This window comes from Sceloporus undulatus, chromosome 2 (genome assembly GCF_019175285.1).
Source record: "Sceloporus undulatus isolate JIND9_A2432 ecotype Alabama chromosome 2, SceUnd_v1.1, whole genome shotgun sequence".
Classification (NCBI taxonomy): domain Eukaryota; kingdom Metazoa; phylum Chordata; class Lepidosauria; order Squamata; family Phrynosomatidae; genus Sceloporus; species Sceloporus undulatus.
In genome coordinates, this window is record NC_056523.1 from 170,437,480 (window position 1) to 170,581,658 (window position 144,179).

Genomic DNA, 144,179 nt, shown 5'->3' on the forward strand with positions numbered 1-144,179 from the left:
CTAGCACAGCGCGCGCACAAGCCACAGCCATCCGCAGCGCACAGCTGCCTTGGGCGGTGCAGCCGCCGCCGCAGCCCACCCAGGAGGCGGAGCACAGAGGAGGAGGAGGTGGGTGGCTGGCCGGCCGGCCAGCCACATTAATGACCACCAGCTGGGGCAATGGCCACATCAGCGGGCCAGGCCCTGGAACCGGCTCCCGAGGCAGGATTTGGCGGGAACCGGGACGTGACCATACCGGTACCGCCAAAACCGTGCATATCCCGCCTACTGGCAGGATATGACAACCCTAGCCATGGCAGATAATGGCATAACAGTGTTATAATTATGTAGTTTGGAAGGACAAATGTAATAGAAATAAAGGTCAAACTGGAAAAATATTTTAAGCTAAGAGAAACGTATAGCCTTATTGCATGAGAAAATAAAGCCAAAATGAACTGGCAGAGTAGCAGCTTTCTACCTGTCTCCTCATATACCATCGTAACATTTCCATTCTCTTGCCAAGTGAGATGGTCATAAAAGTGTTTGTTGTTGTTAGCTGCCCTCGAGTCAACCTCAGTTCATGGCGACTCTGTGTATTAGGCACTTCCAAGACTCCCTATTCTCCATTGTTCTGCTTAGGTCTTGATTTATCCAGTGAGTCTATCCATTGTTTGCAGTCTTCTTTCTCTCTACTGCTTTCAACCTTTCCAATGATTATTGTCTTTTCTAATGATTCATGTCTTTGGCTTCTCATGATGTCTCCAGAGTACAACAGCCTCTAATAATCTTGGCTTCCACTGAGAGTTCAGACTTGATCTGTTCAAGGACCCATTTGCTTACCTTTTTGACTCTCCACAGTATTCTCAGCATTATCCAACACCACATCTCAAATGAGTTGATTTTCTTTTTATCCACTTTTTTCATTGTCCAGCTCTAACATCCATACCTAGTGATGAGGAATACCATGGCTTAGATGAGTCTAACTTTAGTGTTCAGTTGCATATCATTACTCTTTAGGATCTGGTCTAATTCCTTCATTGCTGCCCTTCCCATTCCCAAGGGCTGTACAGACTGGCACTTTGTGCTGGCCTGTACGCTTGGTGAGGGATGAGTGCCTGTGCATTCAGAACCCTTACTGTGCTGCCTAGCCATCATTATGGCATGTGCCCGTCCACACAGCACGTGCCATGATGATGCATGCTGGGTGCAGTGCCCAAACGGTGCTGCGCGGAAGGACTATCATGGCAGCACACCGTGGCGCTTATGACACCTCTTCTGGGATGCAAAAATAAGCTCCTTTTTCAGGCTTCTTTTTGTTCCCTCTGGAGGCCACAGCGTGCGGTTGCCACGGCCTCCATCCGGAGCAGAAAGGGGCAGCGTTGAGCCGCCTGTATGTACAGCCCCCTTGTCTTCTTATTGTTTGACTGCATTCTCCATTCTAATTAATGTTTGACCCAAGGTATGGGAACTCTTTATTTCAATTTCTTCATTGTCTAGGTTGAATTGATGTAGATCCTCTACGGTCATTATTTTTGTTTTCTTTACATTCAGGAATAAGTTGGTTTTGCACTTTCTTCCTTGACCTTCCTTAGTAATTGTTCCAAGTCCATAATGTTTTCCGCTAGTAGTATGATGTCATCCCCATATGCTTATTGATGTTATCGTCTAAGTCTAAACCTGCTTTTCGTATGGTATTTTCTGTATACAAGTTGAACAAGTAGGGTGCTTTTTGTCAAATGGATTTTCCCAACATAATAAAAGACATGCTTTTATGGCCATCTCTCTCAGGAAGAAAACACAAGTGCTACAACATTATGTGGAGAGGCAAGGAAAAAGCCACAACTCTGCTGATCCATTTTGGCTTTCTTTCCTCATGTGAAAAGGTGGATAGTGTTTATGTTCTGGGCTCTAAAAGCTTTCCCTGAGGGAACAAAAGCAGGACCTATTAAAGAGAGGCACAACCTCTCTTTAATAGTCAGGGAAGATCCAAGTTATGGCCATTAACCAGGTTTGTCAATTTTTCAACTTGCCATTGTAGCTGAGGCTCCAAATGCAGGCCTTAGCAGCTGCTTCTATTTAACAGCAAGCTAAGAAAAGCTGTGTCTGCAGACAAGTGCTGTCAGACAGTACAAGAAAAAAACCAAGCTGGGTTTTTGGTCCTTTGCCCATCTTATGGTATGACAGAATGCCAGGATTCCTGGAACGTTTTCTGGAAAATAACTTTTTTTACTCTAGATTTATTCATCCAGAATAACATTAACCAACAGGTCAGTTGGTTTTGAGCAGAAAAACACCACCAGTACCACACCTATACCCTTCAACTGTCCCGGATTGGCAGGGATGATCCCAATTAGTCTTCTGCTGTCTCACTTTTTCAGCTGCTTTTAAAATATTCCAGTTTCACTCTCTTCAACCCAGTTCTTTCCTTTATCTCCTGCTTACTTCAATTGTTGCAAACTGAGTTCAGATTGCAAGAGTTGGTTGTACTCAAGTAACTCAGGAAATAAAGGAGAACAGAGGGCAAAATATTGCCCTTCCCAGTAGGCTCAGGCAACAGCAAACTACTTAAACCTCTCCCACCTTATTTTTTTTTCATTCACATTAATAACTTTTGTCCTCTTGTCCACACTCTGATGCTCTTGCTCACACCTGTCCCATTTTTCACCTGTGAAATGTTGTAGGGTCCAACTTGGTACATGCTTGTTCTTTTAATGGGTGATACCAAGCTCTTTGAGGGAGTTTTCAGGAAATCTGATATAGGAACAATAAACTTTAGATGCCTGTTGGCATTTGTGCTGCTGCCTATTTTCAGCCCTGAACTCTTCCTTTTCATTTTGCTGAGGAACGGGTCCCTGGATGCCCACCTTGCAGTCAAAGAATTCAGCCAAAGAATGAGGAAACTCACTCATGAAAGGGGGCAGGGGATGCATTCTTCATTGCCAGCTTTGAATTAAACCCAAGGGATTTGAGAAAGGCTTTCCTCCCTGCTGGCTGCCCCCCTTTCGTTCATGCCCACAGGCAATGGTTCTGATCTCCCTCTTCAAGCTTGTGATGAAAGTTTTTGCAGCCAGCATTCAGCAGGGATTAACTGTAAAACACGAAATACAAGTTTGCCCTATAATCTTCTCAGGGTCTGGATTAGTGTGGCTACAAAGCTTTTGCAGTGCCAGGGCTGCAAGGGAGCCCTCTTCTGTGTAGAGAAACCGGGTCAAGTCTAATTTAGTGCCTGCTTCAAGGAGATTGATTTTTTTCCTTTATCTGCCAGAGAGCAAGCACTGCCAAGTTAAAGAAGCAAGTGGCATGCTGGGTATACAGGTCTCAAAATCAGACCTGCTGAATTTAGTAGGACTTGTTGCTGAGCATGCATACATAGGACTGGGCAAGAAGTAATAAAAGCAAGAAGACATTCTTTCTTCTTGCTCCATTTCATGCTTTTGGGGTAAAAATCTAAGAGAGGCTAGTGCAGGGGCAGAGAAAAAGAGGCTGCCAATTTTTTCAGTGATCTTTGCTGTCGTGTCTCTTAGAGCAGCTTAATCTGCTGATATAAGAACACGCTGATGCTTCTCCTTAAACCTTTAAATGTTTCCTTCACCTTTTAATTTCTGCAGCTCAAGCTGCAGTTAGAAGCACAAGAGTGGGCTACAATGCGTTGGTGCTATTTTTTCTGCTGAGAGCAGATTGACCTATTGGGTCATTTTATTTTGAATTAAGACATCTAGAGCAAAAGAGGCAGTTTCCCCGCCCTATAAAACTGTTTTGCACGTGGTGGATGGCATACCCTCCAACATTTCACAGCAGAAAACCAGGACACACATGGCCAAGAAACATCAGCATATGGTCAAGATGGCAAAGATTACTTATGAAGATGAACAATAAGATAGGAGATGCTGCAGCAGTTTCCTTTAGAGCTTCCTGGGAAAGGGCAGATTCTGCCTCCTCCTCTCCCTACCGCCCACTGAGCAAACGAGTGCAAACTACTTTTGCACTTGAAAATCAGTTTACAACAGGTCAAGTAAGCCTGGATGGGAAGAGGAAAAACTGGAACATTTTAAAAGCAGCTGAAAAAGTGGGACGGCAGAAGAATAAATGGCAAATCAGGACAGTTGGAAGGCTGGAATTGTCCTTGGCCTTCTGGCTTGCTATTGGGTGAACAGCTGATCAAAATCTGTGAAGCCAATGGCTTATATGCTTTTTAGCAGTGTTACCAAGTTTGGATTTAATAAAATTTTGGGTACATGCGGTCTGTGCTATGACCCCTGACTGACCCGATAGAGGACCCGCCATTAACCTAAAAGCAGAGAGACCACGTAGGCAGCTCACCTGACACAGGCAGAGCCCTAGAGAGAGATGGAATTAAAAATCTTCCATAGGAAGTTTGGGAGTCGCCAAACCAGAATTGCCTTTGCTTGCCCAAGAAAGACAATAGACTTGGCTTCTCACTTAATGAGTCAATGATCAGCTTAACGGCTCAGCAATCAAGTTGGCTGCCCCTCCGAATTGTGTCCGGACCTAATGCATTGTTCATCACATTGCTTGCTCTCGGCTTAACAAAGCCCAGGCCATCAGCGCCTTTGTCTAGCAAGTCCTATAGCCTCGGGATACGTTTCCCCTTATATAAACCCTGGGTTTTCAGACCCTCTCCGAGCTTGGACCTGAGCTGAACTCTGAGCTAAAGCTGTGTGCTAGAGCTGAGCTTACACTGTCACTAGGTTGCCAAATTGGTTAATACCAGCTTGAACGTTACTCCTTGCTCCTGCGGCCTTCTTCCCCTCGCTTCCACAGCTGTGAATCACTGCAGCATCGTACTTCCTGGAGAAGACTTCTAAGGTAATATTCTCTAGCGGTGCCTCTCTTTCTCAAACCTATCTCCCGAACTCACCCCTCCCCTGCTATAGCATTGAATGTGTGTGTGTATGCTCCCCTTTTGCTGTGTGGTTTTCCTTGTGCTTTAATAAATGTTAATAGTTTAATTGTACCTAATTGGTATCAGAGTCTCTTTCTCTTGGGGTGTACTGGCGACCTCTAGTATACACTTTGGGACACAATTCCGGCACATTGTTAGGGCCACCTCTCGGCTAAATTTGAGGTAATTAAAATTCCCCTAATTCGATCCTTCGTAACAGCAGCACTTTCCCTTGTGAAACCACTTTTGTTGGCATACTATTGAACAGGAGCAGTACTTTGCCACAATGACATGTTGAAAAGCTGAAAGTCCTGGTTTATGGTGGAAACATGCATTTCACTTGCTTGATTGTATCTCTCTTTTGACTTATTTCCATCCCATCTGAACCCTGACAGCATAAATGGGGATCTCAGATGGTTGCCATTCAGCTGCTGTTAAGATCCATTATAGCTTAGCAAGTGGTCAGTTTCCTGTGTTCTCAGCCAAATCAGAGACTACAGTTCCCATGTTGGTGGGGATTTGGGGCAGTGGTCCAAAAAGTAACTTTTCCAAACTCTGCTCCTCAAATCACTTCCTGGGCCAGATGTAAGACCACACATTGAAACTAAAAATAGTATTTCTGACAAGACAAGCCCCACACTTTTTTCCTGTTATTAATATTTGTTTCTGAATATTTGGCATAGGAAGCAGTAGCAACCAAGAACCTCCTCCGAGAGACTCTGGAAGAATCAACTTGGCATGACTCCTCTTTATGCGCCCATAAAACTTAGATGAACATCTTTGCAATATATGGTCTTCCATGCACTGTCAAACTGACTACAAGCTCTAAACTCTATTATTGGCCAGAGATATTATCATCCAGAAACGTCCTGCTGGAAGCTGAACGAATGGCACAGATGCTAACGTTGAGAAAAGCAATAAAATCTGACAAGACCTTACTGATTCTATCCATCAGTTTTGGCATGGAGGAAGAGCCTTCCCTGACTTCAAATGGCATAGCAAAACAAAATATGTCTCAAGATTTCCCAGTATATTACTTTTGCTACAGAGCAAAGGTTCATCCACACACACAAACACACATACATTATTTTTTGTCTCCCTCTCTGCTGCAGAATAGGATTGGTTTTGACTTTCTTTTGGAGAGAAACAGCTGCATGATCAGGATCTGGTTGGAGTTGACTCTGAAAAGCTGTTCTTGTGGGGTACTACATGAGAAATCATCACAGCCCACTCTTCTTCCATGAGGTCTTTTTGTGATATGAGATGACTAGTGAGCACCTTGTTTTTGACACACTACAGTCTTGAACTATGCAGTCACAATACCAATAGATCTATTAACCATCCTGATTAGAGGCTGTGGCTTTTAATCTATTAGTCCATTGGATCAATTCACTTTAAAACATCAACTTGGAGAGTCCCATCCCTAATTAATGGAGCAGATGTCCTTTTTTAAAAAACAAAACAAAACAAAATGGCATTACAGTACTAGAAACAGCAGCATTAGTATGCGAAGTACCCATAGCCTGTGGTCTAGGTGAGATGGGGAAGGGTGCCTTATCTCAAAAGAGGTGGGGTAACATGTTCCTGCTGTTTGGATCATGGGACACACTTGACTAGCAATATATAAAAATTCCAGATAGCAAGTTCCACCTTAAAAGAGGCATTCTCCTTTCCTCTCCCACAGGGCAGAATGCCTCTTCTATCATGTTGTCAACTTATCCAAAAAAGAAGAAAAGTAAGGGGCTCAACAGACTGCCCCAAAAGGGTGGGCTGGAGGTGCTCATTTTTGCTCCTGAGGGATGCTACAGTAGCCAAACCACACAGCCTTCCTCCACACCAAAAAGAACTTGCTAAAAGCAGGTTCTTTTTGGTGCGTGTGGCGGATGCCATGAGTGTGCCATTGGCACACTGTTGTGTGTCGATGATGCAAGTGTGGCACCATGATGTGCGAACGCTGCGCCATGCTTGCATCATCATGGCCGCCCCCATGTGGATGGGAGGCTGCCATGCTGGCACTGCTGTTGCACAGTAGAGTTCAGGACCATGCGGTTGCTCTGTAATCCTGAGCCCTAAACTGCTGCTTTTTGGCAGTCTATACTGGGCCTAAGTTTCTTGCTTAAGGATTAGTGTTTTATCCATATGCAAGTCTATGTACCATTTAATTCACTAAGCCATCCACTTAGGCTATTAGTAGATGCCATTATATATAAAAAAAATTCTCTCCACTTACAAAAGTAAAGGAGTACCACTTCAGGGCCATAAAGCTGTATTCCATTCCACTCCCTGTTGCACCAGTTTTCTGATTGCAGTGCATTTCTTATACATTAAAAATGAAATCCCCAGTCTACTGTTTGAAATGATACTGCCTTTGACCTTTTTTCTTTATCTTTGGTTCACTCCATCATGCTTCTTTAACCCTAGGCCAACCATGTTCAACCTGGTGTCTTCTGGATGTTCTTGACTTCCCATACCCATGTAGTCCACCACTTCTTGAGGATGCTAGGCTGGGAAAGGCACCTGAAGCAATTGTGAATAGGTCTTATTCAGGCTCTTGAGTGCCAAAGATTCATCCAAAGGGAATAAACATTGCCCCATACCATCTTCAACCTTTCTCTGGTAACCTTTAGTTCACAGATGGATGAAAGGTAGCCCTGCAGATGGTGGCCTGAAACATCCAGCATTTCTCACCACTGCCTATTTGGACTAGGACTGCTCAGAAGACAGCAAAATTGGCTATCCAATAACATCTGGGGCTGCTCTTTGGCTGTCTCTGATTTTGTTAAAGAAGATGCAGGAACTAAGTGATGTAATTGCATCCTGCATTATTTCCCTGCTCACTCCTCTACTTAATTGGCTGCTGCTTGCAGGGGATGGGAAAATGATCTGCCTGATATCTCGATGTTGTTTATGTTGTTTAACTAAATGCTACCAGAGATTATTGAGCAGCAATGGAAACACATTCACTGCCCAAGTACAGTATAATCAAGTCCTTAGGATGAAGATTGGACATCCAGATGTTTTGGACTTCAGATCCTCAGCTATACAGCATAGCTTGGATCAGGAGAGTTGCAGTCAAAAAAACCTGATGGGCCAGCAGTTCCCACCTCTGTTACCTATAATGACCTATCAGTAAACTCCATTGGATTAAATAAAGATTACCTCTGAGTAGATCAACACAGAATTGCTTCACAAAGCAGTTCATGAAGCTTCACATCTCTGGTACATACACATTTAAACATTTGTATACATTTCCTTTGGCTCAACTGTCATGTCAAACAATAACCACCAGGACTCTTGCGGCACTTTAAATGCTAACACTTTTCTGATGGCGTAAGATTGGGAGATTCAGTCTTGCTGCTTAGATGCCTGATGATGTTTTCTGTGGGAAATGAAAACAAAGTACGTCATGAACATGTAAGTCTTGAAGATGCCATAGGACTCCTCCTTGTTTTTTGAAGGAATGGATTGACCACACAAACCAAGTTATGAAGGGTTTCAAATCAATAGAGTTACATGTTCCCTACATCCAAACAGTGAGAAATTCCAGCAGCAGCACAAAATAGCTTCTTTTTCTTTGGATCTGGGAGCACTGGAAACTTACTATGTATTTATCATATCTGCTCTACTTACAGATACAGAAGCACCTATGTAATCCTGACGGCCTTCCTTCCTTAGGTTTCCCCCCAGTTTCAGTTAACTCCAGCAAGAACCTTTCTCTGCCTGTGAAAGGGAATTCAGTGCTGTAAGGAGTTTGTCTATTGATACAAGCATCCAAGGATGAAACATGGGCCAAACATCCTAGACTACAAGAAAGTAAACGGCTTCATAAGTTTATAAGCAGAAAGATCTTCTCTATATGAAAGATAAACTTCAGGGGACAGGCTCCACAGCTTAATAGGTTATTTTGGTTGCTTTCAGTTTCATATGGGTCATAACAGTGCTGTTGGGGTAACCAGAAGTTACATTCTGCAAATGGGGGTGGTGGTTTTCTGCCCTTTGAGAGTGGAGGCAACCTTGAAATTGGATCAGAACACTAAACAGCATCTCCTGAAGATATTTTTTGGCCAGCAATGCATTAAAGTGACTTACATACATCATAAAAGCAGATTATAAATCAACTAAAAATAAATAAATAAATACTGTAAGCAAAAATGTTTCCATTGAATTCTTTAAAACTTTAGCTCAGATGTTTGGGGAAGGTCTTGGGCCCAAGGACCACGTGGGATCCTGCCTCTCCCAGGGCTGCCCAGTTTCTACTAGTTAGTTAAGCAAAGGAAGCTTTTCCCATAACCATCATGATAAAAAAACCCCTCAAAAATCTGCCTGACCAAAGGCAAAAGTGGAAAGAGAATACTATGCAACACAAGTAATTATCCTCCCTTTCAAGACAACATCGGCCTTCTGGGAAAAGCAGGGACATGCTTTTTTTTCCTTAGTCACATAATACTTATCATAGATCATATGATAAGTCCGACAGATCCAATCACATGAGGCAGATCAAGTTTAAACTGTCTCTAGAAGAAAAGAATATATCGACTTGTCTCCATAGCATAATTTTTTTATCCTTTTCAGTGGCTAAAGTAGTCTGAGATGAGAATAGGAGAGATGTTCTTCCACTTAAAACTGTCCTGACTTAAATTTAAATTTAATTTTTAAAAGTTTTTTCTTTATTCAGTAATATATAGGAATCATAAGAAACATGCGTACAAAAAACATTACTAAGGATTCTGTGTGGTGTTGTATGGGAGGAGGTCAAAGGGGAAGGTTACCAGACCCAGTGAAGCCATCTCTAGTGATGTCATTGAATCCAGGCCATGGGGCCACAGACCAGGGTATTTTTATTACCCCAATCTCCTTTCCTTAGAAATGGCTAGGATCAATCCTCATGGCCAACCCATTTATGGATGCTCCACCCCTGAACTGCCCTCCATTTAAATTTGAGCACCTCTATTTTACAGAGGGACAGCTGGCTAAGTTTGAGGAAGAGCGCAGTAAACAACCCATCACTGTCCGCTACTATACAAAAGTCATCCTCACTGGGTTTACACAAAATTTAATAGCAATGACATAGCACATAGAGCAGCCGCGGTTCTCTTGCCGGAGAGCTGACCACGCGTACTTTCCATTTTAGGTGAAGAGAGGGGGTGAAGCTGACATGCAGCCAATCTGGCAGAGTTCAAAACCATTTGGATGTGCTTCAAGTGTCTTTCTGTGTGTTCTCGTCACTCCGCCCCTGCTTTTCTTCTTTCCAGGGCGTGGCAGCTGTACATCTTCCTCATGACAGACCCAAACCAGAATAGAGATGCAGCAAAGGGATGGAGACTTGGTGGGTCACGGGTGACACAAAACACAGTTTGTGTGAGCCCTCGTCTGAAACATTCAAGTGCAAGGCAGGAGTACCTTTGTCCTGGTAGTTACCTGCCTGGCAAGTCAGGAGAGTGAAGATTTTGTAAAGCCTCTGTAGGTGGGAGAGTCTAGTCAAGCCATGGAGAAGTAATTTTTAAAATGATCAGCAGGAGCACAGATTCCCTGATAGTGCCCAAGACAAACACACCTTACTCAGTGCAAATCCACTGCCACCTGCCTCCATTTCCATTTTGTTGCCTTTGTAAAGTGCTGCAGCTAAGGAATGAACAGGCAACTTTCTCCAAATAATCTTGAAACTCTAAAGAGCTGGCAGGATATAGATCCCCCCTAAAAAAACTGCAATGCATGCACATCCTTTTGCTTCTTCCCCTGGTGGAATTAAGTCTCAATGATCACCACTTCCACTTCCCTTGAGGGCCTCCGGTCCTTCACCAGCATGTTGATCATGCTCTCCGACTTGATCAGCAAGTTGCAGCCTAAGAAGAACACCCCAAAGATGACAGTCAGGGAGAGCACGCACAGCACTGCGATCTGGACCATCCTCACCACCTGCTGGTTCCTCTGATCCTCCTTGGGCACCCAGGCCGCTGTCACCAGGGTGCAGCAGGAGGAGATGAGGGAGTCCACTGTAGAAGGAACCGTCCCTGGAGGGGAAGCATCCCGGCTGGAGAGAGTGCTGTTAGTCATCTGTAAGACACCCAGGCAGGAGGATGCGGCCCAGAGCCTTCCGATGGCAGGGTCCCTCTCCTGCTTCTCCCTTGAAGACACAAACAGCAGCCTTGCCTTTTTCCAGCAGCCTGTTCGCCAGGATGCTTGCAGCATGAGTGCTCCCTGAGCGGGATTGTGGCTGAGGGTCAGTGGCAGACGGGGAGGGCTTAAGTGATGTCAAGAGAAGGATTCTCTTCCAGCTGTGGAGCAGATTGTCATTACATGCTCTCTCACTGACTCTTCCCGTCTCTCTGCTTCAAAGATGCTGGCACTTGGAGAAGGATGCTGAGGGTTTGGAAAACATGCCTCGCTTGCAAAATGGGTCGGTATGTCGGTTGAGCTCCCAAAATATGTTTCAGGCTCAGACTGAAAATTAAGTAAGAGAAAAATGGCAAGATCCCACCACTGTCACCAAAATATTCTTACTCTTCCCTTTACTGTGGTGGTGTGAGAGCTAGTGTGGTGTAGTGGTTTGAGCACTGGACTACGACTCCTGGAGACCAGGGTTCAAATCTCCGCTCAGCTATGGAAACTCACTGGGTGATGTTTGGCAAGTCATACCCTCTCAGCCTCAGAGGAAGGCAAAGGCAACCCTGCCCCTGAATAAATCTTGCCAAGAAAACCCTGTGATAGGTTTGCCTTTGGGTCACCATAATTTGGAAATGACTTGAAGACACTCAACAAAACCAACACAAACAACAACTGGCAATAGAAGTAGTGCTAGGAAGTGGGGTGGAAGGAGGTTGCATCATTTTAATTGCCATGGGTCTATCCAGAATCCTTGGATTTGTTGTTTTGTGAGGTACCAGCCTGCTTTGGCAGAGGAGGCTTAAAGGCCTTGTAAAACTCCAAATCCATAGGACTTAAAGTACTGTCAAGCTGCATGATTTCTATAGTGTAGATACACCAATAGGCAGACTTATTAAAGGAAAGGGAAGTGTGTTTTTGAGAGGTCAAAAAGGCATTTGATGGAGAAGGAATAGCAATAGCAAGTACATTTCTATACCACTTATCAGTGAACTAGCACTCCCTAGGCGGTTTACAATATATAAGCCAATTACCCCCAACAAGCTGGGTACTCATTTTACCAACTTAATATGGAAGGCTGAGTGGACCTTGAAACCCTCCTCTAGGATCGAACTTACAATGTTGTGGCTGCAGTACCAGCACCAATTTTTATTCCTTATCTTTCCTTAATGTAAGGCCTTTATGGCTCTATACATGGAAGTTTATCGCACTGGCCCTAAAACGGGCAGCGTCGGTGTTCCCTTGTGCAGTAAAATGCAGTTCTTAGCCCCATCCCGTTCCGTGGGTCCAACAACATCTAGAAGGCAATATATCCCCCACTTCTTATGTAGTGCCTTAAATGCAAAAGACTGCTCTTGATAGTGTGTGGGAGGGACTTTGCTCTGTAACTGTCCTATGGACCAACCAGCCAGATCTTGGCACAGCCAGAGGATGCCAGAAGCCAAGAGGGGTGGGACTGGTTGGTGTTCAATTAGTTTTCAGGAGAACATAATGTACATGAATAAAAAAGGACGAAAGTGGAACCATGGTAGATTCACGGCTCAAAATATGAATGCCTTTTTACAATCCCAGACTCACAGTTAATTAAGATTTGTAGCCAACCACATTGTGTTTAAAGGCCTGATCTTGTAAAATCCGTGCTCTTGTAATGATATTTAGATCAGGGACAGACTCTGCTCTCGACTGGTTTAAATCTTATTTGTCAGATAGATCTTTTGCAGTTGTTGCTGGTGGTCAGACTTCGTCCTCTGTTCCCTTATCTGTTGGAGTTCCCCAGGGCCCTGTCTTGGGTCCCCTTTTGTTCTCTCTATACCCATTGTCCCTAGGTAAACTCCTCAGTTCTTTTGGTTTCTCCTATCATCTGTATGCCGATGACACTCAACTGTATCTCTCCACCTTTTGCTGGGGCTTGAACAGCAAGTTTCTTCTTGTCTGACTGCTATCTCTCAGTGGATGCGGCTTTGGCGCTTGAAGCTTCTTGTCTTTCCACCTAAACCCACCCTTCAGTATTACTTTTCTGTTTCTGTCGATGACATTTCTATTCAACTGGTTCATCAAGCCCGCAGTCTTGGCTTCATTTTTGACTCTTCTCTGTCGTTCATTCCCCAGATCCAAGCCACCGCCAAGGCCTGTAGATTCTTTCTCCACAACATTGCCAAGATCCGTCCATTCCTCTCAGCCTCTACTGCCAAGACTCTGCCCTAGTGGTATCGTGACTAGATTATTGTAACCTTCTTCTGACAGGGCTTCCTCTCTCTCACCTCCATCCTTTAATCTCTGTCCAGCATTCAGCTGCACATATTATCACATCTGCTCGCCGCTTTGACCATGTTTCTCCTCTTTTCTCCTCCCTTCATTTGCACCCCTAAGTTCAGTACCTTACATTTCTCAGTGTTGAAATTCATTTTGTTAGCATTGGCCCAGCTTCTTTATTTATTAAGGCCATTTTGAATTCTGATCCTGCCCTCTGGGGTTTTAGCTATTCCTCCTAATTTGACATCATCTGCAAATTTGATAAGTATGCCCCCAATTTTGTCCTCCAAGTCATTGATAAAGATGTTAACTAGCACTGGGCCCAGGACAGAGCCCTGTGGGACCCCACTGGTCACTTCTCTCCAGGATGAAAAGGAGCCATTGTTGAGCACCCTTTGGTTCTGCCAGTCGACCAATTACAAATCCATGTAACAGTTACCTTCTCTAGCCCTTGTTTGTAAGAATGTTATGGGAAACCTTGTCAAAGGCCTTACTGAAATCAAGATATGCTATATCCACAGCATTCCCTTCATCTACCAAGCTGGTAATTTTATATATATAAAAAGAGAGATCAGATTTTTGTTTGGCATGACTTGTTTCTCTGAAACCCATGTTAACTTTTTGTTGTTATGGCATTGCCTTCTAGATGATGATCCAACTAGCAGTGCACACAACCTCATAGGGAGACCATGACCAGTTTAAATTCCTTACTGTTTTGTCTTTGTTAAAAGCACAGGAGCCCTACCCCAAATTGCTAGCAAGCCATATTAAAATCTGCATTTCAATAAATGTGGAAAAACTTTTAAGGAAGGTTTGGAAACCAGACAAGCCTTCAGAGGAGACTCACAGAACTAGGGGAAATTATCACCAAGTGCTGTGGTTTGGGTAATGCAGTTAGAGCTTTCTGTTCTCTTATAAGTTCTTATTGCTAAAACCATGTGATTCTCATGTTAAAAAAATAACAATAATATTAATAATATTTTTATTATAACCACATACATTCCTGTCTCAGTCCTTGGAGAACAAACAGTTGAAAACATGAGGTTTTTGTTGTTTAAAAAAAAATGACTGGATTTTAAAAATATAACACAAAGGAAGGGGAGAGGGAAAAAATGAGAAGTACAGCGACTGTGAGTATAGACTAGACATACTCACTAATATAAGTTGCCCAGATGTCCAAAAAAAATTTTCTTGAAGTCAAGGCCTGTAAAATATATGATGCCCTAGTTCCAGGCAGTGGAGGGAGTGGGGACAAGCCCCAACTTCATTGAAAACTCCTGTTCCTTTTAACCATTAAGTAATGCTACCCAGTTTGGCTTCTGGTTATTATTATTATTATTATTATTATTACAAAGCCTAGAATACTTTATAGAATTATACACCCTTCAACATTTCTTGTGCCAGGCAGCTCAGCGGGAGACCCATGCAGACAGCCACCCTGGCGCTAAAACAGGAAGCCAGGAAACAGGGGGAGATTGGGGCAGCTGCAGGGCCAGGATACTCCAGGCTGGCCCCAGAGAAGCCTGGCCCATGTAGACAGGGCCAGAGACATTACCAAAGCAGCTGAAAAAATGGTTGAGAGAGGATTACATTGAAACTGACCATGGCAAATTGGGACATTTGGAGGGTATGGGATTACTTTGCTAATATTAACAATAAGACCCAGCGTGGCTGTTGGACTATGACTCTGGAGAGCAGGATTTGATTCCTTGCTTGGCAATGAAACTCAATGGATGATCTTGGGCAAGTCACATGCTCTCAGCCTCAGCGGATAGCAATGGCCAACCTCTTCTGAACAAATCTTCTTGCCAAGAAAACCCCATGCTTTGGGGTAAGTCGGAAATGCCTTGAAGGCACACAACAACAACAACAACAACAACAACAACATTACCAACAAACATCACACCTTATTCTCTATGTCAGTGGTTCCCAAACTTTAGTCCTCTAGGTGTATTGGACTTAATCTTCCAGAATTCCTAACCATTGAACAAGTTGGCCGGGGCTTCTGGGAGTTGAAGTCTAAAATTACCTGGATTGCCAAAGTTTGGGAATCACTTCTCTACTTAATAAAGAAACTGTGTGTTTTGCTTAGGAACGTGGACTGATCCAGGTAATTGTTGAATGCTATATTTTCACCCATTGTGTGGGTTTGCCCTAGCAACCCTAGCTATTTTCCCACACTTTAAAGCTGAGGGTGGGAATTCTGCAGTCCGACAAATATAGCTGAACTACAACTCCCAGCATTCCACACCATTGGCTATGATCACTGTGGCCAATGAGAGTTGCCTTTCAATATCATTGGGAGGGAAACATGATTTTCACCTTTGATGTAAAGCAAGGACAGAGAAATTTTGGCCCTGCAGATATGCTGTCCTACAAATTCCTTTAATTCTAACCATCACCATGGCCAATAGTCAGACTATGGAAGCATTAAGCCAAAAGAACTGGAAGGACAAATTTTTCCCACCTCAGCTTTAAAGATGGACAGATATATCATGGTCCAAGCATATTATGGTCTGAGGCTGCCTGCCCTCCACTACTCAGGCCAAGTCCCCCAATGAGCATAGAAGAATGTGAGGCTTCCCTTCCCTGGGCACTTGGCCATCTTATTCACTTTTGACTGGAAATGGGCATTTTGAATGAGGACAGTTTTTTAAACAAGTTTGCGGTAATTTTAAAACTTTATTTATAACCTACCTTTCCCCAAAACCCAAAGCTACTTACAAATTAAAATACAGTACGGTTAAAACGTGCAAAACACCAACATTAAAGTATATTAAACTCCCAACTATATGTTCAAGAAATTTACAAAATGTACAAAAATGTGAAATATATATATATATATATAATTTAAAATGTGGCCCCAAAAGCCACAGACACAAACACACGAAAAGCAGTTTAAAAGAACAATAGAATAAAAACAATAAAAGTCCTTTCTTTAAAAATAAATTCTTTAAAATCCTGCATTTACAAAAGTCTGTTGGGATTTTTTTTAAAAAAGGTCTTTGCCAGCCAATAGACTGCATGGAGAGGGCCATTCTAGCATCCCTAGGAAGGGTGTTCCAAAGCCTACGTGTAGATACTGTAAAGATTGCTCATTTTCTAAGCATCAAGCCTCTGTGTATTTCAGATGCTGCTGTTTGATGTAACCTTTTTGGGGTGCTTGCCACCAAGAGCACCCTTTTGTGCCCAAAATCCTTCTAATTAAAACATATGGCAATGTATTTCTAGGATTTGATTCTGCTACAATCACTAGGTCCCCTGCCAATGTCAGCTTATAAAAGAAAACTCCTGATCAAGCAACCCAAGAGCAACTGTGCCCCCCCCCAGGGGGCAAAACTGTATTAGGAAAAAAAATGTGGCTGCTCTTCAACCTGTCTCTTTAGCAATAGCAAGTACATTGTTATACAGTACTGCTCATCAGTGCACTTAAGCACTCCCTAAGCAGTTTACAATGTGTAAGCTAATTGCTCCCAACAAGCTGGGGGCTCATTTTACCAACCTTGGAAGCATGCAAGCCTGCGTCGAGCCTGAGCCCTTGGCTGGTATTGAACTCACAACCTTGTGGTTTGTGAGTGAGAGGCTGCAGTGCAGGCATTTAACCACTTCACCACCAGGGCTCCATTAACTCTTAGCCATGCCCTAACTATCAGTCCTACTAGCTTAATGCATAGACATCAACCAGTGAAATTCTTTTGCTCCAAGCTTCAAAAAGCTTCACTTACCAATCTCCCTCAAATTCCGTCTTCTCCTTCCTCCACCACCTCTTTAGTTGGTATCTTTAGCCAATGGATGCCTTTTGGATAACCAGATGCATCACATAAAAGCATACATCAGCCCACAAGTCCTTTCCTGCCTAACGTAGTCAAGATTTGGCTTCTGCATATCCACACGCACACACACACACACACACACTGATAGTTATATCAAGTTGGCTTCAATCTATGGCAATGGTTCCCAAAGTTTTTCAGGCTACTACCCCCTTTCCTCTACAGAGCAACTCTGGTCTTCCTCCAATACCTTTTTTCTTGATACAGTGGTGCCTCGGGTTACGAAATTAATTCGTTCCGCCATTCCTTTCGTAACCCAAAAATTTCGTAACCCGAAACACTTTTCCGTTAGCACTGGAAAGCCTATAGCTGCACTTTGCAGCATTTGAATTTCGCGCCGAAATGAATTTCGTAACCCGAAAAATATTTCGTAACCTGAAACAGTTTTTGCCAATCCAACTTTTTCGTATCCCGGAAATTTCGTAACCTGATCATTTCGTATCCCGAGGCACCACTGTATTAAGTCTACTGTTCTACTGCAAAACCAAAAAACTAATCTCAGTTGCTGCTCCCTTTACACTTGGTCACCTTGGGAGCAGCAATTAAGCAGCTGGCTGAGCAGCGATGAAAGGCTTCATGGTTGCTGCTTGTCCAACTGCTTGGTTGCTACTCCTGGGGTGACAAGGTACAAAAGAACCAGTTTCTCCCCAGCAAGGAAGAGTTCATAATCCTTCTTCACCAGCACATCTGGCTTCTCACTTTTCCCCCCAGCAAGGAAGGACTGCCTACCAAGAGAGGTGAGAAAGGCAAAGGACTCTTTGAAGAAGTGGCCCCAGATATTCTCCCCTCTCCTTCCCCAGAGATGTGCCTTCCCCACGCAACTTAAAGTTCTCCCTTCTCCCCAAACACATAAACACTGTTTCTTCTTATGTCCAGCAAAAGAAAGCAGGAGCAGGAGCCCAGCACCAAGCTGCCAGCCAAGTCCCAACCAAACTCACAGAGCTTAAGCCAGGTCCCCAATGTGCAAGCTCCTTTTTGCTGTCACTTTGCTCATGCCATCACATGCTGTAACTCCTTGCTCCAAACTGCTAGTCTGTCTCAAAATGGCACTGCAGGAATGAGTTCACACGGGTTGGCACCACCACACGAAGCAATCAAGGAGACTGCGTAGAGGTTTTAAGGTACTGTGAAAAAAGAGATTTCATGCAACCCTCATCCCCATCATCGTCCTAAAGGTTACTGGTTCCTCTTATCTGTCTTACGTGCCAATACTTTGGACTGAAGGTCCCTGCTGCCACCCCTGTTTTCCTCACTACCCCCAACAGGCCTATGAATGGCAGATCTCTGGAGGTGAATCAATGATAGACCTCCCGAAGGTCCAGCCCACAGCTTCTCCCACATGGCAGAGCTAATTGGAGCTGGCTGCTGACTCTTTATGCAACACTGATGATAGGACAGCAAAGCTTGGAGGGAATGAGTTACAAATAACTAATTACCTGTAATTCAGGTGTGCGACAACAGTTGCATTATAATTGTTGCTTTCAAAGGCAAACCTTCATTCCTTTTGCAGGGTAACCAGCTCTTCATGTACTTTTATAGTGGCTTCTTTACAAAATGGTAGAGGAATCCTTGTCACATGGTTCAAGTGCTGGCTTCTGTTGCTGTTTCTGCTTTGTGACCGAATGGACAGAGAGAAAGCCTGTTTTGTACTGTTCTGTAGCATTCACAGACCATAAAAGCAACTGTTTATTTTTTTTTAATTGGCTAGTACAGATTTAATTTTAAAATTGTAATAGTGGCTAACTACTTTTTGCCCAATGGGAAAGCTGATGGTAAAAAAGGCTGTATTTCAGGATCAGATATATGAATATATAATCTGGAGTATTCACAGTGCCTGTGTATTCATGATTTTTGATGTTATTGCCACTATTACAACTGCCCCCTCCCAATCTAGTTTACTGATCAGTGCAAAAGGATTACAGATTTTGTGTGACTGCTGTTGTGATTCATAGGAGGCAGATGATAAATCAACAGTAGATAATAACAATAAAGAACTTTTAAAAGTGTTTAGGTAGACATGTGAGAAATGTGTGGTTGGGGATTACGTAAAAACCTGGCCGTGGGTAGAGTTCTGTGATTTACTCCTCCTTCTCCTCTTCTTCTTCAATGTGACTTTTACATGTTTATTGTATTTTATCCCACTTTGTCAAATTTTATGTTATGTATTTATTGCATTTTATGCCACCTTGTATATTATGAGACTTTGTCAAATTTTACCTCGTGGTAAAAATTGTCTTCTTTCTTTTCATGCTGATCCATGATCAAAATAAATTATGAATTGGTTGATACTTTACCAAGCAGCAGCTGCATGGAGAGAAGGAGACTCTATTCTGCTGGCGACTGGGGCATGGACGGATGATGCTTCCATCTTCCCCCAGCCAGCTAAGAAGGCTGCAACCATGCAACCACCAGGAGTATGCCTGTTACACTTGCTTATCACAACCTCGTTGGCTGGCAGGAGGGGGTGGAAATATCATCCACCCATGCCCCAAAATTGCCAGGAGAACGGACTCCATTTTCTCTGTGCAGCTGCTGCCCAGTGAAAAGTGTATATGGAGGGGGGAGGTCAGTGTTAGCAGAACCTAAAGAAAGAGGGGGATGCACATTCCCAAACATCAAGTTATACTACTTGATCTGCTGTTTAGCTTGGTTGGAAGGCTTGATCTTACTGAGAAACAACAAATAATTAACTGGGAGGGGTACAACATAAGATTTGGTTGGCACGCCTTTTTGTGATACAATAAATGCAAGGCTAACAAAGACTTTGATCATCACTGCCTAAGAAGACCTTATTAAAAGTATAGATAAAAATTAGGAAAAAATTCTATAGGGGAATCCCATTGTGAGTATCTCTGCAGAAAGCCTTTCTTATGAGTAGTAGAGATACAGATATAACTTGGATTAAGTACAAAGATATTATAACAAAAAATAAAAATAAGAAGTTTGAGATTAAAACCAAAGAACAACTGGCCCAAGAAGGATTAAACAGCAACTGTTTTTTCTGCATGGAATTTTGGTTTTTAATGTTAATTCAGGGTTTACTGAGACTTGAAAGTTATTTCAAGGGCTCTTCCAGAGTAAAAAAGTTTAGATTATATCTGTGTGTAAAGTTTCTGAAAGGTCTGGAGGAACATTCAAGCTAATATTAAGTGTGCAGATTGCCCTCTAGTGGTTTGCAGGATGGCTTAAATCTGGGATTTTATTTGTGCAAGCAGCGTTTTATGATCAGTTCCTAAAGACGGTTTTGCTACAGAGCAAGTTGGCCAGTATTCAGCAGGATTTTGGGTAAGGACTCTTTTGGCCCAGAGCATTATTCCAAAGGAAATTTTGAAAAATAAAATTAAATGTTAAATTTAGAAAAAAAAACCCAAAAAACCAAAATGTATTGTTTATCTTCAGAATAATAATGGTTAAACTCATTCAGAATAGTTGTTACATCATACTGCAGCCATCACTCTTGTTCTGAAAGGACAGAGTGAGGACAGTAATAGAAGACGTCTATGACAGCTGCTCTTCACCTCTGTGTGAGATGACATCAACAGGAGACAGATAGTGGCTCTATTCACAGTTTTGGGTGAGGGCATGTGAGCCGAATGTGGAGCAGTGGTGCCTGAGTCCCTGGCCTCCCTCACCCACCCTATGAATGCTGATTCTGTTTCTGGCCTTGGAGCATTTAGTGCAAAGGTCGGAAGATGGATTGTGAAAACACAAGGGCCATTCCAACTATGCAATAGCTGAATTAGCCTTCGTAGACTTTCACACATTCAGAAGTGGATCTGGAATGAGCGCATGCGCAGGCCGTGATGAAATCATGGGTCTCTCTTTTTCTGCCACCTTAACCCATCACACATTTGCACAAATACATAAACAGGGCCAGTAGTACCAAAACATTGGCGTTCTTTGTAATATAATAAGAACGCCAATGTTTTGGTACTACTGGCCCTGTTTATTTATTTGTGCAAGGCCTTGTCTGTTTCATCAGTTGATGTTATAGGTTTTCCCCCTGTAATATTTTATTGTTGTCCACAAAGCTTGGAAAGTTACTTTTGGGGGGGAAAAGTAAGGACTTGCTCCTTACTCTTGTTCCTTCTCATTACTTAAAAAAAAAACAAAAACCCAAACCCTTAGAAGTTATATGAGCATGACAAAAAAATTGAAAACATCCTGTCAAAATGCTTCTAAATACACCCCTTGTGTATTGTCTCTTGTTAGGTATTTATGGCCCCCAAGACAACAAAAATAAATTCTATAATAAGCTACAAAAGATACTAATGGACTTAGACTAGGAGAATATACTGGTGATGGGAGATTTTAATGGAGTAATTCAGCCTAAGTTAGACAGATCGTCAGGTAAACATATTAAAGAGACGCAAGGGAAATTACCAAAAAGTTTTTTTGGGTTAATGGAGAATTGCGGCATGACTGAGGTATGGAGACATTTATACCCCAAAGAGAACTGTTTTACTTTCTTCTCTGACAGACACCAATCACTATCAAGGATAGATATGTTTCTCGTATCACAAAATCTACTAACAGAGGTTAAGAAAATGGAAATACTAAACAGAACTATTTCAGATCACAACCCTATAATGTTAAATTTGAATGATAGTAGCAAGATTAACAATTGGTACTTGAATGAAGAGCTTTTGAAAGACGAAAAAATTGTAGAAGAATTTAAAACAATGTTCCAACATTTTCTAAAAGAAAATAAAGATAAAGAAGTTCAATTATCTACGGTATGGGACGCGGGTAAAGCAGTGATCAGGGGTTTTTTCTCACAGTGGAATATAAGAGTTCAGAGGGGGGAAAGCAGAAGGTAATGAAACTTAACAATCTACTTAAAGACAAGGAACAGGATCTGCAGAGATTCCCGAGAGACAAGAAAACCCAAAGAGAAATCAAAATGATAAAGAAACAACTAGAATTGGAGGCAACGGAAGAACTAAATAAAAGACTTAAACTAACGAAACAGAAGTGGTTTGAACATGCAAACAAAACTGGGAAATGGCTAGCTTACAAATTAAAGAAGGAGAAAGAAAAAAAAGCTATCAACAGAATCAACTCAGACAAAGGGATAGTTACTCAGCAAGAAGAAATCAAAAAAGTCTTTGTTGAATTTTACAATAACCTCTATAAAGAAAATCAAATAGAACAAGAAGAAATTAGAAAATACGTAGCCTCATCGAGCATTGGAATTCTAACAGAAAATCATAGATCACAGCTAAATCAACCAATACTGATACAAGAAATTTGGGAAGCAATTGACTCTAGTAAGCTAGGGAAATCACCAGGAAACGATGGCTTAACGGCGAGATTTTACAAAACATTTAAATTAGAATTGGGACCTATTCTACAAGAAATTATGAATAAAGCCTTAAATGAGACAATACCAAATTCCTGGAAAGAAGTGGAAATAATAATGCTCCCAAAAGAAGGGGAAAATAATTTGGAACCAATGAACTATCGTCCAATATCACTCCTGAACAACGATTATAAAATCTTTGCCACAATTTTAGCAAATCGTTTAAAATCTTGTCTTAAAGATATAATTGATAATGATCAAAGGGGATTTCTCCCACACAGATTTATGAGAGACAATTCAAGAATTCTTTTAAACATCTTGGAATACTATGAGCGTCACAATGATAAACAATTGGGATTATTGTTCATTGATCTAGAAAAGGCCTTCGATTCGGTGAATTGGTATACCCTTGTAGAAGTGCTAAAGAAAATCCAAGTTGGATCAAACTTCATTAACTGGATAACTAAAATATATAAAGATCAAAAAGCCCAGATCAGAATAAATGGTGAGAAATCTAAATTCATTGATATAAAAAGAGGTACAAGGCAGGGTTGCCCACTCTCCCCTCTTTTATTTCTATTAATAATGGACCTGTTATTAAAAGAAATTAAGTCAAATGACCAAATTAAAGGAACAAAAATTAAAAATCAGAGCTATAAAACCAGAGCCTTTGCGGATGATTTGATTTTATTTATGGAAGATCCGACTGGAAATATAGAATTGATTATGGGAATTTTAGACAAATTTGGTGCTATGACAGGCTGTAAGATTAACAAATCAAAGTCAGCATTTTTAATCAAGAACATGAGGGAGAGAGAACAGAGGCAATTGGAAGACAAATCAGGCATTAAAATAGAGAAGAAAGTGAGATATCTGGGACTTCAAATTTCAAACAAATTAAATAGTTTATTTGAAATGAATTATAAAAAAACATGGGCAAAAATAAAGCAGGATTTACTTAAATGGAATAAATTAAACTTATCAATTACAGGAAGAATAGCCAGTATAAAAATGATGGTATTACCTCAAATTTTATTTCTGTTTCAAATGCTCCCTATTATAGCATCTGACAAACCATTTAAGGAATGGGATAAAGACCTGACGCAATTCATCTGGAAGGGCAGGAAACCTAGAATCAAATACAAAAATCTGCAGGATTTGAAAACCAAAGGAGGACTAGGCTTACCAAATTTTAAATTATATTTTGAAGCTTGTGGACTTTTGTGGCTTAAAGAATGGATAATGTTGGAGAATTCAAACCTTCTAGAGATTGAAGGGGATGGCAACAATTATGGTTGGCATGCCTATCTAATTTATGGGATGGATAAATCCAACAAATCCTTTAAAATACACTGTATTAGAAATTCCCTTATTAAAATATGGAATAAATACAAACCCAGAATCTTTCAAAACATTGAGGGTTGGGTCTCACCTCAAGAGGCATTTTATAGGAAGGAAATGGTGATAGACCATAAGTGGATAAGATACAGGGATATTTTGGGGGAAGAAGGAGAAGAAACAGTTTTAAAATCAAGGGATCAACTGAATAAAGAGGGTTGGAGAATTAATTGGTTTGCATACAACCAAATTGCCTCAAGATATAAAGAGGACCTCAAAGAACATAAAGTAGTAAAAACACAAGGGGACTCAGATCTAGGGAAACTCTTGCTAGAAGACAACTCGAAATTAATTGGGAAAATCTATAAAATCTTACTATCATATGAGCTAGAACAAGAGACAGTGAAAGAGAGTATGATAAAGTGGGCAAGAGAGATAGGCCATCCAATAACCCTGCAACAATGGGAGAATTCTTGGAAAAACAATTACGAATTTACAGCCTCACAAAACCTAAGAGAGAATTATTACAAGATGTTTTATCATTGGTACATAACTCCAGCTAAAATGGCAAAAATATACAAAGTCAATAATAATTTATGTTGGAAATGTAAAAAGGAAATAGGAACCTTCTATCACTGCTGGTGGGGATGTAAGGAGGCTAAGAAATTTTGGAAGTCAATAAGCAGTCAAATTGACCTCATAATGGGAAAGAAAATACAATTGATACCCGAAACTATGTTGTTAGGCATTATGGATGACAAGGTGAAGGGCAGCGAAAAGAAAATCCTGTATTATTTAATTACATTAGCTAGAATAACCTTTGCCCAGAAATGGAAGAATGCAAACTGTCCGATGATAGAAGACTGGACACTAAAACTGTACGACGCTATAATGATGGATAGTCTGACACAAACACTCAAAAATACCAATAAAAAGCAGAGAAGGGATGAATGGGAGAAGGTAATCAAGTTTTTAGAATTAAACTGGGGTGAGATAGCGGTAACATCACTTAAATAAGAGATCTAAACTCGGCTAGCATTAAAGAATACCTATAACTGGTGAAATTTTAATATCAAAGGGATTTGGGATCCACTAAATAGAAAGATTTACGGAAAGTTAATAATTATAAACAGGTCGGATGAAGAAGATAGGAGGAAGTCAGTATATGTGCGTATTGTTTAGTATGTGAGAAAGTGTGATTGGAAATAAAATAAAGGAGGATTGAAGTATAGGAAGAAATAGTAAGAGTAGTAAGAAGAAGTAGAGGGGATAAGTAGGTGTGGAAGGTTTGAGTAGGTAGCTAAGTGTAACAGAGGGAAGATAGGGAAGGTAGAATGGGATAGAAGAGATAGAAAGGAAAAGAGAAGAGAACTTAAGAAAGGAAGTACAGTGGTACCCCGGGATACGAATGCGGCGCCTTACGAAATTTCCGGGTTACGAAAAAAATCTATTTAAAAAAACTGTTCCGGGTTACAAATGTTTTTTCGGGTTACGAAAAAATTTTTGGTGCTTTTCGGCGCTATTTCGCACCAAATCGCGGCTTTTCCCCATTAGCGCCTATGGGTTTTTCGGCTTACGAAGCCTTTCGGGTTACGAAAGCGGCGGCGGAACGAATTATTTTCGTAACCCGGGGTACCACTGTAACAAGGAGAGGATAGTAGAAGAGTAATGAGTAAGAAGATAGGATGGTTAGGTATGACAAAAACTACAGAAGAATACAAATTAGAAATAATTTGTATTAATCTATGTTCTATAAGGAAAACAATTGTAAATGATTGGAATGATATACGGTATGTTTGTGTTTGTATAATTGTATGTTATTGTATGTTATTATGTTTTTAATAATAAAATTTTAAAATTAAAAAAAATACACCCCTTGTAAGTTTAGACAGCAATATTATATACATCAATAAAACAATTTCATTCCCAATTCTTCTGTTATGTCTGATGTATAAACTGAGTGAATCCTTGTTAAGAAAAGAAAACTCCAGCTAATTCCAGGAAGTTGGTACGAATGCTAAAGGAAATCCAGCAATGTGCACTTTGGGGTTTTTTTGGTTGAAAAGTTCATTTTAACTTTTGGAATCCTATTGGGGCATTATGTCAGCACCTCTCTGGCTTTCATCCGCGGTTGTGTTTTTCCCTCTCCCTTAAGTTCATGCATGCAGGTATTCATTAGTTTCATACACAAGAGGTTCCCCTGCAGTGCAACAACTAGCATCCCTTCTGGGTTATTGTTCAGGTGTAGCCAGTACAGTAATTAACAACTGTTTTCCATCCCTGGGTCTCCTCTGCAGCTCCAGAGGATCCAATCCTTCCCTCTTTTGGGCTCTCCTGCTTTTCCACCTTCCTCGTCCATTCCATCTGGTCAGATCTCCTCTTCCTCTTTTCCTTTACTACACCTCTCTTTTTACCCTTCCCAGCTTCTGCATCTTTTAATAATTTAAACAACTAGTTCTTTTGCAAACTGGCCAAATGGAACCCTGGCTGTAACTTCAATCCTACCTCAACCTTGACATTTATTCTGGTGGGGTATTGCATGCTCAGTAGCACTCAGTAGGATTCAAGTCTCTAGTCTGTGGGACCTTCTTTACTCCCCTAAAGTAGCAGACATTTCTAATCATTATAAAAACAGTACTGAGGCCAGACCTGGGATATTCATTTCTCTATGGGACCTCTAGGTGGCACCAATACAGTTTCCCTTTGCAGGGTCTCAAACTCAAACAGTTGAGATAGTGAGTACTCATGCTTGGTAAAAGGTCGAATCATGAACAGAGGGAAAGTCTAAATGAGAACCAGCATGGGCAGAAAGATAAAAGAGGGGCTGAAAAGAAAAAGCAAACAGAAAAATAGTACTGTGGTGGGGGACAAAGAGATTTCTTAAAAATTTTGCCCTAACAGGGCGCTTCCATTAGCTACAAATAAACTTGAATCAAGATGAGCTTAGAACATTCATGGAAACCATGGCGGCCATGGGCCTGTCCCAGCTCATACAGGGTCCTACGCATTGTGCGGGTAATACTCTCGATTTGGTCTTCTGTTCGGATGTGGAAAATCCGTGGGTGGAAATAGCCAATATTTCCCCCCTGTCATGGACGGATCATTTCCTGGTAGAGGCGAAAATCAAGGTCTCTACCCAGATCCCCCCCGGGGGTGGCGGACCAGTTAGGATGGTCCACCCTCGAAGGCTGATGGAACCCAAAAGGTTCCAGAAGGCCTTAGAGGGGTCCATGGTTGGAAGCGACGGCGACTCTGTTGATGCCCTCACCGGTATCTGGAATACCGGTCTTTCAAGGGCTATATACAGTATCGCTCCTAAGCGCCCTCTCAGGCCCGCTTCCAAATGCAAGCCCTGGTATACGGAAGATCTCCGGGTAAGGAAGTGGGCACTGCGACGGCTAGAGTACCGTTGGCGGAAACACCTTTGCTTAGACGACAAGGCTCTCCTAGACCAACTGTTAGAGGACTACGGACAGGCAATACGAGCAGCAAAGAATTCGTTCTATGGTGCTCGTATTGCGTCCGCAGAGTCGCATCCGGCAGAGTTGTTCAGGGTGGTCAGGGAGCTAACTCAGCTCCCTCCCGCTCAGAATCAGATCCTTGAACCTACTAAGGCCTGCTGTGACTTATTTAACGACTTTTTTGCGGATAAAACATCTCGGATAAGCGAAGGTCTGAACGCCGACTTTTTAGCAGAACCTAAGGTAGAGGTGTCCGGAGCCTCCGTGGACTTTATTAAACTGGATCGGTTTGAGTCGGTGAGTACCGAGAATGTGGACAAGATCCTCGGAAGTGTTCGGAAGACAACCTGCTCTCTCGATCCCTGTCCCTCGTGGTTAGTGGCCCAGGGGGGATCGGCGGTAACAACTTTGTTACGCCAGATAGTTAATACATCTTTGAGGGATGGGCAATTTCCATCACAACTGAAATTGGCCATAGTAAAACCTATTCTAAAAAAGCCCTCCCTCGACCTCCTGGTTCATAATAATTATCGGCCTGTTTCGCTGCTTCCATTTTTGGGAAAGGTGATCGAGAGGGCGGTTGCAATCCAGCTTCAGGCGGTCTTGGATGAAACGGATTATCTGGACCCATTTCAAACTGGCTTCCGGGTGGGCTACGGGGTTGAGACGGCCATGGTCGCCTTGGTCGATGATCTCCGTCTGAGCGTCGACAGGGGAAGCGTGTCCCTGTTGGTGCTCTTGGACATCTCAGCGGCTTTCGATACCATAGACCATGGTATCCTTCTGGGACGCCTGGCAGAGGTGGGAATCGGGGGCCCTGCGCTCCAGTGGTTCCGGTCCTACCTCTCTGGGAGGTCCCAGATGGTCCAGCTGGGAGACGTGTGCTCCGACGAGCGGGCCCTTAAAACTGGGGTCCCTCAAGGAGCCATTCTGTCTCCCATGCTATTTAACATTTACATGAAACCGCTGGGAGAGATCATCCGGAGACATGGGGCGCGGGGTTATCAGTACGCTGATGACACCCAAATCATTTTCTCTATGTCTCCGACTGATGCAGTGACTGGGGATGGGGTCTCTCCTCTCGTGGCATGCCTGGAGTCAGTAATGGGCTGGATGAGGGAAAACCGACTCAAATTGAATCCAGAGAAAACGGAGGTACTAGTGATAGGTTCCCCTGGTCCAGGAATGGCGGTGGTTCCACCTGTCCTGAACGGGGTCACGCTCCCTGTGAAGGACTCCGTGCGCAGTCTGGGGGTGCTTCTTGACTCGTCGCTACACCTGACTGCTCAGGTGAACGCGACGGTCAAGAGCACCTGTTATCAGCTTCGGCTTATTCGCCAGCTGCGCCCATACCTGGCCCAGAGGGACCTAGAAACTGTTGTACATGCTCTGGTAACCTCGAGATTGGATTTCTGCAATGTACTCTACTTGGGGCAACCCTTATATCAAACTCGGAAGCTGCAAATGGTTCAGAACATGGCAGCCCGGCTGGTCACTGGTGCTCCCAGGACCAGCCATATAACACCGGTGTTGAAAGATCTCCATTGGTTGCCTATTCGCTTCCGGGCCCAATATAAGGCGTTGGTTATTACCTATAAAGCCCTAAATGGCTTGGGTCCAGGTTACCTAAAGGATCGCCTCTCCCCGTACATTCCGCCTCGCACCCTCAGGACATCTGGGCAGCAGCTACTGAAGGTGCCTGGGGCTAGATTGTCCTCCACCACAAGGAGGACATTTTCCACTGCTGCCCCAGCCCTTTGGAATACGCTGCCCACTGAGCTCCGCTCGACTACCACCCTGGCCCAATTCAGGAAGGATTTGAAGACCTTCCTGTTCCAACAGGCATTCCCCAATTAAAAATCCTGTGGGCCTCCCTCCTCTTTCGTGGCCAAGAGGAAGGGCTTTGGGGCTTTTAGCCTGTGTTTTTTATTATTGTTTATATATGATGTATTTTGGATTTTATTGTATGTATTTTGTTTTAAATTTTATACTGTAAGCCGCCCTGATCGAAGGAAGGTGCGGGATATAAATAAAAACTTTATTTATTATTTATTATTATTCTACGGATGTGGTGGCGTAGTGGTTAAGACACCAATTCTGACAATCATAAGGTCAGAAGGTTGGCAGCTTGAGACCCTAACGCTGTGTGATGGGGTGAGCTCCTGTCACTAGTCCCAGTTTCTGCTAACCTAGCAGTTCAAAAGCATGCAAAGGCAAGTAGAAAGGTATCACTTTGGTGGAAAGGTAACAGCATTTGGTGCAGTCATGCTGGGAACATAACCATGGAGCTGTCTTTGACAATGCTGGCTCTTTGGCTTAGTAGCTGAGCACTGCCCCCTACAGTCAGATATGACTAGACATTCATGTCAATGGGAAACCTTTACTTTTACCTTTAGGGACCATGTATTATACCTAATTCTGTCTACTTGGGGACTATCTCAAGCAGATTTGAGTGGTGTCGTGGAAAGGAAGGAAAAGGATACATTTCATATACTTCCAGGACCAGCCATATAACACCGGTTTTGAAAGACCTCCATTGGCTACCCATCCGCTTCCGGGCTCAGTATAAGGCGTTGGTGATTACCTATAAAGCCCTAAATGGCTTGGGCCCAGGAAACCTAAAGGACCGCCTCTCCCCGTACATTCCGCCTCGCACCCTCAGAACGTCTGGGCAGCAATTACTAAAGGTGCCTGGGGCTATGTTAGCCTCCACCACTCGGAGGACATTCTCCACGGCTGCCCCAGCCCTTTGGAACACGCTGCCCACCGAGTTCCGCTCGACTACCACCCTGGCCCAATTCAGGAAGGACTTGAAAACCTTCCTGTTCCAACAGGCATTCCCCGAATAAAATCCTGTGGGCCTCCCTCCTCTTCCGTGGCCAAGAGGTTGGGCTATGGGGCTTTTTTATTTTTATATGATTGCTGTATATGTATTTTAATTTTTCTTGTCTTTGTGTTTTGATTGTATTTTAATCCTTGTTGTATGCCGCCCTGATTATAAGAAGGGTGGGATATAAATAAAATTATTATTATTATTATTATTATTATTATTATTATTATTATTATTATTATTATTATTATTTATATGCATGCTGGACAAAGCCCAATATGAAGGCCTGGAAGCCCATACGCTTAGTCTGAGTGGGATGTTTGTACAGCAAGAAGAGCAGAAAGTACAGGAGGTGGCTATAGTTTGTGATATAAATTCTGTTCCACTATTATCACACATACAAAATCTAACATGTGGAAGAGCCAGCATTTCCCTTACTTACCACATGAGGCCCTCAGAACCTTTGTGTCCATTTTTATCTATGCATTGGCCATTGGTGTAACCTGTTTTAGGAGATAAGTTCTGTCTGAGTTACTAAGTACCTACATTAAACTGCTTGTAGAGATTACACTTGAGGATTTGGAGCATGAATTTGTGGATGAAGTGCAGCTCTATTTCTCTTTGGTGCTCCGTAACAATGAACCTATTGGGATTCTATGCGGATACTTGGAGTCAGTAATGGACTGGACAAAGACTTATCTAGATAAGACAGATGGGCTCCTGGTCAGGAGACAGCCAGGCAAACTTGGGAATAGATCCAATCCATTTAAATGAGGTCATAGTCTCCATGAAATGTCTCTATGGTCCTGGCCTGGGAGAAAGGTGACATATAAAGCAAGTAAATAAAAATAAATGTCGGGGTGCTCCTGGGTTTGGCTCTACATATTGATGACCGGGTGGAAGTGGAAACAGCACTACCCCTGCACAATTTGGGTTTGTGCAACAGCTAAACCCATTCTTAAGGAACTCAGATCTAGCTATGGTAATGTATGTATGCCTTCTTGATTCAATCAGGATTCTTGTAGTATATTCTACAAAGGCATACCTTTAAGGCAGCTTGGGAAAATGCAACCAGTTCAAGATGAAGTAACAATACTACTGAACACATAACTATGTGATCATGTTACCTTCTCTTATGTAATGCCCCCTCAAGTCTCTCCTATCATACCAATTTAGTGCTTCCTTCAAATCAGGAACTTTGCCTTGCCTCTCCCCTGCCATTCCAGTTGTCTATGTGTGACCAAAGGTGGCTGGTGAGACCAGAGTAAGAGCAGGATCTTTACCAATGGTACACATCTACCTTTGCTCAACCCTCCCAAGGGCTGTGAAATAATCCTCTTGCTCTCTCACCAGACTACCTGTAGGCAAGCCATCAACACATGGCAATCTCCCCTATCCCCACAAAATAATTACACAGGGAAAAAGGCAAGATTGTATATACCGTATTTGACCATTAAAGCAAGAAATTTGGCTTGCCATGGGAAACAAATACTTGCCATTCCTTCCCTTGGTCTTAGTTTTAAACCCTCAAACTGTTGAGTGCTTGGTTGAACCTTGGAAGAAGCACATCTTACATATCCCCAATTCTTTGGAGGTTGATTCTGTTTGTTTAGTTCTCCCTTTACAATATGGGGTTGCAGATGTTTTAAAAAGTATTGTTTTATTAAAGACTTGAACTGTCTATTAGACAAAATAATTTTTTGAGTAATTAATCTTGAGTAATTAATCTTGCATGCAAATAATCCTGAACATTTGGAAAAGCATTGTGGAATTGTCAGGTTTCATTGCCTTTGCAAGTTGACTTTCCTTCTGGCTACCACTGACCTTAGAAGCATCAGACCATGTCAAAGCCAATACCTTCCATCCTGAAGTAGTTTCTTTCACCTGTGTGTGTGCATGTGCCCTGGGAGGGAGGGGGATAGGTACGATTTTAGACACGGATCTGGCAGAAACTCAATGTTCTTCATGGACACCCTTTCAGATTTAACCTTCTCCTCATCATTTTAGTTCTTCTTTGATCCATTCTTTCTTGTGAATTTCCACTGGCAGTAATGCATCCTATACACATCTCAGCTCAAAATTATTAGTATTAGCACCAGACTCATGAACATCCCATAAGCATCAGATCTTGCATCCACAATGTCAGACTACGCAAGCCTTTGGCATTTTTAGATATTGCATATAAAATCACAACTACATTTCCCAACTCAGAATGTATTCTTTTCAGATGCTTTTTGCCATATTCTGTACAATTTGCCCAGCTCTCCATGGTACCTAAGCTGGTCAGTTAATTGCTCTTGCCCTCTGTAGGCATGGCGACATTTACATTTATTACTCTGTATTTCCATTATCTGCTGCAGGCTTTGATCCTGAAAATTGGGCAGAATAGTCAACCCAACATAGTATCTTCCTGTACACATCAATACTTGCCTTTGAGAATCCCTTGGGCTTAAAGAAGAAGAAACATTTTTACAACAGGACCAAGCATACCACCCATAAAAATTGTGTGTTCTGCCATCATGTTAACAGATTTTTTGTATGCTTGGATAATTGTTTTCAAAATATGGCTTTTACATATGTTCCAGGTAGTAAGTGGCAAACATGAACTAAACAGACACGTCCATAGATCAGTTTGAAGAACTCAGCATTGAAATCTTCATATATGGAGGTGGGCATTCCTACGGAGGTCTGAGTAATGGGCACAGGGATTCTGTGAAGGAACCACTATTTCCTAACTGTAAAACCTGTGCTGGCCAGAGCAAAGTGCTGGAAAGCAAAGGTGGATTTTTATTTAGTTAATTTATATGCTACCGTGTGTGAGACGCAAGGCGGCTTCCATTACTTGTTAGAAAATTGACCCAAGTGACCAAAAAGCTTTCCTAACATGCCCTCTTTTAGTCCACACGAGCAAAGATGGGGAAGGCAGGGCTGCAGAGCTCTTACACCAGTCAACGACCTTTACAAAACTCCCTCATTCCCTAAAGATCCAGTATCCTATGTGAGACATTCTCCCAGAGACCAATCAAAGCAGGGGTAATGATAATGCAGCTCAGCTGAACTGCTATTCCCATCAGCCCCAGCCAGAATACTCAATGGAGACGAATGCTGGACATTCAACATCACCTGGAGAACACTTTGCTTGGTCCTGGATTAGAGGATTGTTTCTTAGGTTTCACTGTTCATCTCTCAGACTACAAAGCACATGTCTGAACTGGCTCTATGTTTATTTATAGTAATAAGCCAGATAGGGCAGTTTTATTCATATACTGCAAGCTTTCAGCTACCTGACAAGATGTGCTACAAAATTTGACTGCATGTTTAGACAACATGCTACAGCTATTATTAAAAACTTATGCACTTTGATTTCAGATACTGCAATGGACAAGAACTGTGGCAACCATTCATTCTGGTAAGAATACCAGAGATAGTATGAAATGTGCAGTGGCATTAAATGGCAGTAGACACTAAAACAGATATGCACATATAGTTCCAATGCTAACCAGACATCTTGGTGAGACCTAGTCTCCATCCAGTCAGGCAATTGCACAGAAATGTGAACCAGATATAACTAGGTCCACAGCCAACACTAGTTATATTGTTGCTGTTGTTGTGTGCCTTCGTTTCCAACTTATGGGCGCGAAATGTTTTCTTCTTCCTAGGGGGGGCATGACAGAAAATAATTGAGAAGCACTGGCCTAAGGTGAACTCATCATGGGGTTTTCTAGGCAAGATTTCTTCAGAGGGAGTTTGCTTTTGTTTTCCTCTGAGGCTGAGAAACTGTGGTGTTACAGACCGCCGAGAAGCGGCGGTCTGCCGCCAGCGCCGGTTGCAGCGTCCAGGAACCGCACCAGCCAAACGGCACGGTTCCCGGACACTGCTGAGAAGGAGTGCAAAAATCGCGCTCCTTCCTGGGCCCTGGAAGAGACGCCGCAAGGCGCTAGTCGCGCACTCGCGGCGTCACTTGTGGGGTGCGACATGCAGATGCAGAGCATCTGCTACGTCAAGATGGCGGCGGCCGTGTGGAACAGCTGCTGCCATTTGTTACGGACTGAGTCCATCCTAGGGTGCCCGTGTGTAACGGGCCTGACTTGCCCAAGGCCAAAGGGCTTCCATGGCTCAGTGGGGATTCGAAACCTGGTCTCCAGAGTTGTAGCCCAATGCTCAAACCGCTATATCATGCCGGCTGTCCAGCTATATTGCTTCATGCTATTTGTGCTACAGAGCTCCTGGATTCCACTAAAGGTGATTGACACTGCTTTGGAGTGGTGGTCTCCTCCTTTGGAGGTTTTTCAACAGAATGGACAGCCATTTGTCAGGAGTGCTTTGACTGTGTCTTCCTGCATGGCAGGTAGATGGACTAGATGGCCCTTCCAACTGTTTGATTATTAAGAAGTGATATGATAGCCCTGATTCAACATTTGAAGAGGTGTCATACTGAAGATGGAGCAAGCTTGTTTTCTGCTGCTCCACAGACTATGACACAGAACAATGCATTCAAACTACAAGAAAAGACTCTGTCTCAACATTACGATGAACTTCCTGACAGTAAAAGCTATTTGACAGCAGAACACAGTTCCTCAGAGAGTGGTGGATCTGCTTCTTTGGAGGTTTTTAAACAGTTTGGATGCCCATCTGTCGGGAGTGCTTTGATTGTGTGTTCCCGCATGGCAGGGAGTTGGACTGGATGATCTTTTGGGTCTTTTCCAACTCTGTGACACACTGTTCTATTAACTGTGAGAAAGTACATACCTGTGCCTGAAACCAGGCAGAGGAGTGATTCAGAAATACTGCTGCTGGCATTATTTCTCCTCCATTCCCATAGTCAGGGACTTCTATGGTTCTCTGTTTAGCCTTGACTATTGAAAAGTAAAAATCTTGCAAAGACAACATTCCTCCTTTGATTTCCAAGTAATTTTATTCCAAAATGTGTAAGTTTGGCCTTTTCTAAAATGCAAACCTGATGGTTACAACTAAACCCTGGACAATGGAAACAATAGCCAAACATTGAACTGAGTGCAGCTGGGAGGTCAACATAAGGAGAGTGGAGTATGGGGACTGAAACATGACTTTAGGAATGCTCTTCTCCCTCAGTATTATAAGTCTACATCAAAAGAATGAACTCCCACCTCAATATAACATAACTTAATTCCAGAACTTGTAAAAAAGCAATGCAGAAATCAAGTGTGACATGCAAAAGCTCAACATTTTAAAGGAGGACAAAACTTTTTTATTTTAGTCAAATCACAACACTTTTTTTTTAAACTGTTGTCAGTGTACCCACAACTTACAGCTCCCATTTTCTTTTTAAAAGTTTGCTTGGGAATACAACTTTCCTTTTTCAAGCAGATGAAATAATCCCGCACTATTATTTCAACTAGAAATAAAAGTATTCCATTCCAACAAATAATAAGAATACATGAAGTTACAGCCAGCCAGACAGTTGACAGCCATGGAGTCTTCAACAGTTTATTAGAAATAATGTAGACATTAAAAAAAATCCCCACTGCTCTGAACACAAATTGAGGTTTTCAGGCTTATCATAAGCTGGTAAAAAAAAAAAAAAACCCAAGAGATCGAATAGTGTATTAACATTTTGTCACTCGCTTTCATACCAACAGTGCAAATACAATTTGGTCTAAATGTACAGATTGACAAGCAACAACGTACACGCTCTCTTACCCCTCCACATTAAGAGATGCAAGAGCTTTGAAGATCAAACAACCAAATGTACAGGCTTCACCCATTTTAAGTTTTAAAGGGGTTGCTAGTTTTAGCTAGGATACCTTGAACACTAACTAGTGATTAAATACAACAAAGTGAAGAGCATTAAACATTAGTGGAACATACCCTGAAGATACCCCTAGAGGTACAGCATGTTACCAATTTAAATTTTGAAAGCCAATTAGAACATTTCTTTAGCCAGTTCTGTTCCAGGCATAAAATCAGAAACTTTGTTTGCAGTCCACAATGTGAGGGGGAAAGTATATTTACCACTTCATGTAAATTGAGTTTTTCCACCGCAATATCTTATGATGAGGCAAAGAGGCGTTGTAAACCCTTTTATTGCAACTGTTTTGTATCGATTGCCTATACCTCAAATGTTTGTCTGTTTTTTATTTTGTTTTTGGAAGTCTGGAAAAACTTTTATGCATAACATTATTGCCTCACGTAGCTTAAGACTGCCCTGAACAATGGTATGCACCAATCAATGAAGCTGCTTAAAACAGGTTGAAGATGAATTAAAGGATGTATTTTCTGCCTTTAGAGCTATCAACTCAGAAATTCTTATCTCAATTATGAAATGTTGTGATGAAGTTCTTTCCCTAAACCCCAGCACATGTCAGTTTCTTTTATTCCAAGTCTGGCATTTCTGAAAGAAAAAAAAATGATTATGGCAATAGCGCTAAAACCAAATGGAGAAAAAATTATTGTAAACAACAAAACATAACTTTACCCACAAACAGCCTCATCTCCAAAGATACAATAATAAAATTAATCACTGAGGACCTTGCAATTTAGGTTCCACAATTCACTCACCCAAGGCTGACTACTCCAGTGAGAAATATACCCAGCAATACACTTTCCTCACCCTCAAGCGCACTGTACTCTGGATAAGCTAACAGGAGTGCCAAATGCTATTTTACATTTTCTCTATTACAGTACAAACTGAGAGAAATTACTGCCTCTGCTCCAAGCCTTCATTCCTAGTCAGAGGAATTGGTTGGCAATGTGCAAAGAAACTGTATGTTACTTATGTGAGATTCCTCACAGGGACTACTGGGGGAAGGTTGATTGGGATCAAGACCCTGAAAATCTTTGAGAAGGAGTAGTCCCAACATGTCTTAAAAGAAGCAGTCATCAGACCACCTCTGAAGAAGTATGTTTTGAGGTAGGCTGCAAGCATTTCTTTTTCAAGCCTGCAGCAGTTATGATTTAGGCTCCCAGAGCATTCTATTTTAATCCCTATACTATTTAATATCTATCTGAAACTGATGATTGACGTTGTCCAGGATTTTAGCACAAAATGTCAACATGAAGGTAACATACCCTTAATTTATACCTAATTTTGATGAGGCAGCAGGATGATTTCTACACTGTGGAAATAATGCAGTTTGGCATCGCTTTAACTGCCATGACTCCATCTTACAGAATCCAGGGATTGGTAGTTTTATGAGGCACCAGCATAACTTGGGAAATATTCATAAAAACCTGATACTTCGGCTAAATGTATGTACATATGCCAAATACATATAGAACAGAGAGTAACCAACTTACTTTCATCATCACTGTCTGGTGAATCCTGTAAAAAAGAAAATAAAAAGTTTAGAAAATAATGTCAGGTCCTAAAGTACATTACTTTTGCTTTTAAATCATGCAGTTTGCAAACTGAAAAACTATGTTGTAGATCTCCATAAGCAACAGTTTTGTTGTTGTTATGTGCCTTCAAGTAGTTTCCAAGTTATGGCAACCCTAAGGAGAATATATCATGTTTTTATTTTTTTAAAGATTTGTTCAGAGTGCCCTTAACTCTGCCTTCTTCTGAGGCTGGGCATAGCTTGCCCAAGATCACCCAGTGGGTTTCCATGGCCAAGCAGGGATTTGAACCCTGGTCTCCCAGTGTCTGAATCTAACACTAAAATCACTATGCCATGCTGGCTCTCAGACAAAAAAATTAGGTATCTAGAATTTTATCTAGAGAAAACTGTAGTTTGATATGGAGTCATGCATGCTTCACGTTAATGCCAAAGAGAAATTGAGCATGGGCTCAAAGGTTTATTTGCACTCAAAGGATCAGGTTTCAACATAGAGATAGGGAAGGATATTTGTGCCCATTCCCAAGTAAACATATAAAATAAGTGGAATTTGAAAGAAAATATGCTCTCTCCAGTTTCCAACAGAAATGGTACAAATGACAATATATAATGTATATTAACATACACCTCAAAAAGCAAACACAAAGGTTCAGAGTATGAAATGCAGCTACTCACATCATCTGCCCCATCTACTTCTGGCAAGTCTACATCTTCATCACCACCCATGTTGTTCATCATCTAGATTACAAAAGAGAGAGGGGGGGGGAATTCAGTGAAGCCTTGCCTTTTTTGACCTGTTTTACATGTACTTAAAACACTTGTTCATGCCAACTATCAAACACATTCCAAACTGCTAAATACCCACTTACTTCAGAAAAGCGATCAAAATTGGACATATCTTCATCTGAATCATCTTCCCAGTCTTTCCAGTTGTTGAAGTCCACACTGAGCCAATTGAGCTGTGGATATAAAAACCAAGTAACATTCAAGTTAAGCAGGAAACTGTGAGGGTCGGGGGCAGGGCATGTTTACAAAGAATATGAGAAGTTTAGAAGCTCCCAAAATGCACACTATTCCTCTCGTTATTTTATATCCTCAAGGAATATTTCCACCCTTAGGGAAGCTAAATGGGTTTTGGGTGTTTGGGACTTTCCTCCCCATCTCATTCCCACAGGCCTCTCTATATGTCTCCCTCCCCCACCCCACAAAAAAACAAAACAAAACAAAAACAACACCAAAGAATATGGCTTCCAGTTCTCCACATCTTAGTTTAGGATTACTGAAGGTTGTGGGATTAATTCCACAACTGGCAGAATCCACCGCTGGCAGTAGACATCTTTTGCTGGATCCTTTTCAATGTTCTAAAAAACTGAAGGGGGTGATGACTGTACAAGATGTCCAATTACTTTTCATTTTGGCATTTATTTACACATTAGGTGTTCAAACTCAGGGTCACTATACACAGAATAGGCTCTTTCTCTCCATCAATAGCCAAGAATTGGGAGGGCTACTACTCTCTCAAGAAGAGTGCTCTCATCAATCCACAGTGACTTCCCTTACTGCCTGTCATTCTAACCTGATTTGAGGAAAAGCCGCTAAGAAGCCTGTTACTGTACTTAAGGAGTGTGTTTGTATGGTGACAACAACAACAACATCTTGTAGCTGACATGGACCAGATGTTTACCATGCTGCAAGTTAGGGCTGCATAACTTAATAAGCTGAAACCACCCTCTATGCAGCCTTTGGTTGTTTCTGTTATGGAAATTCTAGATTCAATGGGCACATTGCTAACCCATATACAGAGCACTGAACTGAAGAATGTAATTTACAGCTCATGAAATGGCTATGAATGCTTCCCATAGCCTTCTGCCTGCCCAGATTTCTCAGTTAGTCTTTTACCCAACATGCTAATTCCTAAAAATGGAAGCTCGTGTTTAACTAATGTCATATTTGAATAAATTTGTATGTGAATTGTTGGCTTTCAACTAGAAATTAAGATAATTTATTGAGTTTACAATGCTAAAAACAGTTGTTATTCAACTTCTTCGTGTAGCTACTAAAGATCCTCTGCTTCAAACTGCTAGGCAGCATGGAGAGCTGTAGATAAGGTGATGATTTATCTTAACTACAGAAAGGAGATAGGTGTTCGCAGGAGACAATTTGTCAAAACAAGAATGCATGCAAGGCAATTAAATTTTAAGTATTACACACCAACTATCCGGCTACATTCTGTGTCTTTACAGATGGGGAATTAAGGAAATTTCAATTGGCTGAGCCAGCAGAATCTTTTACTGGTCTTAAAACCAGGTCTGAGGCTTAATCCCAGCAGGCCCAACCTAAGGTTTCTACACTTGATTAAGCCTTTCCACAACAGAGCTGATGTCATTATTTATTGAGCCAGTCACAACATAACAACTACCAGCCCGTTCCAGTCTTAGACTTCAGTTTCAATCTATGAATCATTTTTCTTTCTTTTGTTTTTTATTTTGATTCCCTCTATTCCCTCTTCTCCACTTTCTTTCCTTCTTTCTCTGCTTTATTTGTTTCACTGTATTCTATAAGTTTAGTCTTATTAGAGTTCCATTTATTTTATCTATTTCAACCTCCCCCCCTGCTTTTTAAGAGTGTCCTGTGAGACAAATAAGTTAAGGAGAGGGAGAACAATGGAGCAGTGGATCACAATGTTTTCTTCAACTAGAAGTCCATGCCTTTTCTTTTTGTTTTCCCCCTTCATATCTTTTGGATTTTTATTATTTTAGTTTTTGAATTTGTTTAAGTGTTTTGGAGGGAGGTAATCTGGGTAACAAACAAACAACCCCAAGTACATTCTAAGTTAAAAGAATATAAAACAAACAGCTGGTATAAAGCTGCCACTGTATTCTTACAAGAAACCCATCTAAAGACAGGGGATGCAAACAAGCCTTCAGAAAAATTGTACCAGTGAGATCTGTTACAAATATTTCTAGATGGTGTAAAGGAGTGGCATTTCTAATCTGTAAAAAATCCAAATGGGTGCTTTTTGATTTCACTTGAAAGATATTTAGAATAATTAAAAGCCTGATTAATGGTTATGGGCCTAATAGTGAGGTACCAGAAATGTTTCATAATTGTTTTATTAACAAAACAATCCACAGCTAGAACTACTTTACAGGCATATAAGAATGAATATGGTTTAACTGATTTTACCCAGAAGATAGGGTAAAATGAGAAATGTCCCAACAGGATTCTAGCAATCAAAGATGAAAGCTATATATATATCCTACGAAAATAAACCTTCAGTGTTTAATTTTTTTTTTTGGCAAATCTTTATTGCTTTGATAATGCAATTGACCAACAGGATATAGAGACTTCCTTGAACTTTCCTCATCTTAGCGTATCACAAAAACAATTTCTTTTGGAACTACAGATATAAAGCAGTACATTGAAATGAGTATTACCTTTGCCCGCTCTTTTGTTAACCGTGGCCACGACTGGCCAGATTCCCCTTTTCGTAAACAACATAACACAGATCTGTCTGTTCTTTTATGCTTTGATTCCTGAAAAGAAAGAATGATTGCAAACTCCCCCATTTAAAAACATTCAATCACTCAGATCTAATTCTACAGTATCAACAGCTAAAAAACAGCATTCTGCCCTGCAGAGAAGCCAAGGTGATGTAGTCATATAAACTAGGACTCTGGAAGACCAAGGTGCAAATCTCTGTTCAACCATGGAAACCCAGTGGGTGACTATGAACAAGTCACACTTTCTTGTCTTTAAAGCTGACTTGGATCCCATCCCAGGAGAAAGGTGAAGCATAAGTTCAATAAATAAATAGTTAAATAAATACATAATAAAATGAAGGAAGGCAATGTAAGCTTCCTCTGAATTAATATTGATAAGAAAACCTAGAGTAACATTGCTATAAGTCTGAGATGACTTGAAGGCACACAACAAGCAGCCCAAGCCATGTAACGAATTGCCTCAAACTATGCCCCACCAGCTACATTAGCCATCAAACTGGTCATAACCAATAGAAGTTAGACATGAATGTCTTCACCAGTAGTATAAACATAGTTATCAACCTATAGTCATGAAACTTGCAATTATTATTAATTTTGCAACCTTTTTTCCACTGGGACCTTATCTGAATAGAATGAGGGGTCTGGTGGGGCAGAGGAGTAGGAAAGAAAAGAACTGAAGTACATCTAATGACACAGACCACTTCTTACTCAAATGCCTTGAACAATGACCGGAACATAATACAGTGAGCAAATTAAGAGAGAAAAACTGCATACTGCACTCTCTGGTAATTACCAAAAGTTTACAACATTGTGATTATGCATGTGGCCATAGAAAAATCACATGTGAAGCTACAAAACTGCCTCCTAGATACCAATGCACAAAGAACATCCCACCAGTCCATGTTTTCAAAATACTCAGTACCACACAACCTTCTCACATAACATAAAAACAACAGGTAAAAATCACCATCTATTAAGTTATCGGCTTACTAATAACATACAGCCTAATGCTACTGTGACCCACTAAAAGCAAGCATTGGATAGAAGAAGATGGGAAACTTACATTTGGATCAATAGAATTATAAAGGTCAATTTCATTTAAATGCTTGAAGTTATCATTTCCTCCGAGGCAACTGCAGAAAATGGGAGGAAAAATGTATACTGTCAACATAAAAGAGCCATTTTATTCCAACAGATTTGATTTCTGTTCACAATCAACTTTCAAACTGCTTACCTGAACGTAAGTTTGGATTTTTCAAAATTTACATTAACGTCCTTACTGTCTTCAACACAGAATTCAATAAAGACATAGTCCTTTCGGTCATACCACTTCGCAGAAGCAGGCTGCCTAGAAAATTAGAGAATTTGAACTTTGAGAAACAAAAATGTAAACAATAATTTCACAAATTAATAAATAGCTTAAACTAAGTATCAATGGTGTCTTATCACATAGGTTTGCGTTTTTGAACAGGCTCTTAAGAACGGACCAGATTTTAAGGTTCTCTAACCATTTTACCATGCTTTTCTAATAAATGCAACTTTGTGCATATGATTGGTAGATGAAGCTATAGCAGAAAGAGCTGAAAGCAGATCACTCTTCCGCTATCCTCATAGGGATCTTCTCCCAATATCATGGTGAGGCTTGCTCCCAGAAGTAAAGGATGACTATGAGGAACTCAAGGAGGTCAATCAAGAGAGGAGTTTAAGACACATATAGGTGTATCTCAGCAACGGGATCACCAAGAAGGCTACAAACAACAACACTGCAGTTTAGTTCGCAATGGGTGGATAAAATTCAGTTTAGGTCACTGATTCTCAAAGGGGGGGAACGGGACTGTAATGACTGGACCACCAGTCATTTGAGGACTCCTCCCAAACTACAAAGGGTTAAGCTGGGGGGGAGATATACGCTAATGAGAGCTTACATCACATGCTAATGAGAAGTTACATCATAGCTGACCTAAGGCCCAACTGGCCAATCAGAGAGTAGGGCCGGGAGTTTCGAGAATCCTTCACCTGAGGTCTTTAAAAGGCCCTGAGGCCATGTGGTCTTTAGTCTTTTGTCTTCTTGTTTTGGGAGCCCAGCTGTTGAGCCTGTGCCAGAAGGGCAGGCTTAAGGGAAGCAAGTTGAGCTAAACAATGAGAGCCAGCTCCTTGCATCCAAAACCCATCAAGGACTGCAAATCCCATCTCTGTATGAGTAGCTTAGGAAATGTGTTAGCTAGTGCATCTAGGCTTTTGTTATGTTAACTTTTGGCTTGCCTGAAATGAATATGGCTCCAGGGATCATCACAGGGACACATGAGATTTAGAGGCCCTGATTCCTCCTCCTCTTCCCAAACCTTTTTATGTGTAAAATTTACACGTGTTGACTTAAACATTGAATTTATTTAAATAAATCGATTCTAATTTATGTTATTTCCTCATAAAATGTTAAAATATGAATGAGTGCATGAAAATACACCCATTAAACAAACAAAATGTTTTTATTAATACACTATGTTGAACGTTGGATTACAGTCGGCCCTTATTATAAACGGATTTTTTATACATGGATGCAAGCATACACGGTTTGAAAATGTTCCAAAAAAGTATAAATTTACCTTGATTTTCCATTTTTTATAAGGGACACCATTTTGCTTTGTCATTATATTTAATGGGACTTGAGCATACACGGATTTTGTTATACACGGGGGATCTTGGGGTGGGGTTTGATGTCTTTATGTAAATGTAAAGGGAGGTCCCAAGAGTAAAAAGTTACAATATCACTGGTATAGGTTCTTCAAAAATGTACATCACAGAAAGTTTTAATTAGATCTATCTTCTCAAACTCCCCTCCCCCACCAAGATGTACAATGAATGTCAGAATGTTTACTAAGCACTTTCTAAAATGGAAAGTCCACTGTTTTGTAAAGTACATATGAAGGCAATATTTGGCCAGGCTGAGTATTCCTTGCTTAGGGAAAACCCTATGAATTTTGTGGGGTCACCATGAGTTGACAGGAGACTTGAAGGAGAGAGAGAGAGAGAGAGAGAGAGAGAGAGAGAGAGAGAGAGAGTGCGTGCACACACATACACACACTAGCTTTCTAGCTGAGGCAAAAGCATCCAGTAAATTGCTTTTAGAGCCTGAATGATCTCAGAGTTTAATTATGTACTTTCCTACAGGTACTCATAGTCTGTTCAGACAAATACTATTTCAAGTCTTCCATCTCTAATATGTGGTTTAATTCTTCCTCTTCCTCCTCCTCTCTCTTTTGCTTTTTACAAATGCCAAATCAGCAAGCTTCAAAGTAACCAAAGGTTATGTTAGATTCTATGTTACCAAATAGAAAACATAAAGGATCTTTTTCCCCTTCAAATACTGGCTTTTAACATTTCATATAATACGATTCATCTTTCAGTTTGGTATTTTGGATATTTGCTATCTTGTCAAGTAAACAAGGAGGTTGTTAGCCAAGGAACACACACAAGGAGATACACTCAATCCCCTTAAGAACATTGCTGCCTGCCTTGCAGCATGACAGAACTGACAATTCCATTAATATTGCAATTCATACAAAGCTGCCCCCCCCCTTTTAGGACGCCACAATAAATCAAATGACCACAATGATATGAACAGTCTGTTATGTAAAGGCACCATCTCTACTAAGAGATACATCTGTGCAAATGCTTTTAGACTGGGAGTGAATCATTACAATGGTCATGAAAGGCTCACAAGCCGAACCATGATGCTGTAGTTATGACTGTACAGTACTGTGTATTGTAACATCCTAGAACAGGAAGCAGAATATAGGACTTCACAAGTTCATAACATACTAACAAGTTCTGTTGAGCAGAACAGTGTGTGTTGAAGCCACAGCAGAGTCAACCTTTGTTGCCATGGTCTTGATATAAACAATGGCAAAGCCAGCATTACAGGTTAGGTGTTACAATCAAAGCCGTGAACTTCCAGAAAGCAGAATGCATCACCATGACATGACTTCTTCCTTCAGTGACTTTCTATCAAAGCTCTGTATTGCATCTTAATCCCCAAGTTGTTGCGCCTTCAAGTTATTTCTGATTTAGGGCAACCCTAATGTGAACCTATCACAGGGTTTTCTGGGACTGAGAATGTGAACAAGAATCAAACCCTGAGTTGTAATCCAACGTTCAAACCACTACACCGCACTGCCTCTCTAATTCCTTTCAAAAGGTCTTCACAATGACTGCAATTTCTACAACTGGTAGCATTCTCATTTGTCTTCCATAAATCTCCTAACCAATGTATTTAGAGGACAAAAAAGTCTTCACATTCAAAAGAGGGGGAACCCCCTCCCCCCAATTCATTCCAGAGAATCCCAGTTCAGCTCAAGGGATAGTGGCTATCAAGTGGTATTTATAAGCTCCCTTTTTAACACGCATATGGCTGCCATTCAAGAGATTCTATTTTAAAATGCTAATTTGACCAACATATTTGTTGTACAGTGGCTACAAGATCCCACCTGTTCTTGGACGCCAAGCAGGGTCAGCCCTGATTAGTACTAGATGGGAGACTGTCAATGAATATCAGGTGCTATAGGCTATACAGTATTTCTGAGGAAAAACTGGCAAAATCACCTTGTACCATTTCTTGCCTAAGAAAACACACAGAGATCACACACAGAGACAGGTTTTATACCGGTTATGTAATTCAGAATTGACAACTGTTCTAAAAGAATGATCCCTTTGACTTGTGACCAGTATAAAGACACTCCTATGATTTATGGTGATTCCACTTAGGAATTTCAACCAAAATGGAAACAAAGAGAAATATCTTTCTTATGAGTTTCAGTTATTGAGCTCATTTCAGAGTCCAACAAAGCCCTGAACTGAGTACACTTAAGTACAATTTTAGACATCCTTGAGTCTATATTTGGTGGGGCTGCAAAAGCACTAAGTTTTGACAACTATGTCCTGGCACCCACCCAATCACTTCAGAAAAAAAGTGGTGGGGGCAAATTCATTTTAAGGGCAATTATAGCATAGTACTGTGTCCACAAGGGCTTGGGGCATACAAGTATTTAATAGCAAATCAGTTGCAGAAGCAAAAGAGGTGATGGGTGTAAAAATGCTTCATGTAACTCTGAAATTAACCCCCCCCCCCCAGAAGTGGACAGTTGGGTTTGCATCCTGCAATATTCTATGTAGCAATGGCAATGAAGCCACCTGCATACAGGTTGAATCTCCCTTAACCAAAATGCTTGGGATCAGAAGTGTTCTGGACTCTTGGGGTTTTTAGAATACCTGTATTTACATATATGTTCATAACAATATACTGTATCCTGGAGATGAAACCCAAGTCTAAAGACAAAATTCATTAATATTTCATAAACACCTCATACACATATTTATAACCTGAAAATAATTTTATACAATATTTTTAATAACTTTGTGCATGTAAGAGTTTTGGAAAAGTTTGGTTTTTGGAGTATTTTGGATTTCAGAATTTCAGATAAGGCAGACTCAACCTGTATCGGTCCTTCTTCACGCCTATCTGGATGCAGCTTAAACTTCTCCCTCACTCATATAGCCACATACTCTGCATCAGTGATTTCCAACCTTTGGTCCTCAAGAGCTTTTGGACTTTCGTTCCCATAATTCCTGACTGTTAGCCAAGTCGGCTGGGACCTCTGGGATCTGAAGTCCAAAACCAATAGAGGACCAAAGATTGGGAACCACTGCTCTGCATCATGAGCAAACTCCATTGTGCATGCATATTTCCAGACACAAAATGAAAAGCTATGGCTCAGTAAAACGGCTTGCTTTGCAGCTGGAATGTCTTACGGTCTTAAGGTCCCTAGCAGCTAAAGACAAAGGTTGGAGAAATCCCCAAAAGCTACTGCCTGTTAATGAAGGCAAGACTGAGTTAAATCTGACTCAGTACAATATGTTCCTATATTCCTAAATTCTTCAATGATGTTCTTCTCCTAAGTCACACATATACTCAGATACACTAGTAAACATGTGCTCTTATTATACCTGCAGAATTTTTAATTCATGGTCCAGATTCCCCACTTGTACTTACATTCACCTCTCAATGCAGAATACTCAGACCTCCACATGGAAACTCAGTTAATCTTCCCTCAAACCCTACCCTTTAAAAGAGCTAACAGATCCTTAGTGGACAGTGCTTCTAGTGTTAAGAACTGAAGCCACATCTCAGCCCTTCTTGTGCTAAATGCTGCCTGCTTCATTATCTTTTTGCATCAACTATTTTTCCTATTACAGTGCGTCCTCGCCTTACGCGGGGGATCCGTTCTGGATCCCTCCACGTAAGGCGAATTCTGCCTATGCTCGAGCCCCATTGGAAACAATGGGGCTTGTGTGCGGCGGCGCGGGTGTGCGCGGGGCGCAATGGGTGCGCACGCCCATTCAATTGAATGGGACGCGCCGCCCCTTCCGCCCCGCCGCTTGAGCGCATACGCTCAAGTCCACGTATGGCGCGCCCACGTATGGCGTGGGCCCACTGTACTAGAATTTGTTACATATAGGTGGGTTACAGACTGCCATAAAGTACACGCTCCACGCGTACTAGGGTTAGGAAGGGCTGTATTAGGGTTAGGAAGGGTCTTACCTTCCTCATGGCCCTTCTTCTTAGTACGCGCAGAGCACGTCCTTAATGGCAGCGCCTATCCACATAGGCGCCACCATTTTGACGTCTTGTACGCATAGCATCCAGACGTGTCGCGGTGGAAGTGATGCCGCGAGGGCGTGCTTTGCCCCTCACGGCGCCACTTCCACGTTTTGAAAAGGAGCACCACTTCGGCGCTCCTTTTTCGCTGCGCCAGGAAGCCTCGCGATCTGGCCGCTGGGGCTTCCCTCCACAGCGAATGGTGGCAGTGGGAAAACAGCCGCTTGAGGGCGGTCTGTAACCCGCCGTACTCAACATTTTCAAGAATCAACAGGTGATACCATAGTTCTAGTAAGTCATGAATTTTATAGATAGATAGATAGAGAGAGAGAGAGAGAGACAGAGAGCTGTCCCTCCAAATTATCTTTCAAATCCCATATCCATTGTTTTCGTCAGCTCCTCCCAAAAGATGTGGCAATTCAATGGTAGAATGAAGACTATTAAGATGTTGGCTATGATGATCAAGATAGTCTAATAACATTATCCTATGCACATTACAGCACCAAATCTTTGAAGGATACATCACACCTTTATTCTTTGTATCTACATACTCACTGAATCTTTCATCCTGAAATTCATCCTGGTGGAGATGATCAACTGGACAAACTGGCCCTTCATTACAATGATGTCCTCAATATACTGCTTTACTTTTCCTCTTGGGTAGTGAATAGCTAATGAAACAGATTATTTGAACCTAAGGACAGCACTGCAATGGGCTTTCAAGCCACCCTGGCCATTACTGGGAGAAGAAAAAGTGGTCCCTCATCTGCCTTGCAGTCATATGACTCTAACCTATGGAACTGAAAAAGAGTTGCTGAGGCACAATGCCATCTGCTTTTGGCTTCAGGGTTCCTAGTCAAACTATGTATGTTGAAGAAACTGTCTTTCTGTACAGATCAAATTCTGACTCTAATCCCTCAGTAACAGTTATTCCTTTTGTGCTGGGTAACCATTTCATTTTAGTTAACACAAGTCACTACTGGTACCCCAATTCAAATAAAAAAAGGATGGGAAACAAATTCAAGAGTGAAGAGGTTATGTGACACCATCACATGCTCTATTTCAAGTAGATCAATGGTGACATCTAAACCAAACCACTTTACAGACTGTTTTCTGTACTTACAGTGCATTTGTTAAACATTTACAAAGTGAGCTTAACTCTGCAGGAATATCCCATTGTCAGATTACTATTCAGCACAGGTATTCTTGACAGAACTATGTGAAAGCAGTTTATGATTTCATTTGCTTTTAGGAACTTTGGATTCATAGGAATTCCTACACAAACATGATGACTTGGATCATCAGCAATAGAGTAACTTTCAACAGGCTGTTTATCCAAGAAACTGAGAGAAAGTAGAAGAAACAAAATTAATAGGACCTAACATATGGTTTCTGGGGCAAGTCTTAGTGCAACTCTTGACACCAACACAAAGGAATTACCAGTTATAGTCCCAAGAGGGTTGACAGAAACCAGGGACACATGCTATGTAGTAGCATACAGTGCTTGATAAGAACAATCAAGCTGATAGGCACAAGGAACAGGACTTTCTTAGTGGCGGTCTGCTGCTTGCAGTACTTTATTCCAATTGATGTCCACAATTCCCTATTATAACAAGCCTCCAAGCAGGCCTGAAAATCTTATCTTTTCACCTTGGTGACATCGTGTAGAAGATACTAGCTTGTTTTAAGTGTTTTGGGATTTTGTCTTACTTATATTTTATGGTTTTAATGTTTTATTCCACCTGAGGATTTTCTCTAAGAGCTGGCCTGCAAGTATTTCAAATAAATAAATAAACAAACAAACAAATAAACAAAATAAATAAATAATAACAGATTTGATTTTCTGCCTGAGCCCTGAGTTTATGTATTCACTTTCCCTTCATTTATGTTCCAATTCCTCCGTTTACCAGTGCTTGGTTTAGTCAAATTGTGATATAGTGATACACCCTAAGCATGCAGATTATGGTTTACCCAAACACAGCTAGCTCAAAAGTAGGCTTCCAAATCTGATTTAGAGGCAAATGAACACTAACAAGAACCACAATTTGTGTAATTCATTGGTAGCAATGAACGATGGTTGGACCAAGCCAATATGTTAATCAGAGCATTCACAAGGGGAGGAGGATGGGGGAAGTTCACAAGACCAAGGCTAAGATATGAACATCCAAACTAGGATCTGCTGTTGTGAAGCACTGTTTCCAATCATATTTCATCTAGTCATTAAACCCTTATTTCTTTCCAAACCAGTTGGACATCTTTATTCAAGAAAACAACAGCAATAATCTGGTCAAGGTCACTGAGTGTGAAGAGAGACAAAACATCTCTGGTGCTTCTTGGCCCCTCAAGGTAAGTTTTTGTGGTTTCAAGAAGAACACACAGATTTTACGGATCAGCATTTTATTTCACTCTCATGTTTCAGGCATTGTGCTTACTCTATTTCTTTCTTTTACTCTGTGTACAATAGTTTCCCTCACACTGCTGAATCTGGCCTTTCCTCCCTGAACTTTACTGTCTGGTCTCTCTGCTTTAACCCCATCTATCTATCTATTCCTCAAGTTGGCATGCAGATACCCCTGCACAAGGCGGTCTGGGTGCAGGCAGCTCCTGTGCGCAAGGTGAAGCAGCTTGAAGGTCCAATCCAAGACAGGCATAAGAGGAACATGTCAGGACATCTGTGAGCTTTCCTAAAACCATAGAGAGCAACAAGTAATGAAACCTGGAACATTCTCCAAACAGGGAAGTGCAGGAGCAATCACTCCAAAGTCAGTGCGGACACTCTTGCTGGGCCTTAGCTGTTTCTGGAAAGAAGGCAATGCCTGCCTCAAAAATCCCCTGTGCAGCTATGACCAACAGGAACCCACTCTCCAATGGGAGGCAAACTGGCCACTCAAGAACTTGAACATCGAGGCCTTTCCCTTCTTAGAGGAGAAAAGGTGCTGATCTGCATGTTGTTTACCATTTTTGATACTGTATTCATTAAGTGGAATGCTTCTCCTAATGGGGAAGAAAGAGCATGTTTAACCTGCAGACCAGTGCTCTCTCTCAGGCTTCTTTCTTCGTCTGGGAAACAGGCACCCAAAGTGGTTAATCTAATCTAACTAGGAAGTGAGTTCAAGGCTATGACAGCCGTGTCAGTCTGTAGGAATCAGGATGCAGAGAGGCGCCTTTGAGAGTGAATAAAGAGGTGGGTGGGCAGCATGGGCTTCCATAGAGTTCAGTCTAGGAAAGCTCCTGCTGCCGACTGCTTTCTTCCAGTCAGTCTCCCTACAGAATAGTTAGGGACATTAAAAGAAGCCCACTATGACAGCCTTCTAATCCATCATGCCACCCTGGTTTCAGTTTCCTAATCCCAGAGACTGCGGGAGGCCCTCCTCCTCCTCCTCCTCCCTCCCGCCATGAGCTCCCAAACTAAAACCGGCAGCCCTTCCCCCTCCCCTCCGTCCACATGGCTGACCCCGCAGTCCCTGCGAGGCCACGCCGGAGCCGCCTCCACTCTCCTCCCCCTGGCCGAGCCTTTCGGGGCCAGGCAGGCGAGGGAGGGAGGAGGCCTGTGGCTTGCGGGAGGTAAAAAGCCTCCCCAGAAGTCCCGCTAGCCAGGGGCCAAGCCGGGCGAGGCTTCTTCACAAGGGCCGCCCAGTCCGTGGGGGAAGAAGAGGCCCCACGTTCGGCCTCACAGCCTGGAAAGCCCCCCCCCCCCCAGACACCAACTACCCAGGGCTGTGCGGATCTGTCTAGATACAGGCGTCTCTAAGGATCCTTCTACCTACATCTCCACCACAGAGGCCCCGGACTATCCCCCGAAGGAGCCCAGGGGGGAGGCAGGAAGCAGACACCAGCCTTTTTTATTCATGCTCCCCGGCTTCCTCCAGGGCGCCTCTGGCCCTCCTTCCTTCCTTCCCACTCACTCACTCACTCACATGGCGGGCGGCGTTAGCGGCGGCTCTGGCTCCTCTTCTCCGCTCTCTCGGGCCTGAAGGTCTCTCGGCAAGGACGGCGTCGGCGAGGGCAACGGCGCTGGCCTCTCCTTCCTTCCTTCTTCCTCCCTTCCCTTCTTTCCTTCTAGCTCTCTCTCTCTTTCTGGGCTCAAAGGCTGAGGCCTGTTACCCACAAAGCAACGCGCATGCGCGCCCTACCCCCCCTGCGCGCGCGCTCCTTCTCCAGCAACGGCGGTTTCCCAGCGGCTGGTGACGCAGCAAAATGCCCACTCCCCTCCTCCTGCTCCTTCCTTCCGCCGGCGCGCCTCTGAGGACTCGCTATGGCGCATGCGCACCTCTCCCTCTCTTCACCACGCACCAGCCCTCCCTTACAGCCAGACGTTAGGAAGGGCGCATGCGCGTCACACGCCGTTCTCAACGACCCGCTTAGCAAAAGCCTCCGATGACTCGCTATGGCGCATGCTCCCCCTGTCTTCCCCAACTCCCTTACAACCAGACGTTAGGAAAACGCGCATGCGCGCCACTCGCCGCTTTGCCGGCCTGAAAGGCGCGCTTAGCAAGAGCCTCCCATGGCTTGCTGTGGCGCATCCAACCCTCCCTTACAGCTAGACGTTAAGAGCGCATGCGCATCACTCGCCGCTTTGCCGGCCTCAATGGCGCGCATACCAAGAGCCTCCCCCGATGACTCGCTGTGGCACATGCGCACCCCGTCTCTATCTCTGTCTTCCCCCTCCCCCACTAGATGCTCGCGCGCTCTCCCTGCCGCCCGACGCGCAGGCGCAAGGTCATTTTTCTCAGTCGTCTCCCCCTTCTCCCTCTCGTGCGATGCGCAAGCGCAGTGCTGTCTTTCGCGCACGTTCTCTCCCTTTCGAACTTTTTTGAAAACTCTCCTCCTAACTGACCCCTCCACCCGTTGCCACAAGCCACACCCTCCCCGCGCATGCGCACTTGCATTGTTCGCGCATGTTCTCGTTCTCTCCAGGCTTTTTCAAGCTTCCTAGTACACCTAGGCGCATGCGCCATAGAATTCGTCCTTCCCCCTCTAAATTTTTAGCCAGGGCTAAATAGTCCCATGCAGGAGTATGAGGGGCAGGCGAAAGGCCTTTTGGTGCCCAAAGCACAAAATGTATCCCTTGCTTTGTGAAGATGAATGTCCCACAAGAATTGTTACCTGATATTTATGTGTCCAAGCAACCCAATTAATATTAGGAACCTCAATGTGTGGACAAATATGTACCTTGGGCAGGAACGTAGCCAGGATTTTGGGAAGGGGGGGGTCAAGACTAAGTGCCACCATTTTGAGAGGCTAAGAGCCCCCCCCCCAAGACACAAAAAGAGGGTCAAGCGTTTACCCTCGACACCTCGATGGCACCACTTTAACTTCCGTTATGGCTTCGTGCTATGGAATCTTGGGATCTGTAGTTTTGAGGACCTGTTGAGTCATCTGTCAGGTGCCACAACAAACTACAAATTCCAGCATTTCACAACATGGAGCCAAGGGCAGTTAAAGTGGCATCAAACTGGATTATTTTTTCAGTGTAGATGCAAACTGAGCCCTTCCTCTGAAGGTGTTTACATCAGATAAATTCAGCTCGATAAAGCAAAGTGCAGCTGCTCACGCAATGAGCGGCAGCCACTCTGTTCATGCTCAGAGACACTCTGCTTATGCTTTGAGACACTGCATTTCAACTTCTGAGCTGAGCTAAGAACCCAGGCTGCATCCACACAACATTTCATTCCCACTTCCAAGAGGGATTTTTAATTCCAAGACATACACACACACACACACACTTTTTAATTCCAAGACTTATCTATCTATCTATCTATCATAATTTTTAATTCCAAGCCATTATACGTTCCTTTCTTTTTATAATAAACCAACCCCTTTAAGAGAATCCTATTTTGGGAGAAAGGCAGGGTATAAAATCAATCAATAAAAAATTATAGTGCAATAGTCCATCAGTGCATGGCTTGCATTATAAGACTTTATACCTTTATACATTTAAAAACAATTCAAATCACAGTAGGCTCAGAGTGCTATAGAATCATGGAATCATAGAGTTAAAGAGACCCCTAGAAGGGCCCTGATCCAGTCCAACCCCATTCTGCCATGCAGGAACTCCCAGTCAAAGCATCCCCAACAAATTATGTAATGGAGGTGTCCATCTACATTGTAGAAAGATATACTATAGATTAATGCTATGGAAAATCACCACCGTGAGTCCGTATATTGGGAGAAAGGCGGGATATAAGAAAATAACAACAACAACAACAACAACATCTGGGTATTGTAGTTTTGTGAGACATTTAGCCTTCTTTGTCAGAGAGCTCTGGTGGCACAACATACAACAAATCCCAGGATTTTCCATAGCATTAAAGTAGTGTCGAACTGGATTATTTCTGCAGTGTGCAGCCTTATTAGATTGCAGTTCCCAGCAGTCTGTGGTGCTGCTGGATGATGGGGCCTGCAGTCTAGCATTGCCTGGAGCAGGGCCATAGGACTCCACAGCCCCTATTCATCGTCTTAGATTGATTCCATATATTAATTAATAAATCATAAAATCATAGAGTCGGAAGAGACCCCGAGAAGGGCCATCCAGTCCAACCCCATTCTGCCATGCAGGAACTCTCCGTCAAAGCACTCCCATTGACATGCTAAAAAGGGGCCAGCTAACTGTATTTTATTCTCTTTGTCTTTTAAAAAAGAGAAAAAACAAGGCTGGAAGAAAGCCTCTTGCTTTTTGCATCACAGACCCTCCTCTTTTTTGTTGTTGCAAAAATCCAGAAATGACTGTTTTTGAAAACCTGAGTTCATTATTAGAAGAAATGTCCAGAGTCTCAGTCTCCTTTCTCTGGACTTCTGAAACCTGAATTATTCCAAAACCGACCATGAGAGCATCTGGTCTGACCCCAAGAAAAGGAAACCTGGGAATCCTGAAGGTTTAGATCAATTACTGAACTATTGAATTATACAAGGATATATATATATACAAGGGTTTTGCTGAAGCTCAGTGTGCAGAAGCACAACATTATTTTGAAAATATTGTGTATTAAATTACCTTCAGTCTGTCTGTGAGATGCATATGAGACATACATGGATCCCATCTCCCAGTATATCCCATTAGACATATATAAATATAGCAAACTCTGAAAAAATCCAAAATACATCTAGTCCTCAGCATTTTGGGTAAGGGATATTATTATTGTTGTTGTTGTTGTTATTATTATTATTATTATTACTATATTGCATATGGATATAACTGCTGAAAGTAAAGTTAGAAGTCACCTTTTCTTTCTTTTATATTTCCTTTTAGAAGCTTCCTTCCTTTCTTTTTCTTTCTTCCTTTCTCCCCTTCCTCTTCCTCCCTTTCTTTTCCTTCTTTTCTTCAGTTCTCCCTCCCTCCCTATCATTCTTCCTTCCTTTTCCCCCTTCCTTCCCTTCTTCTTCCTACCAGTGTTGCCAAGAAGCCTCGAAGATAATTCCCCAAACATTTGGCCAAAACTCACCAAATCCCCCCCCCATATCTCACCAAATACTTATTTCAACTCTCAAAATTACCATTAAAACCAATCACCAAAATCACACCAAAGGCTCTGAAAAGTACCCATTTTGGTGTGAAAGTCACCAGATTGGCAACACAGAGACTTTTATTTTGGCAAAAGCACAAGGGAGGAGGAGGAGGAGTGGAAGCTGGACTCCGATAGAAACGAAAGAAAAAGAAATCACAAGGACCCCCCTCCCTCCCCCTCCTCTCTCTCTCTCTCTCTCTCTCTCTCCCTCTCTCTCTGAGCCTGCAACTTTTGTTTTGTCTTTTTCCTTTTCCCTCTCCAAGTTCTCCATGGTTTTGATGGAGGGGAGGAGGGGGGAGGAAGGAGCTTGAACGCCCCCAGGGCCTGAAGGGAGGGGTCCGGACCCCCAACCCCCCCTTGGCTACGTCCTTGCCTTGGGGGTTTAATAATAATAATCATCATTTTTAGCCTGCCTCTCCCTATGGATCGGGGGTAATCAAATTAATCCTGAACCAGGGACGTAGCCAGGATTTTAGGAGGGGGGGTCCAAACTAAGTGCCACCATTATAATGGGGCTTGGGTGCGGCGGCGCAGCAGCACGCACCATTCATTATTTATAATGGAAGGGGGGGGCGGACCCCAAGAACCCCCTCCCCCTTGGCTATGTCCCTGCCGGAACCCTCCCCCAACAACAAGCAAATATCAATACAAATTACACATTTTAAATAGTTAAACACTTATAAAACACTTAAAAGTGAACAACATGGAGTAGGACGACCAAAGGCAGAGGGGGAAGAATGTGGAGAATTAGCAAGTAAAACCATGTTAGCTCATGAGATCACACAATGCTTTACAAATAAATAGGCAGAAAGCAGGAAAGTTTGGCACGCAACAGTCCAGGTTTAGTATGCTGTAGCTGAACAAAGCCTTCCCCTGAGGCTGAGAGCATCTGGCTTGCCCAAAGTCACCCAGAGGCTGACCTGGGAATCGAAACCCAATGGCAAACCTCTGAACAGATCTTGCCAAGAAAACCCCATGATAGATTTGCCTCAGGGCAGGGCTGATGTAAGAGCTGACTTGAAGGCACACAACAAAGCTAACAAAATGAACTTCAATAGGGAGAAATGTAAAGTACTGCCCTTAGAAAAAAGGAAATGCATCGATATCGGATGAGGGACACCTGGCTTAAAGAGAATACCTGTGAACGGGATCTAGGAGTATTAGCAGACCACAAGTTGAACTTTGGTCAACAGTGTGATGCGGCAGCTAAAAAGGCCAATGCAATTCTAGGTTGTATCAACAGAAGTATAGTGTATAGAAGGGAAGTAATAGTGCCACACTATTCTGCTTTGGTCAGGCCCCACCTGGAATACTGTGTCCAGTTCTGGGCACCACAATTGAAAAAGGACATTGAGAAACTGGAGCGTGTAGGGTGACTAAAATGTTGAAGGGTCTGGAAACCATGTCCTATGAGGGATGCCTTAGGGAGCTGGGGATGTTTAGCCTGGAGAAGAGAAGGTTAAGAGGTGATATGATAGCCCTGTTTAAATACTTGAAGGGATGTCACATTGAGGAGGGAGCAAGCTCGTTTTCTGCTCCTCCAGAAACTAGGACCCGGAACAATGCAAACTACAAGAAGAGATTCCACCTAAACATTAGGAAGAAATTCTTGATGGTAAGAGCTGTTCACCAGTGGAAGACGCTGCCTCAGAGAGTGATGGGGTCTCCTTCTTAGGAGGTTTTTAAACAGAGGCTGGATGGACATCTGTTGGGGGTGCTTTGATTGTGCGTTCTTGCATGGCAGAATGGGTTGGACCAGATGGCCCTTGGGGTCTCTTCCAATTCTACGATTCTAACAACAACAAACTGAACAAAGAGTGAACACAAGCATACTGTATTTGTATTTATTGGTCCATTTATTTATTTCATGAAGCTATAAATCAGGAAGCTCACATTAAAAGGGCTCTACATTAATGCTACCTAACGTGGTGATCCACCAGTTATCAGGTCCTGACAGGTTTTTAAGAATGAAAGAAAAAATAGTTGTACCCAATGGGCACAAATATAGTGTGGGGAGAAAACTTCCAATCCCACACATCAGATAGGTTCAAATGTGGTGCCCTAGAATCATAGAATCATAGAGTTGGAAGAGACCCCAAGGGCCATCCAGTCCAACCCCCTGCCATGCAGGAAATCCCAATCAAAGCATCCCTGACAGGTGGCCATCCAGCCTCTGTTTAAAGACCTCCAGGGAAGGAGACTCCACTACACTTTGAGGGAGTGTGTTCCACTGTCAGACAGCCCTTACTGTCAGGAAGTTCCTCCTAATGTTGAGGTGGAATCTCTTTTCCTGCAGCTTGCATCCATTGCTCCGGGTCCTAGTCTCTGGAGAAGCAGAAAACAAGCTTGCTCCCTCCTCAATATGACATCCCTTCAAATATTTAAACAGGGCTATCATATCACCTCTTAACCTTCTCTTCTCCAGGCTTTACATCTCCAGCTCCCTAAGTCGTTCCTCATAGGACATGGTTTCCAGACCTTTTACCATTTTAGTTGCTCTCCTTTGGACACACTCCAGTTTCTCAATGTTCTTTTTGAATTGTGGTGCCCAGAACTGGACACAGTATTCCAGGTGGGGCCTGACCAGAGCAGAATAGAGTGGCACTATTACTTCCCTGGATCTAGACTAGGGGTAGGCAACCTGCGGCCCGTGGGCCGGATGCGGCCCGGCGAGGCCTTGGGACTGGCCCCAGCCCGGTCCTGCCGCCGATTGCTGCCGGGGCCTTTGGCCTCTCGCGCGCAGGGGCAATTATCTATAGAAGCCTCAGAAACATGCATTTATGTTAACATTTTTTTAAAAAAAAATTCATGTGTCCTCCACTTTTTAAAAAAAGTGTCCACCATTTGAAAATTTTGTCCTACATTTTGTCCCGGTTTATTTATTTATTTAAATTTTTTAAAAAATTATTTAATTATTTATTTTTTGGCTTCGGCCCCCCAGTTGTCTGAGGGACAGCAACCTGGCCCCCGGCTCAAAAAGGTTGCCTACCCCTGATCTAGACACTATACTTCTATTGATGCAGCCTAAAATCACATTGGCCTTGTTAGCTGCCACATCACACTGTTGACTCATGTTCAACTTGTGGTCTACTTGATCAGTGCTACTCCTTGAACCAGTGCTACTCCTGGTGAGTTTCCAGAAAATAATTAACAAATCTCAGATTTCCCCCCTACTTATAGTAGCCAGTGGATATAAATACTGTATATTACAGATACCTGGCACAATGGGAGGGTGGATTGCTGGCCCCCACATTACATAGCCTTGTGAAGCACTGTTCTAGATGACAAGAGTAATGAAAATCTACTGGGTGACGTTGGACAAGTCACACTCCGCCTCTGAGTATGTCAGTGGCAACTCGTCTCTGAACAAATTTTGCAGAAAAATACCCTGATAGGTTCTCTTTAGGGTTGCCATAACTCAGAAATAATGTGAAGGCACACAACAATAGTTCCTTTCATGTGGATTGGGAGCAGTGCTTACACTGTCTCTAGACATTCATGTGTTGGTGTAGACTGTGCAATCGGGACATGGATCCCATTTTACAGAACAGGAACATTAACATGCACCCTAGACATGTTGCCACTTGAGTCAGATGGCGCCAAGGAAGCACAAGTGCTCTCCAGCACTGCAAGGGAGTGGCTACATTAGTCTTGTTGGAAAAACACCGAAGATAATTGTGGTGGCTGATGAAGTGGGCCACACAAAACCTCATGTCAAATAAAACAATCACCTTCACTATGGCACAAGAATCATTTTAAATTTTTCTTCAGTGCTGGTCATCTTTCAGTATTATTCAGTAGTAGTACAATGAGAGGAGCATAGTCCCAACATCATGTTTCAGATCATGTGTTTTCCTCAGGGACACTTACATTTAGTTCTCACTGGTTCTTCATAATGTATGACTAGCTAAGTGTGCCTGCTAAAAAAGGCAGACTGTCTGTTTGCAAATCTATTCAAAAGGTAGTTCCAAAGACTCTCTCACATAATTATTCATGAACAACACTATTTATAAAACAGAACTGCAATTCAAGCAAGAGAATCTATTTCACACTGCAAGGAGAAAGAATAAGGGGAGTAAAAAAGAGAAAGAAGGGAAATATTTTTTTAAAAACATGACCATCTAGTAGTATGTTGCCATTTCTGAGAGATAAACATATTCCTGTTACATGTTTTATATTTGTTTTACATCATCACAGTCTTTCCTGGTATGATGGAATACTAGGAATGCAGCATTTCTTTTAAAATTATTATTATTATTATTATTATTATTATTATTATTATTATTATTATTAAATTTTTACAGATGCAAATAGCACATGAATATTTGATGCATGTTTAGTATAAAATTACATCTTTTGGTGATGCATTTTATTTTTATTTTCTTTCTTTCTTTCTTTCTTTAGGCAAGGAAGACTCAGATCTGGTTTTGCCAGTTCCTTCCTCTGAAATGTAGCCTACAGTGCCTGGTATTAATTGACAGTCTCCCTTCCAAGTACTAACCAGGGCTAAACCTGCTTAGCTTCCAAAATAAGATAGGATCTGGTGCCTTTAGGGTACTTAGGTTAATAGATATGGATATACCAAGCCATGTAAGGGAAGAACAGGTAGGCACAGCTCTGTTGTGCTTAGCCTTAGTAGTCAAGGAAAACCCTCTCTCCATCCCAGCTGCCATTGCTGTGGCCATCGAGGGAGAGAAAAACAGACAGCATCTGCTGGACTTAATCTCCTCCCCTACTGCCATCCCCTTTATCGTGTGTTGTGTTTTATTTGGATTATAAGCCTGAGGGCAGGGGACTGTCAAATTACTGTAACAATTCATAAGCAACTCTGGGAGCCTTTTTAGCTGAAGAGCAGGCTATAAAACTCATAAATAAATAAAGTTGGCCCTCCATATTTGCTGCTTTGACTTTTGCGGATTTGAATATTCACGGATTTAATTGATATGTTCTCAGCAGGAATCTCTAGGACCTCCAGTCGGACTCTGCTGAACATTGACCATAGAGGACCTAGATTTCTAGAGAAAACACTTCTCTAGGTATTTGTAGGTCCTCCAGCATGATTTTATGGCCAGTTTCTGGCTGCCGTTGGTCATAGAGTTGTGCTGGAGGATATAGAGATTCCAAGAGGTATCTCAGCTGTTTTCCCATTTTCATGGGGGTCCTGTGCCCTTAACCCCAGCAAATGTGGAGGGCCCGATGGAAATGTTTTTCTTGACTAGAGAAAATGAACAGCTACCCTTGAGATGAGAAACAATTCAGAATTTATTTTTCTTCCCCTGATCATTCGAAGCGACTTCAACAAGCATAGAGGGAATTCAGACAGTCGTGTTAGTCTGGAATATCAGTTTGCAAAGGGAACTTGTATCACCTTTGAGGCTAACTGTGTGAAAGAAATTGTAGCATACACGTTGTACTTCCTCAGATGCAGAAGAGAAGGCTGGAGAGTGTCAGTTCTTATTCTTGTTGGACCCATATTCAACCCAGAGACTGCCAGTTTTCTAGATGTTACCTTCCTTGTGATTTTAATCAGTCATTCAATTGTTTTGCCTATTCCCGTGATGGCGAACCCGTGGCAAGCATGCCACGAGTAGCACACGACGCTATTTCGCCAGGCACGGGGCAAAGGAGAAGACGGAACATGCACCTCCGTGCCCGTTCCACCTCCTCCCTGCCATTTTTGGGCCTCCTGCTGTCTCTCTCTCTCTCTGGGAAGCGAGAAAATGGCGCCTGGGAGGAGACAGAGGCGCGCGCGTCTGGCTCCTCCTCCCAGCCCTCTTCCCTCCTAGCTTCCCTTCCTTCCGCGTGAAAGGGCTCCATGGATAGGGCCGAGGAAGAAAGGGCGGGCAGCCTCCTGCTGCTCCTCCTGCCCTCGGGGCTTCACTCGACCTGAGGTTTCCTCCTTTGGAGGACACCTCCAGCTGGGCGAAGCCCTGAGGAGAGGAGCAGGGGCCGTCGGCTTCCTCCTCCTCCTCCTCCCTGCAGGGCTTTGGCAGACCTGAGGTGTCCTTCGGAGGACACCTCAGGCCTGGTGAAGCCCTGAGGAAAGGAGCAGGGGCCGCTGGCTTCCTCCTCCTCCTCCCCGCGGGGCTTTGGCAGACCTGAGGTGTCCTTCAGAGGACACCTCTGGCCTGGCAAAGCCCTGAGGAAAGGAGCAGGGGCCGCCAGCTTCTTCCTCCTACTCCTCTGTGCGGGGCTTCGGCAGACCTGAGGACACCTCAGGCCTGGTGAAGCCCCGAGGAAAGGAGCCTTTTGCTCCTGCCCCTCACGGGCCCTCACTGGTCCCCGGCTGTCTCTGAGAGACAGCTGGAGGCCAAGGAAGGGCAAGGAGGAGCAGGTGTGCCTGTCACTCCCTCCCTCAATCCCTCCCCCCCCCCACTTCTAGCTGTCTCTCAGAGACAGCTGGAGGCCGGGAAAGGGCACAGGGAAAGCCCAGCCCCTGGAGGGTGGAAGCTCCACCCCTGGCATGTGGCCCCAGCCCTGGAGGGTAGAAGCTCTGCCCCAGCACATGTCCCCACCCCCAGAGGGTAGAAGCTCCACCCCCGGCATGGTGAACCAAAAAGGTTCGCCATCATGGGTTAGTTCTCCATTAGATGGCTACAGCAATAGCAAGCTATTGCAAAAACATTCATGCATAGGCTGCCTACTTCACATCTAGATTTACATTTACCTTCTGGTGGATCTTTCCCAACCCCTTTTTCCTGTTTCCTTCACTTTAATTTATTCAAACAACCTCCGTGCAATCATGCCACCCAGGTAGGTTTCTAGCTCTTATGGCTGTGATTAAGATATGCTTGAGGTGTTTTTTGAAACTGTAGAAGCTAGAGAAATATTTGAATAGGATGCCCATTTGTTCACAGTGGCCGGGAGGGACTGTGGGCCTCATCGCAGGCCTGCCTGGCTAGTATCAACGTTCAAGGCAATTACCATGGCATTGTACCCTTGGCAGGTCCAACAAGCATAGATGTACCAAACTAGACTGCTAGCTCTGAGATGCATTAATAACATTTCTCAGAATGCCTTGAACAACACTATGTTGGAGGAGACCCTGGACAAAATATTGTCACTTTCAATTCTTGAAAGTATAGTGGAACTAAAAAAACAAAAACAAAACTATACCAATAACAACACCTTAAAACCCAGCTTCCAGATAGTTTGGAAAGTGCCCTTTAAGAAGTTGACACCAAAGCCATCCATAACTGGGCAGTATTGAGATGGCAACCATGGTCTTAGTACATACTCAGTTATGAATGGCTTCAGCATGCTATGTTATATTCTTGAAAAGTAACCTTCAGTGCTCCGCTGCCACTCACCTTTGGGGTACAGGTTGAATCTCCCTCATTCAGGAATCCAAAATACTCAAAAGATTCAAAGCATTTTTCATAGGTGGCTGAGGCTGTGACATCTTTACTTTCTGATGGTTCGGTGTACACAAACTTTCTTTCATGCACAGAATGATTAAAAATATTACATAAAACATTATCTTCAAGGCTATGTGTATAAGCTATATAACAAACATAAATGAATGTTGAGTCTTGGGTCCCATCTCCAAGATATCTCATGAATATGCAAATATTAAAAAACAAAACAAACAAAACAAAAACCACACCCCCAAACATTTCTGGTCCAAAACATTTTGGATAAGGGACACTCAACCTGTACAATGTTGGTAACCACCACTGATAGTGCTAAGAATGCTTGAGAGGAGGCCATTAACACTAATTGTTTTGTCCCAAGAGCGATGCTATGGACTTTGGGTGTAGTAAGGCCTCTGGCTCTCGGGATCACAGCCAGAACAAAAGACTTGTCCACAAATTTCTTAAGTTTCAAAAGCTTTACTGGTTATAACACAAACATGAAACGGATCTCCTTTTTCTCAATAGTCCTTCCTAAATACCTTACTCTCTTCTTGGTGGATTCTATCTTTCTTCTTCTGAGGACTATCTTTCTTCTTTTGTGGACTTATCTTTTTGTCAAAGGAAAATACTCTCTCCAGGTCTGACTTGGCTGAAATCTTACTACACACAGAAACTAACTAGAGGGAGACAGCATAAGACCCTGGGATTTCCCATAATCCTTGTCTTTCTTAAAGCTGTAGATTTCCATTTCCCCTCCTAAACTGATACATAGAAAGCCTAAAATAATCTCAACTAAATATATGTCTCAAGAGCATCAAAGATGCTCTGGAGGCATGACACTAATGGAGAGTACTTTGGCAAACGTCCCTCAAAACAATGCTTTCTGAGCCTCCCATTGCCCACTGAAATTAGTCTGAAAGTGGAATCCAGTAAGTCTCCTAAGAAGGAAGGCCATTCTGTTACTTTCAGGTAGGTGGGCATAGGTTTGCACCCTAGATGTTACAAAACAAGAAATGGTGAGAAGGAGGTGGGGAGTTATTTTTCTATCTTTCCCCCTGATTTCTCTCTCAGAATAAATCTGGAAGTATAATGACAATACAATCTGGAGGAGAGGACTGGGCTCAGATAAAATGTCCTCTGACCACAATCCCAATTGCAGTTGCTTCTGAGGCACAGAGAAGGTTCCCTGGTGACATGACTATCAGCGCAATCTGGGAAAATGTTAAACATCATGGGACCAGAGGACACATTTGTCACACCAGAGCATATTTAGAAGAGCGGTGGAACATCTGCATTATTGGGGCCTGACTGCCAGAGGCTTGAGATAATGCAGAAGGCTGATTTTAGAACGTTTTTGGTTTTGTAGCCTTAAATTCATTTTTTGAGGGAAAAGGAGGGGTGAAGTGAAACCAACATAAATGGCTGTGAAAACTCCAGCCAAAAATCTAGTCTCTATTGGGCAGCAGAGGATCCAGTGTTAACATTCAAACATAGGAGTACTGTAGTGCAGAGACTGGCAGTGGGCTGGCTGGTGCGATGAAACAACTTCATAGTCATATCACTGCTTCAGCTAGCACTACTACCCAAAATCACAGATTTAGGATGGCTCCTTGGGCATTCACTCCAATGCCCTGCTTAATTTAGGAAATTCAAAGCCAGAGGACTAGAGTCTGATTGTAAAGGTTCTTCCTGGGCACTAGTTCACTCCATGTATCTGAGGAAGTAGACTTAAGGGACTGAATAGGTCGTCCCTATGCAGCTGCCTCTTTCCTAGCTGGATTGGATCCACAGCAACTGCACACCACAGCCCCAATCTGGCCTTTCCATGGCACAAAAAGGAGCCCCAAAAAGTGGTTCCTTTTTGCAACATGGAAAGCATGCCATAGCCATTGGCACTCCTTTGGTGTAGTGTACAGTCGGCCCTTCTTATACACGGATTTTTTATACACGGATTCAAGCATACACGGTTTGAAAATGTTCCAAAAAAGTATAAATTTACCTTGATGTTCCATTTTTTATAAGGGACACCATTTTGCTATGTCATTATATTTAATGGGACTTGAGCATACACGGATTTTGTTATACACGGGGGATCTTGGAACCAAACCCCAGCGTATAACACGGGTCCACTGTATGTAAATGTTGCGCCAAGGGAGCGCTGTGACACCTCATGCCATGCAGCGGGGTGAGAGATGTCACGTCTGCATGGGGGCGGAATCAGGACATGCGGCGTGCAGACACCACACCCCCACTCCAACCTGATGCCAGCATTTAGTGCCGGTCTCTCAAGGCCCTAACTCTACAGCAGCTTATGCTACAACTTGTTTTGCGCAGTTTATCTCAAAGGTGCTACAAGCTCCCCTTTCACACTAGGGAGGGAGGAAGAACTTTTGTGCTCAGTTGTATATTTTATGAACTTTTCTAGTTCTTTCATAGCTGCTCTCCGCATTCTTAGTCTTATGATTTCTTGAGAAAGTTCGAGTGACTCACAAAACTAGAAACCCCAAGATATCATAGAATTGCAGAAAATTCTTTTTTCATGTTCCTGCACTCACAAGATGTGGCCTATGGGCTTTGGGAAAGTCTGACTGGACCAAATGGATTTTCAAAGATCTACTATTTGCTGGTAACCCTCCATGACATCCAGCCCTTCAATACTTGTTCCTAAAGAAAGCTCAACAGAATGGGACCACATAATGCATCTGTGACCTCAGTAGTCAATGATTCAGACCATTAGAGTCATCTGATGCTAGCTGTGAGCATCTCAAGTGGTTTTTAGTTAGTTTCCCCCATGCCATCTGAATTTAATAGGATAAAGGCCACTTTGTGATTGTCCTTCCACTGATATTTTTTGTTTCACATTAAAAAGCAAACTATGCGGAATAATCCATTATACTGCCATCCCTTGAAAATGTATATAATTTCCTTCAGAAATACCGAACAAGCTGCTATTCAAAATTAACAGAAAACACTTGTATAGTAGTGGAGTATACTAGTGAGGCCAGTATGGCGTAGTGGTTTGAGCATTGGACTATGATTCTGGGGACCAGGGTTCAAAAGAGCTGTGGACAACCCTTTGGGTGGCCTTGGGCAAGTCACACTCTCTCAGCCTCAGACAGCAATGGCAAACCCCCTCTGGGTTGCCTTAGGGTTGGCATAAATCAGAAATGAGTTGAAGGCACTAAACAACAATTTGTGTACTAACAGAATTTGGCTAATTTTAATGAATTTATTGTCTGGAGAATACCCATCCAGAAGATACTTAAATGTTTAAACAACTCTTTGTTTGTCCTAACTACACTAAAGTATGTATGTTTTCTGACTGAAAAATTGTGTTCCCCCAACACAGACTCTAGAGATGCTCAGACGTAATGAGAAGACCACAGTGAATTTTCTGGGGCAACAGATATTAGCATGCAATTATTGAACATTACTTGATGTGCTGTTATGGACCGAGAACCCAAGATTTGTCAATCATCCTCCAATTCCACAGAAAAACTGACAAGTTAACATAGCTGCAACCCGTTTAACTGTGTCTCACTGCTGTGGCAGTAAAAGCTCTAAAGCTGTGGAGGGGCAAGCTAGATGCATCCTCTAACCATGCTTCTTGAATGAAAAGGATAGAATACATTTGCAGATACTAAATAAATTCCTCCATTCATTTGCAAATCCACCCAGAGACATTCCAGGATGGTATTTTGAGAGCTAGGGTTATTTTCCTGTTTCCCCAGTTCAACAATGTCCTCCCACTTGAGTGGCCTGTTGAGTAAATATAAGCTTTGTATGACGTCTGAGGAACTATTCAGAATTAGTTTAATATGAATCATGCTGCACTAACGACTGAGATATAAGTGTGTATGAAATAACATTTTGTGTATAGTACACATATTTCTACCACTTGAAGAAGTCACATTTGTCAGATGCTTAAACTCCCAACATGTTTGGGAGAGATTTTAAATTAAGAAAAAGACACACCTTAATTTAAAAAAAATTGGTTGGCCATTACTGCCCAAATTCACTTGCTAGTTCTGACTAGAGTAGACTCATTGAGTTAACTACTGGTAATTCAACACCTGAGAGCCAGCATGGCTGAACACTGGACTATGACTCTGCAGATCAGGTCATAATCAGATGATAGTCTGATTACAAAAATCCATCCTCAGCAGCAGTTCACTCCGTGCATCTAAGTAGACCAAGTTTATGAAAGCTTATGGTACATTTCCCCCCCACAGTTAAGTCTCAAAGATGTTACAAGATCCCTTTGCATACTGATACAGTGGTACCTCGGGATACGAAATACCCAGGTTACGAAATTTTCGGGATACGAAAAAATCCCATAGGGAATTATTGTTTCGGGTTACGAATGTTTTTTCGGGTTACGAAAAAACTTTTGGTGCTTTTTCCGGCTTTTTCGCACGGAATCGCGGCTTTTCCCCATTAGCGCCTATGGCAATTCGGCTTACGAAGGCTTTTCGGGTTACGAACGGTGCCACGGAACGAATTAATTTCGTAACCCGAGGCACCACTGTACTATGTCTCTAAATTCTACCCTTCTGGAGATCAGGGTTCGAGTCTCTGCTCAACCACAGAAACCCACTGGGTGGCCTTGGACAAATCACACTCTCTGCCTCAGAGGAAGACAAAAGCAAGCCCTCCTTAGGAAATCTTGCCCCAAAACCCCCATGATAGTTGCTTTAGGGTTGTCGCAAGCCAGAAACAAGTTGAAGGCATTGGTTTCATTGATTCAGATTCAACTTCATATTTTCAGTGGAACTGAACAACTCAATTTGGAACTCCTGATTCTCGTTGGAAATTAACAACTCAATTTGGGAAACATATTCTAAAACTCCACATACATACATACACATATACATACATAGCAATGTATTGTTGGACTGAAACTCTCATCCACCAATGATGAAATGTGGAGTCCTGTACTCTAAAAACTAGGAACCACTGTTTTCCACCCCAGATTTAGACTATATTTCTCCAAACTCAACTAAGTTGTCCACCTCCTCTAAAAACAGCCACACCTAGTCTGGCAAAGCAATGAATAAGCAACAAAATGAAGGAACTAAATATCAGAAGAGGCATGCTTCACATTCCAAACAAGGAATTCTCAGCTTTCAAATTCTCTCCCTTTTACATCAAATTACATACCACTCCCATCGTTTTGCCAGGGACAGGGAACCTGTGGCTTTCCAGATATTAAGACTATAGCTTTTGACTATGCTGGCTGGGTTCACGGGGATTGGAGTCCAATCTCTGAAGGACCAAAGTTCCACTACTGTTGTTTTATGTCCTTTCCATATTCTCATGGCAAAGCAAAGCAAAGCAAACTCCTTTCTGTAATTTCAAACACTGCTTTCAGTGTGTTTGGCGGACAACATCAAAATTCCTGCTAGTCATCACTTTGGTATTTGTGGCTTTGGAGAAGTGAGACATTGCACCCTATTATTACATGCACTATTGATGAATGCTGAATCGTAAAGAGCTATGCAGTCAATATGCTGTGGAGAAGAGCAAAGAGGGATCAAGGTTTTGAAAAACAAGTCCATTCCATATGGCAATATTTTTACTCTAGGATATATATGTATGTATGTGTGTGTGTGTGTGTCTATAGCTAGAGAGAGAAGGGGTGAGATCTTCATATACAGTGGTGCCTCGGGTTACGAAATTAATTCGTTCCGTGACACCGTTCGTAAGCCGAAAAGCCTTCGTAAGCCGAATTCCGTGCGAAAAAGCCGAAAAAAGCACCAAAAGTTGGGGAAAAGCCGCGATTCCGTGCGAAAAAGCCAAAAAAAGCACCAAAAGTTTTTTCGTAACCCGAAAAAACATTCGTAACCCGAAACAATAATTCCCTATGGGATTTTTTCGTATCCCGAAAATTTCGTAACCTGGGTATTTCGTATCCCGAGGTACCACTGTATAGGTTTTAGCACTTATTCTTAGAATGCAGTAAGAAAACTGGTATCTGATGGGGATATTTAATGCATGAAGTAGCTATTTTTGTCTTTGGGAGTAATGCAAAGAATTAGTCATAAGTTGTTTCAGAAAATGTGGTCTGGTTTGCTGGGGGGTCAATTTAGGCTGAATCAGGGCATAGTATTTATTTATCTTGTACCTGTCATAGTTGTATAAAATATTTTGTTCAGTTTATATCTAGCGATTTCTGCAAATAAAACCTAGTTTAACTTCTCAGCTGATCAATGCAAGAGGTTCTTTTAACTTTTAAGGCATTGGCGCTATACCAAAATATGAATGCTCATCCTGGAAACCAGGGCTTCACACTTGAAATGAACTGAAGCTTCTCGGACTCCCCTTCACAGCTGTATATGCATTTTACTGAAAAATGGAACAGTAGCATGTTATAAGTTGGTTGTAGTCCAGAATGTGGTATTGTATGCAAATTCTGTTTGCCTGAAAATTTCCAAATTAATTTTCTGAATGTATACGTTCATAAAAGAATGTATGTTTCTAGTTCTTTTGGTTATACACAGATATGTACAGGTAATCCAGCTAATTTCTTGTTGTTACAGATAGGAAATCTGCATCTTGAGATCTCTAACCAGCAAAACCAGAACTGTGCAAAATAATATATAAGGATGACCAAGGCTGATTCTGCCAGCATACCCTACGTCCTCCAAGAATGCCTGGAGTTGAACTGCTACCACTCTTTTCTAAAAGGAGGCATCTGTGATTGCACAATAATAACCATAAACTTCTGGCTTACTTTTGTTGTTGTTGCATGTCTTCAAATTGTTTCTGACTTATGGTGACTCTAAGGTGACCGTATCATGGGATTTTCTTGGCAAGTTTCTTCAGAGGGGTTTTTCCATTGGTAACCTCCAAGGATGAGAATGTGTAACTTGTACAAGGTGGGTTTACATGGCTGAACTGGGTTTGAACCCTGGTATGCAGTCATAGTCCAACACTCTAACCACTGTAACACGCTGGCTCTGTGGAAAGTAAGAATGGTGGGCCAAGCTCTCATGCAAAAATTTTACCATGTTCTAAAGTACCTTTACAGTATTTAACTTCCACTAGACTTCCTTATTGGCCATACTTCCTAGGGTGCCACTGTCATTAAATAAGTTGGAACCTGGCAAACTCCAGCCCTGGTCTTAAATGGGGAAAAACAGGAGGCAGCAGGATGCTATTTCATAATTCCTGGAGTTTATATACAATCACCATTGGGATTAAACTATTATGAGGGGAAATCAGTATTGAGATCGAAGTTGTGCTAAGAGTTTTGTCCTCCTCTGTATAGATAGTAGCTCCCCTATGCATACCTGAATAATGCATACAGAGCCTTCTTGTAGGCACACAAGAACATTTATGTTGATTCTTCCGAATTTATTTTTAAAAACCAGTTCCAGTCTTGAAATGCTGCAGTCCAAAGCACTGGAACACTTCACCTTTTTCCTGCAGGTATCTGATCACTCAAAAGCAAGCCTACTGGCGTCTTTTCCCTGGAAAAAAATGGATTTAGCTGTCTTAAAACTCCACTCCTTTATCAGTTAATTCTGCACAAATTGATGACAAAGGAAGATTAACAGTATTTATCCACAGTAGTACTATGTATAAAACAAAAATAAATATTTAGACGTGCAGGTATTCTGTTTGTAATAGGTCTTTGAACATTGGAAGTACATTAACAAACAGTGCCAATGGCAAGAGCCTAAATATGAGATAGCTTTGGCTAAGACTAACCCAAACCTCTAAAGCAGCAGCAAAAGTTTTCCTTATGCTCATTGAAGCTGAAGAACAAATTGTTCCTTGCAGAGAATTACTCAGTCTTCCTGAGCATAAATGCCTGCATTAACCAAAACTATTAGAGAGAAATTTCTAAACAAGCACTAGATCCATGATTTAAAAAAAAAGCCAAAAAACCAGAACAGCAGACTGTGATTTTTTAAGAATAATCATATTACAGTAATCCCAAATTCTCTGGCACCTCAGCAGAGTTTCAAGGAATCATTATAAGCATTTCAGTAAACAGTCAAATACAATCATAAGTCATCAGAATACTTTCTTTTTAGTTTATCAAGGAATTTACTGCTCTGTTGAAAATAAAAGAAAAATGACAGCGTGTGGAACCTTTTAATCCACAACTTTTATTAACTGATAGAAATAGTACAAATTTTCAGGTCAGCTGCAATTTACTCTCCTCTGTAACACCAAAAGTTCTACTTTCTTACGGCTACATCGTCAATTCCTGGAAAGAAATAGAAAGAAACAAATTAGGATCTCTGTTCACCCTACACAGTTTGATGTGGAAGTTCATGGGACTATACCAGAGCAAACCAGGCAAACTGTTTATCTACCCTATTTAGCCAGGTAACCTTGGGGACTATTGTTATGACTGCTTGTGATCGCAGTGAGACAGAGAGGGCAAGGAAAACAGAGGGTGTAATTCTAGCTGTGATAATGCAATTAGGTGAGGATGGAAAAAGATACAGTGCCTGGTTCCCAACTAGTTGCCTAGGATATAACATTGAACACTCATGTTTTTCTCTCTCCCCTACAGAAACACAATGGCTATATTGGAACTAGAAGTATGGAGTGGTTTATCTGAGATGTATGCCTGGACCTCTCCATCTATTCTTCAAACTTTGGAGCCCACTTGACTGAGCTACAAACAGAATTCAACAAGCTACTTACCATAATTGCATTTACAATATCGTTACTGTTATTCTTCAGGGCACGGACTGCTTTTGCCCTGGAAACGTTTGCTTGGGACATCACTAACTCAATGTCTTTCACTTCAACACCAGTCTCATCAACCTAGATAGAAAGAAATTGATCGTCTCTTAGAGCAGTGACTCAAAGTCATTTTGCCAAGAAGGCAAGATATGGTGAGAATACAGCGAGACTGTCCTTAAATTTTATTACTTAACCAAAAGTTTTAAAATGGTCAGAATGATCTTCAACATGTAGGAGATATGGTACAATGAGGTCCTGCTACAAACTGCTTAGAGAGCTTGAAAAAGTCACTTACTATTCCTCAGTATTATACTTGTGAGGGTGGAAGTAGCAGCACCACTGAGTGGTATTATTTGCATTTGTCAGTGTGAGAGACATAACGAAACACAAAACCTACAGTATTTAAAGTAAACAGAAAAGCAGAAAAAACAAAATGGAAAATGGCAATATCTCCAAAGGTAAAAACTGCAAATACAGACAAAATGTAATAAAAAAACCTCCAACAATCCAGGCAGGCCTTCATCCTATTAATTCAGCACTACAACATATACAGAGTTGAGGGCTTGAATGGCAGAAAAGGGATGATGACAGGGTGGGCAAGTAAGAATGCAATCTATATGTGCTAAGAGTTCACTACAAAGTGACCTGGGCTTTGCCTATGCTAGGGAGTTTTGCTTATTTCATCTGCTCAACAGATGGCAGAGAAATGGTATGCCTGCAGTAAAATCAACAAGGTCACACTGCCAGTAAATGCAAGGTTGGAATGATTAGGAATTACTTTTGACAGTCCTGCTGCAGTTAAGTGCATGACAACTCTTTCCGCAAGGGGTGATGTTTTCCAAGCCTTAGCACAATTGTAGTCACTGGTATCTGGTAATGCACACATGACCATGAGTACAATGGATGCCAGCAAAAAATGCAACCCCTGAGCTTGTGCCAATCTCTTTATCTGTCACTACCTGAAACAAAAGGCAGCAGTTGGCTCTATTACTTTTCTAAGCAGCACATAGAATAATAATGGGACAACTCATAGATAGGAGACCTAGATTGCCTCTTGTTAGCTGCAGTAAAATGGATCTTGTGAGAACACCCTAAGTAATACATTTAAATGACTACTTTTTGTAGTATACAGTGTTTCTACGGACATAAGATTTGGGAACCTACAACTGCCTTTCTTTGCCGAATAAGCAAAACACCAGTAAGTGTATTGTCAGTCACTTCTACCAGTGTTCTTTTCTCTGGCTGTTCTGCTTTTCTAACTGGTTCTTTGTCTAGTACCCCTTCCCCTCAATTATTAAAGCCACAAGAAAAGAAAACTTCAGGATTCAAGTAGGAAGTTGTGAGACTGACAGTGACAAATCAGGATATCGGCAGCACAGTAATAAATAACTAGGCAATGGGAAGCTGTTGCCCAAAATTATGAGGAACTGTAATGATTCAAGAGTTCAAGGAAACTGGAATGTAGTACACCACCAGGATGGTGCATGTTTGGGGATGCAAAGGAAGCCCCTCGTTTGTGGCAGATGGAGTGGGGAGAAGATAAACAACCAAGAGCACCCAAGGAAATACTAAGTTGCATCTCTTGCTCCTGCCTGAAGAACAATCAGGTTGAATAAAGGAAACATGTCACTCCTCTTGTCTAAAGTCAGAGGCCCAAAACAGACGGGCCAAAAGCACCACCTTTGAGCCAATCTGGTAATGTCGCATTCAGATTATGCCCCCTCCCCCAGATTGGGCCGAAGCTGCACTGCAGCAACCTAAGTGGCCCAAACCCAGGTGCAAAAGGAGCACAAAAAGTGCTCCTTGCTGGTGATCTTTTACAGACTGCCACAGAGACCAGCCTTGGGACTGCGCTCCAAGCCGCCCATCTGCTTGAGGCCAGAGTAAACTCCAGTAAATCTAGAAACTCCCAACCAGCAGTGAAGGCTTTTCCTGACCATGACTACTAGCTGCAAATCCTAATCTGCATCAATGGATACATGCAAATGTATGGCATACCTCTTCTTCTTCACTTTCTTCTTGTACAGTGGGAGTTTGTGTGTTTTCTTGAATGTTTGAAACAGCTTCTCCTTGTACTTTAAATTTCTCTGCAGCAGCCAACTGTGCTTGCTGTGACAAATCTTCAATCTGGTACAGAAGGAAGAAGAGAGGAGTCAGGGAGGCCTCTTACAACAGAAGAAGAAACTAATGATGAGCAAGACAAACAGAACAGACCCCCCGCCCCACCCCACCGTGGCAGAAAAGCTGGATAATGCAGTTCTTTTTTGTATTGAACTCCATAAGAAGAAACAAAATAGCCAGGGTTCCCAAGCATGACATGTCTGTGTTCAGCTTACCTTTGCTTCACCAAAAACTATATAGGTATCTGATGCAGGACTTTTGTATACATCTGGCTTGGTGATGACAAACAGGATGTTTTTGGATTTCCGAATAGTTACCCTGGTTACACCCGTTACCTGACGAAGGCCAAGTTTGGACATCGCCTTTAAAACAAACAGAGAAGATTGGGAAGAAATATTCACTTAGCATTTTTAGCATTTGAAGCAGAGTAGACCATGACAGGAAAGCAGAGGACATTAAATGTGGCTATAAAACTCCCATTACAATACTGTGACATTTGTTTCTACCTGATTCAATACACAGAGATTGTCAATGCCCTTTTCTGAGTATGAAGCCACACAGATGAAAGTTTAGACTAAGGATCTGTTTGTAATTGTATCATTAAACCTTGATTACTTGTTTCAGCTTCTATAAAATGTTAGAAAAACCATTTCAGAAAACCAGCTGGCTTCTTCAATTTAGCAGAATTAATCTTCTCGCTATATAGTAATTCTCGTGACACAAAGAGAACAAGATAAGAACTCACTGGGATGGCGCTGTATCACTTATTTTAGTTTCTTTTTATTAGGAGGAGCTGATTCTGGGTGTTTTTCTCATGCCCTACTCCCTTTTAAGAGAGAACAAGTAGAGCAGAGAAATTCTTAACTCATCTGAGTTCCTTCTTTCCTTCAGCTATTTCGATGGGGAGGCTTTTCCTGAAGAAGCAAAATAGCACTCCAGCAGTTACAATAAAATGTGCCTTGCAAGAACACCCTGAATGACATGTTCAAGTGATATACGTATGTTTGCGTGTTTCTGTACACCCTCTGGAGACAAAAGATTTAAGTAGCTCCTACTGAATCTCATAGTAAGAATGGTTCAGCTGTTTTCACCAACTTGGTTTTACCTTCCGTGCTTTCTTTTCACTCCGGCTTTGTTTTGCTTTGCTAACTGGTTCTTCATCTATTTCAGCTGCTGCTGCAAGCTACCAACATAAAAAAACACACACACACAAATTAAGGAAAACTCCAATTACAACAAATCTCTGAAGGATTTCTTTGGAGAAAATGACCCCTCCAGATTTGCAGTGCAGGTCAAAGAGACAACTTCACTCTCCAATTTTACATCACTGCACAGATTGATAAGGAAAAATCAGGGGTACAGTCAGCCCTCCATATCCACAGAGTCAAGTATCCATGGTTTGAAAATATATAAATTCCAAAAAGCAAACATTGATTTTGCCATTTTACACAAGGGATACCATTTTACTTTGCCATTATATTGTATCCATAGATTTTGGTATCCATGGGTGTGTGTCTGTGCTGGAACCAAACCCGCACAGAACCAAGGGTCCACCGTATCATCTATGTGCCAGATCAGGAGCACAACAGTATAAAGAGGTGTGTTCTTACTAAGAGCCCAGTAAACTATGAAATTCTTCATTCTGTAGACTCACTAAGCCTCAGCAGCTTTCCATAATTCTTATTCAGGATTTATTTAAAAAAAAAAGGGGAAGGGTAGGAAAGCTGGGCAGGAAGGAAAACCCTAGATGTATCACTGAAGTAGCTGTTCCTCCACATTTGAAAGTACAGAAGATAGCTTATGTGCAGTGACAGATACAAGCACCTTCCATAAGAAAGCTGCCATTATAGACCCTTTAGTACACAGGTGGGCAACAGCCATGGGTTTGGGTGGTTTCACAAGCCCCCTGCAGGACCTTGGAGGGATCTCCTGTTGCCCTCTGCCTTAAAAAATGAGGGAGGTGGGTTGAAAAAACATTTTGTTGCCCTCAACTTTGTAGTTTCTAGCTTGGAATTTTTTTAGCATGTACATCTGAGATACAACATGCATATTACATGCTGGATCACTGTATAGTGGTATCAGTGCAAAACTACTAAAAATGCACCATGTAAATGCTGCACTGGGCGATCCTGATGGAAATTTTTGGGGGGCTGGCATATGTTTGCTCCATGATTGGTATTCTGTGGTCCTGTAAAGGATGCCCATTAAATAAATGCCCTAGTCATTTGTTTCTTTCCACAAATTCCCACCTGTGCCTGCTGTGTTGTGGCCTGTGTAGAGTCTTGTTCTTCGAGTTCTGGCACTGATTCATCACTGTCGGATTCTGTCCCAGATCCTACAGAAACAAATATGAACATTATTTTCCTCAACTGGGACTCTCACAGGAGTGGCAAGCAGGCCCAGGCAAAGCAGGACGGTTGGGCTGCTCAGTCATACGACTTTTTTCATTCCTTTATTATGCCAGTGCACACTAAAAGCTCACCAGAGAGCCAACAAATGTCAGAATTATCTGGTGATACAGGAGTTTATGTCCAATATAGGCATTAAAGCTGACACAGAGAAGACAAAAATCTACTGACAACAGATAGCTTTGAATTGACAGTGTCTTACATAATAGGTGTTTTGATTTGTGCAGCAGTGTGGTGGTAGAAACAGTGGTAAAACAGGTGTACTCTAGTTCTCATTCAGCCTTAGCTACAAGACAATGCATGCACTCTCTCTTCTCTGTTCCCATGACAGACTACATCAGATCAGTATTAATGCTCTACAGACTGAGAGAAACTATCAATTGTTAGGGGAGCGGGTTGAAAGAAAAGAATTTCAAAGAATTCTCTTTTTCTTTTCTTTTGCTTTTGTTCCAGTTAAAAGCTACCAAGTAGGCAGTTGCAGATAGTCTAGACTGGATAATTTTATGTAAGGATATTATTGAGCTCTTAATAGCTGAGGCAGAGCATGAAAGTTTCTAATAGCACATTAGCACTAATATGCAGAACATGAAAATAACCTGGGGGGAAAATTTTCAATAAGCATCATCATGGTTGCACTAGCAGTATCAAGGTGTCAGCCCAGCTTTGTACAACAGTCTGAATAGAAACAAAAGGGCATCTGAAATTCAAATAAATTCAGACTAAGGTCTGGACATCAGAAATGTGCTCCAGACTTGCACAAATCTTCCCCACTGGATACATTTTTTCCTTTTGGGGTTTATCATTACTGTCCAAACTGGAAAATACTACAACTAGTGCTAACCAGGACTGCCTACAAGCAATTATTTGCAAATCCATTGTTACTGAAACTCATGGCCAAATGTTGGTTATTTCTAATCACACAAGAGATGAGGAAGCTCCAAGAGTGAATGGGGAAGGGGAGGACATTCCCAATACATTTTGAGGGCATTTGGACAGATCTATTCTGAAATGGTAAAGGTATCTGCAAGGACTAGATTTTGTACTTTTAAATTCCACCCTCCACTTTAAGTAACAAAAAAGGTACTGCCATTGATGGATGGATGCATCATATGTTCTTCCACATTTCACTTGACTGCTGGCTCAAGAAATTATTTAGTGCAGGATGTGGGTGGCTGTGATGCAAGTGAAATAATAAACGAGGGAGTAAATTTCACTACTCTCAAATGTGAATGCAGCAGAATATGTTCAGGCTATACTCCTGGAACAAGTACAAAGGTTGTCTCCTCTCACTTGTCATTGAACTCATGAGCTAAATCCAGCTTATTATAGACCTCAGCAACTTTCTCAACAGCTGTACACATGCCAGCCAATATTGAAGTGACTGGCTGCTAGAACCACAGACTGGTTATTTCTGATCTTTGGTAGGTCCCTTAATTTAATACACAGCACATGTACTGTTTAATATGCACTCAATGAAACAGTTTTTACTGCTAATAAAGTAAAACAAAATGCTCCATGTACAGATACAAACAGACAACGCAGAGTATGACCTAAATCCAACTGCTAGTCTCAACTACAATAGACCCACTGATTCAATGGGACATTGGAAAGTTAATGCATATTCCATTATTTCCATGGGTCTACTCTACTTGGGACTCACAAATGGAGATAAGAGGCAGAGATATTAGTTTGCAGTGTCTCCTTCCTCAGCCAGGATAAATCAGAACATGGTATTCACAACACATGCTAAAATTATATCCATCTCACTCATAGCAGCTCTAATCAGCATGATCTGCTAGATAACTAATCACAAGCAAATACTAGGATTGGAGAAAGCAGGCTGAGAGGACAGCAAGTGCTACAGCAAACAAAGCTGTGATTAGAGTTTCTAGGTTAGTGCTATTCCAGAAATACCGGACAAGGTGAGGCTGACGTCACAACCTTTTTAAAACACCCACAGCATGCTTAGTGTGAGAACAGACTCTCTCTCATTTGTGGCCTATACAAACGTTTCAAGCCATCAGCACGCACAAAGGAGCCTTCAACTGGCTTTGACCACAACTGGACATATAATATTTAAGCTAAGTCCAGGCTATGTCACTTCTAGATACGACTTTTCTAGTCTAACAAACAAAGCAGAGGGTCCTGTACAGACAGGTTAGTATTCAGTGAGTAAGTAGTCTGTGATATCCATGCACACAGCAAACGGAGGAGGCAAATACCCTTGTCATTCTTCAGGACAGGCTGTTTGGCAGGAGGAGGAGGAGGAGGAAGAAGAGGAGCAGTTGCTGGAACCTCAGCAACAGCCACAGCTGGTTTTGGAGAGAAATCCACCAGGACTGGCTGCAGAGGTGGCTCCCCATCAGGCACCTCTGGAGGAATCAAAGGTGGCAGCTCGTCGTCTTCAAGGACAGCAGAGGCAGGGGTTGGGATTTGGGGTGGAATATCAACGGCTGCACCAGGAGCAGGTGGGGCTGGCAATGGCTTAGAGGAGGAAGCAGACTTTTTCACAGAGGAAGCAGGAGGTGGTGCAGGGGAAATAGGCTGAGAAACAGGGAGATCAGGTGGCACAAGAGGCAGAGATATGGGTTTTGGTGGAGTTACTGGCTCCCCAGAAGTGGAAGTGACAGGAACCTGGGAGGCAGGAGAGTCTGCAGGGATAGCTGGTGATGTGGGGGCAGACACAGGACCTGGTGCTACCAGTGAAGGAGAAGCTGGGGTTGGAGGTGACATAGGAGGAGGCAATGGGGAAGTCACTGCTGGAGTGTAGGGAGGAGGGATGGCAGATGCTATTGTAGAGGTTACTGGGCTAGATGCAGAAACAACAGGCCTTGGAGCAGGAGCAGGTGTCACAGGAATGGGCACAGAAGCCACTGGCACTGCAGAAGCCTCAGGGCTAGAAGCAGGCACTGCTGGCGTTCCAGCAGGAGCCAAGGGGACAGATGTAGGTGCCAAAGCAGAAGCCAGTTTCAGAGCTGGCTCTGCTGGAGCAGAAATTTTAGAAGCAGGCAGTGTTGAGACCACAGGGGACGTTATAGGGGTGGAATCAGGTGCCAGAAGACTAGAAGTAATTTCTGTTGATACTGTTGGTGGTGCCAGTGGCCCTGAAATAGGTGCTGGAGGAGTCAGGGTGGATTGGGGTGCAGGTGCCCCAGGGCCAGAAACAGGTGCTGGGGGAAAAGCAGCCTTCTCAGGTGGCACTGCAGGAACCTTTGATCTAGGAGACACCCCTGCCAGGGCAACAGGGGGGACTGCAGAGGGTTGCACAGGAAGGACTTCAGGACTAGAAGCAAGGCTGATTGGGGCCCCTGGGCCAGCGGCAGATACCAAAGAAGAAGGCAGCTTTGTGGGTGTCACTTCAGGTGCTGATGATGTAGGGGCTACCTTTTTTGGACCCACAGGAACAGGTCCAGGTCCAGGTCCAGCCCAGGGGCAGGAAGAAGGAACAGAGGCAGGGCCCAAAGGAGGTGCTGTGGGACACGTAGCCTGAAAGGATGAAGGGGATGCCACAGGGGGTATGGTGGGAGCCAGTGGCTTAGTTGCAGGTGCTGCTGCAGCCACTGAACTATAAGTAGGGATCAAGGGAGGAGCCTCAAATTGGGTGATGGGTGGTATAGGACCAGAGACAGGCCCTGCTGGGGCCACAGAGGTAGAGGCAGGTGCTGGGGAGACAGAGTTTGTTGGTAATGATAATGGCATGGGAACAGACCCTCCTGGAACTCCAGGAATAGGCACAGGGTCAGACACAAGTGCAAGAACAGGTGCTACAGGCTGGGAAGCAGGCACTGCTGGGGTATTAGGGCCAGAAGCAGGTATGGAGGGAAAACTGGACTGCACAGATAGCCCTGCAGATACTAATGGTGCAGAAGCCAAACCTCCCTGAGACATAGAAGGGGGTACAGTGTCAGAAACAGGTTCTAAAACAGGAGGCTCAGGCTTGGGAACAGGTGCTACAGAGCAAAGGGGAGGGCCCAATGGGGCAACAGGAGGGCCGACTAGGGCAGAAGCAGGTGCTGAAACAGGTTTCACAGGGGGTCTGGTAGCTACCACAGGTGTAGATACAGGCCCTGATGGGATCACAGGGGCAGGCATGGGTTTCACAGGTTGCTCTTGAAGTGCCACAGGACCATAGAGGGTTACAGGTGAAGAAGCAGGTGCTGAAGGGGAAGCAGGTTTTACAGGTGGCTCTGTAGATAACGGAGTAGAAACAGGCCCTGGGGAGGCTGCAGGACCACAAGGAGATTTTATAGGTGGCATGGGACCAACAGGGGGGCTTGTTTGGCCCTGAGGAGGAGCTACAGGGCTAGAAGGAAGTTTTATAGGTGGTCCAGCAGGTGCTACTGGAAAAGCTGCAGGGCCCAGTGGAGTTATGGGGCTTGTGACTGGTTTGACAGTTGGTCCCACAAGTCCCACAGGGCCAGAAACAGGGGCTGAAGGGGGGAGTTGGTTTTACAGGTGGCCCTGTGGGTGCCACAGGACTAGCAGTGGGGTCTGTCAGAAACAGAGGAGATCCAGGACCATGTTTTATAGCAGTAGGGCCCACTGGAGGTATAGGGCTAATAGCTGGTTTCATAGGTGGCCCTGAAGGTGCCACAAAGCCAGGGGAAGGTGCCACTGGGGCTGGAGGAGGGACTACAGGGCCAGAAGCAGGTGCTAAAACAGATTTTTCAGGCAGCCCTACTAATGGTACAGGAGCAGGTGGTGGGGCGGCAGGACCAGAGGGAGACTTTTCATGGGGCCCTGCAGGTACTAGCGGTCCAGAAAGAGGTTTGTTTGGGGTCTTAGGAGAGGTTTCCATGGGCACTGCAGAAGCCAAAGAAGAGGAAGCAGGTACCACAGGTTTAGAAGCAGGTGCCAAGGGAGGAATTGTGCGAGGGCCAGCAGAACCCACAGGTAGCCCTGCAGGGGGCACAGAACTAGATGTAGGCACTGAAGAAGCAACAGGGCTGTGGGGCTGTATCATGGAACTTTGTGGTTTAGCAACATTGGGAGAGGACACTGGGGGCGAAGTAAGAGTTGCTGGGGCTCCAGGACTACTAGGAACTAGAAAAGGGGTTGTGGGTCTAAGAAGGGGAAGTACTGGTGGCACAGGGGGAGAAAATGTAGGTTTTGGGAGAAGAGAGCATGAAGCAGAAGGTGGGACTGTAGAAGCAGAAATTGGAATAGGAGCTGTGGGACTGATAGGAAAATTGGGAGGAACTGGAAAAGGGGCTGAAGCGGCAGGGAGAACAGCGGGGGCTGGGGTTAAAGAAGGAGAAACAGGAGCAACTGGGAGAATGAAAGGAGCTGGGGCAAGCGGACACAGTGGCACCTGAGAAACGGTGGCAGATGGAGCCATCAGGGCTGGGCTCATGGGGGAAGCTGGAGAAGCCAAACCAACAGGCTCGGAGGATAATACTGGATCCAAGGGAGAGGCCGGTGCTATGCCTGGAGATGAGGGGCTAACCATTTGTGCAGGCACAGCCAGATCAGGAGGCTTGAAGGGAGGAGGAGGAGTCTGGACTGCCAAAGTTGGAGTAACAGACGGCAAAACAGGGCCAGGACTGACTGGCGCTGAGTAGACAGAAGGAATGACTGCCACAAGGGAGGAAGCCTGCCCAGGTGAGGCAGCAAAGACAGGAGGTGCCAGGGGAGTGAAAGGACAGGATCCAGCAGGGGGCGATTTAACATCATGGGATGAAGAGGAAGGGTGTGCAGTGCTAGAATCAGAGGAGATGGAAACAGCAGCTAAAGGAGAGAAAAAGGTGAATCAATGATGAAGAAAACACTGGGGAAGGAAAAAATGTTATCTGGAGCCTCCCATATGGAAATACTGCACAGTTACCTGTGGGGCAGAAATAACTGCATCTGCTTCCAGAAAACAGCAAATTATTTTTGTTACCTACACTCATGTCACTGTAGTCAAGGGGTCTTCAAGCAATGCAATATTCCACTGGAGGATATATATGCAGATTAGACCATTTGAAAACCTGTCACTGTTGTCATAGCTAACTCCTACTCAGCTGTCAACACTCTCCAGTTGTCTCTCTCACTCCACATTCAATCCTGCTATGTAGGTATCTGGGGGTTTGGCCTTAACATGTGAGAAGGGCTAGTTCAGGAACTTGTTAAAGTTATGGGAATTAACCTTGTCTTGTACTGTGTTTAGATGCACATGTTTAATACCAACAACAAAATATCAGATTGACTGATTTGTAGCATAGGTTCCATTTAAAATGAAAAAAGACTTTTACACTAGCTAGCTTAATTTGATGGCAGAAATAAAGTCTGGGAATCAGTCTGTAAGCTTTTCTGATAAGAGAAATTTTCATGTGTTCCCAATCCAAGTAGGTGTGATAGTGTGACATCCTCAAGCAAATCATGTTGTACAATTTCAAGGTCAAGTTGCTCTTCATAGGAGCCAAAGGCACTGCGTAACTCAAAGACACCAAAGGCTCATTTTAGGGTACACAAAACAACACCAACTTTTAAAAATGCAATGCAAAGAACCATAAAGCCTTTAATGAATCACATAATAGGTCTTTCTGTATGGCTGCCAAGAGCACATGCCCACAAGATAAAGTTTGTGTTCAGCTCTGATAAACTAAATCAAGGGTAGGCAAAGTGGTGCTCTTTATGTTTTGGACTACATCTCCCATGAGCCTCAGACTGTATGGCCAATGAGATTATGTGAGTTATGGTTCAAAACATCTGGGAGGCATCAGCCATGGTCCAAGTCTAGCCATACTGTATTTCTTTTTGCAACTCACAAAATGTGTATAGAACAGCTACAAGCAGTACTTACGAGGCTGGACTTCCCAATTTTTGATCTTTACCAAATATCACCCCAACTTGCTGAACTCTATGGTTAGTGTAACAGCACTGGCACAGCACAGCAAACTACGGTTAGAGAGGCACACATAGAAATTCTGACCGAATACCTGGTGTTGTCAGAAAAGCATGTTGCAGGTGCTTCAGGAGCACTAGCAAAATGTGCAGGAATAGCAGGAGCGAAATGAGCCAGTACAACAGATTATAAATGAGATCAGCACATCAATAGGCTATATAATACAGAAGTTTCTATTCTCTTGTCTTGACCAAGATAACAAATTGAGAATAACCAAGAGCTGCCCATGTTTCAAGCAAATTGCCTTTCACACTGTATAATGCCTTTCAATAAGGTTAGGTTTGGTATTATTCTAACAGAGATGGGACTTTCCTAAACTTGTTTAGGAAAGATACAACTCGCATTAGCCATTGTGAGGCTTAGCAAAAAGACAATGGGCATGGCAATAGCACCAGTCACTCATTTTTAAAAGATGCTGCGCTTCAAGGATGGATGGATGAATTTTACATACTACATGTGCAGACAGAGAGTAAATAGCAGCACATCGACTGGTTATAAGGAACACTGCTTAATGGTGTCATGCAGGTAGAACAATGTGCATGCTGCTTTCATAATCACAGGGCTGGAAGGTACAGCAAAGGCCAACTAGTCCAGCCCTTGCCATGCAGGAATACAAAGCTAAAGCACTCCTGAGAAAAAGCCATCAGAAGTTTAAAGAAGAAGGTTGCTCCAGCTTATACATGACATCAATTTAGATATTTAAAAATGGTTATAATGTCACCCCTGAATTGTCTCTTCTCAAAAGTAAACATACCCAGCTCCCTAAACTGTTCCTTATAGGGCTTGGTTTTTATTTAGATCTTTTACTATCTTGCTCCCTCCTTTTGACCGATTCCAGCTTGTCAATAACCTTGAATGTGGTATCCACAAAGGAAGTTATTCTGTTTGCATGACTCAAGTATCACATGTGCCACCATCAATATAGAATCTTAGAAATTTGCTATTTAAATGGAAATGTAAGTGGGAGTGCATTACAATGGAATTACATAGGCCTTCTCATGATAAGTAAAGGGGAAAAGCCCTTTATAATGTGAATTTTGTAATGCAAGAGTAAATCTGAGGATATCAAGGGCCCTTTTCTACTGTTCATCTAAATGCGAAGAGGAGGAAGGGAGTAGTTTTCACCATGTGTGGTAACTCCTTGTAATCATGGGCTGTGCTGCTTCACAGCACTGGGATGACACCCAGAACTCAAGGCATGTATATAGTAGACTGGTGATGTAAACGCCAGTTTGAGCAAATGGTCTGATTAACAAAATCCTTCCTATCCTATGGAAAAAGAAAGGCTGCAATCCATTTACAGCTTACAGGTTCCATCTAAATAATACTGTCCTTTCACAGATTGTTTTTGAAGCTCTACATTTACAGTGGTGCCTCGGGATACGAAATGATCGGGTTACGAAATTTCCGGGATACGAAAAAGTTGGATTGGCAAAAACTGTTTCGGGTTACGAAATATTTTTCGGGTTACGAAATTCATTTCGGCGCGAAATTCAAATGCTGCAAAGTGCAGCTATAGGCTTTCCAGTGCTAACGGAAAGCCTTTTCGGGTTACGAAATTTTCGGGTTACGAAAGGAATGGTGGAACGAATTAATTTCGTAACCCGAGGCACCACTGTAGTTCCAAACTTTCCAACAAGAATGCTGGAATCTTTGACATAAAATTCGCTTAAATGTTGGCACAACTCAGTCTTATGATATGAATGAGCCTTTCGGTATCACTTCATTGAAAATGTTGGCTCCTGTTGTTCAATTTCTGAGGAAATGGAAAAAAGTTAACAAGTCATGGGATTGAAAGTCCTCAGATTTAAGATAGAATGTTACAGCTGAGAAAAAAAATACAAATATAATGAGTTGTATTAATGGCAATATAGGTGAACTGCAAAATTTAGGACCTTATAAAGAAAAAGATGTTTCTGTATATAATTTACTGTGATATACTGCCGCTCATAATGTAATTATAATCAAGCTGTTATTTTAAACTTAAATTAAAAAAAAGAAAAGAAAAAGAAAATGTTTGCTCCTGTTTCCATCAGGAAAATGAAGGAGAAATGGCAATGGAATTTCCAAACAACTTGATTTGCACTGGCCTTTCAACCTTCCACTGAACGACTGAAGGAAGTCACAGTAAGTGGTCATTGGCTTTGTGTTGACTGCTGTGCAATCAGCTCTTGGGCAACAACTGGGAAGACAGATCTAAGTTGGGAAATAAATGTTCAAACTAAAAACACTTGGAACAAGGCAGGAAAAAGGCCAAGGATAAAACAAGGAAGTAATAGGCTTCACAGTAAGGAACATCTTATGCAAATGTTGAAAATGTCTTTTTACTGCTCAGCTGAGGTAATGTTCATTTTTTCCTTAAAAAAACAAACACTTTTCTTTATCTGGAAGGAAGGAATGCCAAATGTAAGACCCTCCAGATTAACAGAGCTGGCATTTGGGGATGATTCATTGCATTGCTTTTGCATTTAGTTCTTTTTTTAAAAAAAAAACACCAGTTATTTTGACTGCATCCTGCTGTTTTTCAGTTGAGACCTACCTGAAGGCTCTAGAGCTGTCCCAGCCTGAGAACCCTGGCCTGCCACCTCAGGATTCTTGGTGGCAACTGGTCTGGACTCCTCAGCTGTCAGCTTCACTTCCATGTGGGCCCCAGGAGCTGGAGTTACTGCAATAGTTCCAACTGTTCAGATACCACCCGGGAGACCAAAATGTTTGCACATGCCTCATGGAGTTGGTTAAAAATCCAAAAGTAAATGTGTCCAACAGTGGAAATTTTTGGCAACTATGCTTGGTACCCCAGAGACAAATGGCACCATGACTAGTAAAGCAAATCCTCATGCAAATAGCATTACAGAAACTATCCTCCAGAGAAATGAGGCAAACTGAAGTGAATTAGTGCCATTGCACTAAAACAGTTGAATCAACTGAGGCTGTATTACAGTGGTACCTTCAGTCTGTGGCACCCGTGACAAGATAGTTATGTGCCCATTGTTACCATAGCTGAATTCAGATGACATCAGATTTTGAAGATTAGCACTTCATGTCAAAAGCCAATTTGGACTCAGTATACTATGTTGTAGTAGTATGCAACCACCCCATTGTGGGACAGCAAAGCTGAAGTCAGGAGATAAGAAATGTAGCAGCCAGTGATAACCAATACCTTTGAAGGCTGAAGGATACATCCCTGAATGTGTGTGTGCACGCGCGCACACACATATATATGGAAGAGTGGATGGCTATTCTGCTTTAGGAATTGGTTCTATCAATGCTATTCTGTTTCCTCCCATCTTATTTGTATGATATTTTAGACCACCCTATTCCTAATTCTCTACCTACCTTCCTGACACAGCTGTTTTCTATCTTAATCTGAGGGAGAACCAGCAGCAAAGCCTGACTGAAGCAATCCAAAACCTATTTGCTGGGCCCCAGTCACGGCTTCAGTGATTAATCGCTCTAGCATATCACAGGTGCCAAATACTACACTAGTATCTGCAGCTAATTCTCCTTAACAGGGTGCTGGAACATCGCTCTGGCACAAATGATGCAGGGGGAAAGGAACCCTCACTATGGACTTTGCTTAGATTTGCATGCTATGTAACACTGGGTACACATTTGTTTCTTGCCTTAAAACAGGGTTGAAGACAGTGATGCAGAGCTTTGAGACTGTTTTTGCACCTGTTTCAGGGGTTTTAAAAGTTGGGGAAAAAATTAAACTCATAATGTCCCATATACCCTCTACGATGGAGGAAGCAACTCTGCAATGTCTTTACACTCTCTGGACTGTCTAATCCAAGAGTCTCCCCCCCCCCCCCCCCCCCCCCCAAAAAAAAAACCCAGAAATGACTTCTGGTTCACTTCATGGCATGGAAAAAGGTTCCTCCTGGGTCTAAAGCTGCTGACTTAAGGGGAAGGATGTGACAAAACTCCTTCCCCCATTCACCTTAGAAAATGCAGGAGGTATTCTGAATAAAAAGTAAATTAGGAGTAGGACCACAGCCCTCCAAGGTCCAGTGAGGAACATGTGCAGCCCCTGGACAGCTACTCTGCCTGCTTTAATCCATTCAACTCCCAACAGACCTTGGACCAAAATCACTCCATTTACCAGTCATGCAGTGTGCAACATCCCATGCACAGGTGTATGTAGGGGAAGACTCAGTCACAAAGGCATGCAGTGTTCCCTAAGCTTCCAGGCAGAATGTAGTAAACCAGGAAACCTGGTTCTCTGCTAATCAGCATCCATGATACCTTTAAAACAGACAGGTGGAAACATAATGTATTGGGGAAGGAGTTGACAGTTAGTAAGTCCCCAGATAGAGGGATGCACCCAAATATACACAAGCACACATCAAAATGCAACTCAGTTTTTTCAAAGCAGCTCACAATTCTAATGCACTAGAATGAGGCACTCTCTGGAAATTTACCCAAGTCCACATTATTATGTAAATGTTTCACAACCACACTAAAGCTTCCTAGAGTGTTTGTAAAAGAAAATGTGAATTGCCACCAAATAGTTACAGACTGATCATGTGCCAATATTCCCATTTGGGGCTTTTACAGAGATTTAAAAATAAGATATATCCTTTGAGTCTGATTAAAGCATCTCTTTTTCTTCCCGAAGAAGACTTACTCAGCTTACTATTATGAAGAATACTTAGAAAAACTATCCATGTGGAGATGATGTAAACGAAACAAAGCTTATTCCACTGTAAAAGGTTAAAAAGAAGATCACCAAAGCCATTTGAGAAGTATCTAGCATTTGACCTGGGTTAGAGCAACCAACAGTTAACTTTTCTCTTGTTTCCTTTGGTAATTGCACCAAGTTAGCACACATGTGCACACTCCAGAAATTTAGCCATTACTACTGTTAGCATATTATATGTAAAAACATCCACAACCAAGCTGGATAGCAGTGTTTATCCAGTTCGTGATTCACTTTAAGCATGCTACTGCAATGTCTCAGAGAGACTCTGCAACTCATCAAAATCAGAAAAGATCATGTATTATCTCAAACTCTCAAGTCAAAACAATGTTCTGGTTGTCTTAAGTTTTCTAAGAGCTTCGCATAAGTTACTGCAGTAATGACAACAACATGCTCTATTAGATATATGCCAGCATTACTCTTAACTTGCAGATGTGGACCTGAAGCTGAAAGACAACAGCTTTCCGAAGGCAAACTAGTAAGCTCATAGTAAAGGCAAGATTTAAACCAGAAGCTCTTACAATTGCATCACTTTACTTCAAAGAAAGTTGAGTTTAATACAGGTGGGACACGTGCAGTTACACAAATATTGTTGGGCTGCAGTTCCCATCAGCCTTAGCCAGCATCACCAATAGTGGGGGATGATATTGCTTCAATAATAACTGGGACCCACAATTTGCCTGTTTCTAATTTAATGGGACTTGCTTTCTCATCACTTTGCAGAAGACTGAGGCCCTAGCGCCTTGGCCACTATGCTACACTACTCCTAATTACTTGCCTGTTCTTCCTCTCAAAATAGTGTTACTGGCTTCATTATCTGACCAGATGAGTTTCAGGATTCTTTCTGAAGGCTTATTAATCATCCAGGACACTAACCTGTCTCAGCCTGAGGCTGTGGCAGCTCCTGTTCAGTTGCTGGGACAGTTTCTGTGGCTTCACCAGGCATTTCTAAGAGAGAGAAAAAATCAATCATGTTTACTATAGTAAATATCATAGTACTAATATTGGTAAGCATCTAACAAAAATATCTCTAATCTACAATGAGAATAACCAGAGAAGATACAAACACAGGAGAAACAGAATCACTTCCCACAGCATGAATTCCCTCAAGATAATTACCCTGAAAAAATATTTATTGACAGAGGGCTGGAAGTTTTAAGTAATAGAAAAACTTTTGTGTGCCCCTGTGAAGTGGACAAAAGTCATGCTAAAGCATCCTACACTATCCCACTAAACAACTAACAGAAAGTTTAACTAATTAAATTGAAATGGACAAAATTAGTGTAGCTGCAATAATGACAGTTTAGAGTCCCACTTCATAACTGCAGCAACCTCTTTGGTCAACTTGTAACATTAGATATTAACTGATGAATGCTAAAAGTATTAACTCATAATCTCTTTCCTCACTATCAGCAATGACACTGACATTACAAAGGGCAACGGAGGCCAAGAGAAAGTAAGTTAGGATGACGATCCCAAGAGACATCTCACAGAGGAACTGCTGAATCAAGCAACCATCATATCAACATTCAATAATGTTCTAAAGCAGTACACATCTGAAGAACAGGATACACCTGAAAGTTAGTAAATGTCACTTGGGGTCTAACATAAATGAGCATATAATTTTTCCAGAAAGATTTATCTGCCAGTTACTGGAAAGAGAATGCTGGCTTGTTGTAGTTGGGCACAGGCAGTCTCACCTTCTTCATTACAGCTCCAGTTCTCTGACATTTCAGACAAAAACAGCAAGTTGTACTGTTTTAAAGTGTATGGTTTTAAGTGCTTTTATCTTTTTATCTATATTCTATTTTTAAGAGAAGTGATCAGTTTTAATACTGTAATAATTTAACTTTTCTAAGGTCACATTTGTATGTTTTTAATTGCACTGTGCTTTTAAACTGTAAGCTGCTTTGAGTCCTAATTTTGTGGGGGAAAGCAGGATATAAATAAATATAATAATAATAACTTCACACACCCAGATCATAACTCACCCTCTCTGGCTCTTGGATACAGCTTCCCTCTCATATCTCCTCCAAGACACATTCATTACTCACCAGACAAAACCAGCAGGGCACACACACCCCAGCTTCCTTCAGTTCCCCAAGCACTAATCCAAAAACTCCTACTTTGCCAGTCTTAACTTTTATTTCTCTCCTAGAATATTATTCAGCAACTACACTTTCTGGAGGATCCTTGCAAGTAAAAAGAGTGAAGGAGTAGGTGGGATGTGGAAGAAAATCCCACAGACTCCCCTTCCTTGCAGAGCCTACTGGCACCCATGGCCACTAATGTGGATGATTGGGGCAGAGGTGGGTGAGGACTCTGACTGCACTTCAGCTCCATGCTATGGAATCCCAGGGTTTGTGGTTTGTTGTGGCACCAGAGCTCTCTGTCAGAGGCGGCCAAATATCTCAGGAAACTGCAGTTCCTAACATTCCAGAGCATGGAGCTGTCCGTGGCAGTTAAAAGTGGTGTCAAACTGGATTATTCCTGCAGTGAGGATGCAGCCTGAGAGCTCTGGTGCCACATCAAACAACAGAGATTACAACACCACACTTTTGTAGTGCTGCTATTCCACTTTGACTGCTATGGCTATGCATTCTGGGATTTGTAGTTCAGTGAGAGATAAGAGCTCTCTGGCTGAGGATTCTAAACTGCAAATCCCAGAATGCAACAGGAGGCAGCCAGAGCAGTCAAAGTGGAATAGCAGCACTATAAGAATGTTGAAGAGTGCAGAAATCTCATACAATTCCTGGAATTCCACAGCATTAAGATGTGGCAGTTAAAGTGGTGTCAAAGTGGATTATTTCTGCAGTGAAGATGCAGCCTCTGACAGAGAAGGCTAAATATCTCACCAAATGCATCTGAGGAAGTAGGCTGAAGTCTATGAAAACTCACGCTACCAACTTCTTTCTTCCAGTGAGGTCCAAAACACACTGCAGAAACAATCCAGTTTGGGACCACTTTAACTGCCCTGGCTCAATGCTAGGGAATTCTGGCAACTGTAGTTTTAAGGTGATTATGTGAGACTTTTACGGAGATTATCACGCTACACTCTTAAAATGTTGCTAATTCACTTTAACAGCTCTGGCTGCCTCCTGTTGCATTCTGGGACTTGCAGTTTAGGAAGGGCCATTTAGACTTCTCAGCCAGAGAGCTCTTAGGCCTCACCGAACTACAAGCCTCAGAATGCCACAGGAGGCAGCCAGAGTGGACTAGCAATGTTTTAAGAGCGTAGTGCGATAATCTACTAAACTTTCTATCAGAGAGAGAGAGAGAGAGTGCTCTGGTGCCACAATAAACTACAATTCCCAAGCACTGAGTCAGGACTGTTAAAAGTGTCTCAAAGTGGTTTGGATCTTAAGTCTCAAAGGTACTACAATATCTCTCTATACTATCCTGGAGAAGACAAGGTTAAGAGGTGATATGATAGCCCTGTTTAAATACTTGAAGGGCTGTCATATTGAGGAAGGAGCAAGCTTGTTTCCTGCTGCTCTAGAGACTAGGACCCAATGGATGCAAGCTGCAGGAAAAGAGATTCCACCTCAACATTAGGAGGAACTTCCTGACATTAAGGGCTGTCTGACAGTGGAATACACTCCTTCTTCGGAGGGTAGTGGAGTCTCCTTCCTTGGAGGTCTTTAAACAGAGGCTGGATGGCCATCTCTCAAAGGGGATGCTTTGACTGAGAGTTCCTGCATGGCAGAAGGGGCTTGGACTGGATGGCCCTTGTGGTCTCTTCCAACTCTACGATTCTATGAAAAGCCCTTCCATTCCCGGGGAAGCGAAGCTGGGGAACCAGCAGATGAAAAGGTCCCCCCTCTTCCTCCTCCTCCTGAATTCTGGGATCTGCAGTTCAGGGAGGTCATTTAGACTTCTCCGCCAGAGAGCTCTTAGGCCTCACTGAACTACAAACCCCAGAATGCAACAGGAGGCAGCCAGAACAGTCAAAGCCTCCCTCGTCTCGAAGCCAAGGCCCTGCCGAAATCCTGCGGCTCCGTGCGGCCTAAAGGGAGCACCGACCCCCGAGCTCCGTCTCGCCCCGTTCGCTGAAAGGGCGCCCCCCCCGACAGCCCAAGGCTCTCCCGGCTTCGGCTGCCTCCCTCCCGCCCGGCCCGCGGCGGCCCAGAGGCCGATGGAGGTGGATACAAACGGCCCAAACTTACTGTACGAGACGAGCCGGGCACAAGATGGCGGCAGAAAGAGGGCGAAGGGTGGAGGGAGGGCGACTTCCGGTCTGGGTGAGAAGTACTTCCGGGTCTCCAAGGGGCTGTTCCACTCTACATTCCCAGTCAGGGAAGGCTGTCTGACTCGTTGGTCTGTCCTCCTGCGTAGCCAACAGGGAAAGGCCCCGCTAAGCTAGTCATATAGGGAAGGATTAATAGAATAGGCCTACAAATGTTTTTGGGGACTTCAGCTCCCAAAGTCCCCAACCATTGGCCAGGCTGGCTGAGGCTTCTGGGAAATGAAGTCCAAAATTACCTGGCGGACTATAAGATGTAGAGAGACCTCTTGCAGCCCTTTGAGCCTCACTGAAAGAAAGAAGTGGGCAGCAGGAGCTTTCCTAGACTTCAGTCCACTTCCTCAGGTGCATTTGGATATAATAATAATAATAATAATGTAGAGAGATCTTGTAGCTCCTTTGAGGCTCACAGAAAGAAAGAAGGGGGCAGCAGGAGCTTTCCTAGACCCTGGGATTTGTAGTTTCGTGAGGCCTCAGAGCTCTTTGACAGACTTGGCTGAATAAATAATACATAAAACTTTGATTTTTTATCCCGCTTTTCTGAATAAAACAATCAAATAGCTCACCGCACTACAAATCCCAGGAGGTGATCATGCCACCCAGGACCAGGAGTGACATGATAGCCCTGTTTAAATAATTGAAGGGATGTGAAACTGAGGATAGAGGAAGCTTGTTTTCTGCTCTTTCAGAGAATAGGATGCATAGAAATGGATCCAAACTACAGGAAAGAGAATCCATCTAAACATTTGGAAGAACTTCCTGATGGCAAGAGCTGTCTGACAATGAAATATGCTGCCTCAGAGAGTATGGTGAAGTCTTCTTCTTTCGAGGTTTTAGGATTGCCATCTTTCGGGAGTGCTTTGATTGTGAATTCCTGCATGGAAAGGAGTTGGACTTGATGGCTCTTGAGGTCTCTTCTGTAGGATAGAGTCATGGCAGTTAGAGTAGTGTCAAAGTGCTTTAATTCTGCAGTGTGGATACAGCCTTTGAGGTTGCAGTCCTATACCTGCTTGGCTAAGAAGTCTAATTGAACTCTATAGCATGCACATCTGAATAGACATGAGTAGGATTGCTTTATAACCTATTTAGTGTGTTGGACTGCATAAGTGACAGGCTAAATAAGTTCATCCCATTTATGTTGCCCAGAAACTTGTGTTCAGAGACTCACAGCCTCCAATATTGGAGATAATATAAAGCCATCATACATTAATAGCTACTGTACTTGTACTTCATTCGTCCTCTCTCTGTTAAAATCTGCCCAAGCTGCTAACCATTGCTGCTATATCTTGTGGATTAAAATTCTTTAACTATGCAGTATAAAGCATTTTCTTTTTTCAGTCACAACGTCCATCAATCCTAACCAGCATAACTAGTCCAACAACACTTGGAGGACCACACATTCTCAATCTCTGCGTTAGAGTGTTGGAATTAAAGAACTCCATTTTAAACAAATTGGTTCATAAACCAGTTTGGAAACATGTCAAACTGGTGAAGTGGCTTTCTAAATTGGCAAGCATATATGCACATGCAGTGATAATTAACAACGATAAAGTTTTTGCATTTCAACAATATCTTGAGGGCCATTTGTTCTCTATCCCTACAGGAGGACTAACACATTTATTGTATCATAAGCATCCGAGAGTCTGGAGTTCACCTTGACAGATGACCAGTGTGTTAACTTTAGCGAATAGATTTTTGTTTGTGTTGTTATTTGCTGTCAAATTGACTTTGGTTCAAAACATACTGCAGAAGTAATCCAATTTGAGACTGCTTTAACTGCCCTGGTTCAGTCCTAGGGAATCCTGGGAATGGTGGCACCAGAGCTCTCTGTCAGAGAAGGCTAAATATCTCTCAAAACAAGTTCCCACAATTCCCTAGCATTGAGCCAGGGCAGTTAAAGAGGTCTCAAACTGGATTATTCCTGCAGTGTGTTTTGGATCTTTGTCTCAAGGCAGTCCTGTAACCAGAGACTTCCAAACTACAATTCCCAGAATTCCACAGCATTGAACCACGACTGTTAAAGTGATGTCACGCCGGATTATTTCTGCAGTCTGACTGCAGCCTATGGCTATACACTGATGAAGATGGATACCTGAATAAGGGGAAACACTCATCAGGGATTTTGTTCTAGTTTTTGTGAGCCCTTAGGTTGCTGAAGGATTCGTTTTGAGATTAAATTGTGAAAATTTGATTTTCAGTTTAAATGAAACCAGGTTTATATTTGCATACTGTGATAAGGCATTTGAAAAAGCTTTGGCCTCTTCGGCATCCCCCCCAATTTTTAGTTAAGGTCTCTGGGCCAGATGCATAAGTCAACTGTACACTAATCCTGTTTTCTTTCTTCATTTAAAAAGGATGGGATGAGAGTTCTCATCTTTAATATGAAAATCATGCAGGTAAGGGTGCTGGAGAGAACATCCCAGCTACTATATTTGGCTGTTGCTTTTAAGCAAACCCTGTTGGTTCTGTTACAAAAAGTGAGACAGACATTAAGAAAAAAACTGTGGAATAAAATGAGGTGAAGCAGAAGCAAAATATCCTCATTTCTGATTTATTTGTGAGGCTTCAGATTACTTTGAAGCCCAGCAAAACTGAGTGGAAAGTGAAATGGAGCTGCACTCTGGGGCTAAAAACTGGAGCAAAAGGAAGCTCTGATACTCTGATATGCCCATAGGATATTACCTATGTGGTCATTGTGTATATTATAAATACCCAATCAAAATGAAAGAAATAGTTTTGTTGACTAAAACCGGAATAATCTCTCCCATTTCAGTATTTGTTAACAGCGCTTTTGTAATTTATTGAATGCAATGTAAATGTAAGAAATTATATGTGGGAAGAACATTAAGACATATCAAACCAAGAACATCAGATCATCTGTCCAGTTTTGAGAAATAAAAGAATAGGAGGACATCTGTTTGGTAATTTTGAATAAAAACATTCAGCAACTTGTATACACTTTTGGGTACTGGATATGGTACATAATAGAAATGAGAATAGTTTAAAGAGGTAGAATGGATTTGGTTTGAATGAAGATTTGGAGAGATGTTTAATATAAAAATTCTAGAATAAATGATTGTAGATTATACAACTTTTAAACCTGTTGCATCAGCTAGGTAAAACAGAGCTAACTTTGGGGGCAGATTGCATCATGTCTTCTCATTCTCTCTGAAACCATTTGAGAAATCCTTAAGTATGAACCCATTGGTAGATTTATTTCCTTCCTTCTAATACTCAGAAGGTCCACTTTGATGGTGTACAGACTACAATTCCAGAAATTTCTGAAAATTGGTATGTACTGCACAGTGGTACTGGAACCTTGTTTTCTGAGGGGGATCTGTTCTGGAACCCGTGGGAACTCAAGTCCTGTTGTCCCCAATGGTGGCATGTGCACACAGCCGCACTGCCATTAGGGACAACAGGACTTCGGGTAAGCCCCCGTGGTCCACGAACAATGGTGGCTGTGTGCTTGTGCCGCTCTTGGGAACAGGCTGTTCCTAATAGCGGTGCAGCTGCATTCACATGCCACCTTTGGAGACAGTGGGGGCTGCAGATGCCTAAAACCACAGATGGCAAGCTTGTGGATAACGAGACCCCACTGTATATATTTGTATGTATAATAGAAACTCTTTAATTTTAAAGAAATTATGATGTTATAGGTGTTTTATGTGTTGTTTCAATACCACACATATTGGGCTTTTTAAGAAATAAAAGTTTTTGGAGCATCACATAGTGGGACTCAATCTTCTTTCGTTCTTCCACTGTTACTGCATCACAGTCAAGTTGCACAGGCATGTATGGGTTAAACAATTTAGCAACATCTGTGGGCCTTTGAAAGTAATTTATGCAACATTTTATTTAAAAAATACTTGCAAAAAGAAGTACAGATGAAATATATACAAATAGATGAAAGGACAAAATGGAATACATTCTTCATAAGAGAAAGAAACAGTCTTAATGTTAGAAGTATATGCACATCAATTTACAGATATAAGAGACATGGTGACACCATAGTTGTCATAGCCCTTTAGATATATGTACTGTATTCTTCAGGAAGCCTGGGAATCAGGTGGTTCTCCAGATGTTGAACTACAGCTGTCAGCATTCCTCACCCACTGGCTATGCTGTTTAGCGTGATGGGAGCTGCAGTCCAATAACCTCGAGAAACAATTACCATCCTTGCTTTACAGGCTGTAAGCAAAGATGGGAACAATTCCCATCCTTGCTTTACAGGCTGTAAGGTAGAGCTACTGAAACCACTTTGTGTGTAATTAAGGTTAAAGTTGTAGTCCGCTCCTGTGTTTTGCTTAATTTTAAGCCACATATAGCTTTTCAGCTGTCTCACTTTATATCTACTTTATCCCTGCAAGAAAGATTCTGAACTCTGTCTTGTGGGTTCCCACAAAGGGACATACAACTAATCATGGTGCACCATGTACATAAGGAAGGTTGCTACAGAGAGTACAGGTGGGTTCCATACGTAGGAAGGCTTCCTGCTACCCTCTCCCCATGGTTTATCATCTTCCAGTAGTGGCCGGTGGTGGTTTCCATATCAGTAGGGCAGTGAATCTGCCCTAATTTTCAGCCTGCACTTTAACTAATCTATTCAACTCTGTCCTCAAAACAGGTTTAAATTAAGTGATGATGATCTGCTGAATATAGAAGGATGCAATCTAAAACTAGGTATCCATGCATATTTATGGTACACAAACCCGAAAGAGAATAGTATCTTTAACCAACATGTGGTAAGAAGGGCATTACTTAAAATATGGTATAGGGTGAAAAATCAATTTTATAGAAATATACCCCTTGGGTGTCAATACAAAAAGCCTATTATAACAACAAAAAATAGACAACTAGGATGGTTAAGATATGGAGACATAATAACTAAGAAAGCTGATGGAGAATATACTATACTAATGGAGGAAATTGGAAAAAAAGGGTATATGACAGACTGGTTTTTATATAACCAATTAAAGAGTCGCTTCAACCAAGATAATAAAACTCCTAGACTGACTCTGATTAATAATGAAATTGACAGAATCTTAATAGATAATCAAGGGAAACATATTTCTAAATACAGTATTATAAACTGCTGAAAAAAGAGACCTAGAAAATGAGACCATCAAGCACAGTATGGTGAAATGGGCGGAAGATATACAAAATAACATTACACTAGATGAATGGGAAAAGTCCTGGAAAGAAACAAATAAGTTTACATTATGTCAAAGCTATAAAGAAAATTACTTAAAAATGATGTATAGATGGTACATAACACCACAACTAATTAATCATATATATAAAACAGGTAACAACAAATGCTGGAAATGTGGTAAACCGGAGGGAAACTTTTTTCATATATGGTGGTCTTGTAACAAAACTAAAGAATACTGGAAAAAGATACATGAGACAATTCAAAATATCCTTTGTATAAAAATACCTCTCGATCCAAAATTATTCCTGTTAAATATAACCTGCAACATAAAAGATACAAAATCTCATAGAATCGTTTTGTATATGGTGACGTGCGCAAGAATTTTATTTGCACAACATTGGAAAGAGTCAATTATACCATCAACCGAAGAATTGTTAGTCAAACTATATGAAGCTTGAAATATGGATGTATTGGAAGCTTTACTAAAAGGGAAATCAAAGGAAAGCTTAGAAAAATAATGGAACTGTCTTAAGATATATGACGAAAGGGCAAAAATATTAAAATGATAAATTTTATTTTTTACTTAAGTGTTAAGAATGCAACCACGTGAATTTAACAGACATATGATAAAAAATAGGAATAAACATTTAATTTACAATATGCTGGAATATCCAACTGTAAAGGAAGATAAAAATAGAAGAATATCGATATCAATGATAATGTAAATATGTAGATAGTTAAGTTTGTTGTATTTGTTTATGCATGTATGTATGTCTAATATGATGTCTTTGGTGTTTTTTTTATTTTATATTCTTTCTTTAATCTATCTTCTTTACTTGTAATATGTTATTCTAAATTAAAAAACACAAACAGGTTTGGACCATAAAGATACGACACCAACCTGAAGCAGATTTAATGCCCCACTGACCTGAAAGCTACAAGCTGCCACTGGCTTACAGGAATTGCTTTTTAGAGCACAACAGCATTTCACTGCTTTACTGTAATCATTCCAATGAGATTTTGACAATATTGTGCAAACCAGTTTTTTCCTTCTGTAACTGCACCCCGAGTCCCTACTGCCATTTTAAAGTGCTATTCTGGATTGCTTTATAATAAAACAGCATTCAGCAGAGTACCAAACAACTAGGAAACACCACGAAAGGCTACAAAACCATTCAAACAATACACAATAAGATACCAAATGAAAGCCCGAGGCCTAGAGACAATATTTGTGTGTGTTTGTTTTATTTTCAGTCATACCTGATTTAATGGTCTTGAACTGAGTTAAAGTTTTAGCTATTCAGTCAGGCCTCAGTGTCACAGCAGGAGGGGAAGATTGTGCTTCCACCTCAGCGGTGTTACATACTCACTTTGTTTTCTTCCTCCTAAAGCAATAAATATTTGTGATAGACTGCAGTGGCACAAAGAAATGTACTGCCTGTCACATCAAGGGACACTTATGTTTTCTGTTTTACTCTTCAAATTTTAGGCTTATTTGAATCTGTGGTTGAACACAATATTTCAAGTACATAATGTTTATCATACAGTTCCTTTGTCTTCGCTGTGAGTTTACTTTTTTTTTTAGATTCCCCAGCTACTATAGTGATCAAGCTGGTTGTAGGACACAGGGATGGTCTGGGAGTTGTAGTCTCGCCCCACCTTGTCAAAACAAAACAACCCCCGCACCCCCAAAAAAAAACCAAAGCAAAACTCGTTGTAAGCTCTGGGTGGAAAATAAATAAAAAAATGGAACTATATTGATTATATCTTTTGTGCTGTAGAAGCAAACCCTCCTGACTGTAGAAAATGAATTATGCATGTTTGCCAGTTTCTTTGAACAGTTGCCCAAAAGGCACAGAGCCATACATAAGTATGTCAGTATTAAACATACATATCTTTATGCAGTTGCATATGTCAATATTAAATATCACAATGCAGCCAAAATTCAGTTCTTTTCAGGAGTCCTGAGTTCATTGGGTAAGATATGAGCACATGCATAATTCAGTGAAACCAGATAATTGTGCCATTTATGTTTTATTTACATCTGGTTTTTAAGCTGTAAAACTTGCTTAAGCAGCAGCTTGACCCAAATTCTATATGGGTAGAATTCACTTAAAAGGCTGAAATAGTAGGCAAGGCAAGCACTGGTTAAGAGGTAGCTGCTGGGGGGGGGGGAGTGACTTCCATACAGTTAAGGTCTGAACAGGTTCTTGGAGAATAAACAGACAGCAAAATGGAAGATCAGTTTTGTTCGGTTCTCTAAATAAAGCTGGTCACTGCAAGAATTTAAGAAAAGACTTAATTGAGTTCCTTCTACAATGAATCACTGCTATCTGGCTGGCCATCACTGCTCTGCATCAAGAGCTCAAAAGACTTCAAAAATCCAGCTGCATGTCTAAAAAAAGAAAAGAAAAGAAAGACAAATTTAAACAACTGTTTGGTATAATCTTAGGACAACTAACAAGTTGCACAACATCTTTATGGAGCTTTAACTATGGGTGAGAAATCTCTGTAGAATTTTAATTTTATCTTAACCTGAAAACCCAAATGATTTGGTAATCCACACCATTTTATCACAACAGGTGATAGGTGAATCTATCCAAGTGGGTCCTTGTTCTCTCTGAAGCTACTTCTGGTGTTATTTTCACTTGCCATCACAATATGCACACTGCAGGATCTTCAGAAATTTTGCTCTCAAAAGGAAGAACTGCATACGACTAACACAAACACAGGCACAGAGCATTCCTACCCCAAATAGACCTCTGTTCAGTATATGTAATACAGTGTTTATCTATTACTCTTTTATTTAATATCATCCAACCATCCATTCTCTGGTTGATATACCATTAAGGCCATTATCCTGACATCACTATGCTCTGTAATTTCCCTGTGATTCTCTGTGGAGAAAAAAACACACTGTAAAGCCTTCAGGATAGAAGGCATTGGTACCACATGTTAGAGATGGACAGAACTTGGAAAAGTTACTTTTTTGGACTAGGATTCCGAGAATCCCACAGCCAGCATGGTCAGCAAACATGCTTGCTGGTTGACTGTGGAAGCTATAGTTTAAAAACAGTATTTTCAAGCTGTATCAATGTGGGGAATGTTGTAACACAAGGTGGATGTTTTGGTTGACAGATCTATGTTTCTAATGTGGTATTCTGCATTAAGCTTAGTTCACTGTAAAACGAGCTAAGCTGTCAAGACGTATGAGAATGATCTAATCAAATGTTAAGATAAAGGACAGAATGGAACTGTAGTGTATCTGTTTGGTAAAGTTGAAATGCTCTGCTAAGAACAACCTTTCAAAGTAAAGTATCTGTGGAACTCCAGCTGTGTTGCTTCCACAAGTTGTGTGGGCAGTCAGTGAAAGCCAGCACCACTATCTGACTTACCGCTAGCCCTGAGACGTTCCCCTCTCTGTGAGCTTTCCATTTCCTCCACAAACTGCTCAAAAACTTTCACATATGGAGCAAGGCTGGTTTTCCTGTAATCTATAAAGGGGATGGGCGGGAGAGAAGAGAGCATATTTTATTATTTTTTATTTTATAACAAACATTTTTAACCCAGCTTCAAGGGCAAAACTCTTTGAGTCACTATAAAATCTGATACAATAATAAATGTCAGAAGAGAATAAAAGCCAGTGATAATGGAACAGCCAATCCAGAAAATAACTAAAAACCAGTACATAATAGCAACTAGGAATTACTAGCAGCCCAAAGAAAATACAGTTCAAGAAAAAGCCAAAGAAAAGGGGCCTGCAGAGCTTCCTTAAAGATCTTCACAGCCACTTCTATCTCTTTACTCACAACCAGATAATAAAGATCACAATGTTAATCATGAAATAAATAGGTAGGGTGTACTGAACCAGGGCACCCATCTGTCTTGAGTTAAACCTATGTAGATCTACCGTTTGTTGACTAAAAATATTATGGTACCTCTCTAGGAGTGGCTCTGGGAAAAACATTCTTGGACATAGGTGGAGCAGTACCTAACTCATCATGGAAGTGGTCTTGACTATAGCTCTCTTAATTCTGACAAAAACTGAGTTTTTTGTTTTTTAAAAATAAATGGACAGATGTGAGCAGATGTGCTGGTGGGGAAATGTGTTCAGTTTTTTTTATTTGCCTATTTATGGGGAGAAATATCTGGCTATCTTCCTGGTGAGAATTTCTGACGAATCAGAAAAATTGCTAAACAAGAGTCACAGAGGTGGGAGAGCTGTGGGTAAGAAGGCTTCAATGACTTCATAAACCCTTTGTGCTGATTAGCAAAACCAACATAAATGATACAAAAGAGTCATGAGGAAAAAAGAAGGGAGGCTATGCAAATCTGCAGCATTTAGTCATTACTTCCACGATAACTCCTTTCACCCACTGCGGAGAAGACACATCTCTCACAATAACAATGAACCACACTACCATTAAGGCAAACATTTCTCAAGATCTTTTCCACTCACCTCTGCTCCTGCGAGTACATTCAGTCCCTCCTTCATTTTCCTTTCCATCCCCATCATCATTCCTAATCGTGTCTAGCTCATGACAGAGGCGGCTAAAAAACAAATCAACAACAAAAACATAGGGAATCTCACAAAACCTGGCTCAACATAGGCTGCATCTACACAACTGAAAGAATGCAATTTGACACCGCTTTAACTGCTATGGCTCAATGCTATGGAATTCTGGAAACTGTAGTTTTGTGAAACATTTAGCCTTCTCTGGCAGAACACTTTGGTGCCACAACAAACTACAAATCCCAGTCTTCCATAGTATGGAGCCACAACAATTAAAAGCAGTGTCAAACTACATTAATTCTTCAGTGTAGCAGAAGACATAGTTAACTGGTACAGTTTAATGACATTGCCTCCAATTAAGATGATCTGTACCTGATAGTGGGAACAGCGAATGGATCAAATTCATCTAATTTTGTTAGGTCAATTGGTACCGAAATACGACCTGAAAGAGAGAAGGAAAAGTATAATTACTGCTCCCTTCACGTATTACCTCCATAAAGGAGCAAAACATGTAGAAATATCCTGTGATGCTGTAAGACTGTCCCCTCCCCATGTCTCTTCCTGTCCCTGCAGTCCACTCATGAGACTGGGTTCTGGAGCAGGGAACTCGACGTAACACAAGCTGTCTTGGAATCAGGGTTCTGGTAGCTAGGAAAGCCCCTGTCTATTGAGCAATGTGGAGTAGGGGAGAGGATTTCCATCCCCATGACCCTCTGAGAGATATACTGCTTCCAGATTAAAATAAGACTTTCCCCTAAAGGTGTGTAGGGATCCACACTTTGAACTGCAGCCCCACAGAGGTGTGCCTCGTGTGTGTGTGTGTGTGTGTGTGTGTGTGTGTGTGTGTGAGTGATTTTTTAAAATAAAGGAATAATAGAACCTTTTGGGTAAGATATCTCTTCCCCCCCCCCCCCCCCAATAACATGTGTATCCAGTGATCACAAACAACCACCTGGCAGGTACATGCAGCCTGCGTGACTCCCACCCCTGGTGTTGAGGTGTTATGTACAGACTTCCCAATTAAGGGGAAAACAACACAATAGGGATGGAGTTGTGTGATACTGGGGGTAGATCCACAAATGTGTCCCATAGCCTCTTTCCTTACTCCTTGCGCTTTGGGATGAGTAACACATTCAGGTCTGGATCTTATCACTCCCAGTTACAAAAGATCCATTGATCAGTGGGATTTACACAACATTCAACAATTGATTCAATGGGTCTACTATGGTTGGGGCTAGGGTTTAGGTCAAAAGAAGCTTCTCAGTTCCCCATGTTAGAGGTGATTACTACTAGAATTAGAATGAGTTAAGACACTGTTGGTGACAACATATGGCAGCCTCTGCTTGCTACTTAATAAAAATAAGAAAATGAAATAAGAAACATCCGTGTCTTTTATAGAAAAGCAACCACCCATCTTAAGGGGGCTAGACAGGTCTAGACCTTAAATGACCTCTCTGTAATCTAGAGATGTGAAGGCCCAGAAATCTGCCAGAAAAATTCAAAAATTATTGTAATATTTCAGAAAGAAGCGAGAAAAATTACCTTTGTTGAATAGAAAAAAATGGCAAGGAGTTTAACTAGAGAACTGTTAATGTATTAATGAATAAGTGAGCAATGCAGTTTGTATGAGTCTCTCAGGAAGTTATTTTATTTGTTGTTGTTTTTGTCTCATACCATGATTTATGTTTTATGTGTGTCTTTGTATCGTTGTTGTTTTTAATTAATAAAATTTAATTTAAAAAATCCAGAAATTTCCCAATCCCAGAAGTCATTTTTCTGGAAAAAAATGGATATGGCACCTCTAGTTTACAGAGAGGTCTTTCTGTTAGTGATGAATAAAATGTTCAAGAAAATGTGTTCTTATCCTTACTCTTACCACTATGCAAAATTATGTTGTAGGGAGACCTGTCTGTAAGACTATGTAGAGTAGTGCTACTCTCATATTTTTTTAAAGGAAACTTGTGGCTTCATACCATTTTATTCCTACAACAACTGAGAGGTGGGTGCAGCTAACATTGCTCAGTAAACTTCACAGGTCAAAGGGGACAAATGAAGTACTTAATCTAAATCCATCACTTTACCTATCAATACACCACTTCTAGATTTCCATCTTGAAAAGATATGGCGAAGCATCACACAACCAACCTGTTTTGGGGTGAACACTGAATGGGCTCTTCAGCAAGTGGTTAATTCCTTTGCTAACGTTAATATCCAGCCGAGGAAAGCAGTACTGTAGCATGATTTCCCACTCAGTGCGTTCCAGTTTCTATAATGTTTGAATGGAAGAATTAAAGAAGATTGGAAAAACATTTCTCACTGGAACGTTTAGAAGATCTACTCTATACATGTATATACCAGAAGGTGGCTACTGTCTTGAAGGTGGTGCCTGGACAACCATGCAAACATTTCTTAACGTGCACACTTCAGAGATTGCAATGGCAAAAGGATACAGACTTCCTGAACTGGTTTCCTTTAAATGAGTGTTAATTTCATGCTCAGTACTCTCATATAAGAAGGCTAACTACCTCACAGAACTACAAATTCTATAGCACTGAGCATGGCAGTGAAAGTTATGTCAAAACTGCATTTAATTCTGCAGTGTAGATGCTATCTAAATCTGGATGGCTAGCCCCTTCTCCATCCTATTCTGCCCACTCAAATGGAAGGGATCCCAAAGCATGGAGGCTCAGGCTTCTGCCAAACATACCAAGGTGATCTTGTTGAGCATCCATGTACTCAGAACAGAATGAGAGGATTTGGGTGGGCTGCCTTGCCAGTAATTGGTTACCCTGCCAAAGATCATGAAGCTGGCACCTTGGGCACTACAACAGCTCTTTCAACTAATTATAAATGAACAGGTCCAAATGATCTCAAAGCATATACTGTATAATACTTCTCATGCTTCAATGCCACACTACTTAAACATCATCAGTTTATAACCAATTGTCAATTTCAATCCCTCGGCTAGGAGTCACAGGAACTATGCCAAGATTCCTATGCTGACTGTTCTCCACCCACCCAGTGTTGGCAGCTTGGGAGCTGACATGGTTCCCTTATCCCCAGCTCAGTTACTTATTGTATTTTCCACCTGTTTTTTCAAAAGTTTCCAGCGCTGAACTGAATCTTGGTTTTCTTCGAATTCTGACGAAGATTAGCTCGAACTGGTGGGTGAATAGTTAAGGAATTTCAAGTTTTGCCCAAGATGTTTTGTTGCCCAAGGCAGAAAATCTAAATAGTAATCGCCTCCACATACATTCGTTCGTTCGTTCGTCCGTCCGTCCGTCCATCCATCCATCCTCCATCACCTTTCCTGCACGTATAGGAGTCAAGGTGCTTACAATTTCAAACAAATAGTCAAAAATTCACTGGCTGCAAAATTTAAAAGCAATTAAACTCTCACAAGGTTAAGTCCGTTAATATAAAAACCATTAAAACAACAACAACATCATTTATTCATTATTTCTCATGCATATATACACACTTAGCATGGGACACGTTCCCAAGTTTTTAAAAAAATTGTGCTGCATGGGTCAGACTTGCACACTCCTTACCCGAGGATGCTCAAAATTTGCCTTAAATTGCCCCACACCAGGACAATCTGTGTATCTGGAATTTTATAATGGTGGGGGAGAGAGACTCATCGAGGACAAGTCTCACTACTTCGATTCAAAATGAATCTCTGATCAGCATATCAGTTTTAGTGAGACTTGCACACAGTCTCCAACCATCAAAATCCAGCACAGCACTAGCCTGTATCATTTACTCCCAGAGCTTTCATACCAATGGCTACACTGGAATGAAGCAGAAATGAGGTGTAGCATGAACTGTCTGCAAACAGCTGTGTATTGCATTTTTAACTGCTTCCTATGTGGCAAAAAAAATCCCAGCAATGAGAACACTGTCCTAGTAGTAGTTCAAAGGGAGATGCTAAGGCTGCTCTTTCTGTCAGGAAAAGCGCACTGTGTTATATGTCACAAGAAATTATATATGTATATGAATGTATTTGAAGTAACATGACACAGCAAAGTATTGAATTGTCACCCACAGGTTGTTTAAGTAAGTAGTTAGACGTCCCTGAAAGCCAAGGACACATGAGGCAATGACAAAGTGAAAGAGTGCAAATTGATATCCCTGAGAGTCATTGAGTGGACAGAAGTATGATGCATGGAGGTCTAGATTGAGCAAGGATATGGTATGTCAATCATACTGTATGTCCCACGACAAGGAGGACGGTGCAACGAAAGAATCGCGAGACAAAGTCTATATAAGCAATAACGTATGCCTACTTTTGGGGTATAGAGGAGTATTCGTCGTGTGGTATTGAGGCGATCGTAGTGGAGTTTGTGATACGTGAATTGTTTGTGGCATAGTGTATATAGTAGATAAAGTAGATCTTTTTATAAGAGACCCTGTGTGACTGGGTCTGAGAGCGCAGAACAAGACCCAGCAGACTGCAGAGAGAGGAAGAAATCTCAGCCAATTCTCAGAGCTACTGGTCAAAACTGGTTGTTCTTCCGCTGCCAGGGTTGGGAGAGTGCAAAGGCCAGGCGCGAAGAGCTGCAACTCCCATAACCCTAACACTTTTGATTTCCTCCACCATTTGCACGAGGTAGTGGGTGTCATTCAAAACCGTAAGTTTTGTCTTTTTTTTGCTAAAATGTGTACCTATCATCGCCAGTCACCTTCTAGTATCAAGAGTTTCTGTGCTCATGGCACTAGGGCACCTCACTAAAAAGATGCGATAAATTCAAAATTCCTCTAATTTATCCTGTGCTCCTGAGATTTTTTGCCTCCTTGCTGGAATCTGGGAGTTACATGCTTGCTTCCACTGCCTCCATGTCTGGCTAGTGTTTCCTCCGGCCCCTTGGCAGAAGCTATGGTGGGGCCACTTGGCACATCTACGTCCCCAGCTCTTCCCACAGTGCTGAGATCCAGTCCTCCTCTGACTGTCTTGCCTCTCTGTTTTCCTTGTCTGCTCCAGTCTCTACCTATTCTACACCTCTCTGTCCTGGTTCCCCTTTTAATCTCCCAGCCTCTTCCTTGTAACCCTCCTCCTGAGCTATTTCTGCCCAGAAGTACCCCCCTGTGGCTGGAGGAGCTTTGGTGTCCTCCATGTCTACAAGCTTCTTCTTGGTCCATGACTGGAAATTTTGTCACTCCTGCCTCCCCCAGATAGGTTCCATAACTATGGTGGAGTTCCCACTCCTGGCTAATCCTCCCCACAATCCTATAAAAATATTTTTGTTTTTTTTATTATGCTGTAAAACATTTAGCAAGTGTGCAAGATATTGTGATTTTTTTTATTGAACTGATAAATGTTAACAAACAGGTTGGGTGAAATGATATGAGCTAACTGGATGATCCCATCACATAGAGCAGGGTAGGCAACCTTTTTTGAGCCGGGGGCCGGGTTGCGTCCCCTCAGACAACTGGGGGGCCAAAGCAGTGGGGTGGAGCTTCCACCCTCCGGGGTGTGGGCCACGTACTAGGGTGGAGCTTCCACCCTCCGGGGCGGGGCCGCATGCTCTGCCCCCGGAGGATAATAATAATAACACTAAACGTTACTAGCATGGAAACTACTAAACTGCAATTCAGAATAGAAGGGAGAAAGCATGCACCACTGTCTCAACCAGAAAAGCACAAGGAGCTGAGAGTAGTTTTTGCAAAGAGACCACCAAGGGCAAGTAAATATAATAATACTAACAAGTTACTAGCATGGAAACTACTAAAATGCAATTCAGAAAGAAGGCAACCCCCCCCCTAATGAATCAACCAACCTCTCTCTGGCTCTTGCTCTTGCTGCGCCGCTTCTTCCTTCCTCCTCCTTTCCCTGCTCTTCTATTCATAAGGAGGAGGCGGGGGGAGGCAAGGTGCAGGCCTGCTGCAGCCCTGGAGCCCTGTTGGAGTGCTCCAGGGGCTGCACCGGGCCTCCTAGATGGGCGCCGCCATTTTGAAAAACAAAATGCGGCCGGAGCGGCACGGAGGGAACGGGGGAAATCGCGGCAGGACTGCGCAGGGGCCAGCAGGAAGGCCTGGCGGGCGGATCCGCCCGCGGGCCGCAGGTTGAGACCCCTGACATAGAGAGTACTTCCCCCCCCTACCCTGCGAGAGAGTCAAAAGGATTCCCACCCACCATCCATAGCCTGAATACTTCTCTTACCATGACACACAAAAAAACAGCAGCGGTTGTTCAAAAGGGACAGGATGCAAGTGTTTATAATCTTATCTATATGGCTAGGGATCAGACTTTTAACAAATGCTTAGCATTGATCAGGGAATACAAAGCATTTTTGCAAAACACAAGAGTTCAGACAGGAAAAAAAGCTACTACCCAAAACCTGCTGCATGCCCACGGTGCCACTCCTGGCATCAAGGGCAACCAGGCACCTGGGGTTTTGCACTTTGGCATTGGGATCTCTATACAAAGACGCGGTACACTCAAAAAATTCCTCTTCACTTTACTCCTGTGCCCTTGAGGTTTTTTACAACTCTCAAAAAGGATATGCTCTGGGACCAAAAGCCAAACACTTTTTCGTAGCTGTCTTTTACTTCCAAGTATGTCCTGACCAACAAGGGCGTACTCTTCAAAGTATTCTTCACCACAACTAGCGATTTTCTCATGGGAAACAGAGACAATGATCACACACGATGCGTTCTTCAGTTTTTATCGTGGAGAGAGAAAAATTTTGGCACAGATAGAGCTTGTTTTATACAGAGCGATACGCTCAGAATGTATGCTAAATCCCTGCACTGGTCATTTAATTTGCTCAGTCCCAAACCTGGGAAATTGTAAAGATAGAGATTGTGCAAAGTTGTACAGCAAAAGATTTTGCAGCAGCTCCATTCAATTCACCCACAATGGCATACATTTACTACAAAGAACGCTACATGTTTCTGCTGTAAACAGACTGTACGAGTACAATGTGTACTAACGTGATTTCAGCACTTGCCTGCAAAAATGCACAACTCTAGGTAAGGTCTAGAATCCAAACTATAATTGGAAGCGAGGGGCTATTTCCATATTACCCAATTTCAACACTGTAAGGAGAAATATGAGAATATTCTCTTTTAACAAAACATGGCAACTCATTAAACAAGATGATTTTCTCCAATTGCCTCCACTTTTGGTGTGTCAGGATACTAGGAAAAGGACTTCTTGTGATTTTAAAAGTTTCTAGTCCGAACTAGGTTCGTCAGTTTTTCTTCCCAGAAAGCAGACATCATGTTGGCTGGCTTGTCAAACCAACTGAATGATGAAAGGGGGATTTGTCTGGGAGGGTCACCTTTTGATGGTTTCTTCACCACCCTACAAAACATCAAATATGCAAAGTGAGAACTGGGACGCCTGCAGAACCTTCAACTCCATCTGCACCTCACCTTACCCTCAGTTTTCCTCTCCTCACTCCACAACCAGTAATGCTGCTGGTGCAGCTAACATTTCAAAAATCTGGGAGAACTTAGATTTTTAGACTAAACTCCCAGAATTAAGTGTAAGACTAGAAGATAATCTAATGCCAAGGAATGCCTGGACATGCGGAAAAAAAATCTTCACATCCCACTTGGTTATAAATCAGCTTAAGAAACTGTATTATGTAAAGGGGGGGGGGAGGATGCCACTGATTGTTGATGAGCATGTGACAAAACAAGATTAAGAGGTCTACACAGTTTTATGGACATCTTTTTACAACATGCCAGAAAATACCTTCCTGGAAGCGCAACTGTATCCTTCTTGTCTCAAAGCCCTTGCAACACATGTTCCAAATGGGGTTCTGTGCTAATACGCCATTTCAAACCCTTGTTGCTACTCCTAGCAAAAATTTAACCAGGTTTAAATTAACATTTGAAGAAGCTCTTCTAATGTTTCTACTACTGTGAAATGAGATCATTCTTACTCCTTTTTACTTTCTCCGTTAAGTGTACCAGGTTCATCAGCCTCTTCGCCAGCTGTTATCCAGCAGTCACCCAATTTGCTGTGATGTGGAGGGAGAGAAGGAAACGAGGCCTCTTCACTGGTTCAGATAAAAGACCAGCAATGTTTGGCTCCTCTTTCTTTGAACTGTTTCCATTCCGGATGGTTGTGATAAGAAAAACCAGAGGGCATCCAGCTGCATTACAGCTGGCCCTTATAAGAAATGTATAACTTTAAGCACTGCTGCCTAAGTCTTTCTTTCTTTCTTTCCTTTTCCTACCCTATCCTTTTTTATTCTTGTGTTGTGTCTTTCTAGGCTGCATCGAACGCAGAAATAATGCTGTTTGACACTGCTTTAACTCCCATGGCTCAATGCTATGGAATTCTGGAATTTTAAATCTTGGCAGGCTTCTCTATCAGAGGCTCTGGTTTGTCACAATAAACTACAATCTCAGGAGTTAAATTTCTAAGTTATAAGGACATTTTTATTTTTAATTGACATCTAAGATTACTTTGGCTGAACAATGAGGTATAAATGCTAAAAATAAATCCAATAAAGATCTCTTCAACTCTCAGACATGTGCTCTGTCCATCCTCATTCTTGAGGCATACTCTGATATGACAAGTCAGTATTGTATCTTGTGGGCCATTAATTTTGCTCCCCTCTATTATAAAATTCGAACCTCAACATACCATACCTTCACTATGGTGAGATATTCTGCTGCCGCCGAGCGGAGTGTTGAAGACCACTTTCTGACTGACTCATCACACACCCAGCAGTGCACACCTCTTCGTCCTGAGTACACCCAGAGGCGGTACTTAATGCCAAAGTCCTCTAGAGATGCAGAAGAAGGACCAGAAAGCACAATGTTATCTTTGAGTGTAATAAACAAAACAAAATGGGCTAAAACTAAAGTAGACCCACTGAACTCCAACACTTCTGTAAGGTATGTCAGCAATCTCATCCCATATTGTGAAAAGAGGCAGAGAGAAAGAGAGAATAGTGGCTTGCCTATAGCCAACTATTTTGCTCATGGCTCTGCTGAGATTCGAATGGATAGTTTTCAGACTCATAGTTCACATTCCAAGACAGTAACAGAGTAACAATCAATGTGAACACCAATATTAAAAACACAAAAACGCACTAAAACAACACTAAAATACAGCAACATGAAACAGATCAGTATCCTACCATCCAATGATCACTAAAAAGAAATGAGCAGAAGAGGCAACCTTTCGCAAATCTAAAATGACAGCAGGCAGCAAAAGCAGAAACCGAGCTGAAAGAAGAGCAAAGTCAGGGAAACGCTACAACTTGGAGACCAATAAATACAGGTTGTGGAAATGGGGAAAGTGACTTTTGTTTGTTGTTAAGTAATGGATTAGATACTTTCCAAGAAAACATTCCAGCCCTAGGTTCTGGCTATGCTGCAAGATGAATGACCGTTTATACTACCTTTATAAAACTGCAAGTTTGCTGGGGCCAGGAAAACAGCATCAGCACACCAAAACGTAATCTCCTGCCTATTCAGAATCCATGTTTAATTAAAATCTGAAACATGGGAACCAGTTTGCATGTTTACCCCACAAACACAGAAGCTTAAATCCAACTGCAAGTTCTAATTAAAGTAAACTCATTGAATCAATGGGAATGTAAGGGTCAACATTTATGTATGTACCATTGATTCAAAGGGTCTACTCTGGCTGGGACAAACAATTTGATTTAGGTCACACACACACACGTGTGTGTATATTTATTTTTTATTCATCCATTCATTTTATATGCTGCCTTTCTCCCAGAAAGAGACCAAGATAACATTGGTTGAAAAAAAATCCTTAATTAAAAAAATAAAAACAATTAACATTTATATTTATATTAGTGTTCTTAGCTTTGATTTGGTTATTCCCTGCATTTTGCAGAGCCTTGTCCTTCTTTGCAGTTATGATATCTGGTCACCCTACCCTGACAATAATTATGTATTATGTATTAAAAGCCTGTTTGGACAAAATCGTCTTTGTCAGACAGTGAAAGGAAAACAGAGAGTGGGCCAGCCAAGCCTCCCATGGAAGGCTCTTCCAGAGGGTGGAAGCAGCCGAGAAGGCTCTCTCTTGTATCTTCATCCAGTCAGCCTGTGATGGTGGCGGGACAGAGAGAAAGCCCTCTCCTATAAATCTTAGAATTTCTGTTCTCTCTCTTTAGACCTTCCTCCTTGTAACAAGGATGGGTCTTCATTTTACTGATGCTTCCCTATTCTAAGTGCCACAAAACCAGATGATTCTCAAAATGTAATAAAAAAAATAACATACATACTTGAAAGACACTATAGTTCTGGCTTTAGTGGGTCTCAGCAGGAAGGCTGAAAAGACAGTCTAACTAGTGACTGCAGGATTATAATTTAAAGACACAGCTGTGTTAGTCTGTAGTATCATTATGCAGAGCGATCTTGTAGCACCTTTGAGACTATCTAAAGAAAGAAGTTGACAACATGAGCTTTTGTAGACTTAAGTCGATTTCCAAATGCATCTGAGGAAGTAGACTTAAGTCTAGAAAAGTTCATACTGCCAAATTCTTTCTTTAGTTAGTCTCAAAGGTGCTAGAAGATCTCTACATGCACGACTATAAGTCACTTACCTACAAGTGCCCGATCTATGATGCGGATGGCGATCGTCATGAGAGTCCAGCACTTAGAGCAGATCTCTGCAGAGCTGAGGACAGAAGAAGGCCCCACACAAACTTAGTTTGTTTGTTTGAAGATGATTTCTATCCCACCTCTCATATAAAAATTGCAAAAAAAATCTTTAAAACCAACAAAAACAAAACAAAACCAACCAACAAAGCAGGGGGAAAAAAAGCAATCCTGCTACAGCAGCACATCCACCCTGCCAGAGTTTGGGAGAGGGTTACTCTTTGGGATTAAGTCTCATAAAATCTCCCAGACAGCACACTCTGTCAAATGTGTGAAGCAGAATGAACTGAACACCAAGGGCCACCTTCTTGAGACAAACTCAATCAATCAATCAATATCGGAGGCTAGGTGAATTCAGGTCACCCCATTAAATTGTTTGGCTGACGGTTCAGGACTTTTTCATGAAATATCTAACTAGAGTACAGACTGCTATCCTATATTCACATGCATGAGAATGAGGCTCGTTAAATTCCACAGTTTAGTTTTGAATGTACACATACATTTATTTAAGCCATTCAGACTGCAATCTCAACCACATTTACGTGGGAGAAAATCCCACTGAACAGAGCATGATTTTCAAGTAAACAACTGTGTGGCACATTACACAGTCATATGTTGCTTTAAGCAAGGATGAAATGAATTGACGAGAGATGGGTCCACCAATCACTATTTGTCATGTTACTATGATTCTCTGGAATTAAAAACAAATACTTCCATGATTAATATGATGCCTTTAATGCTATTGACAGAGCTGTGGCCTTGAGATGTTGAAAACATAAATAACGGCCAGGAACAAAAACTCTATGTTCTAGTCTGGCATATGACTGATTACAAAACGTGAGGATAGAACAGAGGATAACTCTTACTGTTTTGTAATTTTTCTTGGATACTGTCAGAGACAGGACACTTGGGATGATTCATCTTTGCTCTTGCCCAACACGGTAATCCTAATATTCTTCCAAAGTCTGGCTATGTAAATTGTAATGTCCTTGAAGATGCAACCCCTATACACATATTTACATAGGCATACTTACTTACCTACCAATAAGACCCCATGAATACAGTTGGGATTGTGTCTGCACTGCAGAAATAATTCAGGTTGATGCCACTTTAACTGTCATGGCTCCATGCTATGGAATCCTGGGAAATATAGTTTGTTGTAGCACCAGAGCTTTCTGATAGAGAAGGCTAATTGTCTTACAAAATTATAATCCCCAGAATTCCACAGCACTGAGCCATGGCAATTAAAGTGGTGTCAAAATGAATTATGTCTGTAGCGCGGATGCAGCCTGGGATTTACAGTATTTCCAAGGAAACACACCTAGGACTGTGCTGTATCACTCCTTACTTATTTATATTGCCCCCAATATCCAAGGATCTCAGGAGTGTACAATAAAATCTAGAATCAAAGATCATAAAGTTGGAAGAGATCACAGGAGCTATCCAGTCCACCTCCTTGCTATGCAGGAAAACATGATCTATTTAAGAGTTTAAAAGTTTAAAACAATAACTTAAAAGGGATAAAAGCATGTTAGAGCATTTCATACTTAAAACAGGAGATATTAAACCAGATAAAACTACTTGTGCTTATGGGATAAAGTCAATGGGGCTCCAAAACTTTATTTTTATTTGGTGCCAAAGTAACATTAGTGTTGATGCCAGCTGGGCCTGTAAAGGGAGGGTTTTCCACATCTAGGGTATCTTAGAAGGCCCTCTCCCACATATAGTTCCCACTGGTGAATGACAAAGGAAGTCATCTCCAAGACAGTTCAATCCTTAGGCAGGCATATATAAGGATAGGCATTCCTTCAAGTATCGAAGTCCCAAGTTATTTAAATATTTAAATGTCATCACCAGAATCTTTAATTTAGACCAAAAGCATTTGGGCAGCCAGTGCAATTCCTTTAAAACTGCCACTATATAGTTTCTGTATGATATTCCCACCAGCAGTCTAGCTACTGCATTTTGTACCAGCTGCAGTTTCTGAATCATCTTCAAGGGCAGCCCCAAGTACAGTTTATTGCAGTAGTCTAATTGGGAAGGATATCCAGTCAAAGCTAACACCAAGCACTCTAAGCCATGGACTCCACAGAGGCAGATCTACAAATACTGCCCAAGCTATGCATTTGCTCCCTCGAGAGAGCGAAACCTCATCCAAAGCAGGATACGGGCCCAGTTCCTAAATCCAAGAACCCTCTATCCCTTTCCTTCTGTCATATCAGGATTCAGCTTTGGTTGGCTCTCAGCTAACCTACTTTGGTATGCATGCACTGGTTCAGCACCTGCACAGTCTTAGCTGATCTGATCACAAAAAGTGAAAATGTGTGTTATCAGTATACCAGTAGCACAAATTCCAAAATTTCTATTGACCGTACCAATGGTTTCATATAGATATGGAACAACATGGGAGACAGGACAGAACTGTCATAACTTACAGCTTAATGACCAAGCTGCTGAACAAGGACCTGCACCCATGCCACTTTCTGGAACTGGTCCTGCAGATAGGAGTGGGACCACTTTAACATGGTCCAGACTGTTTCATTGCCTGGCAGAGATGGTGTCCGTTTTACTGATAAATTATCAAGGCTCTGCTTCTCACAGAATAGTTGAATACAGAAATAGTTAGAGTGGAAAAACAAGATTCTAGGCCATAATTATTGCAATCACTACAAAAAGCATAGAAGTGCTTTGTGCAGATTAGAAAGAAGGGCAGAGCAGGATTGAGGAGAGCTGAGTAAGCGTAGAATAAATGGTCTACACATCTCCGTATTTGAGGTACATACTGTAAACACAATACCTACTCCAAAACTGAACTGTCAATTTAACCCAAACCACTTTCCCTGAAGGGAAATAAAATACCTGCAGCATCGTCTAACATCGTCATAATCTGTCATGTCAATGTCAAACACCAGCTCTTTCTCCTGGGCTTGGAAAGCACTCATATGAACAGTATTGTGCTGGATGGGCTGCAAAGAAAAGAAGGGAACAGATGAACGTCAGGAATAATTATTTGCTTACAATTTAGAATGTAATTTCATTGCTTCATAACAGACAACCAATTAGGGTTTTCTGTAAGTGTCTTACTAAAACAGTACCTGATCATATTTGTACTGTTAAAAGACCAAGTAAGTTTTAACCTATCAGAACCTAGGAGGAAAGGCTTGAGAAATCTGTATCTTCAGTCCAGAAAAGCCAGTGTGGATTAGTGAAAACAAATGTGTGGGGTTTTTTTACCACTGGCTCACTGGGAAGCACTTGGGAGTAAGCTGTCATAATGACTAATACATGTTGCAAGGATGCACATCAGGGAGAAGTAACAGACAGGCTACATAGTATTAGGGCATCCCTAAATTTGTTACTGTGCTACCAAATTTCACCAAAAATTTTCTATAAAACAAGATATATACTCACTGTGTGGCTTGTTTTTAAAGTAGGCTACAGTTGGGATTTGTTGTTTTGGCTGCACAACTAAAATTCAGCACTATGACAGCAAATTTAGCAGGCTGCTAGTGGCAGGAGGCTGGGGCATCCAGTGAGTGAGAGACGCCCTATGCATTGCCCTGGCCCCTTAATATGGATGATATGACTACAAAGCCCTTTGATGTTACTGTGCTAGTGTTATGAAAATTATTAATGGAAGCAGTCTCAGATATCTGCTTTCTTTGCTGTACTGTAATAGTTTTGCAAGAGAACAACAGAGTGATTGGCACTACACTAATGTTCAGACCATTCACAGAAGCAGTGTTGACAACAGCTTAATCACCCCATTTAAAACATTCTAGCAGGAGTATCAAGGGGGAGAGAAAGAGTGGAATCCTACAGATAAAAACCATTGCGCATGTAGTTGAATTTCCCCAGAAGTTTTGTAAATGTGGTCCCAAATATGATTATCCCAATCACCCTATCACCCCACAGCCTCTCTCTTTCACTTTCGATTTGGCTAGTTAGGAAACTAACAGATCATTGCAGAACAGATCATTGATGGTTGTACATAAAATCAAGCATCGTTATATCAATGGCCCTTGCAACAAAACACTGCAGGGCAAAGTGATTCAGTCAGCCATACTCATGATACTCCACCGCTTCCTTTCTCATACAATTATCTCTCTTCCCCAAGAGTCAGTTAGCATGATATTTTGGGGTTTCACCCACAATTTTTTTTTTTTACTTTTGTGAATGTTGATGTTCACAAGTTGATACAGTGAGCTCTTGGTAACTGCTGAGGTTTGGTTCGAAGACCTGCTGTGGATATCAAAATCCAGATATTCAAGTTTCGTTGTATATTATAGTGTAGTAAAATGGTATCCCTTATATAAAATGGAAAAATGAAGATTTGCATTTTAGATTTTTTTTAAAAAAATTATACTTTCAAGCCATGGACAGTTGAATTTGTGGATGCAAAATCAATGGATACAAAAGGCTGACTATACTTCCTTTTTGTATGTGAGTGGTGCTGTTTGGACCATTTAAACAATAACATAAACAGCTTAAACCACAGAAATAGAGGGGTCAATTTATATAAAAGTTAGATAGACACAGGCTGGGAACAGATTATTTGAGATTGTTGAAGAGAAGGCCAAAACAAATTAGCTTTATACGATGCGAGAGAGTTAGAATCATGTTTACACTCGAGCCAAAAGAATACTGAACCCATAGAACAAATTCAAGTAAAATTCGAAGGGTATTTTACAAGAAAAAGCTGAAATGTGTCAGGAACAGTTTCTGACAGCATTCATCTATCTTAAAGAAAAGGGGTTGATTAAATACTCCTTTCTAGATGACCAGCGTTTCTGTCACTACATAGCACAGCATCCAGTTACTTTCCATACCTTGTGTGAGAACACGGCTCCAATGTCAATTTTGTAAGGGCACACTTTCTGGATCTCTTTCTCCAGTTCCTGGGGTGTGTTGAAAGACTGGTACCGCACATAAATATCATCGCGGAGCGTGAATGAGAACTCTCGCCGTTGAAAGTAGTTCTTTGTCACTAAAGAAGGAAATATAAAATTCCCTCCTAGTTATTTATGATAACAGCTAAGATGTTGTTCCTTTGAATCTCAGTTCTTCCAGAAATTCATATGATGGCTTGTGGCAAAATACTAAGGAATAAGAGAGAAATACTCTACGAAGCTGTAAGAATAATAGATGCTACCTGAGTTCACTGAATGTGTGAAATGTGCCTCTATCTTCTAGTGGTCCTGGCTGATGATAACTGGTGCAGGTATCTGCAGAGGCGCAGAGAAGGAAACCACATCCTGTATTGCGTTTTATTTTTTCCTTCATTAAACTTCGTTTGCATTGTCTGAAAAACCTTTAATAAAACAATACTATAATAGTATAGTATATAGCATATAATACATGTTGATATATATATAGATATATATATATAATATATAGTATTTATTAACGGTTTATAGTATTTTAGAAAGAGAGAGAGAGCGAGCATACACTTAGTGTATAGAGTATTCTTTTTATTAAAGGTTTGATAACTTTACATATTATAGACACTACACACACACATCACATACACGCATAATATATATATATTAGTATTATGTATAATATTATACTAAATTTTAGTTTTTGTTCAATTTATTTTAATTTATTGTCCTCCATAAAAAAATGTAAAACATCCAACTATGAAATCATAACATTACATACAGGACCAAAACAACCATACAACCCACCAATACGTACATAAAAACTATACTAAACATAAACATTGGACATTTTACAAACCTAAAACTAATATTTTAAATATTATACTATATTATATACTGTATTATTATCCTATACTATTATCCGATTAATATGCTCTCTCTCTCTCTCTAATATATATAGAAGAGAATATTGTTATTAAGGTTTTTTCAAACATATGCAAAACAATAAGGAAAAAATGTGGATGTGATTTCATATACACATATATATATATATATCTCCTATTATTATTATGATAAATATATATATATATATTCCTATTATTATAATCCTAATATCTGTTGGTTATTAACTTAAAGCCCTACACTGCTTGGGCCTGAGTTACTTGTGAGCGCTTTTCCTACCTAATCTGCCCCGCACTCTCAGAACATCTGGGAAGTTCTTACTAGAATCTTATAATACCAGGTTAATGACAACTTCACAGAAGGCATTCACTGCCACGGCCCCAAGATATGGAATGACCTACGGAAGAGATCCTCCGTCTATCACTAACTTATGAGGCCTTGAAGAAGGCACTCAAATGGATCTCTTCCGGCGGGCTTATCCACTGAATTCCATATAAAAGGTGTATGGATGCTCTTCCTTGACTCTGATTGTTGACTATGGACGAATTGTACTTTTTTAGAGAATAGGAATTCTTGGTAACTTCAGTGTTAGTATTTTATTGTTGTATTGACTGTTAAACTGTACTGGAGGCCTGTTACAGACGCCAAAATAAGGCTAGCTGCTTTGGGTCTCTTTGGAGATAGGCTGTTTAAATGATGCATGGGTCCTAAGAATCCGGAGCCTGCACCAAAGCTTCACTCCGGTGCTTAGGCATGGAGTGTGGCTCTTAGGACCCCTGCATCATTTAAACAGCATACCCCAAAGAGACCCGAAGCAGCTTTATTGTGCCGTCTGTAACGGCCGAAGTGCTTAAGGGTGTAATCCTGCCTGATCCGGGAGAGGCGAGAGGGTAAAAAAGAAAGACATATAGTGGATAATAGTATACATAGAATATAGAGAGATATAGATATATATATAGATATATAGAAAAGAATAAAGATACATTTATAAATAGTAGTAACTAAGATATATACATATGTTTTAAATTATGTATATATTGAAATGGTAGTTATATGGTTAGGTTAATTTAAAGTGTGTTGGGTATTAAAGATAATAAATATTTAAATATATTTATAGAGAAGAACACAGAATAATAGGTTATTAAATATTATGTATTTGTTTGGATATTTATATATTATCGAATAGATAAAATAATACATATATATATATGTTTTTATATACTTAATATATAAATATGTGGATATATTAAATGTTTTTATAAATATATTTATATGTTAAGTATATAAATTATATATATATATATATATATATATTACTGTGTATATATATATATATATATAGTAATATAATACATCATTATACACACACACACACATATTATAATACAGTATTCACACACTTAAGTTCCATTCTGTTCAAGAAGGGCTTACTGTCTGGAAAGCACTTGAATTTGGATGTGATCATGCTCTCTTTCTCCCCCCTGAATCTGTACATGCCCAGAGGCACTTTTGTCCCCAGGTTGAAAGCAGCCCCCACCATCCTGCGTGGTCCCTGTGCTCACCGTCGCCGTAGCGGAGCCAGCGCCCGTAGAGGCCGAGGGGAAGAGGCGTCGGTAGTACAGGGCAGGCAGGTCCGGCAAGAGCTGGGTCGAAGTCTGCCATCATCTCAGAAGCCGCCAAGAGAAAGAGCGCGGGAGAAGCCGGCCACGCCCCCCGCCTCGGAGGGCCAATGAGAAGGGCGGAAGCCTCTCCAGGGGCCATCACGGCGGCCTTGTGGGACTGTAGTTTCCTCAGGGTTGCCCTCTGAGGCCCCTAGTGGGCCATGCATTACATTGCATCCCTACCATCTGAACTAAGGCTCAGGCCTAGCTAACTGTCACTAACACCTTCACTTACAGTACAGTATTTCTTTCCTCAGTCTGCCTAATGAAGAAGCCAGTGTGACTAGGAAGCTTGCACATGGAATTGTGCATTTTGTTTGGCACATAAAGTACCAGTGGATGTTGTTGGATTACAGCACAGTGTTATTTCAGAACACCAGGGTTTGAATTCTGACTGAGTGCTTGGGCAAGTCACACTCTCTCAGCCTCAGAGGATGGGAAAAGCAACCCTCCCCTTGGACAAAACTGGCCAAGAAAATCCCATGTTGTTGTTGTTGTTGTGTGACTTCAAGTTGTTGGAATTGTTTAAGTATAAATACAGGTGGGGGGGGGTTGAGGGCAATTTACGTGGACATCATGGATTGTACCATAAAAGAGGCAGAAGAAAGAGGAAGCCCAAGAGGGAGAAGAAGAACAAGAGAGGTGTTGAGAAGAGAAGAATGTATAAAAGAAAGACAATCAATGTTAGATAATAAGTAATGTTAAATGGAGCAAGACAATGATAGGTGTTGTTTAAGTGTATAAAAATATTAATTAAAAAAGTATTTTCTCTTGTGCAGCTGCTTCGGTCATTCCGGACTTATGGTCCCCCTATAATGGGGTTTCTTGGCGCGGTTTGTGGGTCTGCCCTTGCCTTCCAGTGGACTCCTCAGACCTCAGGATCACTCAGTGGGTTCCCATAGTTGAGCAAAGATTAGACAGGTCTCCTGATCTAATCGTACTGCAGTTTGAGACTGCTTTAACCATCATGACCAATGCAACGGAATCACAGATTTGTCACAAGGGGCGGGGGAGGACTTACTTTTAAATTAAAAAAAAAAAGATTGGAAGTTTTTAAAATACAAGGCCCTGACAGCAATTTTCTTTTATAAGGATTTCTCCCTCTTCATTCTCCATTTAGCAGGAAGTTATTTTTAGCAGCATTGACAGGAAGGATGGTGAAGAAGAGGTTGGGAGTAAGGCTGGACTGTGGAGGAGGCTTGCGAACCTTACTTGGATGTTGGCTGACCATTAGCAGCCAACTACCACACATCCCACAGGAACTTGTCTCACCTCTCATGGGCCACTGGAAATTGTTTGGCGGGCCGCATGCAGCCCCTGGGCCATAGTGTGCGGGCCTGCTCTAAATGTTTTGCATGGAGTGCCTTCAAATTATTTTCAACTTATGGCAACCGTAAGGTGAACTTATCCACAAGTTTTTCTTGCCATGTTTGTCCAGAGGGGGTTGGGTTTACCGTCCTGTGAGGTAGAGAGAGTGTTACTGCCGAAGGTCATCCAGTGGCTTTCCATGGCTAACTTAGGATCAAACCTGGTCTCCAGAGTCATAGTCCAACAGTCAACCACAACATTATAGTTCTGGGGAAAAAAAGCAGGCATTTTTCCTCATCTTTCAAATAATGGAACATTTGGCAAGCCTCCAGTTATGCACTGGGATTGCAGCCAGACAGGTGCAATCAAAAGGCAAAACAGATTTGGCAGGACACTTCTATTCAATTGCAGTGTGGTTTGGCCTTGTGAGCAAACAGGAGCCATTGCCCTGAAGGTGATGCCAAGTAGCTCAGCTCCATGCCATGTGATCCTGACCTTAGAGGACTTAAATCAATATAGAAAAATTGTTGGATCACACCCAGAATGGCGTTGCACAGATACAACCCAGGATTTGGACTTTCACCACTATTACCACAGAACCTGGTATTTGCTGACTTTCAGCCTATCCCAAACCTTTGTACAAAATCCTGGGCTGGGATGGGTGGGAAGAGTTTTATAGATATCCCTCTAGGTTGCAAAGGGCTTCCGTTTCAGACAGGTTGAACAGTCAGGGTGAGCTGAATTCTGAGGTAAGCATGCCATTTAATTCTGAGGTAAGCAATGCCATTTAGTTTATTTCTGGCACAGGTTGCCCACGATTTTACATAAGGGGTGTGTGGTGAGAGAGAGTCTCCGGACCTTACACACGGGGGCTTTTTTAGCGTCAGTTCGTATTGGCCAATGCGTATTTGTGTTTATATGCATTGGAGTTCCACACCTGTGAGCTCTGAATTGCATTGACCAATGCAATATAACGTGAATTGCTTTGGCCGATGCGTATTCAGCTGTGGTTCCGAACTGAAGGCAGCCGGCTCCCTCGTTTCCAAGTCCACAAAATCAGGGGATCGGCTGATCCGCATTGATGGCCAGTGCGAAACCTCTGCTGCTTTGGCTGGTGTGTCCATCCAATCCGCTGGTTCTCCTGAAGACCACCGGGTTACAAATCTCCATGATGCTGGCGCTGGAATTTCCCCCATCTCCTTCCGTTGGCCCTTTCCCCTTCAGGACAACTGCTGGGGCTGGGGAGCGATTTTTCCACTGACGAGATAAGCGGAACTTTGTGTGTTGTGGGGGGGGATGTATATGTATATGTGTGTGTGTGTGTGTGTGTGTATACACACACACACGCACACACACACACACACACAAAGTGTGTGTGCAAGCATATACATGCAGCATTACACTTTCAGCTGCTCCACAGTGTGTGTGTGTGTGTATGTATGTATATATATATATACATTATATATAACAACACACAACACAAAGATGTGTGTGCAAGCATATACATGCGCATTACTTTCCTGCAGCTGCTCCACAGTGTGTGTGGTGTGTGTTTGTGTGTGTATATGTGGGTGTGTGTGTGTGTATGTATGTATATATACACACACACACCACACACACAAGATGTGTGTGCAAGCATATACATGCAGCATTACACTTTCACGGCTCCACAGTGTGTGTGTGGGTGTGTGTGTTTGTGTGTGTGTGTGTGTGTATATGCGTGTGTGTATATGTATATGTATGTGTGTATATATATATATACACACACACACACACAAGATGTGTGGCACGCATATACATTCAGCATTACACTTTCAGCTGCTCCACGTTTGTGTGTGTGGTGTGTGCGTGTGTGTTATGTATATGTATGTGTGGTGTATATATATATACACACACACCACACACATACACACACCAAAGATGTGTGTGCAAGCATATACATGCAGCATTACACTTTCGGCTGCTCCACAGTTTGGTGTGTGTGTGTGTTTGTGTATATATATATAGATGTGTGTGTGGTATATGTATATGTATGTGTATAACACACAAACGCTGTGTATGTACACATTAATACCGCTCATACTTTTGGCAGTAACACTATAAGTGTGTGTGTGTGTAATACATATATATATATATATACACACACACACACACATATATATAAACACTCAAGCAGACAGATGTGTGTGTACACATATAAATAAGGCATCACAGTTTTGGCTGTGGCACAGTGTGTTTTTGTATATATGTGTGTGTTTGTGTGTATGTGTGTGTGTGTGTGTATATAATATATATATATATATTATTAACCTTTATTATAAAGCGCTGTAAATTTACACAGCGCTGTACATACATCTTTTTAATTGGACGGTTCCCTGCCCTCAGGCTAACAATCTAAAAAGACACACACAACACACACACACTCTCTCATACAGACAAATGTGTGTGTACACATAAAAAAGGCATCACACTTTTGGCTGTCCACTAGTGTGGTGGTGTGTGTGGTGTGTGTGTGTGTGTGTTATATATATAGTATGATGTATTTATGTGTGTGCATACACACACACAGAGATGGTGCATACCCCTTTCGTAGTGGCTAAAGGCAGCAAATCTCGCGATATACCGCGCTAAACAGTGACCTTATTCTTCACCCCCAGAAGTTAAAAATGTTGTGCCCGTTCAGAGCCCCACAGAGCATGCGCAAAGTGCCAATGCGATCAGCGAACACACATTGTATTGGGCTGGTGTGGTGATCCAATCTGCACTGGCATCGCTTTGCGTGAATACGCTTTGGCGATGCGCAAGACCTCGATCCGGAAGGCCGCCCAGGTGTGATGAATGATGCGATATGACGCGAATACGAATTGGCAAAGTGTATCAGAGAGTGCGAGTGTGGATGAATGTTGCGATATGACGCGAATACGAATGGCCAATGCGAACTGACGCCTCAAAAAAGCCTCCGTGTGGTAAGGTCCTCCCTCTTTTCCTCTAACAATGTGCTGTATGTATAGAACAAAAATAAGCAATGGGTTATGCATGAGCAGTGGGTTATGAATCCTAGCAAAGTTTTCCCCAGAGAAGTTGGGTTGGCAACACATTGAAGCAAACATCTACTATTATATCATTAGAATTCTAGCACATGCATATAAAACAGGAATTTTATGGACATATGTAAGAATACTCATGCATATAGTATTGTGGGGTGCACATAAACACCATTGCCATTATCAGCTGTAAACCTGTGCATGTGCCTTCAAGTCATTTGTTGACTTATGGCAACCCCATGGATTTCATAGGGTTTTCTTAAGCAAGGAAGACTCTGCAATATAGCCTACAGCACCTGGCATTTGTTGGGGGTCTCCTATCCAAGGGAGCATCTACACTGTAGACATAATGCAGTTTGACACCACTTTAACTGCCATGGCTCCTTCCTATAGAATCCTGGGATCTGTAGTTTTCTGAATCACACCAGAGAAGACTAAAGACCTTGTAAAGCAAAAAAATCTCAGGATTCCATGGCATGGCTCTACAGCATTTAAAGTGGTATCTAACTACAGTACATTATTTCTACAGTGTAAGCACCCCAACAACTAGCCACAAGTGACCTTGCTTACTGGGGGCTAAACTAAACATTAGTTTGGCATGCTGTTGCTTCTGTTTTGTTGTTGTTGTTAAGTATATAGTCAGTAGTCATGAAACTCCAAAATCATGCATCAGGACCAGGGGAAGAGGCTTTAATTGTTTGCAACTGCCATGTCCCAGTAGCAAACGCCTTCTCCCAGCAAGTTTGGAAAAGTTAAAATTGTGAACTAGAACATTCAGAATTCCCTAGTAAACAATGCCACTTTTCCAAAATGTGCCCCCCCCCCACCCTTGGATCTGCTATTAAGCTATGCATTATCAAGCTACAGTACTTTGCCCCTGGGGTAACATGATTTGTCCTTGCGTCAATAAAGTCAATAAAATAGTTGACTTTTCCACTTGCTAAGTTAATTGTAGTGGAACCAGATAGATTAGGTTGTAGGTGTGGTGCAGTATAGAGGCTGAAGTTGCATTCCTATGCGCACCACTTCTTGTTGTTGTGTCCTTTCAAGTTGTTTCTGATTATGGTGACCCTGAGATGAACCTATCATGGGGTTTTCTTGGCCAGATTTGTTTAGAGGAGGTTTGCCATTGCCTTCCCCTCAGGCTGAGAGCATATGACTTGCCCAAGGTCACCCAATGGGTTTCATGGCTGAGATGGGATTCCCTGGTCTCCATAGTTGCAGTCCAACATTCAAACTGCTATGGCACACTGGCTCATGACACAATGGTGATTATCACACGGAGGCTTACCGTGGCTAAATCATTCCCAAAGTGCATGGGTGTGATAGCAAATTGAGCTTACTTCTCATGATTTAATTATCACTGATGTCCCGCTCCTCTCCTGTCATCAAAGCATTTAGGGAGCAGCCATTTCTCAAATAACGGAAGTCCCCGTTGTTGAAAAATGGCTGCTCTGCGAATGCTTTGATGACGGGAGAGGAGCGGGACATCTCAATGGCGATTAAATCACGAAAGGCAAGCGCAATTGGCTATCACACCCATGCTTAGTGCTTTGGGAATTTTTTAGCCACGTTTTAGCCACAGTACTGCCATGTGGTAATTGCCTTTCTTTTGAGTAGACTGTTATAGGCTTGGTCTGTGGGATGTGAGTGAAGATGTGGCTAGTTCAAATCATACCTCTGCCATTTTATTCATTTATCTATTTTTAAAAGAATCCATCTGTGTCAGCCTTTAGTAAAAACTCTCAGAGTGCTGAAAAATAAGATATCAAAGAAGCTGTTGTGTGCCTTTAAGTCAACTCTGACTTATGGTGACTTTTTCATAGGGCTTTCTTCTTAAGATCTGTTCAGGAGAGGTTTGCTACTGTCTTCCTCTGAGAATGAGAAAATGGGACTTGCCCATTCCATGGCCCAGTGGGGATTTGAACACTAGCCTTGTCCAACACTCAAACAAATGCTTCACACTGGCTCTGTGATACCCCTGCCATTTTATTCATTTATGTATTTTTTTTAAAAAAGGCCTTACTTTAAAGAAAAGAAAAATAGCTCAGTGTGGCTTATGGCTAGGTAACATAACACTGCTGCTCTCACTTAGCAGTGGTTGATTTTTCATCACCTTGGGACTTTATGCCTCTTTTGCTCTAAAGTAGGAGTGGAAAACAAGGACTGGAGTTTCAGTCCAGTTCATGTCATTGGATTGTAAGTCAAAACATCCCTCATTGGCTGTACTGCCTGGGCTTGATGGAAAGTGCATCCTGACAACATCTGGAGAGCCACATGTTTGTCACCCTTATTTGAAGGGAAGAAACCAAACTTAAAATTGTGATCAAGGACAAGTTCAGTGGAGTACAATGGAGTGGTAATTGTTTTAAATCTTCCTAAAGTGGTACTATTTGTACAAAATCTTCACAGAAAAAAAGATCAAGAAAGTAATGTTTCCCGATCAGTTGTAACTGAGAATCAGGGTAAGGCAAATATAAGACAAACTGGTCCTGGTCCTGGGGCAGTTGGCAGTAGTTAATTGTTTTTCCATACTGTAGTTTCTAAGCCCAGCAATGGGCACAGTTTTGTCTGAACTTGTAAGTGAAACTGATGCCATGTCAGCGTGGGTGTCATGATGCTTGAACTGATGATGGTCATTGTATTTTTGTTTAAAAATGTTTATTTGTTTATATTTTATTTGTTCAGACCTTTCTATACAGTTCTTCCTTCCAAATGTTCTTGAGTAATTTAGGATATTGCAGCATAAAGCCTCTGAAATGTGATTTAAAAAATATAGGTTGAGTGGCCCTTACACAAAATGCTTGGCACTAGAAATATTTTGGATTTTGGAATATTTGCACATACATGAGATATCTTGAATATGGGACCGAAGTATAAATATGACATTTATTTATATTTCATAAACACTTTATACACAGAGCTTTCAGGTAACTTTATACGCAAGATTTTAAATATTTTTGTGCAAGAAACAAAATTTGTGTACACTGAACCATCAGATAGCAAAAGTGTCACTATCTCAGGCACTCATGTGGACAATTTTGGATTATTTTGGATCCTGGATTTCCAGATCAGGGAGTCTAAACCTGTAATAAAGCACTGATAAAACAGTAAAATACAGGTATAGCTTAACAAAGTAGATGTGTTCCTGGGTGTCTTTAACTGAAATCTTGATATCAGAATTAGAAATAATATAGAAAGAATGGGGATAGGTTCCTACAGCACAAAAAGGAATAGCAATTTAACATGTTTGAACAAATGTTTTATCCAAAACTAACAAGGTGTGTATGTGAGGTGAAACCAGGTAACTCTTGCATAATTAAACAAAAACTATTTGAATATTCTAGAGACTGTTTGAAAGTTTCTTCTAAATGCATCCTGAGCTATTTTTTCTTTCTTTCATCAGCTTCCACTTTCCTTATGATTTTGATTCCACTGGTAAAACTTATAGATTTTTACCTTCAACGTATCGCAGTACTACCCTTAGCATTACCCTCTGTTAATTTTTCAACAGATTTAATTTTAGCTAATATGACAAACGCAGACATTGACCCCTTTGTAGGGAATGACATCTGTTCAGGAAAAGGGGCAATGAACTGTAGAGTGGAATGGTAAGTATGGTTTATTTAATCATTACCTTACCTTTCTCCCTAATCCTTTGGACAGAGCAAACTATTATCTGAGCTTCCTGATGTTAATGTTAAAATAATACATGGATGAAATTAAATCTGGGCTATGTGTATGTGGAAATACCAACACTCTGCGTTTTGTTTTATCTTGTTTTAATTCACAGCAAGCATGTGGTTCTATCTGGCACTGGCAGTCTTGCTGTACTTTTTAATACGGTTGTATCGGGAGACAAAGATTGTGGAAAACCTCACAGAGAAATATGTCTTCATCACCGGCTGCGACTCTGGTTTTGGGAACAAGCTAGCTAAACAGCTGGATATTCAGGGTCTGCATGTGTTGGCGGCCTGTTTCACCCAGAAAGGGGCAGAAGAGTTGGAGAGACTCACATCTGATCGGCTGAAAACCACCATTTTGGACGTCACCAGCACAGAGAGTGTGGCAGCAGCAACCGAGTGGGTGAAAGAACATGTTGGGAACAAAGGTACAGTAGGTGACTCCTGTTCTTGCAGGTTTTTCAGGATCTGGGCTTCAGGATGAAGCATGTTGCAGAAAGTGTTATCTTTTTAGATTGGTACCTCAAAAACAGCCATAGTTATTTGGCATCTGAGGAAGTAGAATAAAGTCTAGGAAAGCTCATGTTGCCAACTTCTTTCTTTCAGTTAGTCTCAAAGGTGCTACAAGATCTCTCTACATACTGATTCTACAGACTAACACAGCTATATCTTTGAAGCCATAGTTGTAATAATTTATTACATTTTTGTGTACTGGGAATATTTTCTGATTTGTTGTTGTTGTTGTGTGCCTTCAAGTCATTTCCAACTTATGGTAACCCTAAGGCAAAACTATCACAGGATTTTCTGGGGCTGAGTGTGTATCACTCACCCATGATCACCCAGTGGTTTCCATGGTCAAGTGGGGAATCGAACCCTGATCTCCAGAGTTATAGTCCAATACTCAAATCACACTATCATGCTGGCTCTTGGCTGATTTCTATACCCTTACAATATCAAAGAACCACACCTTTCTCACTGGCTGGCGTCACAGGTCACTAGCTAAAGAGGTTTTCAAATAGCAAGACTCCAGAAACTGTTGGACTTCCAACTCTTGGACTCCTTCACTTTTTGCCCTGTTGGCTGGAGCTTCTGAGAGTTGAAGTCTAACAAAGGTTCAAAACACATTGCAGAAATAATCCAGTTTGAGACTGCTTTAACATTACTGGCTCAGTGCTAGGAAATCCTGGGGATTATAGTTTATTTTGGCATCAGAGCTCTGACAGAAAAGGTTAAATGGCTCACAAAACTACAGTTTGCAGAATTTCCTACTATTGAGCCAGGGCAGTTAAAGCAGTCTGAAACTGGATTATTTCTGTAGTGTGTTTTGGACCAAAGTTTGGAGGCTCCACTGCACTTGGTTCAGAATCATGTCCTAAGGAGCTGGCTTTATGTATCACAAAACAACTCTAAATGGGTTACCAGGCTAATTTATTGTTGTATTATATTATCAGAGAGGGAAATAAATACATATGCTCTGGATCATCTTGTGTCAGGGACAAAATATTGTAATTGGACTACTCTGTGGGAGGTCGTGGGAGATGGCCTTCTCACCTGAGAGTGCCCTCCACTTGGAAGGCTGAATGGTGCCAATGTTAGTTTCTTTCCAGTACCACACCAACATGCGGCTTCTTATTAAAGCTTTCCACAACTCATTTATTTCAAAGTATGCATGGTTTTAAAATGTTCTAACTTTTAAAGTGGTTTTAACTGTTGCTATATTTAACATGAGTGCCAGCATGGTATAGTGGTTTTAGTGTTGGACTACCACTCTGGGGACCAGGGTTCAAATCTCTGCTTGGCCATGGAAACCCACTAGCTTACCTTAGGCAAATCACACTCTCTCAGCCTCAATGGAAAGCAAAGGCAACCTCCCTCTGAACAAATTGTGTCAAGGTTGTTGGAGCATTTGCGCGACCATCAGTATACACCTTCGAAGCAGTACGCCTGGATCCAACACCAAAGAGGCACTCTGAGCTTGTGCTGACTGGAGAAAACCATTTCCCACACAGAGAAGCAGCAAACAACATGCTGAGCTTTCAGTCTGAGGCACTTTAATCTTTGTTCCACTATATACAAATCAGTACTCACACGGACAGAATCTCATGCCCATATAATACACCATTTGGCACCCACACTGGACACTGGATCTCCTCTGTTATACAGTGCTGCTTACGCGGAAGCCGCACGACTGGAGAATGAATGGTGTGTGTGCGGCAGTGCACGTGCTCTCCTGCGCTGCAAGCACAAGCCTCATTCAATCGAATGGGACTTGCTCTATGGCGTTCAGCTTAGGCGGGGGGGGGGGGTCCTGGACGGATCCCCCGTGTAAGCCGAGGGACCACTGTACACAGGCACTTAGTCCAGCCTCTTCCCAGTGTGTCACATCTATACAAGTCTCCCATGTGGAATGACTTTTTGCCACTTGCTGATTTTATGTCCTGCCATAATTGCATCATATCCCATTGCTTCATCTGGATTTAAATACCTACTCATCATGGCTTCCTTTGACTTATAGTAACCCTCTTACCCTTGTCCCATATCTGGCCATTTTCCAGGATCCCTCAATCCTGACAAAGGTTGCCATAAATTAGAAATGATTAGAAGACAACAACAACAGTATTTAATATGTTTTGATCTAGTTTAAACAATTTATGACTTTAATCTGGATTTTTTAATATGTTCTTGATTTTCTACACCACCCTGAGATTCCATGATAGCATAGAAGTGTTTTAATAAGAAATAAAGAAATACTGTATACTTCTTCCTCTCAGGCAGCAAAGTATCTGGAGTTGGCCTTGCTTTGTGGCCCTGCTGAGAAGATCCCATTATCTCAATCACCAACCAGCTCTAAATAGAGCAAATGGTGACAACCACATTTATATTCAGGCACCAGTGTGCCCTGTTTGTCTAAGGGGTTGTTCTCACTTACGATTTACAACGATTTAAAATACACCGGTTTCGGTAAAACCGATTCAAAATAACACGGGAGTTATCCCGCATTCCAAATCGCTTTTTTTCTTCGTTCTCATTTACCAACTGATTCGCTTTAAATGATCCGCTTTCGTTCCTATTCAATAATGAATCGGTGTATATATAAACCGGTTTTAGCGTTATTTCGTTCGCATTCACCTTTTTTGGCTGTCAATCAAAGCGATATCATCATGACGTCACAATAATTCAGAGTAACATGCACCTGCGTTCCCACTACCTGACCGTTTTTAATTTGTTTTAAATTTCGTGTTTTTTTAAAAAAGAGCCAATGAGGAGGCGCTTAAAGTGCCCATGAGCCTATGAGCCTAAGCTCTGAGTCCTGTAATTTCTGGTCTCTCTTACTTTTGTTATTCATGGGGAAGGATGGTTGAGGGAGAGAGAAAACTGTCTCCCCAAAGCACTTCTGCTTGGCTGCCTTGGAAGAAAGACCCCTGAGAGGCTGGGGGAAGTTCCTCCAGCAAGCAGTCATCCTTCTGGCTTGGAGATTTGGGGAGTGATTTTTTTGGAGGGGCGGCAGCCAATGAAAATCATCTGCATCCGAGGCTCTTCTGTTGCGTCTCCCCAGACAAGAAGGAGCCTTATTCATCCTCTTCTGTGTCTCCCCATATTAACTGCCATAACTCAGTGCTAGGGAATCCTGGGAATGGTAGTTTATTATGGCACCAGCACTCTCAGGCAGAGGAGGATAAATGACTCACAAACACAACAGTTCCCATAACCCATAATTCCCATAATATATATATGCATTCATATATAAACATGTGTGTACACACACACACACACACACACACACACCCCTATCTATATAGTGTGTGTGCCTGTGTTTTCGCCAAATCAGATCAAGGAGGAGAAGGCAGAGGGCTTCATTGGGAAAGAATCCCATAGTTCCTCTGGAAAGAGCTTCGGTTCCCCAAATTCGCTTTGCCTGCAGCCTCCCCCATTGATCTCTGGGCTGTCTGGAGGGCTCCCTGGCTGTCTGGAAAGCCATGAAGTGGGGATATGTCCTGCAAAACCCATCCCATAGTTCCTCTGGAAAGAGCCTTGGTTCCCCAAATTCGCTTTGCCTGCAGCTTCCCCCATTGATCTCTGGGCTATCTGGAGGGCTCCCTGGCTGTCTGGAGAGTCATGAAGTGGGGATATGTCCTGCAAAACCCATCCCATAGTTTCTCTGGAAAGAGCCTCGGTTCCCCAAATTCGCTTTGCCTGCAGCCTCCCCCATTGATCTCTGGGCTGTCTGGAGGGCTCCCTGGCTGTCTGGAGAGCCATGAAGCAGGGATATGTCCTGCAAAACCCATCCCATAGTTCTTCTGGAAAGAGCCTCGGGTCCCCAAATTCGCTTTGCCTGACCCATTGATCTCTGGGCTGTCCTCCAAAGCCCATCTGGTGCTCAGGCAGAGGTGAAAAAGAAAGAATAGTTAAAAATGGTGTTCAATGGCTCTCCTCACACATTGGTCTATGAATGAGGAGCAGAGGGGAGGTTGCAATCCACCGGAGGAAAGGCTATTATGTGAATGGAAGAAAATGGTGCTGGCGATGCAGAAAGAAACCAAAGAGGGTGACACTCCCAGGCCAGCCCATCGCGCTCCGCTCCTCCCACCCAGTTAACCTGATTCAGAGGCTGAATCGTTCCTATTTAAATACTCCGATTCCTATCCTGAATCAAGGAAAAATAGAAGGGTCGACCCTTCTATTTTTTTACTCCAGTTTATAAGCCTCTAACCCGGATTAAATAAAATACACCGATTCAGATTCGAATCGTAGTGAAAACGATATCGGGTTAATCTAGAACTGTTCTAGAGTTAATTCGGGTTTCAGTAGGAACGCTACACCTTGAATTCAATTTGTAAACCGGAGTATAAGCCAGTGAGAACAACCCCTCAACATCAGGCGGCAGGAAGGAGATGTCTTTCCTATACAAAAATAAACAGACCATGAAACAAGCAAAGGCTTCTCTGTTCCTTCACTCTAGCTCACTATAAGTACTGGAACAGGGTTTAGACAAATGTACTTCAGCATATGCTCTGACATTTCACAGATGAAAACCAGGACACATGTGACCAAGCCAAAGGAGAGTGTGGCCAAGATAGCAAAGTTATTAATGAAGAGGAACACAGAGGCTAGGAGAGGCTGCAGTTTGCTTTTGCCTGAGCCAAGTGGGAAGGACAAGATTATGCCCCCTCCTCTCCTCTGCACCCACTAAACTGACTGTAAATGACTTTTGCACATTGAACTGAAATAAACCAAAGACAAAGGGAGAAAGTGGAAAGAAGAGAGAGAAACTGGGACATTTGGAAAGCTGCAGAAAAAGTGGGATGACAGAAGATTAATTAGGACTATCCCTGCTAATTATGCTAAATCAGGACAGTTGAAGTGTATACTTCAAGCAATGTAGGTCATTCGAGGGGGGCTAAATTAAAAAAAAACAACTACCCACCAACACTTACATGTGAATGTGACAGATATATACTGTACAATTATCTGTTTAGAGTAAACAGATTATGCTGCAAATCTGAATACCCTTGCTACGGAGTACTGTGCTTTACTCCCTTGCTAGGGAGTAAAGCACAGTACTGCATACTTCTAGGTAAACCTGAACAAGACTGTACTGCTTGCTTGAGTGGGCACAGTCTAGTCTCCCAGATATTGTTGGACACTAGCATAGGCACTGGTGCCTAATGCTGGGAGTTTCAGTCTAAAAATTATATGGCTTTTGTCCATATAATTTTTAATCCTTGGTTTACAAAGGCTTGCTGGTGGAACTATGTAAGAACTCCCACCTCAACAAAGTTTTTAATTGTTTGGTGCTGTTTTGTTGTATATATTTCCTTCTATGCTTACATGGCACCCTTTTCTCTTACAGGGCTCTGGGGCTTGGTAAACAATGCAGGCATTATCCAACCTGTTGGCCCCAATGAATGGATGACCAAAGAGGACTTTGAGAAAGTACTGAATGTCAACCTCCTTGGGCTGATTGATGTGACGGTGCACATGTTGCCTCTGGTGAGGAAGGCCAGGGGAAGGATTGTCAACGTGGCCAGCATCCTGGGTCGACTGTCTTTCTATGGAGGAGGCTACTGTCCCTCTAAGTATGGGGTGGAGGCTTTTTCTGACTCCCTCAGGTAATCTTGAACCACTTCCAATGTCAGACTCACCAAACCATTATGTCAGCTCTCTTGATGTTTGATGAATTAAAGCTCCCATCAGCACTAGTTACCATAGCCAACATTGAGGAACTATGGGAGGTGCAGTCCAACAACGTCTGGTGGGCGGACCACATTTGCTCACTTTTATGCTAAGTGGTCTCCAAATGGCTCTGCTGTCCAGATTAAGAGATATCGGGTAGAAGAGATTATGATAATTTGGGATTTGGATAGCTGGTTTTATTAAAGGGTGTGGACTATTCTTTTTTTAGTTCTTTGTAAAATCAATGTAGAAAACAGTAATTAATTTTATGCTAAGTGGTCTGGTTTTAAGACCCCTCTATGTCTGGATTGAAGTGATGCCTGCTTAGTTCCTCATCCTAATTTCAAAAGCCCTCTGCAAGGGATCAGGTGGCGGAGGGTGGGGAGATAAGTAGGTTAAAGTATTTGTCAAATGGGTTAGAAGCAGCCCCAATGTAACCATATTTTTTGCAATATTTCTGGATTGACAAGCAGAGAATAATAGAATCATAGAATCAAAAAACCAGAGTTGGAAAAGACCACCAGAGTCATCCAGTCCAACCCCATTTGTCATGCAGGAATACACAATCAAAGCACTCCCGACAGATGGCCATCCAGCCTTTATTTTAAAAAATTAATGTGCCCCAGTTCAGTAATCAGCCGTCATGTCAGTGTTTTGGTATCCAAGGCCATTATGCATTTGAATGACTCTGGGAACATAAAGTAGCTACCAATAATGCTCATGAACAATCAAACTAAAGATGGCTTTCCCCTATGGCATTCCTATTGCACTACTGTCTGTTGCTGAATAAAACTGGATTGTCATACCAGATATACTGAAAAACAGCCAATTTAATTTTCTTGAAATACAGCTACGGATGAAAATCTTCATTTATTTGATTCATATGAGAACAACACATTTCAAAAGTTTTATAGGCAACAGCTGACATTATGATAGTTTTTGTTATGGGAATGTTTCAACATTTTTCACAGTTCTGAAATTTGGGGGGAAATTCTGTTTGTGCAAAAAGTATTGTTTTTCCCCCCTCCAGATCCCATGATTTAGCACAGAAAACATTTATTTTGCATGTTACACAGTTTTAATGCAAAACCATATTTTCTTTTTGCATAAAACCCTCAGAAACCAACAACTCCAAACCTAACAAAGTAGGTTACTGCTCCCTGCACTGAAGGATTAAAAAAAAAGAAAATCTTTTAGTGGTTGAGAATGTTTACAGTGGGGTGAGCATTATGTTGAATAGTGCGGATACCCAATTGGCATAGCCCACAGCCAACATGTTGATACATGATACATTTTGTATCACTGAGGAATAGAATTTGGAAATATGTTTACATCCCTATAATCCACTGGGGGAGAGAGACAAATGTCTTTTAATCAGTGTTTTTCAGGCTTTTCTTCTGAGGGATATTAGCATTCTATTTTTTTTTTTTTATTATGCCAGGGACTGGTACCATATCTATGACCATTGGCTACAACTAGCTGAAAATGCTGATTGCATTTAAGACAGCATTGAATACACATCTCTTCTGGCAACCCTATTGAGTCAATTTTAAATCACAATTTTTTAAAAATTTGTATATGAACTCTTATGAGTCCATTTTAATGATTTTATAGTGCTGTATTTAAACTGTAGGTTTATGTGTTTTTAATTGTGTTTTATATTTTAACCTGTTTGCACCCCACTTCAAGCCTTGAGGGGAGGTGGGAAAGAAATAAAATTTATTATTATTATTATTTATCATTTCCTGGAAACTTTCCATGGATCGGCAGCTAATGGCTCATAGACTAGCACAGTTCCAGGGGCCACCACTTTGGGCAGCACTGATACATACAACAGGGACTGTGCAGACTGCTTACAACTTTCTCTTAATCATGTATATCTTTCTAGGCGTGAGCTGCAGCCATTTGGGGTGAAAGTAGCCATAATAGAGCCAGGCTACTTCCTGACATCCATGACCAATGCCCAATACAACCTTGACTGCTTGGACCTTCAGTGGACCAGCACCCCACAGGAAATCAAAGACAGCTATGGCCACACCTATTTCAACAATTGTGAGTCCTTTATGTGAAGAGAATGGGAAGGCTTTGTTGGTGGGCAGGATCTTGTTTGTTTATGGTGGTGGTGGTGGTGCGGGGAGATTCTGTTTATTTGCTAACCATGAGTATAAAGATTCTATATACTACCTGGCTTAGTAGATGCAACAGCTAGTGGGGCCTCACCATCAATTTGAAAGATGGAATGTTTATAGAGCTTGGACTACAAGTCTCAGAATCCTGGGGGACCATAAGGGGGTACTGGGATAATAAACCTTTTGGGCTTATTACAAAGTCTGCTTCAAAATGCATGATGGATCAGAGCTTGAAAAAGTTCAGTTTTTGGACTATAACTCCCAGAATCCCCCATGTTGGCTTGGGGATTCTGAGTTATAAAGTGGGCCCTTGGTTTCCACTAGGACCAGGGTTTGGTTGCAGGAACCTCCATGGATGGTTGTGGGATCCCCAGTGGATATTATAGGCCCGGGACATACCGCCAATAAGCAACGTACCAGGGCCAATACTAGGGTTAGGGACCACGTGGCAACTTCACGGTCCCTAATCCTAGTACGTACATATGGCGTAACAATGGCAGCACCCTGTGTACATGGGCGCTGCCATTGTTACGTAAACACCGTGCGGCGTACGCATATTGCTACATGGCGCTTACATAACAAGTGCACCAGTGGCGCACTTGTTATGCCGTCCCTGTGGCTTTAAAAGAACCCGCTTTTCTCGGGTTCATTTTCCTCCGCAAGGAAGCCATGCGGTTTGGCGGCTGTGGCTTCCCTCTGGAGGAAAAACAGGCGCTGGCAGGCCGCTGTTTTTCGGCAGTCTGTACTGCGCCATAGTCTGTGGATACTCAAGTCCCATTAAATACAACGCTAGAGTAAATTCATGTCCCTTATACAAAATGGCGAAATCAAGGTTTGCTTTTTGAAATTTATATTTTTAAAAAATATTTTATAAGTCATGGATGGTTGAATCCATGGATACGGAGGGCCAACTGTAATATAAACTTTCCCAAGCTCTGATCCATATTAGAAATGTTACTTTTGGGATTATAACTCTCAGAAACCCCAGGCCAGAATGGCCAGTGGCCATGTTTAGTGTGAGATTTTGAGAGCTATAGTAAAAAAATTGAACTTTTCCAAATCCTCTTCTTAGATATGCTATATAGCCCTCTCTGCCTTGATATTTCATTGCCTCTAGTCTATCATACCCTGTGTGAAGGGGCAGTGGCTCTAGCATGGGGAAGAAGCAGAGAGACTGCTTGATTTTGCCACTGCCAAGTTTGTAGGACCTTGATACACTTTTGCTTCCTGGGTCAACAGTGGCACAGGTTAGCCGTCCAGGAACTGTCCTCTCAGTTTGGAAATCAAATAATTCATTTTTAAACACTTAGCCACAACCTGCTTCCCCTCTCTTGACAAGGCATAATCTCAGTTTATATGTAATTTCACAATGGGATGGACTTCCCAAATTCGGAATGTATTTCTGAAGGAGAGAAATGCACTGTCAATATATTCACTCATGCCATTACAGGTTGAAGTCTCCCTTATCCAAAATGCTTGGGATCAGAAGTGTTTTGGATTTCAGGTTTTTTTTTAAATTTTATTTTGGAATACCTGTAATGACATACCTTGGAGATGGGAGCCAAGTCTCAACACAAAATTCATTTATGTTTCATAAACATCTTATACACACAGCCTAAAGGTAATTTTATACAATATTTTCAATACTTTTGTGTGTGCAACAAAGTTTATGTACACTGAACCATCAGAAAGGAAAGGAGTCACTATCTCAGCCACCCATGAAAATTGTTTTGGTTTTTAGAATATTTCTGGTTTTGGAATTCTGCTTAAGGGAGACTCAACCTGTATATCTAGGGTTACTCTATTTTCTGGTATCATTGTATTTTGGAGTACAACTATTTTCACTGAACTCCCCCTGTCTGTTTGTTTTTCATACAGTTTACAAGTCTTTAAAAGAAAATCTTAATTCTCGGTGCAGCACAAACCTCTTCCTGGTCACAGATTGCATGGAACATGCCTTGACGTCCCAGCATCCACGTACACGCTATTCTGGGGGCTGGGATGCCCAGTTCTTCTTTGTTCCTCTCTCTTACTTGCCCACAGCCTTGGCAGACTTGATCCTCACCTGGTCATGGCCAAAACCTGCTCAAGCTGTATAAAGTGGAGCAGAAAAGTTTGGGGGTTATTTCTTAGAGGGGGATGGGGCTGAGAGTTAGTTTTTGCCCCTCATGCTGGATACCAGAAAAGTGTCTTTAAGTATGTAGATACTGAAGCAGGTATCTTCACTTTTGGATTTACTTTGTTGTTGTTTTAACCAGAGCTGAAGATTATTGAACCGGAGCCAGATACAACAAACTTGCATTGAGCGTTTAAGAACTGGGTCTCCCGAAATACAAGCTGAGCCTAGCAATTTGTTTTTAGCACCAACTGAATTGAGCCCACAGTTCTTTCATATTGTTGGTGGGGTTGACATTATTCCAAAGTTATACAATGTAGCCCAATTAAAGAGGAGTGCTAGGAAAAGAAAAACAAATTTTTGAACTGTGAATATCAGAATCCCCCCTCTTCTTAGACACAATCACAGACCTATAGCTATCACCACTTGAATCCCATTCCCTCTATTTCTGCATGTAATTGATTAAAAAAAGCTTTCTATTAAGGTATGTATGTGGTACAACATTCTGATATGTTTCTTCATTCATTGTTGTTGTTTTTGTGTGCCTTCAAGTCATTCATGACTTCTGGGGACCCTAAGCCAAACCCATCCTAGGGTTTTCCTGGCAGGATTTGTTCAGAGGGGTTTGCTATTGCCTTCCTCTGGAGCTGAGAGAGTGTTACTTACCCAAGGGCATCCTGTGGATTTCTGTGACCAAGCAGGGATTAGAACCCTGGTCTCTTAGAGCCTTAGTCCAACACTATGCTGAATCCATTCCTTTCATATCCTCCAACATTTCAAAGATGAAAACTGGGACATATGTGGCCAGACAACATCAGAGTGTGGTCAAGTTATTAATGAGGAAGAACAAATAAGCTAGTACAGGTATAAGCTGTTGCTTGTTCCTTCTCTCCTTCCTTTCTTCTTTCTGTTGAAATATTTAGTACAAATTACTTTTGTACTTTGAACTCAGTTTGTGCCAGTAAGCTGAGGACAAAGAGAGAAGGTGAGAGAAGAAGAGAGAAACTGGAACATTTGAAAAAGTGGGAGATGGATGATTAATTAGGCTGTACCTGGTAAATGGGAGCATTTGGGGGATATGTTTATGTGTGTAAATGAGGCTAATGTTCTCTCTCTTTTTAAAAACAATATCCTTTTAATTTAACACCAAAATAGTGTATGGAGATGATGTACTGAGATTCAGGGAAAGACATGGCTGTATGGGTTGTAAGCCAACAAGCTTCCATTCAAGACCCACCCATTCTAAACTACTTTGCATTACAATAGTGACAGCTGACAACAACACATTGTTTCTAGGAAATGCCCCCACCGCATTCCCTTATTTTGAGGATTTCAGCTACCCTATATACTCATCTAGAAGTCAAAAAATTTAAGCTAAAAAATTGACCCCAAAAACTGGGTCAACTTATACACGAATTAATATAGTAATGCTGCTTAAAAATGGCAGCAGTGGCTTTGGGGGATTTTCCAGGGGATGGGATGAAACAGCTTGAGGACATGTAGGACAACCTCCAGAGAACAAGTATGCTGATGGTCGTGGTGGTGGTGGGGTTCCAGGTGTCCTCTGGAGGTTGTCCTATGTGTTCTCCAGCTCCTCCGGAATCCACTTTGTCCCATTCCTGCTGAGGGCTGCTAAGCAGGATACCTGTGTAGGGCGGATGGGTTCACCATGCCCCTCCAGGGACCCCCCGATGGAGCAGCTTCCCTCAGGCCCACCTTGCGGCTCCTGCCTCAGAGCAGAGCCAGGCAGTGGGGAGGAGTTGGGTGGCAGGGAGGAGGAATCCCAGAGGGAAGGGCGGCTAGGGGTCCCCCTTCAAGGAAGCAAAGTCTGAGGGGTGCCAGCCCAGCTTGGCTGAGCTGGTGGGGAGGGCCACCAAGGAGGAAGATGGTATTGCAGTCACTGGAGCAGGCCTCCTTCCCCGGTGGAGTGGAGGCAAGGAGGAGCACAATTAGTAGCCAGGTGCTGTTTGGGTCCTCCTGGCTAAAGGCAGCCAAGAAAGGCAGCAGTAGTGGATGGCTCAGGGGCGGAAGGATCTCTACACTCCATCACTTGTCTGCCTTTAAAAAAAATGAAAGAAAGAGTTCCCTGTAGCGGAGAGGCTCAGGCACTGCCCAGGGTTGCCTCACCTCTGCACCCCACCAAGGTCTCTCGGGCCGCCTTTGCCTGCCTCCCAAGCATCCTCTCCAGGTCCGGATCCTGCGAGGCATCCTTGGACAGTACGGCTACAAACCGAGCCGCATCTCTCTAGCCCTAGCAGCCACGTCCCAGCTGGAAGAATGGAGGTGGAAGTGGTAGGGAGGCAGAGTGGAAGGGGAGTGGTCTATAGAAGCCACCTTCGACTTACTGACAGGTCATGACAATTTCCCTAATTTTAGCCCTATAATCTGCCCTCAATTTATACATGAGGTCGACTTATAGTTGAGTATATACAGTAAATTCAGAAGAAGACTTCGGAGGTGGGTGGTGGCCATGGCAGCCAACAGTGTTCTTGCCACTGCTTATCAAAGAGTCCTGACACCTTGATCTTGCAAGCATGGTTCACTATAATACAATTTGTAACAGAATTAAACCTAGCTTTCCCCCGCTTGTATCCATATAGAAATGCAGGAAAATTAGGATTGATTCATTGTATTTGTGTGTGTGTGTGTTTGGTGGTTGTATCATTATTGTAGGCTATGTCTCCTTGTCTTCTGAATGTATGTTCCATATGGATTGGCCACAAGCATATCTAGCAGTCTGGTTTGCTCATACAGGGGCTGAACAGACTGCTCCTAAGGGGCGGCCTGCAGCTGCCTCTTTTGTTGCTGGATCGGGGCCGCAGCAACTACATGCTGCAGCCTGATCAGGCATTTCCACGGCTCAAAAAGTGGCTGTTTAGGTTCAAACCCAATGCCCTCAAACTAATGATCTCTAGGGCAAATTATTAACCAGGTAAGTGGGGTCATAGCTCAAGAATATGATAAATATACTCCTCAAAAATGTGATATGGAGGAGGAAGCTGTTTCTATGAAACAGCTGGTATTAAATGAAAGGGGAAAAAATTTAGGGAAACATGACAGCCCCAGGCTGCTAGTCTCGGTTCATTCCAACCACTAATATATAACTGTTCCTGCCAAAAGCTCAGCTTTTTTATTAAATGGAAGTCCCATTTCCTCCAGTGTTAGCAATTACAAAGAGCAAATGATGATGAAGTGTCAGTAACTGAAACACCACAGATTTTTTTTTGACTAAATTATTATTATTCCCAGCTTAATTTTTACAAAATGTACTACTTCTCCTGCTACGAGCCGACATTTTTAAAAATACTTTAATGAAAATCCCATTTCCTTTGGCCTTGGCAGATCCAGTGAACAAAGGATCCCACAGCTCTCCAGAGGATGATTTTTGATGTGTGGAAATGCTGCTGTCATGCTTGTTCTGTGGCACTTTCAATGCCAAACATTTTGCTTTGATTTCCCCTGCATTAGCACACAATTTGGTGTAATTACTCTTCATTCGTGGCAATGGAACCCAAAAAAAAAAAAAAAAAAAAAAACCCGCCCTTTTAATAATAATAATAATAATTTGTTTTTTATATAACCGCTATTCCAAAGATCATAGGGTGAACAGCAATAAGCAATAGCAAGTAAGCTAATTTGCCCCCAACAGTCTGGGTACTATTTTAGCACCTCGGAAGGATGCAAGCGCTGAGTCGACTTGGCCCTTTTGCTGGTCTTGAACTCGCAACTTGTGGTTTTGAGTGAATGGCTGCAGTACAGGCTATTTAACCACTGCAACCACCCCACCCGGGCTCCCTTTGGCTGATCAACATCCGGTATCCACAAGTGTGAACATTCAAAAGGAGAAAAACTTCAGAGGATGTAGGGAAAAGCAAGAGACAATCAAGGTGACGCTTGTCTACATCCTGCACTTTCTGACTATTGGCATGGAGAGGGTATGGCAGGAGACCAGAAGCGGGGTGGAATTAAAATATCCACAATGCCTTCTGTATTGCAATAAAAAGCAGATAGGCAAAAATCAGTTAGCACTAAAAGACTGCTGTCTGAAAGTAGAGTTGAGCCTTTTAATAGCAATGTATGCCAGTCAGAAGCTCCACATTTGCAGCATTTCTGTACCAGCTTTTCTGGTACACATACACAGAGCCTTGTCACTTGCAGTTCTACCTGCATTTCAGTGTTGAAGGTCCAGGATTCATCCAGGGGTAAGGGACCACCCTGAATAGTCTGTTCATTTCTGTAATTCTGAATATTCCACCACTTCCCCATTTGTCATACATTTTTCTAGCTATTGTTTCCTACTATTTTGAGGAGGGATCAGGCAACAAAAGAATCAAGCACAGGAAACTTCAATTCAAAGCCAATCCATGTATCACTCCAAACAGGAATGGGAGAGAGGAACAGAATATATCTCACCTATCCTCCAAGATTTCATAGATGAAAACTGACACATGTGGCGGAGAAACATAAAAGTATGATCAAGAGGTCAGGATCTGCCTGCTCCCTTTGGTTCAGTAAACCAGTCTTCTGTAGAATAACAGCAAAATTTTATTTCAATAACCAAAGAAATTAACAACTTGACTTCTGCAGATAGAACGTGTATGACCATAATCCCGTTACAACCATAAAGAAAGCAATAAACACTTTCAGCATTTCACGGCTTTATTCCCATCTACTCATGCTTCAAAACATTCACATATCCACTCCTGCTTGACCCTGCCTCCTTAACTCAGCCCCCTGCCATCTTCCCACGAGACTGACCTTGGAGAAAACTATCACCAGTGACTTTCCTACACACATCTGCTATTACACAGCCTTTCCCGCCCCACCATCCACAAAGAACACATAGCCATCAGGCACAAAAACTTAACCCCTCATACATTATATAGATGTTATTGTTGGCATAGTGCTTTGAGTATTGGATTCTGACTTTGCAGACCAGGCTTGGTCATGAAACCCACTGGATGACCTGGGGAAAGTCACATGGCTCAGCCTCAGGGGAAGGAATGGCAAACCTCCTTTGAACAAATCTTGCCAAGAAAACCCCAGGATAGGTTTACCTTAGGGCTGCCATAAATTGGAAATGACTTGAAAGCACACAACATACACATATTATACTACTGCTTAAACATATTGTAATCAATCCACACCACCCACAAACATCATCACATGTCCAACAGGCACAATAGCTTAACACCTCATACATTATATAGATTCTATTGTATTACTGCTTAAACATACCAGATATATTCGACTATGTCGACCTCACGTACAAGTAGAGGGCAGGTTTGGGGCCAAAATCATGGATTTTGCCATGACCTGTGGATAAATCAAGGGTAAAACTTGGAGGATCCTTCAGTGTGTGTATGTGTGTGCACAGCAAGAGGGACTCTAGTTGAGGCCTTTTGCTTCAGTGTTTCAACTTTGGTTTCACCCTTGACTCCCCAGATAGCAGCAGTCAGTGCAGTTGGGAATGGGACTCTGTTTAAGAGCAATCCATCACCCAGGACTCTTTCTGCAAGAGAAAAAGAAAATCTTTCCTGATCTCATGGGGAAATCTGAAAAAGTTATCACATTAAATAAGTTGACCTGGAATTCTGAGGTCAATTTTGGGCATAAATTTTTAGACTTATAGATGAGTATATATGGTACTATAATGAATAACAATGGCTCAATTACAAAAACCAGAAGCGTAACAGAAAAAAAGGCAGGATCTGCCAAGGATCCAGTCAGGAAAAGGCTGCAACACTTTACTTTTGCCTGAGCCTCCTGGAAAAGGCAAGAATTCGCCTTTAATCTCCTCTTCCAACTGCTTGGTTAACTGAACGCAAACTACTTTTCTGCTTTGAATTCAGTTTGCAGCAATTGAAATGAATTAAGAAGAAAGGGGAAAAGTGGGAGAAGGAGAGAGAAACTGGGACTTTTTAAAAGCAGCTGAAAAAGTGGGAAGACAGAGTGTTAATCAGTACTGTCCTTGTCAAATAGGGGCAGATGGAGGGTATGCTCACAGAAGCTTTATTTCTTGTGGAGACAGGTGGGTTTAGCAGAACGGTTACTGCTCAGTTCTGACAAACTGTGTCCTCCACACTTAGGTTGCCATAACTGTCTACCTCCAAACCAGGGCAAATGTAAAAAAAAATGTAGGACAAAATTTAGGCCCAAATGTCGGACAAATGTAGGGCAAAATTTAGCTCCAAATGTAGGGCATTTTTTAGAAATGGAGGACATGATCAATTAAAAACCAAATAAATAAATAAATAAATAAATTTAAAAAGCATTAATATAAATGCATGCTTGTTAGTCATGCTCAAAATAGAGGACATTTTGACATTATTCCTGGACAGATGTCAGGAATGTAATTCCCTTTCTGGCCACACACCCTCCTACCAATTCCAACACACACACACAGCACATTTACACCATCATTTTTTCTTTCTTCCTTCTGTTGGATTTTTAACACTTTTGCCTGATGAAGAAGTCAGCAGAGCTTTGAAAGCTTGCATCATATATTTTGTGCATTTTGGTTGGTACTATAAAGATATCACTGTGTAGTAGATTTTGGCTGTTACTGTACTTGTGTGTCTAATTTGTTAGCATAGAATGTTTTAATATGTGTGAACATTCTTGAGAA

At 42.0% G+C, this 144,179-nt stretch overlaps 5 protein-coding genes across 11 annotated transcripts; 1 reads left to right on the plus strand and 4 right to left on the minus strand.

Annotated features, from left to right (window-relative positions):
• Positions 1 to 10,627: 10,627 nt before the first annotated feature.
• Positions 10,628 to 11,071, minus strand: LOC121920202 (reprimo-like protein). The gene has a single exon (XM_042447265.1). The coding sequence runs from the start codon at positions 11,069 to 11,071 to the stop codon at positions 10,628 to 10,630; it is 444 nt and encodes a 147-aa protein (XP_042303199.1).
• A 24,127-nt stretch (positions 11,072 to 35,198) lies between these two features.
• PTGES3 (prostaglandin E synthase 3) lies at positions 35,199 to 52,038 on the minus strand. 2 transcript variants are annotated; one of them, XM_042452221.1, is made up of 8 exons: positions 51,384 to 52,038; positions 42,049 to 42,162; positions 41,878 to 41,947; positions 40,749 to 40,847; positions 38,181 to 38,270; positions 37,987 to 38,049; positions 37,274 to 37,298; positions 35,199 to 36,368 (listed from the first exon to the last, which is right to left on the minus strand). In XM_042452221.1, coding segments are annotated over exons 1-8 (483 nt in total). In that variant the 5' UTR covers positions 51,386 to 52,038; the 3' UTR covers positions 35,199 to 36,348. The 2 variants fall into 2 exon arrangements, with proteins under 2 accessions (XP_042308155.1, XP_042308156.1); XM_042452222.1 differs by lacking the exon at positions 51,384 to 52,038 and adding an exon at positions 51,234 to 51,252.
• An 18,385-nt stretch (positions 52,039 to 70,423) lies between these two features.
• NACA (nascent polypeptide associated complex subunit alpha) lies at positions 70,424 to 91,457 on the minus strand. 5 transcript variants are annotated; one of them, XM_042448864.1, is made up of 9 exons: positions 91,313 to 91,447; positions 88,023 to 88,094; positions 84,987 to 85,112; positions 75,403 to 75,488; positions 74,259 to 74,336; positions 73,369 to 73,515; positions 73,031 to 73,159; positions 70,991 to 71,113; positions 70,424 to 70,544 (listed from the first exon to the last, which is right to left on the minus strand). In XM_042448864.1, exons 2-9 carry the CDS (start codon positions 88,090 to 88,092, stop codon positions 70,530 to 70,532), a joined length of 774 nt encoding a protein of 257 aa, XP_042304798.1. In that variant the 5' UTR covers positions 88,093 to 88,094; positions 91,313 to 91,447; the 3' UTR covers positions 70,424 to 70,529. The 5 variants fall into 5 exon arrangements, with proteins under 5 accessions (XP_042304798.1, XP_042304799.1, XP_042304795.1 ...); XM_042448865.1 differs by lacking the exon at positions 84,987 to 85,112 and having other exon boundaries at positions 91,313 to 91,444; XM_042448861.1 differs by lacking the exons at positions 84,987 to 85,112; positions 88,023 to 88,094; positions 91,313 to 91,447 and adding an exon at positions 77,784 to 79,960.
• Positions 91,458 to 95,215: 3,758 nt separating this feature from the next.
• Positions 95,216 to 119,098, minus strand: PRIM1 (DNA primase subunit 1). The gene is given in 14 exon segments (XM_042447592.1): positions 95,216 to 98,939; positions 99,940 to 100,038; positions 101,004 to 101,095; positions 101,430 to 101,499; positions 103,203 to 103,323; positions 104,146 to 104,206; positions 108,341 to 108,363; positions 109,665 to 109,801; positions 111,599 to 111,672; positions 114,513 to 114,619; positions 116,483 to 116,640; positions 118,999 to 119,028; positions 119,031 to 119,077; positions 119,079 to 119,098. Coding segments are annotated over 14 exon segments (1,059 nt in total). The 3' UTR covers positions 95,216 to 98,919.
• Positions 119,099 to 121,072: 1,974 nt separating this feature from the next.
• Positions 121,073 to 138,038, plus strand: LOC121923187 (17-beta-hydroxysteroid dehydrogenase type 6-like). 2 transcript variants are annotated; one of them, XM_042453366.1, is made up of 5 exons: positions 121,073 to 121,154; positions 127,243 to 127,560; positions 132,984 to 133,242; positions 135,195 to 135,358; positions 137,314 to 138,038. In XM_042453366.1, the coding sequence occupies exons 2-5, from the start codon at positions 127,248 to 127,250 to the stop codon at positions 137,532 to 137,534; spliced, it is 957 nt and encodes a 318-aa protein (XP_042309300.1). In that variant the 5' UTR covers positions 121,073 to 121,154; positions 127,243 to 127,247; the 3' UTR covers positions 137,535 to 138,038. The 2 variants fall into 2 exon arrangements, with proteins under 2 accessions (XP_042309300.1, XP_042309299.1); XM_042453365.1 differs by lacking the exon at positions 121,073 to 121,154 and having other exon boundaries at positions 127,107 to 127,560.
• The last annotated feature ends 6,141 nt before the right edge of the window (positions 138,039 to 144,179 follow it).

What these genes read in the sequence shown, in the direction of transcription:
- LOC121920202 (XM_042447265.1), bottom strand. Translation starts at nt 11,071, where the DNA reads ATGCTGCAAGCATCCTGGCGAACAGGCTGCTGGAAAAAGGCAAGGCTG.
- PTGES3 (XM_042452221.1), bottom strand. An exon ending in AAATCCAAACTTACGTTCAG is followed by an intron (nt 41,948 to 42,048) that starts GTAAGCAGTTTG and finishes CATTTTCTGCAG; the next exon opens with TTGCCTCGGAGGAAATGATA. An exon ending in ATTTTGATCGCTTTTCTGAA is followed by an intron (nt 38,050 to 38,180) that starts GTAAGTGGGTAT and finishes TTTGTAATCTAG; the next exon opens with ATGATGAACAACATGGGTGG.
- NACA (XM_042448861.1), bottom strand. Translation starts at nt 79,818, where the DNA reads ATGCCACCTATAAAATCTCCTTGTGGTCCTGCAGCCTCCCCAGGGCCT. An exon ending in TGTCCTGAAGAATGACAAGG is followed by an intron (nt 75,489 to 77,783) that starts GTATTTGCCTCC and finishes TTGTTTCTGTAG; the next exon opens with GATCTGGGACAGAATCCGAC. An exon ending in CCACAACACAGCAGGCACAG is followed by an intron (nt 74,337 to 75,402) that starts GTGGGAATTTGT and finishes TTATGTTGGTAG; the next exon opens with CTTGCAGCAGCAGCTGAAAT.
- LOC121923187 (XM_042453366.1), top strand. Translation starts at nt 127,248, where the DNA reads ATGTGGTTCTATCTGGCACTGGCAGTCTTGCTGTACTTTTTAATACGG. An exon ending in GCTTTTTCTGACTCCCTCAG is followed by an intron (nt 133,243 to 135,194) that starts GTAATCTTGAAC and finishes ATATCTTTCTAG; the next exon opens with GCGTGAGCTGCAGCCATTTG. An exon ending in CCACACCTATTTCAACAATT is followed by an intron (nt 135,359 to 137,313) that starts GTGAGTCCTTTA and finishes TTTTTCATACAG; the next exon opens with TTTACAAGTCTTTAAAAGAA.